The sequence below is a fragment of the Opisthocomus hoazin genome, chromosome Z (assembly GCF_030867145.1).
Source record: "Opisthocomus hoazin isolate bOpiHoa1 chromosome Z, bOpiHoa1.hap1, whole genome shotgun sequence".
Taxonomy (NCBI): Eukaryota; Metazoa; Chordata; class Aves; order Opisthocomiformes; family Opisthocomidae; genus Opisthocomus; species Opisthocomus hoazin.
Window position 1 is genome coordinate 49624857 of NC_134454.1, and position 123020 is coordinate 49747876.

General features: G+C 41.5%; 4 protein-coding genes across 12 annotated transcripts; 3 read left to right on the top strand and 1 right to left on the bottom strand.

The window, feature by feature from the left end:
* Positions 1 to 60015: 60015 nt before the first annotated feature.
* On the bottom strand, positions 60016 to 65218 carry RMI1 (RecQ mediated genome instability 1). 2 transcript variants are annotated; one of them, XM_075446910.1, is made up of 2 exons: positions 65143 to 65218; positions 60016 to 62786 (listed from the first exon to the last, which is right to left on the bottom strand). In XM_075446910.1, the coding sequence occupies exon 2, from the start codon at positions 62756 to 62758 to the stop codon at positions 60875 to 60877; it is 1884 nt and encodes a 627-aa protein (XP_075303025.1). In that variant the 5' UTR covers positions 62759 to 62786; positions 65143 to 65218; the 3' UTR covers positions 60016 to 60874. The 2 variants fall into 2 exon arrangements, with proteins under 2 accessions (XP_075303025.1, XP_075303026.1); XM_075446911.1 differs by lacking the exon at positions 65143 to 65218 and adding an exon at positions 64778 to 64804.
* On the top strand, positions 64969 to 86009 carry HNRNPK (heterogeneous nuclear ribonucleoprotein K). Of its 7 annotated transcripts, none has more exons than XM_075446914.1 (16): positions 64969 to 65099; positions 67656 to 67733; positions 67838 to 67916; positions 68794 to 68904; positions 70305 to 70361; positions 71839 to 71882; positions 72769 to 72841; positions 73219 to 73332; positions 74399 to 74527; positions 75023 to 75330; positions 75688 to 75742; positions 79866 to 79916; positions 82668 to 82689; positions 82767 to 82849; positions 83784 to 83953; positions 84743 to 86009. In XM_075446914.1, the coding sequence occupies exons 3-16, from the start codon at positions 67869 to 67871 to the stop codon at positions 84774 to 84776; spliced, it is 1299 nt and encodes a 432-aa protein (XP_075303029.1). In that variant the 5' UTR covers positions 64969 to 65099; positions 67656 to 67733; positions 67838 to 67868; the 3' UTR covers positions 84777 to 86009. The 7 variants fall into 7 exon arrangements, with proteins under 7 accessions (XP_075303029.1, XP_075303031.1, XP_075303033.1 ...); XM_075446918.1 differs by lacking the exon at positions 64969 to 65099 and adding an exon at positions 65301 to 65391 and having other exon boundaries at positions 67838 to 67917; positions 68807 to 68904; XM_075446919.1 differs by lacking the exon at positions 64969 to 65099 and adding an exon at positions 65301 to 65391 and having other exon boundaries at positions 67838 to 67917; positions 68807 to 68904; positions 84804 to 86009.
* A 143-nt stretch (positions 86010 to 86152) lies between these two features.
* Positions 86153 to 93384, top strand: QNG1 (Q-nucleotide N-glycosylase 1). Its single transcript, XM_075411004.1, has 4 exons — positions 86153 to 86539; positions 87379 to 87638; positions 91541 to 91736; positions 92981 to 93384. The coding sequence occupies exons 1-4, from the start codon at positions 86203 to 86205 to the stop codon at positions 93211 to 93213; spliced, it is 1026 nt and encodes a 341-aa protein (XP_075267119.1). The 5' UTR covers positions 86153 to 86202; the 3' UTR covers positions 93214 to 93384.
* Positions 93385 to 95341: 1957 nt separating this feature from the next.
* Positions 95342 to 120765, top strand: KIF27 (kinesin family member 27). 2 transcript variants are annotated; one of them, XM_075411002.1, is made up of 17 exons: positions 95342 to 95652; positions 97666 to 97866; positions 99209 to 100173; positions 105452 to 105595; positions 107959 to 108165; positions 108719 to 108894; positions 109272 to 109405; positions 109946 to 110101; positions 111148 to 111353; positions 112211 to 112408; positions 112761 to 112871; positions 113898 to 114074; positions 114697 to 114912; positions 115934 to 116140; positions 116983 to 117181; positions 117645 to 117809; positions 119507 to 120765. In XM_075411002.1, the coding sequence occupies exons 1-17, from the start codon at positions 95343 to 95345 to the stop codon at positions 119968 to 119970; spliced, it is 4236 nt and encodes a 1411-aa protein (XP_075267117.1). In that variant the 5' UTR covers position 95342; the 3' UTR covers positions 119971 to 120765. The 2 variants fall into 2 exon arrangements, with proteins under 2 accessions (XP_075267117.1, XP_075267118.1); XM_075411003.1 differs by having other exon boundaries at positions 105455 to 105595.
* The last annotated feature ends 2255 nt before the right edge of the window (positions 120766 to 123020 follow it).

Below are 123020 nucleotides of genomic sequence, written 5' to 3' on the forward strand. Positions count from 1 at the left end.
CCACTAATACTGTATGAGGCAGCGGCAGGCAGTGAACTGAATTCCTGTCATGCTTTACACTTTCTCAGATACAGCTGTTACTTCTGCATAAATCCAGCCAGATAGTTACTCATTAGCAGTCAAAGAGACAGGTAGTCTAATTCTTGAGAACTATTTGCCTTTGCAGCACTAGTAGTCAAGAAAAAAGTCTTATCTGACAAGCATGAATCTACAAAGAAAGTTCCAGTTGAACCAGACTTTATAGTGCTGGCCAAAGCAGAGAAGAATGGTATTTCTTACTTTGGTTTATTCTGAGAGGGGACATCAAGCAAACCAGTTTTCAAAAGGCAAAAAAAATCTTCCATTTGCAGATTATCTTTGCCAATATAGACTTCTCAGAGAGACAAGGCTGAATCCTTATGTCTTGGTACAAATGACCCAGGAACTATTCTGATGGCATTGTGAACTACTACTGTTCTTTCTCTAAATATTATCTCATTTAAGAACAGTGGAAGAGCCTCTCACACTCATATGCCCCAGAACAAACTGCTGCTAGATGTCTTTTTCCTGATTGTGAGAAAATAAGACTATGTTGATGATGGCTGTCTTGTTTGATGGCACTGTTTCTAGCAAAACATATTCTGAAACACACTAGGTATAATTCTGAGTGTATTACTTCCATAGGGACCATGAACAGGCACTAATCTCCATTTTGTTCTGCATTGTACAAACAAATAGACCAAGCATCAGAGAGCTTTTGATCCAATTTTTATAGAATAAACACAAAAAGGGTGTATAGAGATCAAGGCAGCAACAGACAGGTGCATAGAACAGTAAGCATAGTAGCACTATGATAGATAAATTAAAGGACATACATATTAAGCAGCAATTAATGATATAATATAGAGGACAATACAAATATAACCAGGCCTCTTTTCCTAAGCAAGAGTGTGAATGTGTTACACTTTTATTCTGTTTGTATAGTATAGTCCTCAACTGCTGATAAAACAATACACTGCAATCAGATAATCATCTCTTCCTTTCTCTGCTGTGCCCCACGTTTAGTGGTCCGTGGCTAGGTCTGTACTGGTCGGCTCCATTGCTGGCCATGGATAAGAGCCAAAGTTCTCATCTGTTACCACAGATGGGCCCATGGGGCTTTGTTTCCACCACAGACACACAACTGCCTCTCAGTGAGTTGGTGCTTGAGTTTTATATACATGTATCTTCTGAAGAGACCTATGCATTGCTCTAGCATCAGTGAGACTGTCTGGGGGAAAGTATTTTGTTTTGACCAGTGTTAGCACCAGCTTCTTCAACACACATCTCCATAGACCAGGACCAAAAATGTATGCGTCTGGAGCTGCTGACGGTAGCAACCGTGGAGCTGAAAAAGGGCAACAAGGACAGCCTTTTCACAAAAGTGTTTGCAAAGGGAGGGGGTGGGAGACAATAGCTTCATTTGGGTTTTTCATTTGCTTAGTTTATAAATAATCAGCTTGATAATGTTCAAAATTGAAAGAATATATTAGTTTTGCAATATCTTATTCAACTCTCTGCTGTACATTGTTCTAAGGACTGGCCCATGGGGTCTAGGTGGCTCTGCGAGCTGGGTGATGGCTCTGTGCTAGGTCTCCTCCATTAACCACTGTAGGTGACACCATTAGAGCTCTTCTGACACCAGTGGCAGGAATTATGGAGCTGCCACTGTTGGACAAGCACACAGGACTGAGTCTGTTATGATGAAGTGGTGTCTTGGGTTTATGTGGCAAGATTTTGGTAGTGGGGGACTGTAGTGTTGGCCTCTGTAAGAATAGGTAACAGCTGCCCCCACATCAGACACAGCTGGTTCCAGCTAGCTCCAAAATGGACCCACCACAGGGAAAAGCTGAGACCATCAGCAGTGCTGGTGGCGTATCTGTGGTAACATATTTAAGAAAGTGTAAAAAACCACGATGCATCAGTTGTGAGAGAGAGGAGTGAGAAAAATGTTAGAGAAACAGCCCTGCAGGCTCCAAAATTGGTGGAGAAGGAGGGGAGAAGGTGCACCAGGCACCAGAGCAGAGAATCCCCTGCAGCCTGTGGAGAAGACCATGATGGAACTTGTTGTCCCCCTGTAGCTCATGGAGGACCACGCCTGAGCAGCTATACACCCTGCAGCCATCGCTACAACAGGTGGACATGCCCTAAAGGAAGCTGCAGCCCTTGGAGGGCCTGCACAGGAGCAGGTTTCTGGCAGAATCTGCAGCCCGTGGGGGACACACACTGGACCAGTCTGTCCCTGAAGGGCTGTACCCCATGAAGAGGACCAACACTGGAGCAGCTCCTGAAGAGTCGGAGAGCAATATTACAGCTGCAGCAGTAATCTCTTCTGGAGGCAAAGCCAGTACAACAGCAAACCCCAGACTGCTAAAGGAGCAGTATGGGCTAAAAGGGAAAAATTTTACACCTCTTTGTTGCAGAAAATCCTCACTTGCATCTGCCTTTCCTTTATAACAAGCAAAAAACTGCTTTACTGCTTAAACATAACTTGGGCATGGTTCCCTACCTTGTTAAATTACAAAAGGTAGATCTCGTCCTGTAACTGTGCCTTACAACGACTGCGCATGAAGTCCCATGTCAGTGTGCAGCCTACGGAAAAGGTTCAGGCTATGAAACTGATCTGGATGCCCCAGCAGGCTGGATGTGAAAAAGAAAACAGTCAACAAACAAATTCCAAGTTCTGTCTATTAAAAAAGAGTCACAAACACCATGAATGACACTAATGGAAATATTACTGGCCTATCACCTTATGCTAACCCCCTTCTAATTAGAAATACAAAACAACCCTATTTCTTACTTTACAAAAAATTATGTAAATGAACCAGTCTGAGCCTTGTAGTTAGTGTAGTCATAATCCATGTTATTTTTCTTATTCTTCTCACACAAACTAAGATAATTTAAGGACAAAGTTCATTATTCTTCATTTCATCTACTTCAGTTACGATGTGTCCTTGAGTAGCTGAAATCTGCTCGGAAAAGTCTGAAGAAGGTAAAGGACATCCGCAGAAGCAGGCTTTGTTTCCATTGCTATACCTACTTCTACAGGGCTCAGCAGTGTTGGCACTTGGGCAGCTCTGTGGTTACACCCTTGCAAGGACTGGGTGCACCAGTGGTAGAAGTGACAGACCCTGGAGCTGCCACACTGCTGTGAACATGTCAGATGAACCGAGTGTTGGGGACAGCTTTTCAAGCACATCACACTTACAGACAGCCTTCACGTCAAGTGAAGCATCAAGTTCTTTGTATCCTGGCACATGTGGCCAAAATGCTCAGAGAGGTCAGAATCCAGTGCCTTGTACATCTTAAGTGTTTGCTTCTTTTCTGATGCTGAAATTGGATCTGAGCCCCTTCAGAACTGACGGTGTACCAGCTGTGTCCCCTGGGTAAGCTCTTCAGAACAGACTCTCCATATGCTTAGGCTTGTGAGCTGCAGTGGGCGCTACAGTCAGTCAATATCTTTTAAAATGTACCTTCCTCTCCAGCACTGTCTGCTTAAAAATGCCTAAAATGTCGCTTCGATTTACCAGTGCATTGGAATCGTATGATACTTCCACAAAACTATGTCAGGAAAGTAAATAATTTTAAAGAACAACAAATAAACCAGCAAGGATGACATGGGGCATATAGAATCATATGAGGAATGCGCCCTGGGGTGAAAGGTCTCTGTGACTGTTTTCTGCTTCCCATCCATCAGCAATGGAGGATCTCCAGAAGACTACTGCCTACTCCTCTGAATTTCAGGTCTAGGCAATGACAAAGCAGCAATTCACAGGATTTCTGAAGGGAATGTAGAGCTTCCCTATGTCACAGAGTTTGCTATTCTGGGATACTCTCTAAAGACAACTGCTACAAGTGAAAAAAATGGTGTGAAATCTCCAGATTGAAGGATCCTAACCACTAACACCTCATACATGTGCTTTTAAGCTGTTTCTAGTCTTTTACTACAAGGATCTGAAAAATCCCCCTCGTGCTGTTTGCACTGTGACATCAGAATGATCCCTACAGCATTGGTGGCATACTGACATGTGTTGTGGCATATGCTGTGAAAACCTATGAGCCTCAGTCCTCCCTGAAGTGAGAGGATGGAGAGGCGTGGAAGAACGTGCATCTCCAGGCACAGTGGATGCCTTCTCTTGCTTGAGTGTTTGCATTTCTGGCAGATGTTTCTATGAGTCTCTGGCATCTCTTTGAGATTTTCAAAACTCTTTTCTGCCCCTCCCTTCTGCTCTCACGCTTTTGTGAAGGAGCTTGCCAACGAGGTTACTGTGGCTCCCCATGGCGTGTGTTGGTGGTCTTGCTTCTCTCCCCAGCACCCAGGGAGTGGGGACTTCCCCCTTCCCCATCCTGTTCTCCCTCTGATGCTTTTCTGTCTCTTCTGTTCTCTCCACCATGCTTCCCTGTGTGTCCCTGTCCCTCTTTTCGGAGACCAGAGTGTGTTGCTGGCTCCCAGGTGGCTGCTTTCCCTCTAGGGGACAGGAAGAGGGGAGAGGGGTGCAGAAAGATGGAGGGGGTGTAGGCGAAGGAGCTGTGGGATGCAGCGAGGGTTTCGTCCACAGGCGGAGCACCAAAATGCAAAGCTGTCTTCGCAAAACAAGGCCCTAAATGCTACCCACGAGCTGAGGGCTGTCATACCCCATGCAGGATTTTCACTAGTGTCACCTCTGGGTGTACAGAGAAGTATCTACAATTTCTCACTAGCCCAAAGGTAAAAGATGAAAACATTTATGAAAGTCTGGAAAGTGGACCTGAAATACAAAATGCAAAACAGTGGGAAATTAAAACTCCTGAGTGCTGCTTGCACAGTGTTAATCCATGTGACTATTATTTTCTGAAACAGGCTCTTTAGAACTCTCTTTGTTTTTCTGCATGGGCTGAAACTGCGAGTCTCATTTTTGTCAGTGTTCTGTGTTTGGACATCCCAACATTAAGAAAGACACATATGTCACACATCTGGCATAGAATAGGTTCATTGTCATTAATTGAAAAATTCAATTTGTTTAAAGCTATATTATTTAATGAGACAAAATGAAGCAAAGTTTGCATTTTAAAATTAGCTTTCGGACAACGTTTTAACGATAGGCACATCCAGAAAATGTATAAGAATTCACTTCAGTGTTGAAAATTTGACTGTTCCATCTCTCATTGTGAATCTCTGACAGATGTATATATTGAATTTTCTTGCCTGATGTTTTCCCTAGCTCTAGTGTTGCCTGGTTTCCAAAAAAATAATTTTTTCCATGAAAAATAGAGAGAGATATGACTGGGAATGCTTTTCAGAGGTAGAAGTAATTTTTCCTCTGTCAGCTTGATTACTTCACAGGTTTGGTTTTTTTGCCTGCCACAAGATCTCCTCACGCAGCTAGTTTACCTACTGTGATGAGGAACACCCTAGAAAATCTTGAGACCAGTTTATATCCCTAGGCCAACCACTCTGTGGGAGTGATCTCGCTCTGTGCTTCCTGTTATTTCATTGTGAGTTTTCCAGACTGAGGTTTTCAAGGTATCAGCGATTGACAAACACAACATTTGAGAGAAGATGATGGAATATTAAGTACGCTCACTTGTTGCCAGGTAGGTTTTCTGCAGTAATCTTTCATGAACCCAGAGAGGCCTACTGCTGAAAACACCCATCACTAGAAAACCCTCAGCTTCAATGTGACAACTAAATAGTCATTCCAACTTCTATCTAGACTTTCACAGAGGCACACTTGCTCTATTGTTACCTTGCCATCTCTGGCTGATTGAAAACTCATCTCCATCCTCTTCACTCTCTGAGAATGATGAGAAATTCGCCTACTTTAGAAACTCCCGCTACCTTCTCAAACTTCCTCTTTTTTTCCTACTGCCTCCTTGCCCCTCTTCCCTGATTTCAAGCTGTTATTGTTCCACTCATGTCCTACTGATCCGTTGTGTGCTGTTTCTGTGGTTTCCTGCTTTTAAAACCCTTTTCTAAGCCCACCAGCTACACTGCCTTCTATTTTCTAGCCTCTTCTCACAAACCCATTTGACAGTTCAGCATTTCGGACAATTAAGCACAAGTTAGGGCCATCCAGCTACACTCACTTCTTAGTTCTGGGCTTTCCTCAGCTCACCACTGAATTTCCTCCTCCTCCTGTTTTTTCTAGTTCTAAATCCAGAGCACATTTGAATAGCAAGTACCTGTAAACATATGATTAAATGTCCTAATATCTGTCAGGTTTTTTCCCTGATAAAAGGAGGAGCAGACGGTGCTGAGCGTTAGGAAGTTTTCCAGTCTACAGCCTTGTCACAGTAGAGAGTCACAGCAATGCAGGGTCTCTTCGAAAGGTGAGCAGAGACAGGGGAGGTCACACTGATTCCAGAGAGCTTTTGGGTTAGACGGCACCTGAGGTGCGATGTGTCATTGTAAGACAATGAAGTAACAGATCTGTAAACGTAAGACAGTGGATAAGTTACCTGTCATTTTGCAATTCTGCAAGCACATGAATGGAAAGAGTGTAATGTATGTGGGTTCTCAAGATGTTACTGTCAGGGAAGACTGGAAGGAACAGGTTTACATTTAGCAGGTACAGTGTAGGCTTAGATATTTGACAGAGTCTTTCCAAAGTTACTCTGAAGTGGAATTTAAAGCACCAGTAGTAAATATGCTTTTACACAGGATCAAATAACTAACATATTCTGTTAATTGGGCTACATCTAAATTAATGAATAAAAACTTCGTTTTCCTCTTTTTCCCTGGAGAAACTTGGCGAATGACAATGAGATCTGAAGAACAAAGCTTTCGGGGCTTAAGTAAGAAGCCTGCTTTCTTATTTTTTTATGATATTAACTTTTCAGAGGCTGATTATATTCTATTGAAAGAGAAAAATCATTAAAGGGAACTGCAGCAGCGCAAAAGCATATTGAGGAGTTGATGACATGGTAACCGCAAGAGTGACTCTCAAGTGGCTCGCCACACTGTGAAATCCTGAGAGGCTCAATGCGTGTCTCTACCCTCGTTGGCAGCGCAGCTCATGGATTGCTGGTTTTAGTCATGCTTTAAGAAGAAACACTTGTCCCTCTTCCCCCTAATATGAGCTGCAGATAGAATTCCCACAGCCGTATTCAGTCTTGTTACTGTAGTTTGCTTTTGCCATTTCTGCTTGTATTTTTAATTCTGTTTGCCAAGGAACCTGAGTGACCTGCTCTTACTTAGGCAAGGACTGTATGTAATATCCGTGGCGCTCCTGACTGTAGAAGAAACATGCAATTGCATGCTCATTGCAGAATTATTGGTAAAAAGAAAGTTAATAATATTGATACAAATAGCTTCCTTCAGGCATCAGACCTCTCAAATGCAGTAGCACATGTAGTGTCTGTTTCGCTTTATCTGCTGGTACAGGTTGACCTTGCTGCACTGGCCACATTCAGCAGGCATCTGCAAGGCTTCCTTCATAATCGCAAGCGTTATACATCTTCCACAAGCTGTGGGTTAAGCTGCCACCTATCAGACAGTCTCGGACCTTAAGAAAGGTAGGAAACAGCTATGGATAATATTAAAAGAAAAACAGTATGAAAAGCTTGTGAAACGTACAAATAATTAATTTTGCTTCTTTTGTGATAACACTGATAATCGGGGGGGAAGGGAGGATGGAGAACGAAGAAAATGGCGACAAATCATAGAAATCATAGAAAGTTTGCCATTCAGCTTTGTATCTTACCATGCGAGAAGAATATGGGAGGGTGCGGGGAGAAAGAAAATCCATGTTGCTGGAGCATAAAGAAAGGAGTAAAGTTAGAACAGGAGGATGGGAAAGAAATACAAACAGAAGAGAGGAGGGGAGTCAAGAAAGATAAAATAATGAGAGGATGAGAGGGAGAAACAGAAGGGGATAAAAGAAATGAAGACAGAAAAAATAGGCAGGGAGTGGGAATGGAGAAAGAAAGAGGTGAGTGGAAGAAATGAAGTGGTTGGAGAGACAGAAGCGTTGAAGAATGAGTAAGATCATTGAATTGATAGGACCAGGATGATGAAGTGGAAATAAAAATCAGAGCAGAAACTATAAAGACATTAAATAATTCAAAACCTCAGGAAAACATATGCAAGCTCAAATTATACAAATGGATTTTTGTCCTATGCATTAATCCTCTTGCTGTAGTTACATTTTCCTGTGAGGCAAAAAAAAATGACAGAAGGATAGCAGATGGTCCAGATTAAGACAACCTTGGGCCAACCTTGGCCTACACAAAGTGGGAGGATAATCTGCAATCTCTTGCTACGGACAACGCATAGATCCAGTTCTTAGTCGTTCTAAGAAGGCCAGAAGGAGCTGCTTGTCACAGGGTTTCAGGAGCATCTTCCTAAACAGCTAACTGGGAAATACCGTGAAAGGATTCAGTCTGGATGCCCTGCCCTTCGGCCAGGGGAGAATTTGGTTCAGGTCGGTTAGAGCATTTCTTTGGCATATTTCAACAACCTATTAAAACGGCCACTGTAACTATCTTGTATTTTGCACGCTAGTGAAAAAGACTGTATTTTGCACTTTGAACAGGCTATTTTGATAATTTTGAAACTTTTCCAAACATTTTTCAAGCTCAGGAATTTGTTGTAAGGAATGCTTTGCTATGAACAATTCGTGTTTTGAGAAATAAGCATTTTATGAGAGAAAAGGAGTGCACTGACTAATTCCTATCTCTCTCTGTACTTAAGGAACAATATTTCCTTTAAAAAAAATCTAATGTGATTTGCTGATATAGATGCAGAAGAATATTATCACTGTTAAAATAAAAGCATTGCAACCAAGTTCTTTTTGTACTTCATGAGGAATGTTCCTTGTTACTTAGTCTGATTAATATGAGAAAGCCATAAGCCAGTTTATTAATAATAAAATAATCTCCATTAACAAAGTTTATTTAATTGTGATTTGAAGTAATCAGAAAAATATAGATTTAAGCCCTTTGGAAATGCCTTTGGAGACGGATGAAAGGATGCTGAATATATGCAGTCTTAATCAGAATTGTGCCAAATGTGTTGGCTCATCACCACGTTCAAAGGCCATGCTGAATGTTGCACAGAAAATGGACCTCCAAGTTTCTGTAAAGACTTTATAGAATTTATTCGGGAAACCTTCCAAGCCAGCTGTTTTCCCATTATTTAGTGAATTAATGGTCTCCTCAACTAATGTTTTTTCTAAGATATCCCTTTGTGTATGTAGGCATGTGGGTCATTTGGATGCTGTTAAGGAGTCCATTAATTTTTTTTATGTGCATTAAAGTAGTGATTTTCCAAGTACATATCATCACAGACCTGCCTACAGGCTTTATCTTTTTGATTGCTTAAGTTGTTTGCTTTTATCTTGAAGTTCAATGGAACTTATTTTTTATTGTTGCTTCATTTTATAAGTGTACATTCCAGATATTTTACCTTGCCTGTTCTCTGTTTTCCAGTGCTGTTCCCTTTAATGCTAATCAACAGCATACTCTGCAATAGAGCTAGAGATCGTTTTTATTTGTAAAAACTGTAAAATGGGAGATTCGTCCCGCCACTACAATAATGTGTCCTGAGGTTTTATTTTGCACAAATCACAATTTGAGATGGATCAATAATAGTTGGCATTTCCATAACAACTTGTATTTCAGGAACTAAAAGCACTTAAAAAAAAACATTACAAGAGCCTGAGAATGCCCTGTAAAGTTTTAGTAATTCTGTGATGTGTAATTTCTCCCACTTGCTGGGCTACACAAACGCGAGATACTGGAACAGAAAGTACCACTGACAGCTCCTCATAGTTTGGCTGCGGTACCAGGACTGAAGCAGAAGACGCTGACATAATTGTCTACTGTCCGTGCACAACACCCAGGAAGGGAACTGAAGAGGTTCATTGGTGGGGCTTGTGGGGAGAAGGGGTTGCCAGGGCCAGATACAGGAGCTGAAGTGTTTGGAGCAGGGTTATTATACAGCAGTAGCAGAGTACCGAAACGCAGCTGTAGGAAAAAAGCCTGCCATTTCTTAGAATGAAATTATTTCAGCAAAATCCTTTAATTAAACCTTCCTCACTGTGTCTGTAGTATAACAACACAATATCTATGTTGTTTTCTGATGCCTTGCTCCGTTTGCTTATTTTCTTTAGGTGGAACTTTAGGTTACTTGATACTTATCAGGTACTTGATGTCCAAAGATTATTTTGACTTGCCGTATCATGTGTCATTGCAAAAGGTTTCACTGGGAGCTTTCAAATGAGAGCTGATCTACATCTCTGATTAAAAAAAAAAAAAAAAAAAAAAAGGTATAGTTAAAAAAAAAAAGAACCTTCAGTTTTTCTAACCCCAAAAATAAAAGTGCTTTTTCGGTGGGCTGAGGGGCTTGGGAGATCCAGCTTAAGTAATTTATTTTTTCAAGGTCATATTTCTTTACCTGAGATAATGTCACAGTTCTGGAATAGAAAGCAGTTGAAGCTCACTGTCAGCCCTATGTATGGCAAAAGAAAAGAAAGAAATGGCCTTGAGAATGGGCGTGATTACATCTTGAAAGAGGTCTACTCGTGACAGGACAATTCATTTGGATTGCTTTCTAATGCTCATGTTTGCTGGACAATTTGGTTTGTTGAACAAAGCAGCAAAACTTAGTGATTAGGTTCAGGAAATCCGCAGCTTTGCACCCAGACGTTTTTGCTTCACCCTAACACAAACTGTCCATTAGCTTCTGTAGCTGAGGTTTTTTGGGCTATAATTTCTGCAGCCCTTGTGCTGAACTCATTTCTTCTTAGTGAAGCTTGCTTGTTTTTGGTACTCATGTGCTCCCACAGCCAGGCTGCAGGATGCCCCTCACACTGAACAAAGAGCAAATCTCCAATTATTTCCTGAGATTCCAGTGTTTCTACACTCATTTTCTACTCTTTCACATACTACTTGATACAACCTCCAGTACTAATACTGACATTGTTCACACTGCATTATGAGAACTGTAATACTGATAGCTTGTCCTTCTTGTATATGTCCATTTGTCAAACAGGGGAAGCATTCTGGCTGAAGCATAAACATTTTGAAGTAATCATGGTGCAGAGGCAGCTCTATTTCATAAACTAGCAAACTGAGGTGAGACTGAGAAATATAGAGATTATTAAACAAATAGTGTTCTCCCCCAAACAAAGGGGAAGTTACCTCTTTAAAATACTCCACCGCCAAGAGAAATTCCAGCTTTTGATCACTCTTTGTCCAGTGAAATCCATTTAATAGTAAGCTGGGCAAGCCTCTCTTTGCATGTTGTGGCTCTCTATTCCAAATGGCCGCCTGTCAGCAGTTTTGCTGAGAGTGGGAGCCATCTGATACTCCAGCACAGAGAAAGAGAGCAAAAGCATCAGCAGAACGCAAGGCATCAGAAAAGCGGATCGCATTCAGAGCACAGCCTGTATTTTCTGTGCAGTTTGAGAGACAGCACAAGTTGTACAAAAACATAATTTTGTTGGTAACCAGCTTTTGTAGAACAGGCTCTTTTTAAGCTCTAAAAATGTGAAAGATGTGCTTGTTATTCACAGCTTGTTAAATAAGGGCTTGAACAGCTCCAATATGAGTCAAACTGTCCCTCAAGGCAGGATTGAAAGAGAAGGACCTTACAGATCTTTCTGATGAGGGGCTACAACATGCAGGAATACTTTCTGCTGTGTGATAGCCCTATGTTTGCAGTTTGCCTGGTACTGGACTTCAGCACAATGTGCTCACAACACTTCACATTTACTGACCCAGGTGTACTTTCCGAGTTCACTTCTCTTTGCCTGAACAGTAGCAAAACTTCCCACCAGACAAAAAAAAAACTTCAGCAAAAAAACAGCAAAACTCCTGCCTGCACATACCTTGACTAGAGAGTTAAGTCGGGCATTTACTACACACTTGACAAAAATTTTCTTCCTATTCACCAGCTAAAACCTCACCCAGCCTCACTGTAGCTCTCAAGCTGTGCTAGCTTGCTGTCTAGGCTAGATCTAAACCCTGAGCCAGATTTTTGGGCTCAGCTTCCTAAGTCGTCCCCTTTACAGTGAGGTTGCAGCCAGTGTCAGTCAGCTGTGGGTGGGTCTCTGGTGCCCAAAGAAGAAACGTGGTCTTCTGTGAGTCATCGTGGAGGAAACACAGAACCTCTGAGTTTATTAAGGTATCAGGAAGTGTCTGCTTCTACGTCTGGGTGACAAACACCAGCTACCATCGTGCCAGCAAGGGCTCGCTGCTCACACTTGGGTTAGGCTGACGCTTGGGTTATGCATGGTCAAACTGAAGTAGAAAAAAATCTGGCTTGTCTCAGAAGGGAGGACACTCCGCTTGACACTAAAGTCTAGAATTCCCAAGTCTGCTGTCAGGTTAGGACCCTCCGCACAGCTCTGTGTAACAGTAGTGAGCTCTCAGTCCTTTCCATTGCCAGAGAAAACCCTTACAGAAGGAGTCGAGTACCTGGACTCCCCTGCAGTCGTTACTTGAAAATTATAGTAATCAACATCATTAAAGTCTTTGAAAACAACATGCCACTCTTGTACACTTATATTGCAAGTATTTATGAGCAAAACATGATGATTACTTTATAATTAACAGAAAAATGCAGGATTTAAAAAGAATCCCTCAAGGTGAGTAATTTCAGACAGTTTAAAATTAATATTTCTCATAACTCATGCTGTTAGTAGTGCACTCAGCTCAGTAATAACAGAGATATTTCAGCCCTTTAGTATCATATATTAATGTGTTTCACTGCAATATTTTCATGAGGATTAACCCTGGTAGGCAGCTAAGTAGGATGCAGTCACTTGCCTACTTCCCCCCACCTCGCCCCTGGTGGAATGGGGGAGGAACAAAGGACAAGTAAAAGCAAAAAACCTTGTTGATCCAGATAAAAATTGTTCAATAAATGAAGAAGTGGAAGAAGAAAAAAAGAAAATCAAACAAAACAAGTGATGCAAAAGCAATCACTCACCGCCTCCCATGGATAGACTGACGACCAGCCAGTTCCTCAGCAAAACATAGCTAACCTCCGTAAACCCCATTCTCTCCATTTCATTGCAGAGTATGACGTTATATGATGTGGAATATCTCTTTCATAAATTCAGCACACCTGCCTACATGTCCCCCTCCCAACTACTTGCCCACCCCCAGCTTCCTTACTGGGGTGGCAGTGGGAGAAACAGAAGAGGACTGGATGCTGTGCAAACACTGTTCAGCAATACCTAAAACCTCAGTGTGTTATTGGCATTGTTTTGGCCACAAATCTAAAGCACAACACCATACAAGCTGCTATGAAGAAAATTAAATCCATCCTAGCCAGACTCAGTACTGTTGGTTTTGTCCATAACCTCCAGCAGGTTATTTCCTTGACTGTGTTTCCGTAGCTGGAACCACAGTCCATATTTGAAAGGCAAATATCATCACTCTTTCTGTCATGGAGGGGAAGGGATAACCATATAAACCTGCTTTGGTCCCTCCACAAGTCTACTTCAGCAGACACAAGACTGATCCCTTGCACAGCAAAATCCATACCACGCTCGCTCAGGGCTACGAACAGTACCACAGAGGTTGAGGGGTGGGAGTGCACTGAATGAACCCTCAGCTGGTCCTGCTCAGCTCAGAAAAATCAATCTGAAGTGCTTTCTGCTGATAGTGGTTCCTCCAGATTCAGAAAGTACCATGTCATTCCTTGAAGGAGATGGACTCTGACTTAAGGCAGGCTTCACTGAACAGTTTCTAAGTAAGCTCTAGGCTGTAAATACATCTACTTTCTGTTTACCCTAGGGTCTGTTTTGAGATGACCCCAAGCTGCCAATGTCAGAACACTATCAATGTCATCTCCGCAGCCATTTTCCAAGCAAGACAAAAAGCAGAGAAGAATACAATTGCTGACTGAAGGCCCTGCACAGCCGTGGGTGGAATCACATGCTGAAACGTGGCAATGCTTTTGGATGGGGACCAGTGGATAAGTACAGTAGCAAAGAAGGGCCATGGTGACATGAACTCTTGATGTGCTGTGGAAGGGCATTCAAGGATGGCAATTTTTCTGCCAAGGTACTAACGCATATCCTTGCTGTATTCCTCACTGGTCAGACTGCTGATCCACCAGGGACATTCATTTAGCTTATTCCCTGATCTGTGTGGCAGTTTCAGTTCACTTACTCTAAAGAGTGTGGATACAGCAATGCTAGTAGTGAGTTTGTCTGATTTTGATTTCTTTTATTATATTTTTATAGAAAATTGTGTTAGTTTTAGTGGTGGAGGGGATAATTTCGGGAGTTTTTGGAATGAAATCTGAAATTACAGATAATGAGATAACACTAACAATAAAACCTGTCCGGTCACGGAAGCAATGCAATAATTCACACTCTAGAAATGGGTGCTGGGGCAGCTAATAATTATAGTAATAATAATTACAGTTCAAGAACTTTTGACTATATGCATCTTAAGCAACAGTTTGATTTATGCGTCTGTATGACGTAAGAGGACATAAATCTGTAAGAGAATGGCATAATTTTCTGTTTAAATTACTGTATATGTGTACATATGTTGTGTTGAAAGAGGCAGAGGTCAACAAAAGAATAAAAATACGGCCCAGCTTAAGTGCTGCTCTCTGATTCACTCAAATAACTCCCAGGCTTCAATTATTTTATCTGACTGCTGGGTAGGAGCTTGTAGGCACTTTCGGGTTTGGTTTCTCTTCTTACTTAATGAACAAAGAAGTTAAAGGCAGAAGTGAGATGATAGTTTCAATGTTTCTGTTGATTTAAAAAGCTGACAGTGGAGGACAGAGGGAAAATATGGAGGCTGATTTCTTGAGTACATCTAAATGAACACAAATCACTTCAGATCAGGTCATCAAATGTCATATAAAGTGCCCATATACTTTATAACCACGGCACTTATGAATATCATTGGGTGTTAGTATGATACAAGGCATGTTTTCTAAAAGCAAGTGTTAGAGTAATAAGGGTGTTTAATTTTGCAAAACAAATTGCTAACATTAACCATGACAAATGTACAAGTGGTTTCAGGTGTTGGAAATTTGAGATTTGAGGCTTCAAAATGGCAGAGGGATTTAGCCACACAACTTCCATTAATTTCAAAGATAGGTGAATGGCTAGATGCCTTTGTTAACTTTGTAAAACTTTTTATCCTTTTAAAACAAAGCCTAATATTAACTACTATTTGATCTTGGCTTAGTTTTTCTTGCAGATGTTTCAAATCAGCAAGGAAAGACATTAGTGCCTAACCTTCTGTTCAATTATTTTGTCTCTCCCCAGTTGCCTTTTCCTATTTATGTTAATAAGCAAAATACTAATAATAGCTTTTTAAGCATTATTATGTTCCTAAAAACCAAAGCGAGGCCTGTTTGAGTTTATTTAGCAAGACCCTTTTTATTTGGGAACACATGTACACACTGCTTAATTGTGAAACACAACTACTGAAAGAAAGATCCAGCAACCAAACAAGTATGGGGCTGAAATGGTGTATAAACTCTGCTTAGCCCAAATTAGCAATGTGGGCAAAAATAGCATGTTGTGTTTTCATCTTCAATTGCATGTATTAACAGCTACACATGCAAAACAAATTCCCCTTTGTGAAGAATGAATTATGTAAATGTAATTTATAGCATCAGTTTGGACTTGTAAATTTAATCCACTCAAACATAAAAAGGTTTGCGTGCACTGAATATTCCTGAGGTGGTTTAATATGCTTAAAATAAATATTGAGCAGCTGACAGAAAAACATGCCCTCCATATCACAAAAACTGTTTTAAAACAATAATTTAAGTGCTTAGTTAATATTTACTATCCAGGGATTAAACTCCTAAGTAAATTTTCTTTCTAAAATATTCATTGTCCAATCAATACAGGTGGCAGGTATTGATGGGAATAGATCACAAATGGGTAAAGCAAAGGCACATTGTAAATGCTGCTATATTCAAAAATACTTGCCTTGAAATAAGAGCAGCTGATACAAAAGAGAGTTCAAGTTTCAGGTCTTTGGCATATGAATTGCATTTTCCACCAGCTCCCAAGTTTCCTGAAAGTAAAGGCAGTATAATTTAAAAAAAAAAAACTTCTGTTTGAAAGGATTTATGTTAGTAATAGACCATCAAATGCTTGTTCACTGAAAGAGAAACTCAGTGAGGCTCGGCACCAAACACAACAGTGAGGTTGCGGCATTGTAGCTACTGGGCTACCCTGTATTTGTGTCTGACTGTTAGCTCCTTCAGCTTTTGAGCTGATCCATACCTCAGAACTTGTTAAACTCTACCAGATGACACTAGCTTGTCTTTCCTTTTAGTTCTAAAATTCAAAAAAGAGATTTGCCTGGATGAAATAAGGTAAATCTCCCAAAGGAAAATGGTACCAATTCATTTTCTTTGCCTTTTAGAGCAGAGAGAGGAAAGAAAAACATCTCTGCAAGTGTGAGTTTCCTATGATTTTTCTCCCTGAAGTGCATCTTTAAGTATCTATCTCAGGGACTATAACACGTTCTTCCACAATCAGTCATCTCACCTTGCTTCAGCCAAATCCTCCTTATCCTCAGTAATGGATTAGTTTGCATTTAGCCTATGAACAAAAACCTTGTGTTATTTTTCTGAGCACTATCTTTATTAAAAAATTGTGTTTTGCAACTTCATCTTAATGCAAACCTAGTAACTGAATAATATTAAACCTTGCTGTGTGCCCATCCAGCTAGAAGCAAATTTGAGGAAATCAAACCTCCTACCAGACACATGAGATCCAGGCTTGATGGAATTAAATAAAGCTGCTGGTGGGAGGACTTTTGTAACCTGATGAGGGTTTTTCTAAGGTTGAAGGTGATAGGTCTGCTCATGAAGAAAATTAATTTATAGGAAATCAGGGTTCTGTCGTGACCACTGAAAAAAACAAAAACATGAAGAGCCAGGGTGTTGTAGAGATAGAAGTTCTGTTAGATTTTTGACCACAGGGCATTAGTGTATGCTGATGGCAGGGCTTGAAGAGGGTGAAGCGATGCTTTGGAGAACCTTTCTCACCGGAAGGAGCAGAGCCCAGGGACAGTCCTGTAGCAGCATCAGTTTGTCTGTATTTACTTACATGTTTGGCGTTTCAAGCCGGGCTATGGGAGAGCAGTAAGGCCCTACACCACTGCCAAAAGACAAGAGGGCTCCCACACTCTCAGGGTATTGATTAGCAGCCTGCCAGTTAATCACCATTAAGTGGAGAAATCTGACAAAGGTAATCAGTGATTTACAGAAAGACAAAAGTTACCTGCAGATTATCACAATACATTGGAGGCACATTCGTGTCTCTTGCATGTGCTGATGCCAGGAGGCACAAAGTTGCTGTTTCTCTATTGTGAAGTTTAGACATGTTTCACTTTTTTGTAGGCATTTAAGTTAAATAAGTAAACTATAATTACAAACTGTCTTATTGCTGTTTAGCTTCTAGTACATACAAATCCAATCCTGGAACTTCCATAATCTGTGAAAAAGGCAGACAAGAAAAAGATTAGTTTTAATTCAAGGCTGTTCCTCATGGTTCACTGAAATTTTTCAAGGCTTACTGAATTACTCTTCTGTGAAAATTAAAGTATAAATATATGATTTCCCAAATCATGTTAAGAGTCTGGAGAAGAGCTACAACAGCTTTTGGGAGAGTCTTTAAGTGCTCCAGCAGCTAATTAATTGAGAAAAAATTTTGGAACAGGCATCTGCACCATGCTCCTGATTTTTTTTCTGATTCACTGTTGGCCATCTTTTAAGTGAGATTCATACAATCTTGGTGTAAAGAAAAAAATTTTTAGAAAAAATTTGAGAACTCTAGCAAAGAGCATTCTCAAAGAATTCAAAAACTTTTTAAGTTTAATATCTCTAAACATTATTTTTTTTCAACTACTGTTTGTTATGATAGTTGTATGCTTCCTCTGTACAATCTGTAGCAGGATTGTAGCATGGAAAAAATCAGGGAAATTAATTGTAGAAAAATCATTTTGTTTAGAGTATGTAGCACATCTTCTTGCACTGATGCAAAAAGAAATGGCAATAACGCAGTGGCAGCCAAGTGTATTGAAGCACAACAGAGCAAATGTTACCAGCTGCCTCTTGCAAAAGTCTCTAGAACTGATATTTCCCCATGCCTTTCCCTGCTGTGACCTCAAAGCCAATTTTTTACAAACAAGGCTATGTGATGTAGCTCAGCAACATTTCACAGCTTACACCCCTTCCTCTCCAAAGAGCCTACAAAGGCTTTTGGCTAGTAATTAAGAAGACTCTGATATCAATCTCCTTCTGGTGCATTCAGTTAAACATGGGGATAACAGAGAGTGACCTTAAAGTTGCCTGGGACCTATCCTTTTAAGATAATTAATATGTATGAAGTGATGCCATCCATGTGATTCTGCTATGAAAACAACACAGGGTGACCCCGATGGAATGCACCCACGAGTGCTGAGAGAGCTGGAGGATGTCATTGTTGAGCCACTCTCCATCATCTTTGAGAGGTCCTGGAGGACAGGAGAGGTGCCCGAGGACTGAAGAAAGGCAAATGTCACTCCAGTCTTCAAAAAGGGCAAGAAGGAGGACCCAGGGAACTACAGGGCGGTCAGCCTCACCTCCATCCCGGGAAAGGTGATGGACAGCTTATCCTGGAGGCCATCATGAAGCAAGTGGAAGAAAAGAAGGTTATCAGGAGTAGTCAGCATGGATTCACCAAGAGGAAATCATGCCTGACCAATCTGATAGCTTTCTATGATGACATGACTGGCTGGGTAGATGAAGGGAGAGCCGTGGATGTTGTCCACCTAGACTTCAGCAAGGCTTTCGACACAGTCTCCCATAATATCCTCCTAGGAAAGCTCAGGAAGTGTAGGCTGGATGAGTGGTAGGTGAAGTGGATTGAGAACTGGCTGAATGGCAGAACTCAGAGGGTTGTCGTCAGCGGCGCTGAGTCTAGTTGGAGGCTGGTAACTAGTGGTGTCCCTCAGGGGTCAGTACTGGGCCCAGTCTTGTTTAACTTCTTCATCAACAACCTGGATGAAGAGTTGGAATGTACCATCAGCAAGTCTGCTGATGACACCAAACTGGGAGGTGTGGTAGACACACCGGAAGGCTGTGCTGCCATTCAGCGTGACTGGAGAGGCTGGAAAGTTGGGCAGAGAGGAACCTGATGAGATTCAACAAAAGCAAATGCAGGGTCCTGCACCTGGGGAGGAACAACCCCATGCACCAGTACAGGCTTGGGGCGGACCTGCTGGAGAGCAGCTCTGCAGAGAGGGACCTGGGTGTCCTGGTGGACGACAGGTTGACCATGAGCCAGCAGTGTGCCCTGGCTGCCAAGAAGGCCAATGGGATCCTGGGGTGCATCAAGAAGAGTGTGGCCAGCAGGTCGAGGGAGGTTCTCCTTCCCCTCTACACTGCCATGGTGAGGCCTCATCTGAAGTACTGTGTCCAGTTCTGGGCTCCCCAGCTCAAGAAAGATGAAGAGATACTGGAGAGAGTCCAGCGGAGGGCTACAAGGATGGTGAGGGGACTGGAACATTTCTGCTACGAGGACAGGCTGAGGGAGCTGGGCTTGTTCAGCCTGAAGAAGAGAAGGCTGCGAGGGGACCTAATATATACTTACAAATATCTGAATGGTGGGTGTCAGGGGGATGGGGCCAAGCTCTTTTCAGTAGTGCCCAGCGACAGGACCAGGGGCAATGGGCACAAACTGAAGCACAGGAAGTTCCATCTGAACATGAGGAAGAACTTCTTCCCTCTGAGGGTGACGGAGCACTGGAACAGGCTGCCCAGGGAGGTGGTGGAGTCTCCTTCTCTGGAGATATTCAAGACCCGCTTGGATGAGGTCCTCTACAGCCTACTGTAGCTGACCCTGCTTCGGCAGGAGGGTTGGACTAGATGACCCACAGAGGTCCCTTCCAAGCCCTGCCATTCTGTGATTCTGTGATTCTGTGACTCATCAGCTGCTGCTGAAGGCACCACATAGGGAGAAAGGTGGAGCATTAGCTGTCTTCAATGACTGACAACTGAACTGCTGAACTTTCTTTTGCTGTGAGACACAGGAGGACAGAGATCACCCAAGTCCATGGGAAGCAGAGATGATCAGCAGCAGGAGTCCCTTGTGGCAGGAGAACAGGACACAATGGTGGATATCAAAGAGCAAGAGATCGTCTCCTAGCTGCAACCTGTCATGGGAGAAGCGGCCGCCAAGGGTATGACTGAGGATGAAGACCAGATCAGGCACAGGGACTAACCGGGGATTGGGAGACTTGTCTAGGCTGAGGGTCTGCACTATGTCCTCAAGAGAGGTGCATGCTCACCATTCGTGTATGAATGGAGAAAGAAGGTGTTCTCGTTACGTTTCCTTTAGCTATTATAAAAATCACAATTTTACTTGTGCAAGAAAGAAACAGATTCTTCACAGAATGAGACTCCTAAAACTTAAAATGTGTAATCAAGAAAATCTTTGATGCAGCAGTTCTGCATATTCTTACCAAAAGTCATATTTCTTACCAAAGTCCTGGCACGATATCCAGTATTACCCCAGTGATCTGTGGTGTAAGTGACCTAGTAAATTTGCTGTGATTGGCATAATGCCACTTTAATGTGTATGCTCCTCTGAAGTTGCTGAAAAATGAGGCTATGCAGCATCTTGCTAGACCAGTTCTCTGTAACTCACGTTCTTCTTCTCCTCCCTACTCTCCACAAGGATCCTTGAGCCTCTTTGGCTACAGAGAGCAGCCGCCTTCTCCATTCCCGCCTTCACTCACAAGACCTGGCTATGACATCCCTGCAAATCACTCTATGTATAGGGGCTGTTGGCTCTGGCCATACAATGAAGCAGGGATACAACTTATACTTAAAAGAAGAAAAAGAACCCCAAACCTTCAGAAACTCAAAGCTGCAGCGCTGTATTGCAGTACTGTGTTGCAGCAGACAATTTTGACATTGACTATTCCCAATTATTTTTTATAGAACAGATTGCTTTGGAAGGTGAATAATACAAGCACTTCTTTCCTTAAGCAAGGCCTTTAAGTGAGGATATGCAATTTAATTACAACATTCTCACTTTATTACCATTAGTGTGTCTGCCAGAAATAAAAGATCCATTATTTCTTTTACCTAATATGTAAATTGTTCCTGGAATGTAATAAGAATTCCATTTTACTCTTAAAAATTCAGGCAGAAGATACTCAACCAGACTTTGCCTGATTGCCATGACTTTTCAAATGTGATGGAGAGTGGCTTGACAACTACTTCAGCCAATACCCTCAGGAGCCTGTGATGCATCTCATTGGGTCCCATGGGAGTTGGGCTTGTTCAGCCTGAAAAAGAGAACGCTGAGAGGGGACCTAATAAATGCCTATAAATATCTCAAAGGTGGGTGTCAAGAGGATGGGGCCAGACTCTTTTCAGTGGTGCCCAGCGACAGGACAAGGGGCAACGGGCACAAACTGAGGCACAGGAAGTTCCAGCTGAACATGAGGAAGAACTTCTTTCCTCTGAGGGTGACGGAGCACTGGAACAGGCTGCCCAGGGAGGTTGTGGAGTCTCCTTCTCTGGAGATATTCAAGACCCGCCTGGACAAGGTCCTGTGCAGCCTGCTGTAGGTGACCCTGCTTCAGCAGGAGGGCTGGACTAGATGACCCACAGAGGTCCCTTCCAGTCCCTACCATTCTGTGATTCTGTGATTCTGTGAAAATTCCCTGCTTGTCATCTGAAACAACACTGGCCAGTTTCAATTCTAAGTGAGCTTTGGCCTTTTGTGTCTTCTCCCTGCATATACAAACTACAGCTCTGTAATCTTCCTGCAACGCCTGGCCTCACTTCCAGAGTTCATACAAATTCTTTTTCCTCTGGAGTTCCACAAGGAGTTGCCGGTTCAGCCAAGCTGGTCTTCTGCCCTGCTTGCTCGACTTACAACATGGTGGAATTCCCTTCTTGTTCTTCTAAAAGGTGGTTCTTAGAGACTGACCAGCACTCATGGTCTCCTAAGCTTTCAGAGGCAGATTCCCAGGGTAGTCTGCTAAATAGCTCCCTGAGTAGCTTAAAGTTTGCTCTCCTGATGCAGTAGCAACCAAAGACACATTTTCCCCATCAGGACAGGTGGATGCCATCAAGCCCCAGCATACCTTCTATCTCAAAGGCTCTTCCACGGTTTAAAGACCCAAAGTTTTGGCGGAGGCACCAGTCCTGGAGCCGGGTATTGGTATCCCGGGCTCGCCTTTCTTCTGAAGTCTCCCCCCATTATTGGGAGGATTGATGAAAACACCATCTATGCTCCTGAATTTTTTAGCATTCTTCCCAGGACTCTGACATCTCATTTGATTGACCTCAGACTTTTTATTGTGACAGCATTAGTACCCATGTGAAAGAGAAGGAATGGATAGTAGTTGGAAGGCTGTACTAGGCTATTCAATCTTGAGGTAACGTCCCAGATTTGGCCACCAGGGAGGTAGCAAACTTTCCTGAAGAGAGAGGCAGGTCTGCAAACCTGTGCTTCCATTTTGCATAGAAGTGAATCACCAATGACCATAAGGCACCGTTGTTTCTTCTCTTCGTGCACATTTTGTTGCAAGGAGTATATAGCTTTAATGCTGACAGAATCACAGCGTAGTTGAGGCTGGCAGGCACTTCTGGAGACTGCCCAGTCCAACTGCCTGCTCAAAGGGTCACCTACAGCAGGTTGCCCAGGAGTTCTGTCCAGCTGGGCTCTGAATGTTGCCAGGGATGCAAATGCTACAACCTTTCTCAGTAACCTGTTCCAGTGTTGACCACTCTCACAGTAAAAAAAGGCATTTTCTTTTGTTTAAATGGAACTTTCTGTGTTTTATTTTGTGCCTATTGCCTCTTGTCCTGTTGCTAGGCTCCACTGAGAAGATTACGACTTCATCTTTTGCTCCCCCCTCACCCACTGATCTAGTTATTTTGGTTTAGAAGGCTGCGAGATTGGTCAGGCATGATTTCCCCTTCACAGATCCATGCTGACTACTCCCAGTCACCTTCTTGTCCTTCATACACACAAAATATTTCCAGGATTAGTTCATCCATCACCTTCCCAGGGACAGAGGTGAGGCTGACTGTCCTGTAGTACCCTTGGTCCTCCTTCTTGCCCTTACTGAAGACAGGAGCGACATTTGCTCTCTTCCAATCCTCAGGAACCTCTCCCACTTGCCACAACCTTTCAAAGATAATGAAGGGTGGCTTCACAATAACATCTGCCAGCTCCCGCAACACTCGTGGTTGCAGCTCATCAGGCCTCATGGACTTGCATGTGTCTGCTTTGATGAATACTCCCTGACCTGATCCTCCCTTACCAAGGGTAAGACTTGCTCCAAACATTCTCACAGGTCGCAGGGACTTGGGACTCCTGAAGACAGGTCCTACTAGTAAATACTGATGCAAAGCAGCAGCAGGCCCACATTTTCCCTAGTTTTCCTTGTGCTGGTGAAATACCCATAGAAAACTTTCTAGTTGCCCATTCAAGATTCAACTCCCAGTGAGTTTTGGCTTTCCTAACCCCATTCCTGCATGTTCGGGCAGTGTCCCTCTCTTCATCCTGAGCTACCCGATGCTACTTTCACCTCTTTATAGCTTGCTTTATGTGTCTGAGTTTTGTTATGAGCTCTTTGTCCATCAGTGTGGGCCTCCTGCCACTTTGCTTTAATTCCTGCATGTTCTTGAGCTTAGAGGAGGTGATCCTCGGAAATCAACCATCTTCAGCTCTAGTTATACTTTGTAGACTGTTAGTCTTCAGTAGAGACTTTACGGTATTTTTTTTAAATAAAGAAAACGAGAAAACGGTCATGGTATTTGAACACCAGAACAATTACTATCAGTATCTCTATAAAAATAGTAATGGCTTCAGATTGTAGTTAGAAAATGTATACAAATGGAGCATCCTTCATTTTTTCTAGATCACTAGGAGAACAACTTAACAGTGAAGGCGAAGAGTGACTAGAGTATTTTGTGCACAAAATTGATCACACAGGATGAGAGGAAAGGTGGATGTCACCCTGACAGTGGAAGGAAAGTGATTCATCTGTGGGCTGAGTTATTTAAAAATCAAGCAAGATTTTCAGAAGTACTAAAGACACCAAGGAACTCTTTCATCTGTTGCTGCCTTCATACGTTTGGAATCTATAAGTGTAGCTCTCCCTTCTCCAGATCTTTGTATCATCTAGCCCCTAGATTTGTGCTGGCAAGGAATCCTATTTGGTACACCGGGATAAGTGTCTATCAGCAGTCATTTGCAGAACTAGGGCCTGAGACTATTGCATGCTTATGAAGAGGATCTGTCTCTCTCTTTGTTTGAAAAGTGCCTAACAAAGTAACTCCGTGACTCTCTAAATGCTACTGAAATTCAAACACTAAATTATAATACTATTATAGTAATTTCAGTGATCTAGTATGTCAATATTTTTTTTTTACATGTTGCAGTCATGATAGATCTTAACATTTGTATACTTTTTAAAATTTAAAGATTGAAAGATTAATCTTTTTGAGTTTGTGTAAAATTTTGATCTTTGTAAAGTCACCATTTACCAGTAAAACACATCCATAAATAAATAAATAACACGTTTCCTTCCTGATGCAGTGTCAAATAAAAGGCCAAGAAAATGAAAGATAGGTCAAGCCTAATATACTTGATTTTAAAAGCTAGCCAGGACACTGTGACATTGAAAAATGAGAATCAAGGGAAAATAATATGCAGAGGTTTCAGTTTAACACAATATTTACTGATGTCACTTCATTCTTGGATATGGTTTTAAGTATCGATTTATATTCTAATATGCAGGCCTTAAGTGCAAGCTGTTACCTTGAATTGATGTTATTGCCTTTGGAATTGTTATTCTCTGACTGTGTGAAGAACAACTTCTTTAACAGAAGCCTACATTTTATGTAAAAACACTCATTATTTAGCAGTTAAATAACATCAGATCTTACCAACCTTTGCGATTCCGTGAGTTCAGAAACACCATGGCAAAATCTGCTGTGCTTATTACTCATTCTGAACACCTGCTTTTAAGATCCTTTGCCAAATCTCTTTATGGTCAGTCTTCATCCCTGAAATGAGCAAGAGTTGGGAAGCATCACTTCTTCAAATGGTTTTCATTACAAAGGTGGGGAAAAGAGTGTCTGCCGCCTCATGTCTTGATTTTCTCTAATAGTGCTTCATACTTGCAGATCTCTTTGAGTTAATTCATAAAATACCTGTGTATACTTGGGACTTCTTAAAGCCAGGCCATCTTCACTTAATTTCTTTAAAAAAAGGGGGAGGGGGGGATTTAAGCACACTTCAGACACCCAGGTTTGAAATCATTTACCACACTAAGTAGATTGTTTTAATAGCAGGGTTAACAACCCACCAGTTTAGAAACTTGCAGCATTTATTGTTAAAATGATCTAAAACTGTTTCACATCATAATGGCAATACCTAGCCCAAATTATTTGTTTGCAGTATTTCATCTTATTGCCAGACAAGAAAATAGCTTTGTTTTCTTACACAGGTAGTTATAGCTCTAAAAACAATTTGGAAAAGAAATAAATGTGTATTTACTCATTTGTGACTAACCTCTGTGTATATGAGAGCAAGGCAGATCCATTTTCAGTGCTTCAATGTCACCTACAATAAACTGCTATCTACAAGGTTCCTGCTCCTACAACAAGGACAGAAAGATGATGACAGATCTACAACCTACTATTCTGCTCAGCAGAAGAAACTTTCTTGCTACAGGTTGCTCTTCTCACTGAAGTCAATATTGTTGAGCCATGAACTGCAGTGACAGCAGTATTTTGCCCCTAGAAAATAAAAATACTGCAAAGCAATGAAGCAATGTACTCATGGAAGAGAACCAGAGAGGCAACGCATAATGATCAAATCTTCAATTACTTAATCAGCTATACAATATAACATACAAGGCTTTCCCTGCCCTTTCCAGTAAGCTACATTAATAAACAGCCTCCCTTAAACAAATGTACTCCAAGACTACCTGGATCTAGCTAATGATGGAGAATGTAGTATCACATATGCATGAGGAGGTGCTCTTTGAGTCTTAACAGTGATCTGAAATTGTCTGGTTCACCTGGCCATGTGTGTTTTTTAAATGTCATTAGCGAAAGAAAATTGATTAAATGTAATGCTATAGTAAACAGGAGACTGCTGTGGATGGGGCTATAGTACAACAACAGATGGCACAGGTTAAATCTATTTATTAGCCGTCACTTGGCAGGGAGACTGAAAAAGAGAAAGAAAAGAGACAAACAGATGCCAGCTGTAACATAGCTCTTGATATAATAGTTCCACAGCTTAAAACTAAAATACATTTCATTTTCCTGTCTCTCTCATTCAAATTTCCCTTAGCCTTCCACCACAAATTTTATAAATCCACTATTTCCAATTAGAAATTTTTAAAAATCTGCATAACACCTACTCTAGTATATTGCCAGACATCTGGTTTTCCGCTGCTGGAAAACATGAACTTTGTTATTACTCCAGCAGAAAATCAAGGATGAGAAGTAATGCAAAGTCATCAAACAGTGATGGACAGCTTGTTTGCCACGGCAAAGATGGGTAGCTTAACTGCCCATCAAGTGCTTTCACACAAAATTCAGTCCCCTCTTTGGTTATTGTACTACTGCACTGTAGTTCTTAAAGAATTAGGATGCCATTTTTCGCAGACATTATTCTTTTTTTCTCTGTGAAGTTTCTGAAGGGAATAAAAAAGTATTTTTAGTGTTTAAACTTTGCTTTTAGCCTCAAAAACCTAGTGGGCAATACAGTGGTCTCCGTGTTCAGAAGACAATTGTTCTATTATTGTTCCCTTAGAGCTCATTAAAATGGCAATGCTTTTTTTTTTTAAGGGAACAAGGCTGCTAACTCTGATGATAATAACATGGTGATCATCTCTCTGGGTTTCTTCCCCCTCTTTTTCCAAAGGTTTGGAGTTCATGGGAAAAAGGGTGGCTTGGTCACCATTAAATCAATCTCTCCTGATATCCTTTCATAAGTGTGAAATTAATTCTGAGTGATACTGATTATAGCAACTGTTTCCTGGCCATGGTCAAACCTAATTACTATTTCATGTGGTGTCGCACTCCTTTATTGTTTCCAGGTAATGTGGCCTCCTTTTCACTCAGCAGCCTTTACAGGCAGCTCCTTGTTAATGAATAGTAAGAGCTGAAAAAACCTACAAAGAGTCTCAAATGACCTCTTTTACATTGTAAAAAGATATGTGGATTGATAAATACACTAGGATGTGTTATTATCCATTATTCAGTTTTACAATTAGTGAACACCTGGCATGGGGAAGGTGAGATGGCTGTTTGCTTCCCATTAGTATTAATGTCGATCTCCAACAAGCACCAGAGAGCACACTAATTTCACCCTTTCAGAAGAGATAAAAATGTGAAACAAAAATAATTTTGCATACTATTAAGAGATATAGATTTAAATGCTAACTTTAAAGGTTATGGATTACATGCCTTTTCTTAAAGTATCATTTGTATGAGGCTTCCTTATAGAGTTGAAATAAGACTAACAGGGACTGTGAAAGGTCAGTCTATTTCAAGTCTACAACATAACAAGGAGATAGGTCAAGGAGGTGTAACACTGTAGTTGGGTAGAGCCAGACAAAGAACATCTTGTTTTGTCTAGCTGATATTATGCAGTAGAGCTGAATCAAGTTGATTTTCAAATACAATTTTAAAAAAACTCTTCTGTAAATCACAGATATGAAAGCTTGATAATTTTTGTTTGACATCTATTGGCTGTTGATTTGTTCTGTGTCTTTGGTCTCCAGATTTAACATTTTCCATTTTAATGTGTAAGCTACAAACTTCAAAGAAACATAGGAATACATCAGGCTCGCCAGTCATCAGTATCTTATAAAAAAGAAATGTTGAACAAAATCAAGGGGAATAGAATAGTTGTTTAAAACAGCCTTTTGAACCTCCAGAAATTCACAGCTAAGACTGGAAGTAAAACAAATGGCACAGGTGAAAATACTAATTTTAACTTCGAGGAGTCTTCATGAAATAAAGGAAGCTTTATGCACAAAGGTGTGGATTATTTTTCTTTAATGTGTGCAGGGGTATGTTTTTCTCAGCACTGAATTAATTTCTTCATGGTTTGTACTAAAAGCAACGTGACCCTCAGATACCAGGTAGTACATGTATCAAGGGTGTTGATCAATAGTTTTGCTATAGACTGAGATGCAAGGTTGCAGGCACTGTTCTTCTGACCCTAAACATGCTTGCTGGGTGCTCAGCCTCAGATTTGTCTGAGGAAAGGCACATGAAGACATTTGCTTTGGATTGGTCAATTAATAGGCGTAATGCTTTAGATATGGCTAAGTGAACCACATTCTGCCCTTGGGTTAACGAGCGCAATTGTCCTGCAAGTCCTCGTGAGTGACAATCCTGTGCAAGTGAACAGACATGCATTTACTGCAAGTTCTGATGATCCTACAAGTGTCAAGAGGCAAACTGAAACACATCTTTTCCAGCATCCACAGAGTTAAATAATGCTGCCTTTTAACTGCTCTTTAAACTACTCAGATCTGTTTTCAGCCGTCTACCGTATATATTACATTAGTGTCTGGGCATTTAGCTCAAGACTGAATACACACCTGCTAGGACCATACAAAACAGGATGGGAAACTGCATGCTGAAAGATAGTGCAGCTATTTGCTGAAGTACATTCCACTTTGAAATGACTTTTGAAAGATGAAATTTTTTAAAACTGTGCCTTTTCAGCAGTGACTTGAAACAACAACAACAACAAAACCCCCGTACCATAAGACCGAACATTTCATAAACATGAATGCAAGGCTTTCCAGAGCCCTTGAAGAGCTGCTGTAAAGGTTTACAGTAACACAGTATGTTGAAGCACGTCCCACAATAAGTTTTCTGTTTTGGGGCAATGAGAAAAATAGTACCCCATCTTTTAAAATTGTTACAGAGTTCCCTTTGAAACACTAATCACTATTTAAAACTAGTTAACCTTATCTTGACTATTACTTGATTAGTATGTATACGCATTCCTCGCTTGCTAAACACCATGTCAATGTTTTACAAAGAACTTTTAATCTTCTAGTGTCATCTAATTCCATAGAAGTTCTGTGTTAAGATAACAACACATTCCATAACTTAAAAGAAATTGTAGGGCTAATAAGGCTCTAGATGTTCTCCAGTTAGTTATATCTGGCATTAATTCAAAAGCAGTTGTCTCCTTCCCTGTCGTTCCTGAATATAGGGAACCTCAAGGGACAGGGACTGAGAGAAAAATGTAGTAGCTTCTTTTCTCTCTGACTTAGTGAAAAGCTGTCAGTGTTGGAGGCTAAACATCAGCATTTAAATCAGTGTAGGTGCATGTAGAGTCAGCTGGGAGTTTACTGGGGATGCAGATTGCTTAAACAGGAAGAAAAGGACTAAAACAGGGATGAATCTGGCAACAGGAAAGGAAAAGCAGGCTAACCAGCACTGGTTTTTAGTAAAGATGGGACAAAGGTCTGAGCCAGACTTGTACCAGTAGGCAACCAGAAATCATATATGACTTGACTTCTGCAAAATAAACTTCTCAAAGTTTAATGGATGTTTATATGTGGGAGATTTAGGCCAGGGAAACAGGAGTTTTATTCTTACTGGTTCTCCTGATTATAGTCTACGCAACGATGAGTTTAAGGGGTCCTAGGAAAAGATGGCTCTTAGAGATATTGGATAATGTTTACAAATTGCCAAGCTGTTCTTGTAAGGGGAGGGAGGGAGGGAGGGAGGGAGGGAGGGAGGGAGACCCAAAAGAGTAACTGGGTCCGGATGGTCCTGAGGTTCTCCATAGACAACTAGATCAATTCGGTCACAAACTAGGGTGATTCCACAATGTCATGAGAATACTGCGAAGACAAAGTAATAAGCAGGAAAGCAGATTTTGAAGGTGCTGCTGGTGAAGCTGCGTAAGGACAAAATCTATGCAGGAGAAAAAACCCAGAGTGGGTTTCTGCTGCCTACAAAAGCGAAGAGAAAACCAGCCTTTTCTGCTATACAGCTAATCACCTATAGATGACTCTTCCACTTTATTACATACTTATTTTACAAACAGCTTTTCAAAGCAGATGTTCCAGTTTACAGAATTCCTCCCCCCGAGACATCTTTACTTTTCTGCCTATGCTTAGCATTGCTAGCATTATTTTGCTAGGCTCTTGCATTCTCATTTTCTTTTGGTCCTTATATTATATTGTGAGATTTTTCTTCTGAGTCTCAATGCTTTTCATCTTTTCATCTGGGCTTGAGAACCTCTTTATGATTTGTTGCCAACCCTGTCTTCTGTTTTTTCCATCTGTGGTGTGTCCTTCTGGGTGTATGCTGTTCTAACAGAAGTCCCACCCTCTCAACATTTTACACAAATGTACTTCCTATTCCATTATTTTTTTTCCAATTCTGCTTCTAATGAGGCTTGAAAGACTGTCACTCTGTTTACTACCAGGCCTGCTGTATTATAAGCATTGCCTACTTCCATTGCAGCAACTTAAGGATACTCCACTCATTTAAGAAGATACTTAGAACTCTAAATTATATGTGCTCCATAATAATGTATTACTCTGTCCTCTAGCAGACAGAGTAGATTCATGAAACTAGTATAACTACCTGTTATCACATCTGTCTGTCACAGTTCAGGGCATTTATAACAAAGTACAAGTTTAGTTGTACTATTGTTATCATGTCACAAATAAGGCATGCTCAATTTTCAGTGATTTCTTTTTAATCTGATACTAACATGGACAGCAGAATATAATTTTATAACTGTGTTAGAGAAAAGGCTCAAAGCTTAGAGGAGGAAACTGAAAAGTAGAGTATTCTCAAATTAGTGACACAACTGGGAAGAGAACAGAGGTCTCTGTTCCCAGTCTCAATCCTTATGCACTTACTCAGGCTTTAAGACTGTGAAGTAAAAAGTGTTTGTTTTCTATATTAGCACCCCTGGCTTGCCTACCTTAGTTGGCAAAAAACAGAGACAAATGGATCTTCTCCACCTCTATTTTGAGCAACAAAAATTGTCAGATGCTACTTACAACTTAAAGATGAAGCTGTGCTTTTACCACTGAGATAGTCACTTGGCATTTTTTTGTATATGACACCTTTGGCAGTGGAAAATCTATATACCCAGTTTGGAAAAGCCCTGAGATTTACAAACCATTGCCCTGAGTCCCACTGATACCTCCTTGTACTTATGAAATATTTTAGCAATGGTAAGAAATTATAACCGCTGACATAGGAAGAGATTAGACTACGGAGACCAACTGCTCTGGAAGATAACACAGACTCTTCATTCTATTAAAAAGGGTGAGTGGAGGAGTGTTGGGATGGGGTAGTTTGATGCGATTATCCTTAAATTGCATTTTGCTGAAACACAGTATGGGAAGCGTAATTCCTTCTTCTACTTACTTCCCTTGCCTATCATACGGTATGAAACAATTAAGAAACATCTCATTAAAATGTTTACTATAATTTAAAGCTAGCTCAATTTCGAAAAGATTTGACTCTTTGTCTTGCATATAATGTTGTGATTCATCTGTTTGCAATTCCTTCTTGTTTGTTTCAGTGTTGCCATAGCAATTCTTGCATTTCAAGTACCACGTAAATTGTTGAAAAGTACATCTTTTCTTGATTATGTAAACAGCATGCTCCTATAGAAGGAAATACTTTACTATTATATGCACTAACATTGCATCTTTTGTAGCTGCATTCCCCCTTTTCAACAGAAGCATATCCATTAAGGTCTTATTTTTAAATTCTTTTTTTATCGCTACTTCAGAAGACTATCTCCTCACAATGACATTAAAAAGATTTGCTCCTCAAAACGTGCACAGTAATCAAATTATAAATGTTAATATATTTCCTTTTTTATAACTGTCTCGTAGTATCCTTGTGCAAGCCAAGCACTTAACAACAAAAGTCTGTGACACATATGCCAGAATTCCAGTCTAGTATCTCTCTGTAAATGAAATTACTTTCAGGCATCTGAGCAACACTCAAAACAGAAAGAAATGCATTAGAAAATACAAAGCTCACAAACAGTTTGGCATTTTCCTGCGTATAAAAGCAATGGTAGTCAGAACTGCAAATAAAGTTAAAGCAAGAATGGATATTGCACAAAGTGAGATCATTGGTTCTTTGGGAATGAGGGTTGGCAAGCTTTTGATTTTTCAAGATCATGAGATAAGCTAGGTTGGAAGGGACCAAGGTGTCTAGTCCAACCTCCTGCCCAAAGCGGGGTCGGCTTTGACATCATACAAGACCACTCAGGGCTTTATCGAAGAAAACCTTCAAGGCTAGAGATACCACAGTCTCTTCAGGCCCCTGCTGCACTGCTTGGCTCTCGTCATGTGGAAAATATTTCTCCTGACACCCAGTCTGAATCTCTCTTGTTTCAATTTATGCTTGTGGAGTTTGTCCCTCATCTTCCTGCCATGGACAGCTGTGAAGAACCTGCCTCCATCTGCTCAGTGACTACCCCATAGGTGTGGTGAACAACCTGGCTCTGTTTTCTCAGTGACTTCCCCATAGGTACTGTGAAGAACCTGGCTTCATTTTCTCAGTGACCTCCCCATAGGTACTGCAGAGCTGCTGTCAGGTGCCCCCCAAGACATTCCTCTTTCAGGCTGAACTAACACCAGTCCTGCAGCCTGTGCTCCAGCCTCCAACAGTCCTGGTGGCCCTCTGCTGAACTCCTTCCAGTTTATCGACATCTTTTCTGCATAGCAGGGCCTGAACTCACTTCAGCAGCTAGATATGGCCTAACAAATGCTGAGTAGTGAGGGATGATCGCCCTTCTCAAACTCCTGGCCATGCCTTTGTTCACACAGCCCAGAAGGCTGCTTGTCCTTGCTGCTGCCCAGGCACACATCTGCTGCCTGCTCAGCTCACTGCCCATGAGATGTTCCCAGGCTTTCTCTGCAGTGCTTCTCCTAGCTATTCCATTCCTACCCTGTGACATTGCCAGGATCTGTGCTATTTCCAGGGTCTCAGCCTTCCCAGAACTCAGCACTTGTCCCTGTTGAATTTCATCAAGTTCCTGTTGATGAGTTCTTGCAAGTCTACCTAGGTCCTTCTAGATTGCAGCTCTTTCCTCAAGTGTATTTATTGGTTTCCCGCAATCTGGTGTCATACACCAAATGGACAAAAGTAATGATGGACAAAAGTGTCCATCATCCCCTCCCTCACGTCACCGATAAAGATATTTAACTGGACATGTCCCAGGACAGATGCCTGCCATACCCCACTTGTTACCAGTCTCCTGGCAGAGTAAGATTCATTGAGTACTACCAATATTTAACCATTTTTTATCCATCTGCTTGTCCATTGTAATGTCCTAATTTGGATACAGGAGTATTGTGGGAGACTGTGTTAAGGGCCTTGTTAAAGGTAAGTCACATCCACTGTTCTTACCCTGCCCACAAATCCCATCATTCTATTATTAAAGGCTATCAGGTTAATGAGGCATGATCCTTGAAAAATCCATGCTGACTGTTCACAGTTTCCTGCTTCCCCTACATGTGCTCTGATGTGGGCTGTAAGAAGAATCTGTGGCTTTTTCAGGGACCAAACCACCACCCAGTGAGGGTAATCACCTTGTAGCTCCCTGGATAGACTTTTGGCCTTTTTTGACTACGAGAAAATGTTTTGCAGCATTTATGTTTCCTCGCTTGTCAGAAACCTTTCCCAGTCTCCATGACCTTTCAACGGTGACAGCAAGTAGCCTTTGAAGGAATTTGGACAACTGCCTCAACACCCGTGGATACAGTCCACTGGGTCCCAGGGACTTGTGTGGGTTGATGTCTTGCAAGCCATTCCAACCTCAACCCTCATCCCCAGCTGGTAGCTCTTCTCCTCCTTGAGCCCTGTCACTAAGCACAGAGGTCTGGCAGACCTTGCTGGTGAGACAAAGCAGGCCACAAGTATGTCAGCCTTACCCGTGTACACTGCCACTAAGTCACGCCCACCCCATCTGCCAGCAGCAGTCTCACATTTTCCTTGTTCAGTCTTTTGCTGTTCATGTCCTGGCAGAAGCTCATCCTGGGGCCCTTGACATCCCTTCCAAGCCTCAACTCTAGCTGAGCTTTTCTGATTACATCCCTCCTGCACAGGCAACATTTCTTAAATTCTTCCTTTGTAGCCTTGCCCTCCTCCCCTCTCCTGCACACTGCCTTTCTGACAGGAGCCATACCATGATCTCCCCACTTATCCAAGCTGATCTCCCAATACATTTACTTGGTATCCTGAGTTTAGGGATGGTCTGCTCTTGTGTTTCTGAATAAGCCAAATTTTGTCTCCTGATGCCCAGGATCTGTGCTCTGCACTTCTCCTTCCTCACTTCTCTCAGGATCTTGAAAACCACCATTTCATGGTCACTGCTGCTGGGGCTGCCATTGATAACCACATGCCCAACCAGGGCCTCCTTGATAGTGAACAGCAGATCCGGCTGTGCGTTGCCCCTCCTTGGCCCATCCACAGCCTGTATGGGGAAGTTACCCCTCGTACTCTCCAGAAATCTTGATTGCTTGTGTCCTGCCAAACTGCCCTTCTGGGAGGTGTCATGGGTCTGTGATACAGACACAGAGACATCCTCAAATAGTTTAAAGAAGGCTCTACCCATGTCCTCACCCGGACTGGCTGGTCTGTAACTCACTCCCACTACGATGTCGGCTTTACTAGCCCATGCTCTGACCCTGGCCCACAAGAGGTCCCCCACCTGCCATCTGTCCCACACATCTGACTGCTCCTTCGCACAGAGAGCATCCCCCTCCTCCTGTTCGTCTGTGTGCCTCCTGAAGGGCTGGTGTCTGCCCACCACAGCACTCCAGCCACGTGAGCTGTCTCATCTCTTCTGAGTGATCTCAGTGATGTCTCCGCTGTGCGAGTGCACGTGGTGTGCTAGTCTCTCCTACGTGCCACTCTGGCTGCGTGTGTATGTGCTTATACTTTTGAGATGCCTGTCCCTTCGCTCCATTTTACCATTTCTGAGGCTTCTCTTGCTCTTGATCCAACATCTCCTCACTTAATTGCAGATCACCACCTCCTTTTTCCATCCTTCCTAGTTTAAAACTCTCCTCTACAGTTTGGCCAGTGTGTTGACAAAGATGCTCTGGACCTGTTTTGCTGAGTGGATTCCACTTCTTCCCGGCAGTCTTCAATCCACAAAGTGTGTCCTGTGGGGATAAAAGCCAATTTCACATTCATGACACCTGCTCTACAATGACATGTTTATTGGTGTTGATCTGTAGAATCCACTAGCTCCCCTCCAAGTCTTTCCCTGGAACCAGAAGGGCAGATGAGACCCAGCCTGGGCTATCATGCCCTTGACCCTCACGTCCAAAGCCATGCCATCACTTTTAATATGCCTTTGCCATATACGGGAGCCTACGGTAGGCAGGAATAGTCCAAGGGCTGTCTAAGCCACAGATTCCCAAATCTGAGCTCCCCATAAGCAGCAAACCTCCCTAGACAGCAAGTCAGGTTAGCAGATGTGGGCCTCTGGAGTCACCCACTATTACTCACCAATTCCTCCTGGTCCTCCTACAGGACTGGGGCTCTGATGCTTCTCCAGACAGGACCTTCTGCCCCTCATCCCCTGTCAGGGCCCTATGCCTACTATGCAGCTGCAGATCTGCAGGCGCAGCAGCAGCTGTCCTCCCGTTGCCAGAAGTCACAAGCTTCCAGCGTTCCCCCTCATGGGACTCTCTGTGCGCCCCATGGTCACCCACAGCCTCTTCCTGTCTGTTCCCATGGGCAGGTGGCCGCTTAGGCTCTGCTCTCTGCAGAGCCTCTCTGAAGATCTCGTCAGCACAACGTGTCCAGCCGCCCCAGCCCTGGGACTGCCTGCAGCCCTGGGCACAGGGACCTGCTTCCTTCTCCTGGAGCCCCGTCCCAGCCCAGGCCACTGGTGTCCTTTACCCTCTACAGAGCAAGTAAACTGTCAGAATATCAAAGCAGGGAACAGTCAGTTCCAAACCCCAAAATATTTAACAAAAATTCAGCTGCTTCTCTGTAAGTGAAGCGTGTTGGAGGTAAAGGCCATTCCGCATCTGGTCTTCTGGTTCATGGTATTGCAGACTTTCCCCATGAACACAGTATCCAGTCTTTCCAACACCAGCTGTCACCAGGTGGTCTGGGCAGAGCAGCCTTTTCCTGTAAGGCATCACGCTGCCAACCATTAAGGTGTCTTCTCACCGCAGCCATTCAGTGTTGTGTTACCTCTGGTACATGTGTCCGGCACCTACAACCTATGTACCTAGCCTCACACTGAGGACTGCATGATAGAGGAAGATCTTGATGCCATATTAGCCCTTATTTCTCCTAAGAATTTGCATGGACAAATCACGCGGTCACATTCTGATTGCCATAATTTTCCACTCCTGTAGCTGAATGTCTGGTGTTCGCAAGTGGTCCCAACACCCAGTCCGAAGCCCAGTGCCTGGTGCCGTGTTGTCACCCCTGTGTTCGCAGCCTTCCCACAAGGCAACGGCAACTGTGATTAGTCAGTGAATTTCTGGTGGGCCCATATTGGTAAAGAAAAGCATGGCAAGACCTTGAAGGACTAATAAATTTAATCAGAATCACCAATGGTTTGTCATAGACCTGCTAGAAACTTCTGCTGCCTGACCAACAGCTGCAATATTTATCTTCTCTTGGGTGTAAGAATAGCTCACAGGAAATTTCAGACCTTTCGTCAGAGAAGTCTGTTGACTGAATTAGCTTCCTAAGGGTAGATTCACCAATGTGCTCTTCCTCTTCTCTCCATGAAAGAGAGAGAGAGAGAGAGAGAGACTGGAAAATATGATCTTTCCTCATTCCTAGTTTTTCAGGGACTCCTAGGAAGACGTAGATCTGACAGGCTCTCCTACACTTCTGCCTGTGAGACCAGTGTGGAAGACTGAAAGAGCATGGCTGCTGTTCAACTGCCAGCCGCTGTAAGCTTGAGTCTCCAGCAAAGTCCTAATTAGTTTTGGGGTTTGGGAAGCAACTGAAGTGTCACAGACACAGAACCACATCCGCAGTCCCTTCTGAGTGGAAGCTACGTGGGAGGTAAGCTTGGCTTCAGTCACAATACATAGAAGTGCATGCAAAAAAGCTGTTGATTTTCATGACAAGGTGATATTAACCTAGGGTTGTGGCTGAGGTCTCTAAGAAACAAAAGCTGTCACTCTTCCCAGAGGTTGATATTGACATATCAACAAACAGGGAAAAAATTCAGTTCCACAACTCTCCTGTTTTTCTGGAACAAATGGAAAAATGTACACATCTGTATTTATATAAAGATGTACACACCTATATACCTTTATGTACAGAAATCCACACTTTCATGCTGATAAATGTGGTGGCAGGTAAGCTAAGTCTACTCCCCTATTTAATATGAGTTTCAAAAGATGTAGTTATACTCTTCAAAGCTCCCATAACAATGGTACTAAGCCCTGTTTCCTTCTACCTACCTATCGTCTTTTCTTGAGCTAGTTTATAATAAGCAGGTCCAGTATAATTTAGACTTGCAGTCTTGCACCCTGCTGCAAGTAATGCTAGTATCCCCTTATTCTTTACATTCCAAATTCTGTTTCAGTTCCAGCCAACCCCTCATCTGCACTCATAAATACCAACCTTTTCCAAATATTTCTGAAAAATCCCTTTCCACACTCATAAGCAATATAGTATCCTATGTGGAGTTGCAGGTGCACCCATTAAAGGACAACAAACAGTATTTCTCACCTGATGTGTGACACACAAATTCGGAGGCTGTGTGACACAACAAATGAGCACCATGAGAAATTTTTTGTAACACGATTGACTGCTCAGCCCACAACCCTTCTGAGAACCAGACCAACACGTTCTCTGACCGCAGTCAATCTTTGGGAATTCTGTAGAGCACTAATGGCAACTTTTATCAGTATTAGATATGAGATCTCCACAGATTAGAATCTGCTTTTTTCCCAAGCCAGCTTTCACTGGCTGTGAAGATAAGTTTAGCAGCATGTAGAAATACCTGCTGTTGATCTGGGACATCTTCACCTAAAAAACTATCACCTAACTCATCTTCACCTAACTCACTACAATGTCCCATTCTAATCAGAAATTAGCCCTATAAAAATTCCAGCACAAACTTTCTTTTTGATTGGGTCAAAGAGACTTCCAGTCTATATCTTTTATCCTCAAAAAAATAATCCTGGAAGTTATGAATTTGGATTTTTTTTCCTTTACTTGCATGCTGTTAGCCAAGCAAACTCTGCAACCAAAATGTGAATTTTGGTTGCCTGTACCCATCTACAAGTCAGAAGGGAATCTGTTCACTTGCTCACTGCTCATTTCTCCAGTGTCAGGAGCAATAATCTACTCCAGGCATTAAAGTCGACACAAAAAATTTTCACATGCACTGTACAGAATGATTGCATTAATTTATGTCTTAAACAATTCCAGAAGACATCTACCTATCTTAATGGACTTTCAGCTTTCAAATACTATTACTGCATACCAACAGGAACACTACGACATTCTGAATATGATTTATTGGTGGTGCTACTGCTTTCAGCAAAATTAAAAATAGATATGGAAGCCACAGTTGAATAATCTTAAATCATAACTTCTTTGGGACTGTGTGCAGGTACATCACAAATAGAATATAATTGATCAGTAAACATTTAAATCAGTAAATCTGGTTGCAAGATTTTCAAAATACATTTTTGTAAAAATATCGTGATTGTTCAACCTGAAATGTATGAAAGACACTAACTTTATGGAGTTTTTGTTGGGAAGGTTTTACAGCATCCTAGATCAGACAGTTATTTCAAATGAGAGAGGAAGAAATTGAAAATCTGAATATTTTAACTAGAAATTGTCATTTCAATGCAATTTTACTTGTGAAAGTGCTTTAAAAATTTTTGGTTTTACTCCAGTGCAGAACAGAAACAAACTTTAAAAGCTTGACTGTTATAAGGAAACTGAATCCTAATCTTTCACCAACTCTAATAATTTTATTATTTTCCAGAAGATTACAAAACTGGACTCAAAATATTCATCCAGACAACAGTACTTTTTAGAGCCTCTTTCATCAGAGGAGCTCAAGTGTAATTAATTACACCTTGCAATACTCCATCCATGAGCATCATGCCTACGTACTACAGAAAATACAGCACAGAGATTAAATAATTTCCTGCTTTCAAACTAGTATCCTGCCATGGAAATCATATCTCCCGACTCCCAGTCCTTTTACCTGGACACAATGATTTCCTCAAGCCGTGGGGACTAATGACTATAATTAAGCCAACCCAAAATATTACTGTCCACAAAAGCAGAGGTCACGTTGTAGGTCTCAGAGGAGACAAAAGCTAAAAAGAACCTGTATTTAGTAAGTGACTTGCTATCTGTCAACAAGGAAAGTTCAAAATAATTTATTTTCTTTTGCAAAAAATGAGCTATTTCAGTATTATTGTCATAAAGTGATGCATCATTTATTTATCAAAGAAAAGACCACTATTACATCTGAAACGTGGACTAATTATTCTAAAAGCATTAATCAATTTGTTAAGAACTCTTTGGTAATAATGTAGTCTCTTTGTTGCTGCCACGGCAGGATTTACCTCACATAACTATAATCTGCTTACTGATACAAATACCACCTCCTTTTAGTTAATTTCAGGAAAACATTTTAGAAGTGCTCTAGGCTGAAAGGGATGATAAATAATTTTTAGACTGAAAGTTGAAGTGGATTGATTAGGAGCAATTTTTTATGTTTTACACAATAAAAAGATGAACTACATGGTTCACGGAGCCAATTTGCACAGCAACCTCTTCTCTCTAATTGCTGCTAGACTAATGTAGAAGCACACTCCTAGGAAGTAGAGAAATCCATTTACCCAATCATGTCATTTAAGTAGCAAACACAAGTAGTGGATTTTTCCATTACCTTTCATATTAGCCTTGCTACATTCCACCTGTGACCCTCATTTTAAGAGTGCAATGCTCTTTTATACAATTTTGTAACCATAATAAAGGTCCACTTCAAAATTTTTCAAGGTAGACTAAGGACATTTTAAAAAAAACATAATTAGGGACATAACCAATCTCACTAATTCCTGGTAATGTACTGTAAAACCAAATTATTTGCTAAAAGGTCTAATAAATTCCTATCTTCAGCAGCAGAAAAGAACATTTCCTCTATTTCCTCTGGTACAAGAATCTAGTGACTATTCTTTTCTGAATACTTACTCTGTGGTTGTCCCACCTACTGCAAAATTTATTTTAAGAATTGTTTGTTTTTTTCTTAACAGGAAATGGATAGACTCCTATTTAAATCAAAATAGTATTTTTTTAGTATTGTTCACATGAAAATAGGTAATATACTGTTGTTGGAGAGAAAAAAGCATATCCTTAGCTCCACTCATTCTAGCAAGTCAGAGTACACAAAATAATTAGCTATATGTTCCAGGTGTTTCCTTTAAAGACCATTTCTATTAATTGCTGGAACTGCATTAATAAGAATAACATAAATAAAAGCAACTCTGAGAACAGAAGTTGTTTCCTTGCGATGCTTCTAAGTTTCTTTATTGAAATCAGCACAAGTTTTAAAACAGTTATTTTCATAGAAAGAAAATGTAAACATGTTTGAAGAGAGTATTCTTCATTATTTCAGAATAAAAGCAAACAATCACAAAATCACAGAATCACAGAATGGTAGGGGTTGGAAGGGACCTCTGTGGGTCATCTAGTCCAACCCTCCCTCCTGCCTAAGCAGGGTCACCTACAGTAGGCTGTAGAGGACCTTGTCCAGGCCGGTCTTGAATATCTCCAGAGAAGGAGACTCCACAAACAACACCATTGACAGTGTCATGTTATAAAGAGTTTCCTAATAGACTGAAATATTTTTATACTAATCTTTGTATTAAATGTATTAAATAAATGTGAGGTGTTGTGACACTGTTACCACAAAACATTTAAATGTTATAGCAAGATTAAATTACAGGAATGATTTGGGAATAACTGTTCTAATTATGCATTACACACACAGAGACCCCCAAAATCTGAAAAAGTGTTACAGCTTTTGCTGCAGGGTACAACAGATCTGTACAGAGAAAATAGAACAACTGGAAATGACAGCTTATTTTTTTAATGACAGCAGCGCTACTTGTAACACGTTAATGCAGCTAATAACATTCTCATTGCTTATTGCTCTGCCTTAAAACATAATTAGAGAAACCTGCCACTTCTTGAAATACGTATTAACATTAACTGCAGTAATTCAAAACGAATGTTAAATATCTGCTACTTGTTTAAATACTGATTTGAATGTATTATTTAGATACTGTAACAGCAAGGCTAGCATGGATACATTAGTGTTGTAGTAGTATTTACTGGTTTTCAGCAGTACCTCGGGTTTTAAAACAGGCCTCACAACGACCTTGTTGGGATGTTTGGGAAAAAGAAGGAGTTAGCAAATACGTTTTTTACTAAGGCACATTTTAATGATTTTATTGCACATACTGGTAAAGACAGCACATAATGCTTTTAAAATAATTAGCATCTTGAAAAAGGGTCAGTAGCCACAGTCCGCCTGCTGTGTGTGCTGGTAATCCCACTACAGATATGGAATTTACTGAAGATTTAGATAAAATGAGCTAAGTAACTCAATCTTCAAAAGAATATGAGTTCTCCAAACCACACACAGCTCATCACCTATTCCAGGGAAACCAAAGAACAAGTGAAAAACGGGCTGTGACATCCTAGTTGAACAGCAGATACTGAATTAGCAAAGGCTGTTACAGCCAACATCTACAGGTTACCTGGAAGCAAAGCTGCACGTTCAGCTCCACCATGTAATAGCAAAGTGGGATCTTGACAGCACGGGTATAATTATCTGTCTGTGAATTCCTTCCAAAGGCTTTTCTCTTCGGCTCTTTCCTGAGACCCTTCCTAGCAAATGTTTGATATTGAGTAGGAGAAGTTGTGTCCTAAAATATTTACTGTTTTTTTTAACCTTCATTGTAGCGGCATAATTTCACTGTCTTTGTTAGCTTTAAAACTGATTTATATCAGTAAAACTGGGAAGGGAAGGAGGCTAGGCATATTTACTTAGCATTAATGTAAAAATCTTAAGCAAGAACAAACTGTGTTTTTAAGGTGCAAAAGGAATTCTGATAAACAAGGTTTCAGACTTGCACAGTGTGGATAATAAAAGCATTTTGCCTACTGATTTTTTAAAACAATTTACTAAATAAGCAACTTTTGCAAAATAATATGTATAGTGTTTTAAATTCAGATTGTGATTTTAAAAACTGGAAAACCTCCAGTTTTCTAGTACTGGAGGTAGTCATCAGCAGTTAGCTTCTTTGTGGATTCAGTTCTGGATATCACAGAAGTTTCCCTTTCTGCTACGGTGACCATATCTTCTTTATCATTTCTTGTTAATGGACTGCCCAGGTTGCAATCCTGAAGTTACAACTACTCATATAAGCCCGGTTTCTATCAGAGATGCCTGCTATACGTGAAGCTGTGTGATTGCTGAGTGACAGGAGTTGTGCCACAAGATGTCCCGAGCATAAGTAGGACTCCATTGGCAAAACTGCATTGATGGTTCTAAGTGGTAGATGCAGAAAGTATACTGCTGTGGACGTGCAAAGACGGCACATTTGTAGATCACAGTCCACTTTTGTTAGGACAAAAACAAGCCTTTTCGGTAAGCCCACTTTTTCTAGGTATAACTGCATCCGCCTCTGGGACACCTTTAGGAATATCTCAAGCATTGCCACTCTTCAAAAGAAGAGTGCCTGGTATTTTAATCCTAAAAAACTTTACAGCTGCTTATAATTTTACAGCCATAGGAAAATATACTTGAATGGATCTACCTCTGCTCTGTAGCTCCAAATCCCATAGCTGTGTTCAAGGTTTTCCCAGCTGATCTGGTCTAACCTGTTCTTAAAGACCTCCTGGCCATAGAGCCCACCACCTCCCCAGGTCCGTAACAGATTTATTCAAGGTCTCTCCAGACAGTACCTTTAAGAATATTTTCCTCCTGTCTAATCTGAATCTTTTCTGCAGTAATTTAAGCCTGTTAATTCTTGTCCTGTTGCAGACACAGAGAATAGATTAATTTCTTTCAGTGTGTAATAATATTATGTAAAAATCTTATGTGTGTTTGAAGACTATCATGTTTCCCCATTCCTTCCTCCAGTCTTATTTAAGCTAAACAACCTTTTTTCAATCTCTCCTCACCACAGATTTTCTCTATTGATGACATCATTCTTGCTGCTTCTGTGGATTTTTCCGGTTTGGTTCACCTCTTCCCTGAAGCATAGCTTCTCAATCTGCGCGGGGTAAACCTGCACAGATTTAGCAATGCTGACAAGAGAATTACTTCATGCGTTGTACTGGTTTTGGCTGAGATGCAGTTAATTTTTTTCACAGCCCCTCATATGGTGCTGTGTTTTGGATCTGTCACCAAACCAGTGTAGATAACAGAGGGATGTCTGAGTTATTGCTGAGCAGCTGCTGAGCAGAGTCAGCATCTTCTCTGTTTCTGATGCTGCCCGCCAGTGCGCAGGCTGGGGGTATGCAAGAGCCTGGGAGGGGACACAGTCGGGACAGCCAGCACCAGCTGACCAGGGTGGGTATCCCATTCCACATGGCGTAGCGCTTGGCAATAGAAACTGGGGGAAAGAAGGGGGAAGGGGTGATGTTTGGCATTACGACTTCTGTCTTCCCAAGTAACCGTCACGTGGAATGGAGCCCTGCTGTCCTGGAGATGGCTGAACACCTGCCTGCCGATCGGACAGAGTGAATGAATGCCTTGTTTCGCTTCTTTTGTGTGTGCGACTTTTGCTTTGCCTGCTAAGACTTTATCTCAGCCACAGGTTTCCTCTTTTACCCTTCGATTCTCTCAGCCACCTCACTGGCGGGGAGGCAGTGAGCAGCTGCGTGGGGCTCAGCTGCCCACCAGGGTGAGCCTACTGTAAGTGCCTTTCAGGTTTTAACCCTTTTCCTACTTCCCTGTCCGACACCTGTCATTTTCACAGCCAGAAGCGGCTGAGGTTTAGCCGCTCTGTGGTCCACTGCACTCCTTAACTCCCTTCCTGAAGAGCTGCTGCCTGATCAGTTACTGCCTGTACTTAATTTGAGCAGCCTGTTGCTCCTCCTCAGGTGTAATACCTTGTACCTGTTCTGACTGAATTTCATTGTAGGTTGTTTTTAAACTGTATATCCAATTTGCCAAGATAGTTTTGAATCATAGGTAAAACATTCAAGCGCCATCCTAGATTCCTGCCCCAGGCTAAATCCAGAGAAATTTTAGCAGAAACGGTTAAGTAATTTCTGAGAAGAGGATGACAGAAAAAACATACTATTTTGGCAGTGACTTGAAGGATGTTTTAGAAATACTAGTGTATATGATCCCACCTCTCCTATCTCTGTTCTGATAGGCACTACATCCCCAACCTGGCTGCCTGTCCTTTTCTGCCGTAACGTCAAGCTTCTGTTTTTTTCCAGTTCTGCAAGTTTCCAGTGTCCCAGCTTTCAGTTTCTGCTCATCTACCATCATCTTACAGTTCATGCTCAGACCCCTTCCCGCATCAATTCAAGTTTCTCACTTTAACTGTTCTGCCCTTTTGCCTCTGCATGCCTCCATATACCCAAATTTCCTTTTTCTCTATCTACCTGACCCTTGCCTCCCTCTTACATGTATCTCCAGTTTTTGCTTTCTGTACTTCTGTCCAGGTACTCAGAAACTCAGGACTGTCCTCTGCCCCTGGACAACCCTTTACAAAAACATGATTTGCTGCATCTTTCATGCTTTCGCTTCCAGTAGCCTGTGCCTTTTCCTTACTTTCTGTCTTCTGAAAACTCAGTCCTCTCCACTGCATTTCCCTCTTTCTCTCTAACAGACATTGAGGTCTTCAGGGCAGGGAAAACTTCTCTCCTCTTAGATGGCGTGCTAAGTGCCAGAGTGCTGCTGGCAGCCAGTGACTGCAATTATAGAGAAAGTCCTCATCAGTCATTTCAGTTTTGAGAGGCAGCACACAACGTGCAGTACAGTTAAAACAGAAAGCCTCTGAAGTGAGGGGTTGTGTGTGTAAAGTGGTTACCATCAGAGACCCTACCTCTAATAGAGAATCTGCAAATACAGGGGGTATACTGCAGTGAGGACAACAGTGCTGCCTCCATTTCAGCTGTTACGCGATTATCTGAAATCATATAAAGACCAGAAGCCTTGATTTTGGAGGAAATTGAGTGCAGAGAAGCATTTGAGAGTATGCATCCTCAGGCTAGAATATCAGGCATTAAACAGAAAATTCTTAATATTTCTGAGGTGTAAAACGGTTAGACTTGACCATCTTGGAGGTCTTTTCCAACCTTAATGATTCTATGCTTAAAAAAAATAGTTACGCCAGTCTCATGCTTCTTGGAGCAGAAATCCCTACTCTGCTCTCACTATTGTTTTCCCATTGTCTTCTTTTTCATCACTCAAAAGCCTGGAACAAGGAGGGAACATGATGGAAAAGTGCTGCATTCTTATAAACTCCATCTTGTGAGATTAACAGCCTCAATCGCCTTTAAGACTGCAAACTGAAGGGCAGAAAATCAGCTTTTTCTGACCAAAGACTTTATGCTACTTCATTTCCTGTACCTGAAAGGGCAGACTTTGGAGGCAGCAATAAGTTGCCTGGGGTACCCAGCCCGCTGAGCTGGAAGACTGGGATGGGGGAGCCGGAGGAAGCCCCCATAATCCAAGGGGAAATGGTAGTGACCTGCTGCACCACTTAGACACACACAAGTCTATGGGCCTAGATGGGACCCACCCAAAGGTACTGAGGGAGGCAGCAGAAGACTCATCAAGCCACTTTCAGTCATTTATCGGCAGTGCTGGCTGACTGGGGAAGTCCCAGCTCACTGAGGGTTAGCAACTGTGATGCCCATCTACAAGAGGGGCCGGGAGAAGGATCTGGGAAACTACAGGCCTGTCAGCCTGACCTCAGTGCCAGGGAAGGCCATGGAGCAGGTCACCTTGAGGGCCATCAGATGGCATATACAGGACACCCAGGTGATCGGGCTCAGCCAGCATGTGTTCATGAAAGGGCAGGTCTTGCTTGACCAACCTGATCTCCTTCTATGACCAGGTGACCCACCTAGTGGATGAGGGAAAGGCTGTGGATGTTACCTACCCAGAACTTAGTAAGGCCTTCGATGCTGTTTTCCACAGCATCCTTCTGGAGAAACGGCTGCTAATGGCATGGAGGGGCGTACTTTTCGTTGGGTAAAACACTGGCTGCGTGGCCGGGCCCAGAGTTGTTGTCAATGGAGTTAAATCCACACAGCTGGTCATGAGTGGTGTTCCTCAAGGCTCGGTATTGCGGCCAGTTCTGTTTAACATCTTTATCCATGATCTGGACAAGGGGATTGAGTGCTCCCTCAGTAAGCTTACAGACAACACCAAGTCAGGCAGAAGTGTTGATCTGCTCAAGGGTAGGAAGGCTCTGCAGAGGGATCTGGACAGGCTGGATTGATGGGCTGAGGCCAACTGTATGAGGTGCAACAAGGCCAAGTGCCAGGTGCTGCACTTTGATCACAACAACCCCATGCAGCACTACAGGCTTGGGGAAGCACGGCTGGAGAGTTGCCCGGCAGAAAAGGACCTGGGTGTATTGGTCAACAGCCGGCTGAACATGAGCCAGCAGTGTGGCCAAGAAGGCCAAGGGCATCCTGGCTTGTATCAGGAATTGTGTGGCCAGCAGGAGCAGGGAGGTGATCGTGCCCCTGTACTCGGCACTGGTGAGGCCGCACCTCGAGTACTGTGTTCAGTTTTGGGCCCCTCACTACAAGAAGGACATTGAGTTGTTGGAGCATGTCCAGAGAAGGGCAATGAGGCTGGTGAGGGGTCTAGAGAACAAGTCCTATGAGGAGCAGCTGAGGGAATTGGGGTTGTTAGTCTGGAGGAGGCTGAGAGGAGACCTTACTGCTCCCTACAACTACCTGAAAGTAGGCTGTAGAGAGGTCGTGTTGGTCTCTTCTCCCAAGTAACAAGTGATGGAACAAGAGGAAATGGCCTCAGTCTGCACCAGGTGAGGTTTAGACTTGTATTAGGAAATATTTCTTCACTGAAAGGGTTGTTGAGCACTGGAAGAGGCTGCCCAAAGAAGTGGTGGAGTCACCATCCCTGGAGGTATTTAAAAGAAGTGTAGATGTGGTGCTTAGGGACATGGTTTAGTGGTAGACTTGGCAGTGTTAGGTCTGTGGCTGGACTCGATGATGTTAAGGATCTTTTCCAACCTAAATGGTTCTATGATTCTATGTGAAATGTTGTTTTCTGTTTTGTACTATGATGTACTTAGAAGGTCCAAATGTGAGCAGGACCAACAAGATTAGACACTTCAGTTAATGAATACGTAATTAAAAAAATGGTACAAATCCCAATGAACTTATAGTTCAAGAAAACAAAATGTAAAGGAGGAAAAAAGTATGAGCATACACAACAGCAAAGTGAGAAACTGGAAGACAGGATTAAATTATTGATAAGGCTTCTGTGTGACTGAGATACTTGATCTCAGCAATATAAATGGTTCTGTGTGTATTTATTTCTCTAACCTCATGAAGATTTTCCTTAGAATAGCCCTGTCTACCCTCACAAAAGTTTACAGTTCTCACAATTTCATCACCATTTCATGTAGCATTGCTATGAATTCCAAACAATTATTAATTTATATTATGATGACTAATCTAATGCTACTTACAAATGTTCAGTTAGTGTTTTCAATTAGTTGGTTCTCATGCTTTAACAGATTAACTTGTGTGGAGGTTTCGGGTTGTTGTTGGGTTTTTTGGGGGTTGCTTTTTACAGTTTAAGAAGTACTACTGATACGGGGATTATGGCATTAACTGTACTTCTATTAGTGACTGTGAACATACCAGATTTTTTTAAAACAGATTATCCTGTATAAGGCCTGTGTTGTAACAGAAATGGATAGCAATGCCAGCAAACTAGGAACACATCTTATACGGACAAAATGTTTGCTTTTTGAATATAAGGTTCCATATAAATCAGACGCAGTATACAAGAATCATATTTTTAGCCAAAATTTTATATTCACCAAACCTTCTGGTGTAAGTGTAGTCCAATTACTGCATTTTCTTTATTTCCACCAGGGACTATTAACTTCAGAGGTACAAACTGAGGGGGTCCACGAGCACAAGGCTGCTGAAAGAATCAGGGAGGTAGCACTATATGCTTGCCACACTACCCTCCGCACCCAGTACTACACATTTTCAGGGACAAAATATTGACTTGCATGGGTTGTTGATGTCAACCTTCACAAGCTTCCTGTATTTTTTTTTACAGAAAAAAAATTATAAAAATTTTCATGTAGTTGCCCTAGTATTCCAGCATAAATTAATACTTAAATTCTTGTGTATGGGTTTATTTTGTTTACAGAATGTTTTCTACACACTGGAGGTGTGGAAAATCACATTTTGTGTTTACCATATCATTTATATATTTTTAGTAATGTATTCTGAGAACTCATTAGGACACATGGGTGGAAAATTCTCAGCTAAAGTAGAATAGTTGTTAAGCAACTTTAAAATTTAATTAGAACCCTTCACTGCATTTCATTATGAGGTTATTTCATAATTACTCAGTAGGTCCTAGGTATTTACTAATGCAGAAGTGACAGTACATGATACTGCTGAATTATAACTGCACAGCTGGAGAAGATACTTAGAGAAATAAAGAACAGATAAATGCATCATTTAAAAAGCACCAGGGGAAAACTCAGCATTGAGCATCCTCTCTCCCCCCCTTCACAGTTGTAAATAATACTACAAAATTCAGCAGGGTTGTTTGTCTTCTAATGACTTAGGGAGCCGACCAAATAGAACCAGTTCGTTCTGTACTTACACAGCTTACAGGAACTGGCATATTAGTACCTAGAAGACAGCTATGCTCCTCACCAACAGAGATTGCCAAACTGCTACAACTGGCCCTGTATTCACTGTGCTGAATTTAGTGCAGCCAGTCAACAGATGGAGTAGAATTAGGTTCAAAATACGCTGAGACGCATTACTTTTTTTGTGGAAAAAAAATCCTAAACCAACAATTCATTTTGCTTGAGTAACACCTACACTGCACACCCTCCTGAATTCTGCCATGAAAAATTAAGTTACCACCATCATTCAAGACAGTCTAAAGAATAGTCATATGTTACTACCTCTCAGAGAGATAAAGATTATTATTATGCAGACATCATTTGTGTACTTATTCACAGAAGTACAGCTTATGTTTTAACACTTCCAGACACAAGAAAGTAAAGTTCAATGGAATATATATAAGAAAACAATGATTTGCTGTGCCTTCCTTTTTCTTTTGACTACGAAAATTCCAATAGGAAACACAGTGTAGACACTAAAGCCCTTCAAATTAAGTAATATCTTCCAATTATTTTGCACATCTTCATTGGTATCTTTACTTAGTATAAATAAGTACATTTTTCATTTTTAGCTTCTCCTGCAGTTGAACTGGGCTTTCTGCAATCACTTACTTGTTTTCAATGTCCTGGACATCTTTGAATTTCCCTTTTTTCCCTCCTCTGCTCCTAACAAAGCCATTGTTTGATTCATGGAAGAAAACAGAGGATACAGCAAGCTTTTTCTCATTGTGATATTCAGAGCTCAACTTCTTAGCTTCCTTCCCTGCTGTTCTTTGCTTGGTCTCTTCCTGTATTTTCACCCCATTTTCCTCCCGCTGGTTCCAAAGGACGCCTGTTGCTATCCACCAGCAGAGCTGCAGCTGCGGCTGGGGTTTCACATGCGTTGAGCCAGCAAGCGCAGCTCTCCTTCACCCTCCCTCTGCTTCTTTCCACCCCAGCACCATTTCCTTCTTCGTACCGCAGGGAACTGACTCAAGCTAAAATCCAACCCAGCAGCTACAGAGAATTTTTAACCCAGCAGCATTATGGTGATGTTTTTGACAGTTTTTAACCCAGCAACAAAGAGGGTGGTGTGCATGCAGGAGAACAGGGGCAAGAAAGGTCTAATAGCTTTTTTTAATGGCCAGGCTGGTTCGTATAGATCTAAAGCAAATGGAGAACTATCCTATGAAATTATCAGGTCCTTAATTTTTTTCAGTCAGCCAAATTCCACCTAAATATTAAGGTGCAATAGGAACACAATTAACTGGGTTTATTACACAGCTTCTGCAAACTGGCATGAATTACATCAGTTTAAGCATCTTTATACCAATAACACAATGTCCAACGACTGTCAGTCTGTGTCAACTGTATCACAAGTAATGCAGTTGGACTGAACCTGTCCCCTATGAAAAAGACATGAATTCACTTTCTGTGCCTGAAAGGCATCAGGTTACCCCATACATCTGAATGGTTTGCAGGGTTCTTCTGTAGAACAAACATACATGTTTTTTGCTTCCAACAATATGCTGGATGAGACAGTACTGTCAAAAAAAACCCACAGCAACCTTTAAGGTTTTACATACAAAGCTTGCAAGTGCTATGGGAAGTATTAAGGAGTACTTCTTGTAGATGAGTTCGGCTATGAGAGGGTCCAATAAAAATTTTGCCACTGATTGCTCTGTGCACACCACTAGCACAACATCAAATACACCCTATGTGTAAAGAATATTGCTTCCTTGCCCAGAACAGCAACCTTAGTTTAAATACATTTTTCTACAGAAACCAAATGAAACTAAAACCTGCGAGTGATGCTTGTTTTTTTAACACTGTTTTATTTAATATTTTGTGCTTTTTTTCTCTACTTAAGGCAACATCTTCCTAAAATACAGTTCCTTTAAGATACCGGACTTTCTTATCAACTAACTCTTCCTTTTCCACTAACAAATTCTCATCCTCTAACAATTTCTTATACTCCCAAAACGAAGTCAGAAATGCAGACACACAATTTCCCAGTATCAGACCCACACAAAATCTTAGCTCACAAAATATTAGAACATGCTTCCATCATGATAAAAATTTGGTTTTCTTATTCCATCACAAAACATCTTCCTTAAACTTGTAAATCCTTGGTATAATACAATACGAACAAACAGAATGGATTTCTCAGGAAGATCTAAAGTGGTAAAGTACACTGAAGACATAATATTGGATTTTTAGATTAAAAACCATTCATTTGACAAAATAATGAGTCTTTGAAAATAATGCTGAACTGCACATTTAAATTAGTTTGTTAAGATTATCAAAACATTAATATTTTTTCTATCACACATTTTCATGTATCTGCAGCTGAAAAAAAAGCTTTTCTAAAGAATGCTTCCCCCTACAAAGAAGCAGCAATAGAGGCTGTAATATTTAATTCCTATCCACAGGTAAGCGGTTCTTCAACATAGAGTATAGTGTTCAGGCATATCACATTCTGTGCCACAAGAATAAATTACTACTAGAAAATATACTAAAAATGGATAAATACATAGCCATGCTGTATTTCATACATTTGCTTCTGTCTGTGCAGACTGATTACTTACATATGGATAAATAGTACTTAGCTGGGAGTATCACAATTATTTCATTTTTTAATTTCTGCAAATTTACCCAAGGCCTAATTTACCACTATGAAGATATCATTTGATCAAACTAATTCCCAGTTCTGTTTTTTGAATAGCAGAAATGGAAGAATCATCACTCAGTCAGGAGTTTTAAATGCAATTGGGAACAGAATAGTCACCTAACTGGTATTATCTGGCAGAAGAAAACTAGACTTTTTTTTTTCTGTCTCATCATTAGTCATCTACCATCACCAATACTAGAGACAGTAGATAGAGTATTTTGCTGGAGACAGAGGATTATTTCACACCGTTCTCTCTTATTTTACATTAAGAAAGATAATAAAGTGTGTTCTACAACACCAGTATTAGAAAATAAAGTCATAAATAAAAGCTAATGCAGTTGTTAAAAACATCATGAAGCACCAACCTCATGTCCTTTCATGAACAGAAACAGACCCTATAGGTAAGACATTTGCTTTTCTTCTATTTTGGCTTTGCCTGCACTATGAAATGTGATTACATTACAGTATTTAACAGCTGATGCCTGTCAGCTTTGTATCCGACCACTTGTGAAACAAGAAGTAAAACTTATTTCAGTGTTCTTGCATACCTTAACGTATATTTTTAAGTGATATAACATTTATTTTATATAGACCCTTGCTGCACATATGCTTGGCAGCACAGTCTTAGCAGCTCAAGGGTATTTTTCGTCAATATTTGCACTCAAGTAACCGATCTGTAAATAAAAAGATTCCTAGCAATAGACATGTATGTTCACAAAAATTTATCTCTTGAATCATTACTTGAACATTTCAAATTACAGGCAGATCCTTATTTACACTTTTTATTTAATGGCATTTTCTACTTTGGAGAAACTGTATGAGGGCAATAACACTAATAGCTGGTACCAGGGGGTAAATTACCTAAGCGTGCAGCTAGGTAGCCAGCAGTGCTGGGGCTGCTAAGTCTGTTTTTCTCTACAATAAATGCCAGATTGGTGGTTTAATAGCAATAATGCTTGCCGATACTTGACATATAGTACACACTTGTTATATGATGATTGTATTGTAATTGTAAACATTAAAAGAAATTGTCCTAAATAGAGAAAAGTCAGCTGTGAATATTTTGCTTGTAATTACCTTTATTTCCTAAATGCTGTTAGTGGCATAAAACATTTCCTCTTAATTAATGTAAATCACACTCTTTCCATCACAGATTCTTTGAACATATGTATATTCTCACCTTAGCATTTTAAGCTTTTGTTTTTTAATCTGAAAGAATGCTTTGTGAAGGTTGTGATTCTGGCAGTACTCTAAAAGTGAGATCAGACTGTCATCTGCTTCAGTTAATGCTACTATTGCTTCATATTCGTCCTGTAACTATGAACATCATTAAAGAAAGTCCTTGACCATTCATTCAGAAATAATAATCTCCTTTTTTTCCCCCCTTATAGCGAAGGCTGTTTTCATCCAAGGACAAAATTCAAAACTACCAAGGATGTAAGCACAAAGAAGTTGCTTAACATGTCAGGGTGATCTATACCAGCCAAGTTAACTGTACAGGCTCTCCGTGCAGTCTATGCAAGGAGTTCAGTGCTGCTAAAAAGGCTAATTAGCTGGGCAGGGAAATGCTCATTTAGCTAGTAAGAAACATCACGTACTAAATGTTTCCCAGCTCCCACCTCTACCTACAGATAAGGTGCTTAACAGAGCTGAAAATTAGATGTTGTCAGCCGCGTGGATTGAAATTCCTACTGCTCTTTGAGTAGCCACAGAATTGAGGTAAATTTCTTTTCCTTTGGTGCAATGACTTTGTGAGAGCTCCCTCGGGAAACAGGGAAATACCCTTACCCTGAAAGGCCTTTACTGTGTAACTCCTTCTACAATTGTCTCTCTCAGTTCACCCAACTCAGTTCACTTCCCTGGTTCATTCTGTTACCAATACAGATGACATTCAGGAAGCCTGCATTTTGCCCTTTTTCATACTAATGGAACATCGCTGAAATAAATGGCAGTTTTATCCTTGAAAACAGCATGAAAGTTAGATTTTTTTTCTATTCATCTGCCACAAAACAATAGGCTGTACATTGCCGCTGCTTTTTAAGTAGCATTGTCCAGTCAAACAAGTGATGTTCTTCCACCATCCACACTGCCAATACAGTAAAAGGTATTAAACTATTTTAAAGCCAGCATTAACTATGACTTGTATTGCAATATGCAAGGACTATGATACAGTCCTTCTCCTAAATAACTTGCAGTTTACACAGGCAATACAGATACTAAAAGAAGCAGGCGATCCATGAGCGGATGACAGGAAAAGCTCTGCAGGACCTGTCAGCCGTAAACAAGAAAGATGGAAAGATGAAAAGGCTGAGGGCAGTCCTGGCTGCAGTGATCTTGACATTGTGTTGTTCTAAACACTCAGAGAAGCCAGCAAGTTAAATGACCTGCCTTTTGGGATAACCTCTCCGAAGTGCACAAGCACTGGACAGTGCAGATAACCAAAATGGTGCGGCCAGAGGGCAGCACAGAGGGGCAGGCAACCCCTGACTGAGCTCGGATGTGAAAAATAAAGTACCTGGAGGGAGCTTCAGGAAGAACAGAGGGACATGGGTCAAGCACATAGGTCTGAGAAGGGCAACAAAGAGGGCTTCTGTGAGCACATCAGGAGCAGAAGGAAGATGAAGGACAACAGGGCTCGCTGTTCAGTGAGAGAGGAGAGCACTGGAACAGGCTGCCCAGGGAGGTTGTGGAGTCTCCTTCTCTGGAGATATTCAAGACCCGCCTGGACAGGATCCTGTGCAGCCTACTGTAGGTGACCCTGCTTCGGCAGGGGGATTGGACTAGATGACCCACAGAGGTCCCTTCCAACCCCTACTATTCTGTGATTCTGTGAGACCTGCTGACAAAGGACATGGGAAAGACCGAAGTACTCCACACTTTTTCTCACCTTGGTTTTCACCGGTGCTTTCCAGCCTCCCATTTCCCTGAGGACCCGCAGGACGGCACCACAACCCGTGGCAGGGGATGGGGCGGGGAGTGCAGCGATCCTGCCCAGGCGGCCATTACACATGGAGGGCTTGGTGACCCGCACCACAGCTGACCTTCGGGCTGTGCTGGGCCGCACACACACCTTGGCCGCAGGACAAGTGCAGGCAGCCCATGGCGCCAGGGGAGCTGGCGGGCAGCTCCTGCTTGGAACCAGAGATTTGGCCTTGCCTCTATCCAAAAGCGTTAGCTCTAACTACTAGCATTTTAAACGGTACTTAACAGAGTCCAAGGGTCTTTCTTACTGAGATCATATATACCAACACATGTAGGTGAAAATGGAGTGTTCTAGCCTGCAGACACACACAGCTCTCCATGGGACCAGACAGAGGGTGCTGCTGAGGGTGCTGACTCATGTCACCACAAGATCGCTTTCTATGATATTGCAAAGGTCACAGCAATCAGGAGGTCCCTGATGACTGGAAAAAGGGAAGTGTCACACCCATCTTCAGGGAGGACGATCCAGGGAACTAGTGTCTGGGCAGCCTGACCTCATTCCCACAGGCTAGAGAAGATCCTCCCTGAATCCCACCTAGGCACACGCAGGAGATGGAGACTGGGAACAGCCAGCACAGGTCTATCAATCTCAAGTCATGTATGTCCAGTCTGATTCTCTCTAGGAAGAGGTTTCTAATGGCATAGACAAGGGGCAAGCAGGGCAGAAGCTAACAGACGTGAGAGGCAGTGGGAAGAAGAGGAAAGAAGGCAGTCAGTGTTAGAGAACCAGTACGACATGGGCTGGACACATGGACTGATTGAAACCTCCTTAAGTTCAACAAAGGCAAATGCAACATCCTTCATCTTAGCAGAAATAACCCCGTGCAACAGCATGGCTTGGGAGCCAACTAGTTAGAAAGCTTTACAGAGCAAGACCTGTGAGGCCTGGTGGACAGGCTGAGCATAAATCAGCAGCGTGACCTTGCAGAGGCAACGACCAGCCACATACCAGGCTCTATCAGAGCAGCAAGCAGGTCCAAGAAAGTGAGCCGCCTTCTGCTTTCAGCACTTGTGAGACCGCATGTGGAGTACCGTGTCCTACTTAGAATTCCCTAGCACCAGAAAGCCACTGACATAGCGAAGCAGGTGACCAGCAAACGGCTGCCAATGTGGTCAGGGGGCTGGAGCACATGCCACTCCCTGGAGAGGATGAGAGAACCAGGTTTGTTCAGCCTTAAGAGAAGGCTAAGAATCAGAAGCAGGACAAATTCTGACAACAACACACTGCAATTTCACCCTATTAGAAAACCTAGTGTAAATAGGGAAAAAAATCCTTAAGGAAAAAAAAGATTAAAAAGTGACACACTGATATGGAAGTATGCTACACATACATTTAGATGAGCAGTTGATTTGTAGGAAACTTCCACCTCTTCTGTCAAACTGAAAAGTTGCAATACCAGGCTGCCTTTAACCTCTAATTTGCTCTCAGTACTGTTGGCATTCTGCTCCTTCTAGAACCTTAATGCAGAGAACTGGATCTGAAATGAGAGGTACTATTTACATTTTAAAGTCCTTTTGCCCTTTCCTCCCAGGTAAATAATTTTAAGTTTGCTTGCCACCAGATAACTCAGAAGTACTGTAACATAAATCACTGTTCCCTCCTGTGCAGCCCTAGATCAAACTGAACAATAGTCTCAAACATCTGTCTTGAGAAACGCAGATGTTCGAATTAAGCAAACTCCTAAATCAGGCAAGAAAGTTAAGCACTTGCACGAGGCTGCAGCCAGTCTTGCAGGGGATAGGGGCGGGGTGTGAGACCACCAAGACCACCAACCCCCCACACCCACTGACTGATTTTGAGCAGGAAGCACAACAGTCTGATTCCTGGTTGTTGAACAGCAGCCAATGTTCCAGATAAGAAACATCTTATGGCTACAGCCCTGCTCAGCTGAGGACACTGAAGGTTGAGCTGACTTCTGACACCCAACAAACATTTGGTATCTTTATCCAAGGTTATGCCAGAGCAACTCGACCTTGAGAAGGACAGTTAATCAGAATGTTTTCTGTATGCTGCAAACTTGGCAGCAGAACTGAGATTTCATGTACCCTCATTAGAATGCAAAAAAAATCACAACCCCTGAGCTGGAGACCCTGGCCCAAGAAAAGACCTTTATTCACTGAACATGCGCAGTGAAAAGGGAGGATACTGTGACTTTAAACGGAGATGAGACACGTAAGGACCAACGGGGAAAGAGAGAGATTAAGCATTACTGTAAAAGTACCGTAACTGTTGCTCATAATATATAAAAGTTTACCACATGTTAACCAAAGTGTGTTTGATCTGTGGGAAACTACAGAGCACCCAGGCTTATGCAACCCTGAAATCAAGCTCCTTGGTGCACATCCACCTCCACAGGACCCCAACCACCAGCAAAAGTCATCGCTGGATCCAAGTGTGGTGGTATCTTTCCTCTTATTTTTCCTTTTGTTTTCCTCTCTCTAACTCTGACTTTCTAGGCACATAAGGGTAATGTTGTTGTAAGTCTGTCAAACTGCCATATTTTGTAGTTTGTTGCAAGTTTTGCCAAATCAATATCCTTTCTAACCCCACTGCTTTAAAGTCAAGTCATTATGAAGTTGCAGTTACCATCTTTTGTGATCTCACTGAATTCCAAGTAAAGCTTTTTTAATCAAGCCTCTTGGGTCATCGTCATGACTCCCAGGTACCACACAGAGAATCAAAAACCTCCCCTCACCCACCAAGTAGGACAGTAGGCCTCCTTATAAGAAAAAGCTTAATGTTATTACCTTTTATTCTAAACATAAATGCTTGGCATTATTATAGTAAGACATTAAGAAAGAGGGCTCTATATTTAGAATGAAATGTTATGTTCACTGTTCTATCTAATGGTGTTCCATAGCTACTGTGAAAAATTCTCCTACTGATATGACCCAAAATATATAATTCTTTTAGTGTGAAGTCACAGTACTGGAGCAGTACAGCACACTCTAAGAAATCCCTTAATATTCATAACTGACACTTTAAAATTACACTGTCTCAGCTAGCTGTTTCTTCCTTATAACATAGCCTTCATTCAAAAAGAAGGAAGTTGCTGGGTTATAATAGCATGCATTGTTGTGGCCAGACTAGTATCCAGTATGATTAGGCTAGTCCTCAAGCTGTTCTTGCCAGACGAGTTTATTTGGAAACCTGCCACATTCTTTGGTCTAACCACTGCCTCATTCTACAGTTTGAGAGTGAATACCTTTAAAGGAAGTAGGACGCAGCAAAGTTTCTGAGAACTTTCTTTTTTCTACTACCTTGCCTTAGTGACAGAGCTTTTAAATGGGATATTCTGATGCACTACCCGGCACTGCCATAGTCAGTTTATTGTTTCCATTTTCTTTAATAACTATAAGAAAGGCAGGAAGAGCAAACTTTCGTCATTAATATAACAATATCCAAGCCCTCATGTGAGAACATTTAAGTTTCGTACTTTAAGACTGAATCAGTTGGAAGATTCCACTGAGATCAGCAACGAAAAAATGCAGTTTATTTTTGTCACTAGTATGAAAACATTACTTCAGAATACAGCTTCTGAAACTGCACAGTCAGATACACAGCAGGTGCTTAAGTCTACTTAGAAGTGTTGGCAGGAAAAAGTGAGTTTGTAAAATAGCATGGAGAAGAGATGACGGAATCAGCAGGAACTGCTTTCTGCTAGAAGGCTACATGTAACTTGTAAGAGCAACTGCCATAACAATTGCCTTCAGCAGCTCCTACAGGAATCCTGTTGCCCCTCCCCAGCAGGAGTGTGGCTGTTATCTCTGCTCCACATCACCACCACGGTCAGCTGGGGTTGCAGCCTTTTCTCTGAATTCAGCGTGGAAGAACTCCAATTACCTGGAGGACTGCGACACGCACCACTGCCTGGCACACTGAGGCAATATAGACACACAATAGATAAACAGAGCACAAAAGCATTAAGACTGGTAATAAAAAAGTTGGTTTTGAGAGCCAATAAAGTGCATAAGGCATGAACCAATAACTGGTACACATAGCCACATATGATTTTTTTTTTATATACTGCTCTTAACCAAGTATGCTTTCTCAGAATCACTTTATTTCACTCCTTTTTTGTCTGAAAAACCATGCAATACTTTTAATTAATTCTAAAAGCTTAAGCACAGATCTGGAATCATTCTATGCCAGAAAACTGCATCGAAATATCTGCAGAGTAGTCAAGTTCTAAACAGCTAGCAGTACTGAGATTTACCTTCTCACACTGGAGAAGAGGCACGGGAGCAGCCTTGCAACAAGAATATCCTAAAAATGAACACAAAGACAATGGGTAGAAGGGAAAGTCAGCCAAATAACAGTGCCTTTAAGCGGGGGAGGACACAGAAGACATTATGAACTTGTTTTAGCAGAGGTGACTAAACCTTCACACAAATGCAGAAAAAGAGGCGCATGTGTGACTTCATCAGCTGGAACAAAGACAACACTTAATTTGATTCTGCACTTTGAAAGACATTCTTCTTGCATTGCACAAGTAGAATAAAATCTATGGATTATTTGTTTAGCTTAGACGTTAAGGACTCCTATCCTTCTACATGGTAAGGCCAAAACTTCAAAGGAAGTTTCCATAACTCATCATAAAAGAAGTGTTTTCATAAAACTACAGTAAAGATTTACAGTCAGCTGTATTGCCTTTTACAGGGACTACATGAGATGAAGCTTGGTCATCTTCCTAATAAAAAGCAATTTTTTCTGAAAGTGTAACTAAAGATCCAGCAAGATAGCTTCCACACAGGCAAAAGCTTTTGCTGTTACAGTTCTGAATTGATGCACAGTTCCCAACAGCCTCAGAAAATAAACCCAAATATGACTCACGGTGTTATGGTTTGCTCGGTCTGTTTGAGCGGGGGGGGGGGGGGGGGGGGCGGGAAGCAAAGGGACACAGGAATTTATGCATTCCTAAACCGTATAAAATAAAGCCTAAAAAAGCTCATGCCTTAAGCCTGAAAAAGCTGAAGATCCCCTCTCCTCCCTGGTTATCTTACTTAGCAAATTACCCCTAGTTTTCCTTAGGTCACCTGGAGTCTCAAGGGATGTTTCTCAATTGGGGATGGGACAGTAAGGCAATACTGACAGTCTCTCATAGCAATTCCCAACGGTCTAGCAGACAATTGTTCAGAGAAAGAAAAGGCTCTGAAAACAGATACTGACAGCCCGTTCGAAAAATCCCTCTCCTGGCTACCGATTTTACATTCTTTGCAAACACTACCAACACTGCGCAGACTTCATCTGTCGTTGGCCCCATATACCAGCAGAATTTTCATTCTTCTAACTTCAAATTAAAAAAAAAACACACAAGAAGGGAAAAGGATGGGAAGAAGGAAAAGGAAGAACAACAAACCAAATCATTTCTGATACTCTATACACTCAACAAGGTGTATATTTTTCTTCTGAAGTGAGTAAACAGCCTCAACCAAAGTTTGAATGAAAACTCTATTTATTTTAATACATTCTAAAAGCATAAAGAAAAAAAAAATCAAAATTAACATCAACATTAAATAGACACATACAACAGGTTTGTAGCACAAGTATTTGACTGCTCTGCGAAAAGGTTAGACAAGTAATCATAAGAGTTAATGAATAAGGTTGCCTGTGGGTTCAAAACTATTAGCAATGATTAACAATAACATGACAAAAAATAGATTGCTCATACATTATATTAATTATTTTTTGTTGATAAAAGATTTTAAAATATTGGGGGGGATTTTAAAAAATATAATATACAGCTTTTTATCACATTTATATATAAGGCTGTTCCCCCACGCCCTTGAACATTTAGAAGAAAATCTTTCCTTTCTCTACACTTCAGGTTCTTGCACACTGAATATGTATTCAAGTTTTCGGGTTGGCATAGTCAGAAATGACTGTATTTAAACAATAATTCTTCGTTTAAATTTACTTACTGGCTTTCTTCCAAGAAAAGGCTGATGGTCTCCTGTAGCTACCTTTTAAAAATCAGGTAAGTAACCATCCTTCAAAAAGTATGATAAAGAGATGGTTTGTTCATCGTTACCTATTTCCTGACAAATTCTACTACTCCAGACCACCAGGCAAGGACACAAAGGATTTTGCAGAATGCAGATGATACATGGCATTTTAAATCAAGGCAGAAATATTTGAAACCTTATTTCAATACTGTCACCATAAGAAACAGACTGCTAAGTTTTGCTCCAACAAGTCATCTCCTTCTCTGACTTTTCCATTATTTTTTGCTGATATGAGAAAAGATATACCGCTTGACTTTAAAATTTAACTTTCAACAGTCCTTCAGGGGAAAACTGGCTTAAATGTTTCCTAATATATAGTCTGCAAGTTTGCACATGTTATTTATTCAAACGTTTTTTCAATTGTTCTAGATGCCTTGCATCAGCATCCTGGAGAATTAATACAGTGGCTTTAGACAGATGTGGATCAAACTCTATAGTCATCAAACAACAGAGATCTATCAGTTGTTTCTGACATTTCTCTAAACCATCCTTAAGCTTCAGATGTAAAGCTGGATCCTTTTTCAGCCTATTCATCTCTGGCACTGAAAAGCCAATCAAACTTGTTAGAATATCATCAGCAAAATCTACTTCAAGATAAGCTGAACCATCAGAAATTTTTGCCTTTATACCCCAGGAACCATTGCTGCTTGTGAGCTTTCCAGTGAGAGTCACAATAAAACACTTAACTTTCAATATTGTAACAGTTTCTGGTTTTTTTGAAAGGAGAAGGGAAATATAAGTGAAAGGCGGAGAATCTAAATCTAAATGAGCCCCTAGTACTCTGCAAGGAAAGGTTAGTGAATTGTCCTGCTGCTGATCTGCTTCTGGATCCGTTTTTGAGAAAAAAAAAGGATCATCATTCAACAATGTGCTGTCAGAAGTGTGCTGGGATTTACGCCTGCTTTCAGCAAGGTCTGTATCATTCTGCCTTTCCTCAGGAGGATTTTCTGAAGAAAAATCTGCAGAACTGCAGGTCTGATGTACGCTTTTGCACTGTGAAAAGGTATTCATACTATTTGCATCTCCATCAAATACTGTTCTTCCAAAGGTCTTTTGCTTGCTGGTAGCTTTTACAGGATTATCTCTTTCATTCACATAATCTTTTTCATGAGTGCTATTTAAAGATGAATTGCAGGAGCTTCTAGATATACATGGAAGTCTCTCAGTAATAAAACCTCTGTTTCTGTTCGTGACCACTGGTGGCACTTCTTCCAGGTCTCTTTGCATCTCTTCTTCCAGAAGAAAGTCATCTTCTACAGGAAAGTCATTCAAAAAGCCATCTACACAATCTACGGGAGGTGAAACTTGTTCATCTGAATGAGGCAAGGGACTTCCAGATTCCCGTAGCAAAACATTTCCATCGTGTGCAGTCAGTGAACCTGAGGCCGTACTAAAATTGTTGCTTCTACTGCAGTATCCGCTTTCTAAAGATGTTTCGTTATTTAAAGCAAATGCATTATTTTCATCAAGACTGGCTAAAAGCTCTTCATCAGAAGGGCCTAGAGTTTGTTCTAATTCATCCACAAGCCTTGAAAAAGGTTGGTTGTGACCAGCTCGTCCAACAGAATTGGGGTTTTCAGTTTCTCCAATTACTCTAGCAAGGACTCTTTCCTGAGAATACTCCTCCAAAATAGTATCCACTTCACCCCCCAACAGTTTCACATTTTCTGGTTTAAGCAGCAGGACTCCAAGACGATACGCAATATTACCCTGCACAGTGATTTTTGTTCCAGGAGGAAGATTACTGTGGAGGACAGGTACTGGTTGATACTCCATGCCCTGAATTTGATGTATCCCATCAGTTAGTTGCAGCATCAGCATTCGAGTAGGCTTTGCTTCCCAGGGCTTCTGGAATGCCTGAGTACTGGCTGTTACTTCTTCATTTACAGTATTTTTCCCTCTTAGCTTCTGCAACTGGGAATATGCTGGCTGGCTAACATCAATCAGTGAATCAATCTGTATGGAGTAGAAGCCTGACAGCTCTCCTTTGGGAGCTTCTAAGATGCAATCAGGCAAAATGGGATATTCCAAATCTCTTAGATCGGTAAGAAGCCATTGCTCAAATACCTGCCTGTTAATCTGCGCTTGACTTAAGTTACTACCACTATTTTCTTCCTGGATCCAATTAATACATGCTTCCAGCCATGTCAAAGGAACTTTAACATGCCATGTGGATGAAAGCCAAGTTTCCACTCTTGTTGCAGTGTTAGATGTAGACATTTTCTTGTAAGTTAAGAGAGTGAGTTCCCTAGAACAAAACCCAAAAAGACATATTTACTCTTCTGACAACAGCTAAAGTTATGACAAGTCTCTCGCTCATATTATACAGAAATTTGCCCTCAGTTCAAAGTTCTGCTATGCTAAGTGTGACAACACAGATGCAATTTAAAGTAAAAACACTTCTACAGATACTGAACATAACATACACGTTTCCAATATTTAAACTTTCAGTCAGCATTAAAAGTATGTGCAAGTTTACTCATCATGGAGTATCAGGAAAGTATGGAGACTTCTACAAGCAACCCTGCTTGGTGACTTCTTTCCTGTTGATTTAATTAGAAACACGTAACTGAAATCCTTTTGTTATGGACAGAAAGTGAATGGACCAAAAAAAGCAGAAGTAGATGGTTACATATATACCCTCTATTTTTTTTTTTTGGTTTTATTTCTGTGGATGCTGCTGTTAACAACCAGTGTACTTTAGAAATTGACCTGAGAAGTTATTCTCCCATTTCATCAGCACTGTCATAAACAGAAGCAAAAGAGCCCATATACAACAGAACCAAACTGGGATCTGTCAGCACTTGTATCACAGGGGTGACTTTTACAGTGTGACAGGCTTTGTACCTGAAAACAGAAAGCTAGCTTGAAACATCCTTGTTTAGATCTAGAGATGCATTTCAGGGTTTGCCTGCAACAGCACCAACTCTTGGCAGCCATCATCTCGGGAACATTAGTGGCTAATAAGCACTAGCTTCTTTTTAGTTTCGGAAGTAGCTATGCAAGAATAGAATAGAATAGAATAGAATAGAATATTTCATTTGGAAGAGACCTACAACAGTCATGTAGTCCAACTGCCTGACCAATTCAGGGCTGAACAAAAGTTAAAGCATGTTATTAAGAGCATTGTCTGAACGCCTACTAAACGCTGACAGGCTTGCGGCATCGATCACCTCTCTGGGAAACCTGTCCCAGTGTTTGACCACCCCCTCGGTAAAGAAATGCTTCCTCCTGTCCAGTTTGAACCTCCCCTGGGCGCAGCTTTGAACCATTACCAGGCATCCTGTCACCGAATCCCAGGGAGAAGAGCTCAGCACCTCCCTCTCCACGTCCCCTCCTCAGGAAGCTGCAGAGAGCAATGAGGTCGCCCCTCGGCCTCCTTCTCTCCAAACCCAGAGTCCTCAGCCGCTCCTCACAGGACATGCCTTCCAGCCCTTCCACCAGCTTTGCTGCCTTCCTCTGGATGCATTCAAGGACTTTCATGTGCTGCTTAAATCATGGGGCCCAGAACTGCAGACAGTGCTCCAGGTGAGGCCGCAACAATGCTGAACACCGCGGGATGAGCCCCTCTGTTGGCCGTCTGGCCATGCTGTGTTTGATGCACCCCAGGGCGCAGAGGTTTGCCCTCTGCAAAGGGCTGCCAGGGCACGCTGCTGGCTCACACTGAGCCTGCTGTCAGCCAGCACCCCCAGATCCCTCGCTGCAGGGCTGCTCGCCAGCCACTCCTCTCACAGTTTATACTGGTGCCCAGCACTACTCCATCCCAGGTGCACAACCTGGCATTTGTTCTCGTGAAATTTCATCCCACTGATGACTGCCCAGTGCTCCAACCTATCTAGATCCCCCTGCAAGGCCTCTTGTCCCTCAGCAGAGCCCGCAGCTCCTTCCAGTTCGCTATCCCCAACAGACCTGCTAACGGCGCATTCAACTCCTGCAGCCCGGTCACTGACAAACACACTGAATACACCACGTCTCGCCCTTCAGAACGGACGGCCAAGGAGCTCGACCGCCCTACACAGCGCAGTGAAAACAAAAAAACAGAAGCTCCCTTAAGAATCGTTACGGAAACACCAGGCTCGGGGTTCTCTGCCGCTGTACCCCGCAACGAAGGTTTTCAACCCCGCACCGCCCCCGGGACCCCCGGAGCGGCACCGCGCGGCCACCCCGCCGCTGCCAGGCGCTTGCCCGGCACACGCGGGGGTGGCACCCCGCAGCCCCCTCCCCCCCTCCCGCACTTACCGGGGCGAGCGGGCCGTGCTGCCAACGGGGCGGGGGGGGGGGGGGCGAGCGCGGCCGCTCTCCGCGCGCAGCCCCCCCAAAAACCCCGCGCGCCCCAGCAGCCAATAAGAGACGCGCGTCGCGCGCGCTTTTAAGCCTCGCGAGAATCCCGCCCCCCGTTCTTCCCTTCCCCTCTCCCCCCCTCCCCCTGCCGCCTGGCAGCGACCACAAGGCGGGGTTTTCGCAGACGCCATCTTCTCATCCCGCGACCGTGGCCGCTTCTCGCTGGCCCCTGCCACACCCCGCGGCCTGCACCGCTTCCGCCGCGGCTCCCGTCGGGCAGGTAACGAGACCAACCGGCCGCGGCGCGGGGCGGGCGGCCTTACCCTTCTCCCGGCGGCTGAGCCTGTCGCGCCCCGGCCTTCACGGAGGGCGGGGCGGCGCGGAGCACCGTGTTTCCCCCGCAACCCTCACGCCCTGACGGGCAGCGACGTTGCCCAATGGGGCGGCAGCGGCGGCGCGCGGGGGGGAGGCGGCGGGGCCAATCGCCTACCGGCGCTGGTGGATGTGCGCGTTGGCGGTGGGGGCCGCTCCCCTTTCTCTCCCGTACGCGGCGGGGCCGGCGGCGGGCGCAGGTACGCGCAGCCCGCGGCGAGGTGTGGCCGGGGTGGGCGAGGAGGGGGCGCTGCAAGGGGCGGGGGTGTCACGGGCCGGGCCGGGCCTTGCTGGGGCCGCCGTGGAGTGACACAGCGGTGCGGGGGGCCCCGCGCCTCCCCCGCCGCCGGGCCTCCACCCCCGGCAGCCGCCGCCGCGCCCTGCGTCCGCCGGGGGCTCCCGCAGGGGCGGCGGCGGAGCTGCGTGAGCGCTGCGTGGGGGAGGCCGGGGCGTCTCCGCCTCAGCTGGTGCCGGGGTAGCTGCTCAGGCGGCCGGGCGCAGCATGCAGGCCCCAGGGGCCCCGCCCGCCCCGAGGGGAAGGCGAGAAGGGCAGCCCGGGGCCCTGCGGCCCAGTCAGCGCGGCTCCCGGAGGGGCGGCGCGGGGGAGGCCGGCAGCGCTAGCGGGTGCGTTCTGAGGGCGGGGGAGCGGCGGCGCCCGCCCGCCCTTGGTAACTCCGCGCCCGGGGCGAGCTGTCGGGCGTTATGGCGGGCGGAGGGGAGGGCGCTCTCGGCCGCGGCCTGTGGGAGGCCGGCGGGGGAGCGCCCCGCGTCACGGTCCGCCGTTTTCGGGGGAGCCGCCTCGGCCGCCTCCCCCTCCTGCCGCCGCGCCGCCCGCGCCGGGGTTGGGCCCGCCGGGCGCCTCCTTTGTGTCTCCGCGGGCGGAGAGGGGGCGAATCCCCGAGCGGCCGCGTGGTGGTGGCGGCCGCTCCGTCCCGGGCTCCGCCTAGCAGCGGGCGGGCGCCATTGCAGCGGCCGCCATTTCCGCTGGTCCGGGGCGGCGAGGGTTGCGTAACGGGGGCCGCCGGGCGCGGCGGGCAGGGGAGCGGCGCCGGGAAGCGCCGGCGTTTGGCGGCCCTCACGGTCCGCGGCGGCTGGTGCCGCCTTCCGCGCCCGCCTCATCCTCTCGGCGCTTGTGGAAACATGGCGTTAGCCGATTTGGTGCCGCGAACTCGGTGTAACCAGCAGAGCGAGGCAGCCGAGAGCACCGTACGTACTCGCGGCGAGAGGATGGGGGGGGATTCGGCTAGGCAGGTAAACACACGCCGCGAGGGGAGGCTGAGCTCTGGACAGCGTGTTACACTTAGCTCCCCGCCGCCCAAAAATGTTTGGAATTGCTGGAAGTATAATAACCGGGGTCCGACGGGGCTATTTAAACCGTGTAAAAATGTGCCCGGCCTCTCCCTGCTCTCCTCCGCATAACAGAGCTCTGGCAGCGTCTGGCTGAGGTTTCGCTGTCATTAAATCTGCGTGTCCGTTAGCTGACTCTTAAGTGCCTGGAAAGACGAGCGTGTGCTGGGAAGGCAGTGCCTGCTGTTAGCCTGTCCAAGCAGGGCAACAACTAGAGATCAGCATCTATCTGAGAGTATGTTTAAAAAGTTAGATGCACCTCGTCTCTTTTTTTTTTTTTTTCCTCCCCCTCTTGGATACCAGAATGAGTGGCTGCCGTTTGTTGAAGTTAATAAGACACAAGGGGGAAATACGATTATTTGACTGTTACCGATAGGAACACATTTTTGAAGAGAAGAAGTTGCAGAATTAATTCTTTGGTCCAGACTTCTCTCTAATGTGACTTACTGGTATTCCAAGATAAACTTAACAGAAGCAAATCACAAATAAGACACTTATTTCAGAAAATCGTAGTGAAGTTCAGCTGCTGTTGAGGTTCTTGGTTGTGTTTATGCACAGAGGATTGTAGCTACAGAGCGTGGTGTTTTTCCAGCATGGTTAGAAGCTGTAATTTGTCTTTTGTTCATGTGTTATACTTGGGTGGAAGGCATACTAGAATGCTAGTACATTGGTAGAGATTTTATAAAACTAATGTGGTCAATAGCCATAGTAGGACTTTTTTTTTTTTTAGTTTGTCATTTAGAACTAAACAGCAGGAGCGGATTATTATGTAGTGTCCTTTAAAAAGTAAATCCAAGGCATGGTATTATGTAACAGGTTGAAAATAGGAGCTGCATACATATTCACTTTAAATATCCAAAAATCATTTTTAGTAAATGTGGTGACTTAAGAATAGCATGTGCCCAAAAGATACAATTCAGACAGTCACCGTTTATCTGTAAATTTACAGACTTGTTTTATGTCTTCTGTTTGTGGTGTGTTTGTCCTCGGTATGCTTTCTCTTTTACAAAGAAAGACTTTCCAGCAAAAACTCAGGTCAAGCCTCTGGTTTTTGGCTGTAGTGAGAATGAGAGCTCTGAGTGAGCAGAGTCACAACTGATATATGCTGTTTTCCTAGGCTGTTGAAGCAATAGGCTGTTGGATTTTGATCCCGCCCAGAATACTTGAGTTTTCTCTGCAACGATATATAATAGTGGTAAGTTCTAGAAGGAGGCATTTACTTTTGCTCTTTCCCTTTAGCACAATGTACATTTTTCCTTTTCACAAAATAGATGTACCAGCTTTCTTATTCTTCAACAGGTTTTGCCTGCCCACCTAAGAAAAAAAGGCAATGGAGACTGAACAGCAGGAAGAGACCTTTACCAACACAGAGACGAATGGTAAGTTTTTTAAAGGACTATTTCTTTTTAGAATGAACCTTTTTAAATGTCAATGTTTCGAAATACTTTGTGATGCTTAAACTGTATAAAATGTTTGTATCAGCAGTAGTTTTGCATTCTGCATTAAATCTTTCAGTTTTTAATTAGACCCTATCATTACTGATACTATGAAGCCTAACTTCTTAATTTTTCTGTTGGCATGTTTTAGACATGGAGTAAGTAGTTGAAAGTTACAGCTAAGGATTTGAAGACATTTTAGAGTTAATTATTCAGCGCTTGTGAGGAGAGTGTGAATGTGTAAGAATACTATCAGACATATCCATTAATTGCGTTTTGTTTATTGCAGTTTTTATATACAGGAGTGTAAATATATGAAATACCTCTAAGGAGCTTCATGAAAAATTTCTTAGGCATAATTAGTGAGGAAGTTAGGGCATGAGTGTCGTCAGTTCGTGCCATTTTTTTCCAAACAGTATTTGAAGTGCTACTTTACTATTTTTCTGCCAGTATTTCAGTGATGGACAAACTACATTTGAGCTTTTTGGCTGAAAGGTTTTTCCCAGTTATAAATTAAATACTAAGTGGGTGATGCTGCACTGCTTTAAACAGGTGTCATGAATTTCTCACAGACTGTGTGCAATGTTCTCATTTAAACCATAGTTCATAGATTTTAAATGAATTTTCGGTAGTTAATAGATATGTAAGCTGCTGAAGTAAAGCCCTGTTTCTGTGCTGTGGATGCTTAGAGTAGGTGTCAGTGGTTAGTGTTGGGCTAATAGGAAAGAATGCGTTTAGAATACAGGGCATAAATTTGGCATGTGTTCCATTTTATTGTACCTTAGAAAGTTAAATAAATGTTTGTGTTTCCCCCCTATGGACCTCTCTACAGGCAAACGTCCTGCAGAAGATATGGAGGAAGAGCAGGCCTTCAAAAGATCTCGGAACACAGACGAGATGGTTGAATTACGCATCCTGCTTCAGAGCAAAGTATGCTTTTTTGTTTTCACTGATTTTGCTTATAGCATTGCTCAAGACAGTGCTGACAAAGTCCATGTTGGGTTATGTGTTTGGAAAGAATATTTTATATAAGATAACTTACTATAAATTATTTTGAAGTGTGTGTGGATGGTAGTTAAAGTACATTGCAATGTAGTTATCTTCAGTGGTGCTTTTAAAGAGTAAGTCCCTAAGGAGCAATAGAGTTAGTTTTAAAAGAGGTGTTTGCTGAAGAAATGGAGCAGTAGAAATGATAAGGTGTTTTTACGTTTGGGTGGAAGGTTGTTATTTTTCAGGGGAATGACTGTGTAGTAATTTTTGGAAAGGAAGCATTTTAGAGAATGATCAGCTAGTGATTGTCAATTAAATGAGAGTTAAGAAGAATTTCCTTAGGATTTTAGTAACTCTTGCAAACAGATACACTAAACTTCTTCAAATGTATCAACAGGAAGAAATGTGGGAGTAATGCTTCAAGGATTGCAATGGTTTCATTAACAAGTGTGAATAGTTACAGTAAAGTTGCTATGTATGAGTTTCCTCTGCTGTTTCCGGTTGTTACAGGAGATTTGTACTGCAGAAGTATCTCAGTCTTTTGTGTTGGCATGGGGGAATGTCACCTTAACTCTTGAGTGGCATTTCTGACCAATAGTCAAGTTACATGGGGTACCATGAAACGTTCGCATGCGCTGCTAGCATAATCTATGATCTGTGTAATAAAAGCAATACTTTTGCATGTACTTCGTGAAAGAACCTGGTAAAAATACAGTTTTGCAGTTACGTTTCTTGACTGTCTGCCAATTTGTTTCTGTTGATTTTCAAACCTTGAAGTTGGTGGGTGTTAATATTGGATCTAACCTTTTTCAGAGTACACTGCTCTGAGAAGTCAGTTAAGTTGTGGAGGTGTAAACCAGAATTAGCACTTGGAAGTTATCAAGTTATCAAGAAGTGTTTGGAGTGCGAAAATGGAATCTGCAAACATATGCCTTAAAAAAAAAAAAAAATTTTAGAAGCTCATCAAATAAATGAGGGATGTCATTGACCTACATTACCTTCATACAGTACATTTTTTTTGAGAGCTGTAGTTTAGGAGGTTGCTTTAAGACCAGCAGAATTGCGTGGAATCTTCCATTTGAAATTGAAATTAGTTGTAAAACTGCATGTGTCTTCTCTAAGTTATGTGATAAGAGTTGTTGGTAACTTTTTCCATGGACAAACTGTGTAAGTTTGCTTCAGTTTGATTTGAACCATTCAAAAGCAGTGTCTGGCTGTCCCCATGCCCCCCCCAGGCCAGCAGGGTAATGCAAAAATAGATTTACCATTCTTAGTCTTGAGTTCAGAAATGTAGTCTGTGCTGTGTTGGCGTAACATAACTTCTGAAAACTATCTTCCAGAATGCTGGAGCAGTGATTGGAAAAGGTGGCAAAAATATTAAGGCACTTCGTACAGACGTGAGTATATATGAGTTTGAACTAATTTAACACCAGTTCTTTCAGAGCACTACGTCGAAAGCTTGATTGCGTGCATTTCTAGAAATGGGAGCAATTCAACTCTAGGCATCAGTAGTCCAGTTAAAAGCCATTTGTAATGACTGTTAGAGTAGATAACTTAGTTCTTCAGTTTCTGTTGCAATTAAAACCCAGCTTGACCCATATAGGAGGAGAGGTTTACATTAAATCTCTTCGCTTTTGAATAGGATTCCACTAAATTACACACTTCAAGTGAGTTAACATCCCAATTCGAACTACTGACAAAGCTTAAAACCCTTAATTGTACCATGTCCCATGTGTGTGGATCGATATAGTACTACTGAAACCATTGCAGATGGCTGGCTTAACCCAGTGATTCAGGAATTCTTTAACTTCCTTTTCAAAAAACAAACAAACAAAATGGTCCATCTGTTCTTTAACAGCTTGCACAGGAAGCACAAAACAATTAAGGTTGCTTGATTTGAATACGGGTATAGAACAGTAAAGAAACATTCTATTCTGTTCCTTGGAAGCATTTTTAAATGGTCATGGCTTACTTGCCTATTCACGTTTAACAGTGGGTTGACTCTTGTGATTAGACACATGCTCGGCATGTTGTGTATTTATAAAACTTGGCAACGCTTCTTAAATTCCACTTGTTTACACTCCTGTACTTAACATCAACTACAATTTCAACAGTTTTTCCAGTCAGGACTCTGTTCAACACAGGATTTGGCAATACATCGTTACAGATCAGTTCCAACAAAGTTCATGAACTACCACAACTAGAATTGAGGTTTAAGTTGCAGTGGTCAGAAATCATACATATGCTCTCTAACTTTGGCAGCTAGTTGGTTTTTTCCTAGAATTTTTTTCTTGTGGGTTTTGTTTTTGTTTTTGTTTTTCAACGTCACCTAAGTCCAGATAATTCAGATTGGTCTGGAAAACTAACTTTCCCGATTTGCCCAAGATTCTAGTAATACCAGTTTTGACAGGTTTTGTGTCTACCCTCATGAGCCAGCCTGCTACTGAAACATCATATGTTAAAAGTAAAAAGTAGTTTAGTCAGATCAAGTGACTCATTTTTAAGGTCCGTACTGTTAAGCCACAAGTCGGTGTAGCAGTCCGTTACTGTGTTAGTCTTCAGAACAACTTAAGCTTGTTTCATTAATTGAGAGTAATGAGTATAGTTTGTATTAAATTAAAATGTATTGCTTTTCCCCCTTTTCCCTCTCCTTGTTTTTTTGGCCATATATCTCCGTTGCCCATGTACTGGATCGACTTGCCCCTGCGTTGCCCACCATGACGTTGGCCCATCCGCCCCTGAACGCCCATGTGAAAACCCTGGTTGGCTATGCCCAAAAATGTGCTCGTTACCAAACGGGTACCATACTTGACAACTTCCGATTGAATGCCCATGCCCAATGCCAACATCCACGAACGCCAATGACCAATGCAGTACAATGCCAGTGTTTCAGTCCCAGACAGCAGTGGCCCCGAGCGGTATGTCCCAACAGTTTATGCCTCACTGCCTGATTAGAAAGAGAGAAATGTATTTTATTACCTGCCTTTGATATAATTAAATAGTATCCCCTTATAGACGGTGTATTGTTTTTTTTCAAGTTTTCTGTCTTATTTTCCCCATTAAGTCTTTTTGTCACTGAACTTTTACGTGAGTTGCCCACCCAAACGATCCACTAATTTTATTTCAATGGAAGGAGCACAGCTTCAAGTGTTGCATTTTTGCTGCATTGTAAATCAAATTGTTTCAAAACAGTCTCTCGCTCTGTCTTTGTGGCCCACCTTGCTCCCCTCAACATTGCCTGTTCATAATTATTTCTGATGAAATTCTAACTCTGGTTCACTTTCCTTCACTTCTCATTTGTTTTGTCTTTTTTTTGTCTTGCATTTGTATTTGTTTTCTTGGAGAGCCCATTAGTAATCTGATTTCTAACTGGTCTCATAACCTTGCTCAAGATACAGTGTTCACCACTTGCATATCCCCACTTTTTCTAAGAGAAGGTGTGCCAGTTTTACCAATGTAATAGCGAGGGTATCCTAAATTAGTGGTGGCGGGGAACATGACTATTCACTTCTGCTTTCAGTTCTGCGTCAGTTTCTTGCCCACTTAATCTGAGCCCTTCCAAAAGCCCATTCTGTCTGTCTGTCTTTCTCTCTCTGCAAGAGCTACCTAATCTTAAATTTATCATGCATATATATTGGGCATAAACAAAGATGCATGTGTTGTAAATTGAGCAAACAGGTTTACTTTAAATGGGGAATATTGTAAGCTCTTCTGTGTGGTAAATCTTATTAGAATTTTGTGGATGAAAAAAATTTACTTCTTCTTTTCCACCTCCGTATTGTCTGGCATTGTGGCTTCCAACAGCATCTTGAGTATAAGTGCAGATATAGAGACAATTGGAGAAATCTTGAAGAAGATTATCCCTACTTTAGAAGAGGTATGTCTTTTAACGTGGTTTTTTTATTTTTAGAGGTAAAAGATTAGCTTTTGAAACAAGATGGTTTTCAACTTTTTGAAATACAGTAAATTAGAAAATAATACCCAAAAGCGTTTTAAAAAAGCGTTACGGCTCTCAAACTACATGTTAACTGTTTTTTGGTAGAGGACAGTCACTATTTATTAAATTAGCTTTCGAACAGCCTCCTCCCTTTCAAAATACTTGTCTCCTGACTTGTTTTGGCCCCCTTTTGAAGTATTTGTATTGTACGCTGTATCTTGCATTGACTTTGTAAGTAAGAGTGTTGCACTGTAAGTATTCTGAATTTTTACGTGACTAATATTTTATTCTTTTCCTTGTATGCATCTTTCTTACAGTATCAACACTACAAAGGCAGCGACTTTGATTGCGAATTGAGACTTCTCATTCATCAGAGTTTGGCAGGAGGAATTATTGGTGTCAAGGGTGCTAAAATTAAAGAACTCAGAGAGGTACTTGTTTCTGTTTTTTCTGAGATTTGGTTTGTGTTCAATGAACAACTTAGTGGTTTGTGTTCTTAAGAGGCAGGTGAGGGTATCCTCTCTGCGGTAGTCCTGCAGAACGTACTGCATACACAGTTTTGATGTTCTGGGGTGCATCTGTGGGTTGCAACTTTCTTGCAAACCCTCAGAAGCACCCAGTCGCTGTTGGTGATAGAGCCTAGGACTTCCTATCATGTGGTGATAGAGCATAGGACTTCTTATCAAGCTTCTAAGCAATATTTGTGGCAAAGTAATGTTTTTAAAGAAAGGATTTTTTTTTTTTTGTCCTGTGGCATTCATCACTTCTGAAATGAACTGCTGCATAGACGAGATTTATTCATGTGGTTGGACTTGCAAAATGGTTTAGGGTGAATGCATCTCCACAAATTCTTACAAAGATAATTCAATAGGTGTCTGAATATTACTGTAAAAGGGCTTTATTTTTTTTTTTTTTTTTTTTAATTTCTACCTCCTAGAAGAGCACTGTTTTCTTTCAGTGAAGGAGTGAGATGTAAAAAAGCCAATAGTCTCTATGAACTTAAAACTCCTCTGTTTTCTGTCCTTTCTTGGCATTGTATCAGAGGCAATTTAAGGTCAGTTCAGGTATAAGCAGATACATGTTTGCATGGGTTGAGTAAGGCAAGGTAACTACGACATAAACCTGGCAAGATTGCTGTCTTGCGTCCAAAGCATGTTTTCTTGAAGTGTGAAGGTTAAGAGAACCTGTAACCTCACAACAGATATATGGTCCTTTTGCTAGTATTTAATTAAATGATGGTGAGCCATAGTTGAAAGAGGAGAAAATTGGGTGGTTTTCTTCTTCATGCAAAACTGTGTCAGCACAGGTCTTTAAAAAACAAAAACAAAAAAAATGACAATTTTGTTGTGAGAAGTCAGAAGCAACCATGCACTTAAAATGGCTGGGAATTTAATTGTGTATTGGGTTGTTTCTTTAAAAATGTTTTAATGGTTTTATACAGCCATTTAAAATACTTCTATTAGACAATCTTGGTTTTGGTTTTTTTTTTCCCAACAGAACACTCAGACCACCATTAAGCTCTTCCAAGAGTGTTGTCCTCATTCTACAGACAGAGTGGTGCTTATTGGTGGAAAACCGGATAGAGTTGTTGAATGTATCAAGATTATCTTGGATCTTATCTCTGAGGTAATGTTTATTAGACTTAATTTTATTCTTTTATTGGTGTTCAGGAATCTTAGGGATTGTTTAAGTGAAAAATGGTATCTTTCTGTTTTTTAATTCAGTACCTCCTGCTATCCCAGTAACAGTGATAGACTGTTACCACCTTTTTGAAACTCTTTCAGTTGTCTAGAATTGGGGTGCACCTTATGAGGGAGAGAAGCAATTTTTGGTACTAGTGGGCCGTAATTCACGCTTTGAATATCTTCAAGATGCAAAAATTGAAGAGGAAGGGAGGCAAAAACTTGCCACTGATAAGTGGCAGCAGTTTCTCTGTCGTAGTTACGTTCACAGGAAACACATCACCATCTCCTCCTCTTACAAGCATTGTGAAATCAAGAACAAGTTCCAAATGCATAAATTTGTACTTATACATTTAATGTATTAATTTAATTAAATATGCTAATTGCAATAGTCCTAATAGGGTTGGGGGGCATTGTTTTTTTTGTTTGTTTGTTTTAGTCTCCAATTAAAGGACGAGCCCAGCCTTATGATCCCAATTTCTATGATGAAACCTATGACTACGGTGGCTTCACAATGATGTTTGATGATAGAAGGGGACGTCCAGTAGGCTTTCCGATGCGTGGAAGAGGAGGTTTTGATCGAATGCCACCTGGTCGTGGCGGACGACCTATGCCTCCGTCGAGAAGAGATTATGATGATATGAGCCCTCGCAGAGGACCCCCACCGCCTCCACCAGGTCGTGGTGGTAGAGGCGGCAGCAGAGCTCGTAATCTTCCTCTTCCTCCTCCACCACCTCCTCGTGGCGGGTGAGTTGTTGCATAAATGCATTATACAGTACTCACGTTGTGTATATATATGCAGTGTCCTGTATCATGTTTGTATTTCCAGTGTTTCTCCCATGCTTCCATGTTGGGAGTGACTATGCAAGACTGAGTGTGTATTAGACCAGAGTAGTTTGAAAAGTACTGGAATTTAATTATTTCCTGCACTGTAGTAATCTACTAGAACTATAGCCAGTAGTTCTGAAACTTTTATGTAATTCAGTACTCATCTAGAGTAGTTTGAAATTGAGTTGTGTGTGAACCATGAATGTGAAAATTCAAATTAGAATAGGTAAACTAGTTTGTAGCGCAATTCATGTGCTGCTGCTTTTTTCGTTTTAGAGATCTTATGTCCTATGACCGAAGGGGCAGACCGGGAGACCGTTACGATGGCATGGTACGAGTTTAAAATTTACCTTGTTCTGTTTCATAAGCACAGTTAGCATGCTGACTGTTTGAAGATACTGTTGCTGAACACATGCACTTAACTGTGGGACATGCATGATTCTGATGATACAGCCAAAATAATTTGTCCATACAAATGGTCCCTCTTCTGGAGGAATGTTTGGGGTGTAAGTGGTGTTTGAGACGTCATCTGTTTTATTTCTTTCCTCATTGCCATCAAAAATTACACAGAAAGCTTGACTGGGCTCTACCCTACAGCTATTCTTGCGCTGATTTTTTTTAGATTTTTTTAATCCGGATGACAGAAATGGGAATTGGTGGGCTTTGCAGCTAAAGAATACACATCAGAATAACATTCTCTGAAATTCTTTGATTCATGTAAGCATTCTTAACGTTAATTTTGGAAAACACAAGTATAGATAGAATAATACAGATTATAGAATAGTATCTAGGAGGAGCTCTAGTTGATCTGGGAGGTGATTGCTCTTTTGAATCAATTCTTGTCTATTTTCTGGTTTCTCTGAAAAAAATCCACTATAAGCCACTGCTAAGTTGAATCCTAAATTAAATTAGGTCCATTCAGCTGTATTAATGCTAATACTTGCTGAGGGGAAAAAAAACTCTCATTGTATATGGAAGCTTGAAAAAAGGCTTAAGGATATTCTCTGGTGTTAATATTCTGAAATGCGACTTCCCAGCAGTCGTCTGCTGTTGTACTAGATGCCACTTTCCTGGGTGAGAAATCATACGTGCCTGGGAGGTAAATCTGTAGTAACGATCTTCTTTTCTCCTCTGGCTTTGTTTGTCACCTTCTTTAAGATGACAGATGAGACAAGATCTGATTTTTTTTTTTTTTTACTTTTAAATGAATGGAAGAGAAAGGATTGGAGAACAGCAATGAAATAAACTACCTACATGGGCTTTATGCGTTTACTCCTTCTTGGGAGAAACAGTTACTGGAACTACATATTGCAAGAATGTCACATGCTTACTAGCAGTATGTTAAGAAACTGGAAGATTTGGGAAGTACACCTCCAAAATTCCTTATTGGTATTTACATGTTTTCAAAGCTCAGGTTTTATGTTCATCCATTTGCAGCTAATGAAGTCAGTGCTAGAGCATATTAGTTGAGCAGACTGCCCTTCTCTGGGTATCTGATTGAGCACAGTCTTCTTAGCTTGACTCTTGGGCAGTATTGTGTTCTATTTTTATTCCGTTCCAGCTGGAACAGAAAACCTATTTTGACTTATTTTTAGCCTGATTTTCATCAGGTTTACCCTTTGCTTCCTTGACATGATTTGCTGCAAGTAAGTGGGGTCATCTGAGTTTGTTTTTTCCATTCCAAAGAGCAATTTTACTTCCTCATCACAGTGAAGCTGCTCATGGCTTTGGCTCCTTCATGGCCAAGTATCATGGCCTGCTTAAAGTGAGACTGCTTCCCAACAAAGACTGTATTTAATGTCTAGTTTTAGTTAACCGCGATCCTGGTATCCTAAATTGTGTAAGCAGATAAGAAGTCTTCGCGTGGATTGTGAGGCTGGAGCTGGAAATGTCATTCAAGAAACGTGAGGTCTTTCTATGCGACCCTTCATTTCACATAGAAACCGTTCTGTAGCAAAACATTTGAACTAAACAAACATCATTGTGGTTTGTGAACAAAGTGATGCATGGGAAAGGCTATGCTCAGAACAGGCATGCTCTTTTATGTAGATGCTATTTTACATAGATGCAATAAAAGGTAAGAATAGATGATTTTCTCAGATGAACATCTCAAAAATCGCGGGAGTGTTGAATGTACGGAAATAATCTTTGCCGCATGCCAATTCTCTTTTCCACTAAAGGCAGAAAGTTCGAATAGTTCAGAACCTTAAAATGGATGCTGAACTGTGAATTTTCTGGAATTCCAGCGATATGACAGTATTGTAAATGCTGAGATGAGAAAAACCCATTTTTATCTTAAAAGGTAAATTAATTACCCTTGCCCATGATGAGTCACCCACTTAAGAAGATACTTGTCTCTCAGCTTGGTTTACAGTTGTAGTTTAATTGCACACTGCTGTTGAAAGAGTTCATTTTGTTTATAATCTCTCTTCTGAAGCTTTTTCCTGAAGGATAGACTTGTATTTTTTCTATGTTAACAGAGCTATATACTTCAGTGTGTAACTACTCCAAATCAAATGCCTGTGGACCATAAGGACTATTCTGACAGCTGAAAAAACATGAATGTGTTTCCAGTATTTCTTTTTTAACACCCTCATCCTCAGGGGTCTTTCAGATACATAAATGCACACAGAGACTAGTGACAGGGGTGGAAAATAAAGTGTACGGGCATATAAAGTCATTTTATCCCTTCACCTCTTTTTTAATTAAGTGATCAGGGACTAAAATTTTCAAAGTAGAAATTTCAAAGTCTGAGTTAATAGAGACATCATGATGTCTCCTGTTAGGTGAACTGTCTCTTCACAGACTTCTGCAGGTGTCTTCAGGCTTCTCATGTGCTTTCGCTTCTTCAAATGCTTCCTAGTTCTTAATCTTTTTTTTTAACTTACATATGTATGTGTACATACATGTATGTCTTGATGTGTTGTCCTAGTTTTGACTGGGATAGAGTTAATTGTTAGTGCTGTGGTTTGGAATGAAAACGATACTGATAACGTCAGTTCTAGTTGTTGACATTCACCGATTTTTCGGTGGCTTATGCTGGCATGGGCTGCCAGGTGTGCAGGAAGCAGGGATGTGACACAACTAGGACAGCTGACCCAAACTGGCCAAAGGGCTATTCCATACCATGTGACATCATGGTCAGTATATGAGCTGGGAGTGTTGGCCGGAGGGCAGCAGTCGCTGCTTGGGGACAGGCTGGGTGTTGTTCCTCAGGTGGCAAGCAGTTGCATTTGTGCATAAGTTGTTTTGTATATATTGTTACTGCTATTATTGTCTCTTCCTTTGCTTTCCTGTTAAACTGTCATTTCAACCCATGAGTTTTCCCCATTTTCCTCCCCATCCCATGGAGGAAAAGGGGGGGGGGGGAGCGAGTGGCTGTCTGATGCTTAGTTGCCAGCTGGGGTTAAACCACGACATGTATAAATACTTGAGTAAAGGCGTATACACTTAAAAAATACAAAGTCTTATTTGTGTTGAAGCAATATGACATCAACAAGTATGTAAAAAATCAGTAAAGGAAAAATGTATGGCATCTATTTATCCATGGAGATGCTGGAGGAAAGTAACAAAATTTCACTAATCTACTAGGTCACTGTAAAAAACAGAGGCAATTACGATAAAATAATTTGACAGCAGTTAGGACTGCATACATTTTCTTTCACTAGATGTAAAATTAAGCTCTTTGCCTTACGCAGCCAGTGTGTCATCTGATTTTGATTCTAGTGTCAGTGGTCACTAGCACAAATAAGTCTGTACAGTAGAATATTCTGTTACGTATGTTAAGATACCCTGTTTGAGAAGCCAGTTTTAGAGTGCCCAAATGAATATAAATGGCTGAAATTGTAGAATTCTGAAAGAAGGAAATGCTATATATAACGTTTTAAAAGCATAATTACATTTCTAATATAGTGAGGCAGCAGTAGCTTGTTAGTGTAGCTATTGGCTGTGTGAGGTATATGGAAATAAATTGGTAGATCAGGAGAAGCAGTGTCCTTTGTGTTTGACCTGCTGTTGGCATGGTGGTAATCACTGACAGGTACAAACTTACTAAGTTTCAGACTTACAAAACCTTCCTTTTCTAACGCATGGCAGAAATAAAAGATTTATCTATATATAATAGTACTTGAAGGTGTTCTGAAAGAAAAAAAGGTTGTTAAGGCATTGCTATGCCATCTGTCTGACCCTCCTTGTTAGAGCAAAAATCTGTTCACACCACAGAAAGGGGAAGAAGTGAGCATGAACACTTAAGAGTTCCCTCAAAGTGAAATTAAAAGGGAATGAGTTTTAAAAGTGGTCTAAGTCACATACTTTTAAGCCTTTGTTGTACTATAAATATTTCTCTGTACCTGTATCTATTGTATGTGCTTGCCAAGTTTACCTATAAGTCTGCATGACATGGACTTAATTTAGATTTCTTTCCTCTTGTCCTCCTGTTATGTTGTGTCTGGAAGATGATGCAGTGTCATGTGGATGCCTGTGATGACATGCAGCCACCAGAGTTGGTGAGTGTGCTCAGCCTTATTTTGGAAACTGCTTTATTGAACAGCTTAAGTGGTAATGGGAATTTCTTCAACTTGGGCATAGTCAGTGGCAACTTGAAACTGTTGAAAATCATAAAGCTGTCCTTCTGACTCAGAATTTATTGGCAGTTTGTCGTAACAGTGTGTCCTTTGCAGGCAGGTAATGTTAATGGAAATGTGGAAGTATGCAGCAGCACAGCCGAAAGAGAGGAGCTTTTCTGTACCTCTTTTTACGTCTTTTACACCCCATTTTCAAGTTATAAATAGTAACTTTCTCCATAACTGATGCAGTGTAGATGCCTGCATTTAGGATACATATTTTGTATTAACTTCATAGTGTTGTGTTTTCTCGTATTTCAAACAGCAAATACTAGAAGCAGCTTCTTGCTTATACTTGTGGATAAACTATTATAGTTTACTTGTCAGTGTATTTGAAAGTATACCATTTGATGTGATAAGTTTTGGGAAGGGAAGTTACGGGGTTCGTCAGGTGTTCATGCCATCTAGAAGATGGCAGAGTGCTGCCAAATATTAGACATCAGTTCTTAACGTACATAAACTCAGCAAACATAATTGCCTAACACATCTGCTGTCAAGTTCATTTGCTGTCCTGTAGTCTGGGGAGCCAGAAATTATCAAGAAAAGGATTGTTCTTTAAAACAGATTAGCCCAAAAGGGGATCCTGTGGCAGATACCAACAGGAATATGTCTGTGTATATGCAGTATGCTGCTCTGATCAGCCTCTGCGCTGGGTCTTAAGCAGAGTCTTTCATTCTCTTGTGTTTTGGACTCCACTACAAGCTCTGTTATGTTTTATTACAATCTGTATTGCTAAGTAACATGATTACACAATGTAGGTTGCTTAGAGACAGAGGATAAGCTCAGCTCTAAGGTCTAAGTAACTTCGATTTTTCATCTTCTAAAAAGGTAGCAGATGAAAGAAGCTGTGGCGCTACAACTTCTGTGAACAAGTAGTTGTGGTTGGTTGAATTTGGCTGGCTGCCAGGTGCCCACCCAGCCTCTCTCACTTCACCTCAGCAGGTTCAGTGGAGAAAATAAGCTGGAAATGCTTGTGGCTCAAGATAATGGCAGGGAGATCACCTCCTGGTTACCGTCATGGGTGAAACAGTCGACTTGGGGAACATTAACTTACTGCCACTTGAAAATAGAGTAGCATAGTGAGAAACAAAGAGGAAAACTAAAAACACCTTTCCCTCACCCTTCACATCTTCCCAGGCTCAGCTTCACTCCTCCTTTCCATACTTTTCTGCTGCTTCTGCCATGAATGGTGCTGGGGGTTTGAGGGTGGGGAATGACGGGTTGCAGTTAATTCCTCACACTTTGTCTCTGTTCCTTCCTGCTCGCACTGTTCCCATGCTGTAGTGTGGGGTCCCTCCCATGGGATACAGTCATGCACAAACTGCTGAAGTGTGGGTGCTTCCAATGTACTGCAGTTCTTCAAGAACTGCTCCAGCTTGGGTCCTCTTCATGGGGTACAGCACTTCACAAACAGGCTGCTCCAGTGTGGTCCTCCCCAGGCCACAGTTCCTGCCAGGGCGGCAGCTTCCTTCAGGGCACGTCCACATGCTCCCAGCAAAGGGTCCTTCATGGGCTGCAGCATGGCGATCTGCTCCAGCGTAGTTCTCTCCGTGGGCTGCAGGAGAATCTCTGTTCCAGCACCTGGAGCACCTCTTCCCCCTACTTCTTAACTGTGGTGTCTGCAGGGTTGTTTCTGCCACTTTTTTTCCCCTCACTCATCTCTCACAACCACTGCATGCTGGGGTTTTTTTACGCTTTCTTATATGTTACCACAGAGGTGCCACCAGCTTTGCTGATGGTTTGAGCTTTAGGCAGCGGTGGGTTTGTCTGGCACAGGGGCAGCCCCTGGCCTCTTCTCACAGAGGCCACCACAGCAGTCTCCCAGAAGTTGAATTCTGGAGAACCGTGCGTATTTACTCTCTGCTTCTATAGGAAAGTATGAAAATAGGGTCTTGGGCACTTAGAGGGCATTAGATGAAATGAAGCACCTGTTGTCAAATACTGGTCTAAAATCCTAAAAATAAAAAGAGGCCAGGAGTGCCCGTTGCAGTGATTTGGATTTGGTATGTGGTGGTTTTAGCAGAACAGAAGTAACTCGTGTCATGATTATCTTTTCTAAGGTACAAAGGATTGTAGCATAGTCTGAATCAAGAGTCAAGTTACAGAACTGCTATTAAGAGCTCTGTGGGTTTTTTTTCCTGAAGATGTAGATCAAGTAGGAGTGTTGACAGTCACTGGGTAAACCTTTTGTCCCAAAACTGGAGAGTGGAGTCTCTCCCAAGTGATATTGATAGCCTTAGTAAGACTGTACTCTGATCTCTTCATCTGAACGTTAGTTTAGTCCAAGGGTCGGGAGTAGATCAGCGTGCAGAGCTGTCTACCAGCGGCTGAGTTAGTGAGACTGCTTGGTAAACTGGTGTAGCTGAATCCTTTGTGTCATTCTATGCCTTACTCCTAGAGGTTTTGAAAGTGGTAGAAGTTGTTTGTGAGATTCCCCCAGCAGCCACTTTTGTTTCTGGTCTGTCCTGTTTGCCTCAGTATGCCTTCGATGGCATAACACGGTTGTGTTTATAGTAGGGTTGGGGGTTGAGATTTTTGCATGAAATAAGCTTAAATTTAACAGTATGATACTTAAGATGAAAATATGTTAATGAAGCCTGGTTACTTACTATTTACGGTTTCTTTCTCCTACAGTTTGAAGGTGGCTCTGGATATGGTAAGTGCTTACACAGAACCTTTACATGTACTTCATTACATAGTTGTTAAAGGGCTTGATGCATGCGTTTAAATCAGACTATTCTTACGCAGGGGGGCGTGGTTCATACGGAGATCTTGGTGGACCCATCATCACAACACAAGTAACGATTCCCAAAGATGTAAGTAAAGTTGGCTTACTTTCAACTTGTGTTTTGTCTATTAAAAAAAAAGGCCCAGCCTTTTGTCAGACTGTGTAAGTACTTCTAATGACAAGTACTTCTAACGTAAAACAAGTATTTCTAAATCACGAAAAGCCTATTCTTCAGCTGTTTGTGTCTGAACTTTAGAGACACGCTAAGCAATTTTACTAATTGTTAATATTCAGTGTCCTGGTTTCAGCTGGGATAGAGTTAATTTTCCTCCCAGTAGCTGCTATGTTTTGGATTTAGTAGAAGAAGAATGTTGATAACACTGATGTTTTTGGTTGTTGCTGAGTCCTGCGGGTGTGCAGGAGCTGGGAGGGAGCAGAGCCAGGCAGCTAGCCCAGGCTGGCCGATGGAAATACTCCATATCATAGGCAGCATGCGCACTTTATGAATGGGGGTTGGCTGGGGAGGCAGCAATCCTGGCTTTTTCCTCTTCTCCATGATTTCTCTTTTTCTGGGGTTTTGAACTTTGCCCTGAATTTGGTCTTTTTTGGGGAGTTGCATGAAATTTGTGAAATCTGTGAGCTCGGTGTTCCGCAATGGCTGCTGTCTTTATCTCAGCCCACAAGGTTTAATTTTTCCCGTTGTGCTCCCCATTCCACTGCAGGGGGGAAGAACAAGTGAGCGGCTGTGTGGTCCTTGTTGCCCACTGCTGGGTTAAGCCGCAACATCAGAGATGGTCTATGTAACTTTTCTGCAAATGAGCAACTGGTTCTCCCAGTTGTATCCCACCTGTGTTTGGACCGCTAGTATTGCAGGGGACGTTTTGAGGTTGCAAAGAAGTACACTTTCACTGCAACTCTTGAAACTGAACTTCGGGAAGCGACTCAAACACTGCTGTGATTTTTGTAACTGTTTTTAGGGAGGAATTTGAATCAGGAAATGAATGCTTTGTTTTCTCCCTTAGTTGGCAGGATCTATTATTGGAAAGGGAGGCCAGAGAATCAAACAGATACGTCATGAGTCAGGAGCTTCGATCAAAATTGATGAACCGTTAGAAGGCTCAGAAGATCGGATAATAACTATTACTGGAACACAGGACCAGATACAAAATGCACAGTATTTACTGCAGAACAGGCAAGTTAGAGTTTAATGTTGTCTCTGCTGTCAATTTTACACTGACTTGTACATTCTAAAGCTCTTCTCTGTGATACCGTATTTAGAAGGCAGGTTTTAAGTAACTTACTTGAACCTAACTTATCCAGTGGTAGTTCTGCCTTGATTCTCTTCTGTTCTCCATTCTAATTAAAATGAAGACACCCTCAAAACTAATCTTGCTGGAAGACGCCTTAACCAAGCAGTCCTCTCATTTCTCTGGTGAAAACTGCTGCAAAAAACTACTTGTAATAAATTACATAGAGCCTGTAGAAAATATAGAAGATTTCAGTGGATGTTGGTCTAGTTCTGTGTGGAAGACTAGTGATTTTGTTGTTTTTAGATAACTAAATTGACAACAAATCACAGTCTGCCATATGGCACAGACCATGCCTCTACAGGATAAGTTCAAATCGATTTGTTGTCATTATGCAGCATTTCACACCTTGCTGACACTACTTTGTCTTTTCTGCCAAATATGAACAGCTTCAGATTTAATTTGCTTAGCTTTGCTGCTTTAACCTGTTGGCTGTCATAGCAGATTTTAATGTATTAACTTTAAAGTTTGCCTTTAGATTACTCATACTTAAATGTGCCTAAAATATATTAATATACCTATAATTATTAGCCATTAATATTTTTAAATTATTTACTATTAAATGTACTAGGAATTTGTAGTTTAATCTTCTGTAAGAGAATGTCATTGTGAATGTTGATGCAAGATGTATGGTCCATCATTCTAATACATGCTTTTTTCTTTTTCTTTTATAGTGTGAAGCAGTATGCAGATGTTGAAGGATTCTAATGCAAGATTATTTTTTCTTTTTTATAGTGTGAAGCAGTATTCTGGAAAGTTTTTCTAAGACTAGTGAAGAACTGAAGGAGTCCTGCACCCTTTTTTTTTTTATCTGCTTCTGTTTAAAAAGCCAACATTCCTCTGCTTCATAGGTGTTCTGCATTTGAGGTGTAGTGGAATCTTTGCTGTCCACCAGATGTAATGTTTTAGTTCCTTACAAAAACGTGGGGGGAGGGAAAGGGCGCACAAGACTAACATTGAAATTTTGAAGCAGCAGCAGAGAGAGTGAACTTTATTTTTGTTCATTGTTGGTGGTAAATTGTAATGTTTATTCTGTAATTGTTGTGAACACCCTGCTTTATGTACACTGTATTTTTTTTGACGGGGGAAATTACTGGTAGTCCACGTGCCCCTGGCATCCTCTGAGAGCAGTGTGCGGAATGTAATGCTTTTTTGTAAGACACATTTTACGATTTTTAAATAAATTTAGTGAACCTATTCTTGGTGGTCATATTTCTTCAGATACACGTGAAGTAATACCTGGAAAGGATACACTTCCCCCACCCCACCCCAAGAAAATGCATAAATGGAATTTGCTTTTAAGCTTGCTCTTCTGCTTCTTTGACACAGATGAAGTTACGTGGGGTTCTTTTTTTGACAAATTAAAGAAACCGTGTGAAAACAATGACTCTGCTTTGGTGTTTGGGAAAAAGAAAAATGCAGAAACATCCATGAAAATGTTGTGTAAAACTTGACATTTCCGCAAGTGTTTGGCCCTCTTTGCAGTGCATATATATATTGGTGACAGTATATAAATAAAAATATTTAACAACTCTGTAATGTCACTGAGTAAACAGTGGTAAAGTACACCTGGTTATAGACAGCTTGCTTAATGCAGATAACACTGTTAGAAATGACAGTCGCTGTGCCGTTAATGAATGAATTATAGTTGTTTTCTGAGCTTTCATTTGTATGAGGTAGAAACTCTTATAAATCGGCAAATCGATGGTATCTTAACTCTGTAACTCTTGGTTTGTTTTGGGTTTTTTTTCCATTGTATGCAAAACTTTAAACTCGTTTGGTTTCCCTGTTGTATGTCGGATTCAGTAGGAATTATTTGTGAGAAATTAAAAAAAATGTAAAGCCTCTGGAGATCTCCTGTAATACCTTGGCATTTGTATTTATAGTTTACAGGTTTTAATTTCACTTCCTGAATAAAGAGATTTAAAAACGCGAAAGTGACGGGTTTTGTGTGAAGTGTCGATTTTTTCACCGCGTTTTCCGTTCAACATGGCGGGGGGAGGGGGGGAGGCCTGAGGCGCCGCGCGCCTCAGGCCCCGCCTCGCGTTGGCGCGGCGGGAGCGCGAGGCGGGGCCTGAGGGGTTTCCGCGTCCCCGTCGCCGTGAGGTGCTTCCCGCTTTTCCCCCCCGCCGTCATGGATTTGTTCCCGTCCCCCTTGGAGTCCGCCGAGTTCATCGCCCGGCGCAGCAAAGATGTCTCCGTGGACGAGGAGGGGGCGCGGCGGGTGGCGGAGAGCTTGGTGGAGAAAACCTCGGCGGCGGAGTTCGGGGTGTCCGGGTGGAAGAGCCTCCACGAGCTGAACCCCCGGTCGGCCGGCGGGGAGGCGGTGGACTGGGTGTTCCTGGTGGACACCCTCAACTTCTCCTTCTGGCCCGAGCGGGAGGGGCGCGAGTACCTGGTGAAGTACAAGGGGAAAACCTACAGCGGATACTGGTCCCTCTGCGCCGCCGTCAACAGGGCCCTCGACGACGGTTAGCGGGCGGCGGGGGCCCGGGGGGGTCGGGTGTGAGGGGAACGGGACCCGTTTCTGCAAATCGTTGCCTGCCGTGCCGGCGTGGGCCTGGAGCTCGGGGGGAGGCAGCTGGGAGACTCTTCAACCTTGTGCTGGAGCTTGCGGCTCTGGCTGGGCTCTCCGAGTAACGTATGTGGTCGGTCGGTCATGGCTTCTGTTGTTCCGCACGTGTTCCCACGACGGTGAGAAGGTGAGGCTGAAACTGAGAATACTCTGGGCTGAGCTGGTACCAGAGCGGCTGCAGGGGGGTCTGAAAGCCCACGAGCCTCCAGGCGCAGTGCTGTGGCGCTCACTCTTGTTGCTGTCATCAGGGGGAAAAAATAAAAAAAAAAAAATCTATTTGTAGGTATAGATGGAAGTTTTAATTCATTTCCTATGTATTTCTAAATTAAGGGAAGGTTTGCATCAAGGTGCCTTTTGCAAATGCACAGTGTGATTCAGAGCCAAGGGAAAACAGGCCTGTGCTGACTACACTAACTATATACTAACCATGTCTGCCAGAGTACTATGTAAACACCGCGCTCAACGATGAAGACTGAGCAACTGGGAAAAATTACATGTAAAAAGCAAGAAAGTTTCCGTGGTCACATGTTGGAAGCTGTTACCTGTAGAAGGAAGCGCTACGTGCAAACACAATGTTAGTTTTCAGCAGCTGTGGTTATTGCTGAACACCTGGTTGATTTTAGGAGTTGATAGGCTCTTTAGATCTTGATGTGTGAATGCCCTCAGCTGTAGCAGGCCACTGCATTAGGTCTGAGCATAGGTTATGATAGCCTAAACATTTTTCCTTTTCCAAAGGAATACCTATTACCAGTGCATCCTATTTTGCCACCATGACGCTTGACCAAGTTCGGCACGTGTTTCGCTCTGACACGGAAGTGCCCATACCTTTGATTGAAGAGAGACATCGGGTGCTGAATGAAAGCGGAACGGTTTTGTTGGAGAAGTTCGGAGGCTCTTTCCTCAGCTGTGTTAAAATGAGTGAGAAAAGTGCTCAGAAACTGCTACGCCTAATACTGGAAAATTTTCCTTCTTACAGAGATGAAGCTGTATTTGAGGTAAGGTGGTTCCAACACTGAATTTCTTACGATAAGATTTTACTCCTTACCGATTGTGACTTTAAAAGATAGCTCGTAGGTTGTCGATGTAGATTTTTCTGAGAGGACAATCAGTTCAGAATTGATCTAATATTTGTGAATTGTTGAGGTTTTTAATCCAGGAGATGGAAGGTGAACAGGAATGTTTCCGTGGAACTCGGGATATTCGAAAGTAAAATTCAGGGAAATGAGAAGGAAAATTGCTATTATTTTAATATTTTTACCTCGAATCAGTAGAGATACCGGTCTCTGTAATGAAAGGAAAATCAGGCTTTGAAGCAGTTGGTCTTAATTATGTAAACTGCTGTGAGTCATACAGACGTGCATAATATAATAATATCAGACATACAGTTACATGTAATACTCTTGGACCACAGTATACTTTTTTGTTAATCTGTGGTAAAATGACTGAGATTTCATTTCTTTGTCAGTCTGAACCTCTGAAAACAAAATCACACAGTTTATTAACAGTGAAAGAATCTTGTTTGTCTTAAGTCTTTGTCCTGGTTTCGGCTGGGACAGAGTTAGTTTTCCTCCCAGTCCCAGTAGCTGCTGTGGTTTTGGTTTAGTACAAGAATGCTAATAACACTGATGTTTTCAGTTTTTGCTAAGAAATCAAGTACGACTTCTTGCTGGCTGCCGAGTTAAACCATGGTAGTCCTTAACTAGTCAGGAATGTATTTCTAATGACAAGAGTCACTTTTTTTCCCTAGAGGAGAGCCAATTTTTTCATATGCTGTCTCTGTCTTCCTCACTTTGTTTTAATTTATTTTTATGTACCGTAAGTCCCAATTAGATCACGACTCCTTTGTGCTCCTTACAACTGCACAATTTTTGAGATAATTCCTGCCTGAAAAATGAGAATCTTTTTTAATTTCTTTTTTTCTCTTGAAACCTACTAAGCCCCTTTCTCCTCTCTCTTTCTGCTTTTACCTCGAGGCCCTCCGAGGTAATGAAGGAAATCAAAATCCAGTAGAATTATGAAAATGTACAACTACCAGGAATCCGCACTGTAACTGTTGATTCAACAGGCATTGCACATGTGACTACAGGCCAGAAGTAACCCGTTTTTTTGTCAGGGTTGGCAGTATACTGAAGCTTTTGGAAACTGTTTTCCTGAAAGAAACTGATGGGAAGTAAACAGAGACTATCTGGTATTTTCTGTGTCTCTGCTTTTTCCTGTACAGGCATGCTCTTTATTTAGCATCAATGACATATGTAGCTGCTCCTGTGCTCAGTTTTGTCTGCGGTAGTACTCAGCGTTTACATCATTATGTCCAAAAGACTTTATTCTGGTGACAGAGCAGCATATACTAATAGTCTGTGCAGTCTGTTCAAGCTAACTCGCTGGCACACAAATCGCTGGAGCTTGGAACCTGTTACATTTATCACTTAAATCTGCCCTTCAGTAGGTGGCATGATTTTATTTTCCTTGGTCTCCTGCTATGAAGTAAGGTTTGTTTACATGAGAAATCAGGGGTTCGTTCTAACTAATGTTTGAAGCTACTGGTTTAACTTGTTGGGACTTTTTACATATAAAGTAATTTTTTGATGATTTTTATGGTCAAAAAGCAAGTATTTTCCAAGTAGAGTGAAAACCAGAGTATTTTCTTATCTTTATAGTGACTGTATTTATTGACATAATGTCTTTCATGAGATGATGCTGAGTGTTTTATAAAGCAAGCCTCCTTAAAGCAGCAGCAGACTACAGAATGAAAAGAGGTTCCAAAAACGATGCCAGGCCGTAAGCACAGACATAGTAGTAAAGCCTGTTGCATGGATGTGGAAGCTGTTTTTCTGCTTTCACTAAGCAAGATGTGTATTTGGAAGGTGGGTGAAATAATGTAGACCAACTTTACAACCTACTTGTTCAATTTTTTAAAAATCAGTGTTAACACCTAATGTGAGATGACATGGATCACGTTATCAACGTCATTTCTATGGCAGCAGGTTGAGCTCTCAGAAGTAAGACTTGCTCTTTGCCAACACAGTACTTTTTCTTTCTTTTAAAATCAGTAGGTCATAATTAGTTATGTCTCTTGATACCAGGTCATTGCGGTGGAGAGGAGACTCAAGTGTCCCTGTATGTGGTAGCTTTTTTTCTGGAAAGTGAGGGTGTTGCAGAAAAATAAAGGAAGCATAGTTGTATTGCCATCTGGTAACATGTTCTGTTTTTGGACAAGTGATACCACCTTTGAGACATAGTATCATCCACCCAATGCTTTCCTTGCTTTCTGTTGCAAAGAATGGTGGGAAAATTTGCTAGAAATGCTTAATAGTCTTTTTCATACTGATAATTTTACATAAACTTCAGAAGCTCTTTGCAGCATAAAAATCAACGATGATTGAAACAATTAAATTATAAATTAATCTGCTCAATGACAAGTCCCATAGAGTATTATTCTTCCAAATTAAATTGCAGCATGAGGTGAAAAGTTCCGTTTGAATTCTCCCTTCCTCTGCTCTTGCAAAATGGTGTGGTGCTGGGGAGGATCGGTTCTTCACTGTACCGGGAAAATCTTCGTGCTATAAAAGGGCTATGTCCTTGGTTTACATTAGCTTTGGGGTAGCCGGAGCTGTGATTGGGTTTGGTCTATGGTTTACTTCCTGTTGTGAAGTTTCAAGGGGTGTTTTATTGTTTAATGTACAAAATGGTGTGTGTTCTCTAGAAGTAAGATTGTGCATCTATGTCAAGTATAGAATGAGGGAAAAAAGGAGTTTTCAGGATGTTTGCAGAAGTTCTGTGAAATGTAGTCAGACATCTTGTTTTCGGTGTTTTTGGAAAATAGCATTTAATGACAGAAAAATATGCTTTGCTCTCAGGAATAGTTGTAGCATCTTGGCAACAGAGTCAAATTAAATTAGCTTAACAAAATGCCATTTGTAAATTGTGGTGATATGAAGGGTGGCAGAATAAAACTGGAAAGAAGTCGAATCCCCTCACCTGCTTGTATTTCAGAGTAGCCATTCCAGTCACATACTGTTGCTTAGCACACCTTGTTAAAAGTCAAAAATATTGTCTAGCTGTAATGGGAGGAAAAGACCACCACACACTAATACCATTTTTTCTTAAAAATGCGGATTTACATTCACACATTGTGTTCACCATAGAGTGAAAACCTCAGCAGCATACAGATCATAGCATATGTTTAGTTTTTCCCCTTGTGAGTAGTCACAAAAGCATGTAAATCTTTGCAGATCAGCACCAGCAAAGAAGTTTGTGACAAAAATAGAACCACTCATAGTATCTTAAGAAAATCTTATGTTTGTGAATATACCTTCTACTGGAATTAGTTTTCCTCCCTCCTCTTTAACTCACAAGATACACTACGCAACACAGAGAAGCACTCCTTGAATTTTTTAGTAGAATTTTATTTCCTTAACTTCATGGATAAAGTGATGAACAAACTGTTTTATTTCTCTAATCAAATATGTGCCTTCTCTCCTCAGAATAAAAGGCTGCATGAACTCTAGGGTTTCTGAAAGAATTAATGGTTACTGGACTTCAACTACAGTGTTTGCCAGGTGGAAGCAGAAAAACATTAATGTGTTCTGAAATCCAAGCGGAATGTAAACAACATTTATTCTGCTGCAGTGACTTCTATTATTTTTTTTCTTTTATTTCAATTTAGTTATGAGTATTCCACATGATACTTGTTTGTGGTTCGATGTTGTTTAGATTGTAAGGTGTTTGAGTGTTGCACTTTTATTCTGTTTTAGTGAAGTAATGTATTTGCTTAACCAAACGGTAGTTTACGTTTCATAGAATGGTGTAACTCTTACCTGTCTCTCTCTGTAGGTGTTTTTTGCTGTATGTGTTGATGTTTCAGGCACTTACATAATTCATAAATTTCTTTCATCAGGAAAAAAAAGTGTCTTTTTACAAACGGGCACAAATACTTGTGGCTGATACGTGGAGTGTGTTAGAAGGCAAAGGAGATGGCTTTTTTGATGACATTTCTAGTCTGACTATATTTGCTGACTACAGAATTCCTCAAGTTCTTGTTCACTTAAAAGCAATGAAGTATTCTGAAGAACTAATGAAGAAACTGCGTGAAGGTTTGTTCCTCCCTTAGTGATATCAAGTAATGTTATCACTTCACATTGTAAACTAAAATTACTTCTAACATGCAATGTTTTGTCCATGTACAGGTTATGTGTATTTTATTTTTCTTTGCTTCAGGCAACAAGGACTGCTTTACATAGCGAGGAGGTAGCAGGAAGGGACTTACTCTGTAGCACGGATCTTGAATGAGATCTTAAGGTTACGTTTTTATAAAGATCTAACTGGATCAAACATTGATAACAGAAGGGTTAAAGAAACTCTAAGCCAGTTGATTTCCATGTTTCTGAAGGGCTGCTGTTTCCAAAAACACTTTTGAGCATGAGCATAGTTGTGATTTTTGAGGTTTAGATAAAAGAAGCAACAATTTCTTCGTCAGTCTAAAGGTGATGTAAAAGCACGGGGATTCCGTTTCATCTGTACTGACCTGCTAGTGACAAGCAAGGTGATATTATAAGCATCCATTCAGAAAAAAAAGATTGCTTTAAATGAAGTCATTGCATAAGGCTGGAGTCTCGTTTCTAAGCGTGGTTACATATTCTGGTACTTACTGTGAACTTCGCTTTTCCACTGTAAAATGACTGCATTCAGAGGTACCACTGCTATTATGCAATTTTAAAATGACACAACAAGATAGAGAGATGCATGCCGTCGCCCATGGATCGTCGCGCAATATGTGGGCAGACGTATGCGTGTCGGTCTGTATCTCTGTGTCTTAAACAGAGCACGTAGGCAGTTTGTTTTTTCCCTGAGTCCTGGTAAGCCCATTCCCGTCCAAGTCATTCAAACAAATGGGTCCCTTTATATTTTTATACAGATAGTTTTGGTTTTACTTGGGTTTGGGGTTTTTTTTCAGTTTTTAAATCTTGGAGTAGAGCTATCCTGGCAGATGTACTGTCTCGGTCAGTGCCTGACCGTCCTTTTTGTCTGCACGAGCAAAGCGGTCGTCATTCGGCGTGCAGTGTATCCCAGGCACTCGTTCTTTCCTTCAGACACTTTCTTAGAATACAGGATGTCATTTTAATTGAGCAGGAGGTAAACTCCTATGTGCCTACAGTAAAATTAAAGTAGTCATTAGTCAGTGGTGTATAGCAGCGTCGTTAGCTGCTGTGGTGTGAGTCACGAGAACTGCAGTGCTAGAACAGAATAAATTGGGGGGGGGGGGGGGGGCGAAATGCGGTGCATCCTGGGGCTTGTGTCGCTGGAGGGTGATGGGATTTCTGTCTGTCGTGTCCCGCAGGAACAGTTTTCCGGTCCGGGGATAAGGAGGAGGTGGAGATCCGTGGCTGCTCCATCTGGTGCTGCGCCTTGATCCTCAGGCACCTGCTGGAGCTGCGAGAGAGGAAGGGCCAGGCGGCGCGCGGGCAGGTGAACGCGGTGCTGCTGGACTACCACCTCTGGGACTACGCCAGGGACCACCGCGAGGAGATGCGGGACGTCCCGTTCCACCGGGTGCGCTGCATCTACTACTAGCGCCGGAGCGAAGAACCCGGACGGCCTGGCGCGCTCAGCCCGGCACCCGCGGCCACCTGCGTTGGGTTCCTCTGCGCCCTTGGCTCGCCGCGGCCGGAACGGACGGCGCAGGCCTCGCCGGACGGTCCGCGTGCGCCCCGCCGTCTGTCTGTCTGTCTGTCTGTCGGCGGCCGGCCGCCTGCCCCCACCGAACGGTGCCGTTCGCTGAATAAACGCCGCAGTGACGTAATCGCACGGAGCGCACCCCCATGTTCGCTGCTAGCGCGCGAGCTGACGCCGGCCGTTCTCGCGTCACCGCCGCGCAGGGGGCGCCCCTCCCGTGCTCTCCTCCCGCCAGCGGGGGGGCGCTGTGGGCGGCGGGGCGCGAGGCGGCGGCGCTCTGGCGCAGGAGCCGCCGCCGGACGTCGCCGCCGTTGCCTAGCGAGGGGCCGTTAACAACAGGGAGAGCGCGGGCGCCGCTGCCGCCCTCCCGGCCGCCGCCCTCCGCCCGGATTCCGCGGCCCCGGGCGGGGTCCCGGTCCCGGCTGCTCTCAGGTCCGGAGTAGAAGGTGCGCTTCGAGGCACGGCAAACGCGGGGAGCGTTGCTCGGGGCAGCCCCGCCAGCAAACCGCCTCCCGGTGCGTCCGGTCCCGCTCCCCGGGAGCGCAGGCGGTAGGCCTCTGCCTTCGGCACGCACCAGTATCCTGGCGCCGCCCACTTTCATCAAACAGTGAACAGCATCTCCCTCTCCCTCGTCGTGTGTCGTGCCCCCCCGTGACTTGGTTTAATTCTTTTGTTTGCTTTAAATATAATTTTAAAAGGGAGGGGGGAATGTCAGCACTGTAAAACAGTAATTACTAGGGGATAAAAATAATACACCTGGGTAAATAAAAACAGAAACCGATCAAAATGTGTTTTGAATCTGAAGTTAGTAGGTTTATGTAGCTGTTTCTGGTCGCTGTGTCCGGTATGGTACGAGTCTGATTTCCGTCTTGTGCTTTGCGTGTCTGTTTTACTTCTGCTCAATTACTAAAATGGGGCTTTTCTTGTTTTGACTTTGGACCGCTTCTCCGCTCTGGATGGCCAAGTTCTCAAACTAAGTGGAATAAAATGAAATACAAAAGCTCTTCTCTTTGCAACCACAAGACAACCAGTGTTCAAAGCTGTTGGTTTTCCACAAACTTGAATTTTGGGGGCTTAGCTGAGGAGTTGTGCCTGTTTGGTGATTCAGCTTTCTTAAAGGCAAAGTGCAAGCTGGAAGTTCAGCAGACTTTCCCTTGCATTGCACAGATTCTTAGAAGTAGTAAAAAGAAAAAAAAAAAGATGTGTTTGAGATCCATCAGCACCTGTGAGGGTGTTGGAATGTTCATGAAAGACAGCTGTAAAGAAAGGCTATTCCTTGATATTTACAGTTGTGCTACTCTACAGTGCTGATGTTGTAAGAATGAATATGTAGGGAGCAGTATAAGGAACCATGGTTGCTAAAACAATTAATAAAAAATAATTACATATGTGCCTAAAGGTGCAGATTAAAATCAGGAATGCTTTATGTGCAGTAATTAGATGCATTCAAAATCACACCTCCTTTGTAGGCCACACAACTGTGCTCTCTGTTCTTGTTGAGTTGCAAATGCTTGGTGCTTCGTGAATGAAGAGGGTTTTGAAAGACGTGTGCGTATATACATATCATTTTTGGAGAAAAAAGGTTTTGTTTGACTAATTTATGTTGCCTGTGCAGCGTGAATGCAGGAATATGAAAATGAGAGGATTCATTGTTAAGCATATGCTTTATCAACAGTATTTATGATATTGTTGCTTCATATGGCTGTGTTCAAACAAAATCAGGCAACTTTCAGATATGAGGTTAAATCTGCTAGCTTGGAAGTTAATAGAGGCAAAATTAATTTATGAATTGATTTAACAGTTATTAATATATCTGCTTTTATATCAGGTACTTTTCAAGAGTGTAATGTTGCTTATGTATCCTTTAGGAAATGTCAACTTTCTACTTCAGCGAGAAATTAATTCTTATTTGGTACGTAATGTGGAAAACTTCTTTTCTTGGTTGCAGACAACTGCGAATGAGGTGAACGCTGGAGTGGTAACAGATTCCCTGTTGACTGTGTGAATACGGAGTGGGGAGCACAAGGATGGAGTCTGGCATGGAGGAGATCCCAGTTAAAGTTGCAGTTCGAATCAGACCTCTGCTTTCCAAGGAAGTACTTCATAACCACCAAGTGTGCGTGAGATTAGTCCCAAACACACAACAAATTATCATCGGGAAAGACCGTGTCTTCACTTTTGATTTTGTGTTTGGCAAAAACTCAACCCAAGAAGAAGTTTATGCTGTTTGCATTAAGCCTCTTCTAGTGTCTTTGACTGAGGGATACAATGCTACAGTGTTTGCATATGGACAGACAGGTTCTGGGAAGACGTACACCATCGGAGGTGGCCACATTGGTAGGTTGTAGAAAGTTTGGGATTTTTTTCTAAAACTGGTGAACAGTGTATTTGTGCAACATAAGTATTTAATACATAGCAGATGATGCTGCAGAATTTTTAAGGGCTAGTGAAAAAAGATACGGAAAAAAGAAATGCTTCCAAAGTTTATGTGATAATTGAACTGTTCTAAAAACAAATTCTCCATAAATTAGACTATACGAAACATATCTAAGAAAAAAACAATTTGTAAAATGTCCTTTCTCATCCCCTATTTTAAGATGCAGCTTAAACTAGAATTTCTTCCTGAAATGGAGTGTTTTGGAGATTCTTGCTACGTTTATTTTACCTTGAAAATGTCTGCTTTAGGCAGTTAATTGTTTGCTTGCAAACTCTTTGGTTCATACATAGAAATGTATGATTAAAGTCTTCCAAATGGATATCAATAGATTATTGTAAATTTCTTGGTAGGTATTAAAATCCTCCTTTTATTTAGAGTCATAGAATCATTTAGATTGGAAAAGATGCTCAAAATCATTGAGTCCAACCGTTAACCTAGCACTGCAAAGTCCACCACTAAACCATGTCCCTAAGCACCACATCTACACTTCTTTTAAATACCTCCAGGGATGGTGACTTCACCACTTCCCTGGGCAGCCTCTTCAGTGCTCAACAACCCTTTTAGTGCAGAAATTATTCCTAATATCCAATCTAAACCTCCCCTGATGCAACTTGAGGCCATTGCCTCTCATCCTATCACTAGTGACTTGGGAGAAGGGACCAGCACCTGCCTCACTACAACCTCCTTTCAGGTAGTTGTAGAGGGTAATAAGGTCTCCCATCAGCCTCCTCTTCTCCAGACTAAACAGCCCCAGTTCCCTCAGCTGCTCCTCACAGGACCTGTTCTCCAGACCCTTCACCAGCCTCGTTGCCCTGCTCTGGACACACTCCAGCACCTCAATGTCTTTCTTGTAATGAGGGGCCCAAAACTGAATACAGGACTCGAGGTGTGGTCTCACCAGGGCTGAGTACAGGGGCACGATCACCTCCCTACTCCTGCTGGCCACACTATTCCTGATAGAAGCCAGGATGCTGTTGGCCTTCTTGGTCACCTGGGCACACTGCTGGCTCATGTTCAGCCGGCTGTCAACCAACACCCCAAGATCCTTTTCCGCCAGGCAGCTTTCCAGCCACTCCTCCCCAAGCCCATAGCATTGCATGGGGTTGTTGTGACCAAAGTGCAGGACCTGGCATTTGGCCTTGTTAGATGTCATACAGTGGGCCTCTTAATTGAGCTTACTGTTATAACTTCACTTGTCTTTCCTCTACGAGTAGTTATTTAATGTTCTTGTAAGTACCATTGCTAGCCAAATTCTTTAGGTAATAGATGTCATAATCTAAGGCTGTTCATAACTCAGCAATTTTAGTTTTGTATTTACTGAATTCATAGTTAGATGTGAGGAACCCTTTTTTTTTGGTAAAAGTAGTTGTTGGTATCCTCTCAAAGACAAACAGTTTGTTACCATATTCTTGAATACAGAACACAAATTATTTATGGAAGCACTGTCCTATGTTGAATATTAAAACCAAAACCAGAGTTTAGCATTATATTCCATATCTACTTTGAAAAAATAGGAAATTACTGTAAATGCTGGTCATAAGACTTGCCTCGCTAAGTTACTAATGGTCTTTGCAGTATAGTTTCTCAAACCTGTGCAATGTCGTTGCCAACCATCACGAGTAGGAATAAAAAAGAGGAGTATAGATTTAGAGTAGACTCCATATTTTTCATAACTTTCATGACTATAACATTATGCAATTTAGAACTTAACTTTGAATCCTATTAATGGATGCAAACAAATATTCTGAACCCCAGAAGAACAAGTATTTATGAAAATCCTTGGGAACACTGAGCTCTTCAGATTCCTTCGTATCTTGAGTAGCAAATCTCACAGACTTCTCTTAATCTTCAGTCTTTGTAATTTGTGCAGCAGAAAGACTGCAATTTCTGTGACACCTTTGCTTATATTTTAGCATCTGTTGCAGAGGATGAAAAGGGCATAATCCCACGGGCTATCCAGGAATTATTTCAACATATTTCTGAAAACCCTAACGTTGACTTCCAAGTGAAAGTATCTTATATAGAGGTTTATAAAGAAGAACTTCGAGATTTGTTGGAGTTGGAGACCTCTGTGAAAGAATTACATATCCGAGAAGATGAAAAGGGAAATACAGGTAGAATTTCAGCTATAAAATTTGGTGTGTTTGGTTTCAGTTGTGTGCCCAAGTTATTCTCACCTTCTCTTGAAAGAGCTAATTCATTACTACCACTAGGAAAAAGTAACATTTTCAGAATATAAACTCAGTTCAGCTGATTTGAAGCAACTTTGGGTTTGCATGCCTGTGATCAATATAGATGTTCCATCAGAAATGGCAACAAATAATAAAGTAGAAATACAGTTATTACTTCTTCAGATTCTGTCCAGGAACACAATAGTGTGTGATTATTCACTTGAGTAAGTATCTCAAGGTTAAACCTTTGGTTCTCCCTTCAAAATTATCATTGTTAAACCACTTATACTGTAAATATCTGGCCCCCTTTCACTATGAAATGAGTGGAAGAGAACATTTCATTAAGAGTAGCATCTGATATTTTTTGGAAGCTTTGAAATTAACACTTATCCTATAGTTCTCCTGTCCACTACATGAAAACACTAGAAGAATCCACTGCGGAGATACTTTATTCTGAAACTGTATAATTTGATGGGTTTTTTTTCTTTTCTTTATTCTTTAGATTCTAATTGTTGTGTTTGTTCTAGTATTAATATAGTGTTGCATTGAGCTGGCATGGTTTTCTTGTCTGTAGCTGGAAGAAGGCACTAATTTAGCACAAATCTTGCAGACAATATCGTTGCTTCATTAGGACCCCACAATATATTTTAAACTATATCTCTTCTTCAGTACAGTTTGAGTCAGCTCCAGTTGATTGTACTGGGACATTTTCCGTCCTTCATTAAAACACAGGACAAAAAATACGCTTGGTAGGAGTACTTGGTAGACATACACTTCCACATTGATAGATTAATAATAGATACCGGTCCAAAAGGCCCAACTACGTGAGCTATATAGGCTAGGAATTCTGTTCTCACCATAGGCTAGGAATCATTTCTACTACAAACTATTTTATTTTTAGTCTTTTTTTTTTTTTCTTGTTAAACTGGCATAATATCCTTTGAGCTGACTTTGCTCATACTTTCTCTGGATAGCACTAGTTTGCAAATTGCATATGGCAATGTGTAAATGAGTGTATTGTGTTTAAGACATTGTTTCAAATGCTGTGACACAATACACCCATATATTAAATATCTGCAGGTTTCAGATGTGTTGTGCCTCATGCTTTTCACATATCGATGTGTTGTTTTTCTATAGCTATATGCTATGACCTCATAATAATGCAGGCTTGTATGTTTCTCTGATTTGTGTTTATATTTTGACTGTTCCTAATTGCTGTAAACATTTGCTGAAGAGTTTAGAAATAATTGAATTATTCTTACTTTCTTTGGTTTGATGTTTTAAGTGATTATCGGTGCTAAGGAATTCCAAGTAGAATGTGCAGATGAAGTGATAAGCCTGTTAGAAAGCGGCAATGCAGCTCGTCACACAGGAACAACACAAATGAATGAGCACTCTAGTCGATCTCACGCCATTTTTACTATCAGTATTTGTCAGAAACAGGCTGCAGAGTCTCAAAAAAATACTGATGCTGCACAGGATTCATCTTGGAAACCAGTCCAGGTGGTTGCTTCAAAGTTTCATTTTGTGGATTTGGCAGGATCAGAGAGGGTGACAAAGACTGGAAATACTGGTGAACGCTTCAAAGAATCAATTCAGATCAATAGTGGTCTGTTGGCCTTGGGAAATGTCATCAGTGCCCTTGGAGACCCAAAAAGAAAAAGTGTACATATTCCATACAGGGATGCTAAAATCACTCGTATTCTGAAAGACTCCCTTGGAGGAAATGCCAAAACCTTGATGATAACATGTATAAGTCCATCATCATCAGACTTTGACGAATCTTTAAATTCACTCAAATATGCCAACAGAGCCAAAAACATTAGAAATAAACCAGTTGTAAATTACAACCCCGATCAAGACCGGATTGATGAAATGGAACTTGAAATTAGATTGCTTCGAAAAGCTTTGCAGAACCAGCAAGTCAGTAATCAGTGTCCACACGACTTAAATCAAGAAAGAACGCGTATCAGTTCACTTGAGGAGCAGCTCACCCAGCTTCAGGTTCAATATTTCAGTTACAGAAATTGTGTAGATGAAGCCTTTCTATTTCTGGTTGATCTGAATGATGATGTTAGCTTAAAAAGAAGTCAGCGGGACAGGTTGCAGAGCTGGATCGCTATGGTAGAGGAAGTAAGAAGGGAAGCTCTCACCATGCAGCAGACTGACACAGGGACTGGCACTGGTACCAGCCAAGAGCCACATCACATCACAATTCTTCAGCTAAAGAGGGAACTAAAGAAATGCCAGGTATTTAATTATACGTTGTTTATTTAAATAACTGTGTGATAGAGGAGTCTGCTAAAACTCCAATTTCAAAACATGTAAAACTGTTACATGTACCTGTACTTAATTTGACAATTTAAATCTAATTCACAATCTTGTATAATTTCGTTTGTCTAATCCCTGGGACACAGCTTTATTTTAATGGATGATTGACTAGACAGTCATCTTAATCATGATAAGAGACAGTAGAGTAATGCTATATTTTGGCTAATCAGTTTCAAGATGACTCTGTGAGGCTGAGCTGTTTTATCTGTTAGATTTTTGGTTTTAGCTATGCTACTGTGCTGCGTCCGGCTGGCTGGAGTTAATTTTTTTCATAGCAGCTCGTAAGGTGCTGTGGTTTAGATTTGTGACCAATACAATGCTTATAATGCCCCAGTGTTTCAGGTCTTGCTGAACAGTGTTCGCACAGTGTCAAGGCCGCCTCTGTTTCTCCCTCTGCCACCCCAGTAAAGAGCTTGGGGGGTGCAGCCTGTGGCGGGGGTGGGGAGGGAACAATCAGACAGATGACCCAAACCAACCAGAGAGATATTTCATGCCATATGGCGTGCTCAGCACTAAAAAGGAAGAGGAGGAAGGCTTGGGTACATTCACCATCTTTTGCTCAGGAGCTGGCTGGGCGTAAGTGGGAGGCGGTGAGCGATTGGTTTTACATTAATTGCCTTTGCGTTACATGTTTTCTTTCTCTTTTCTTCCACTTCACCTTCACTTACTGAACGATTTCTATCTCAACCACCCACAAGGTTTCTTGCTTTTACTCTTCCTTTGCTCTTCCCCTGTCCCACTGGGATTGTGGAGGGTAAGCGAGTGAGTGGCTGTGTGTGCTTAGCTGCCTGCTGGGGTTAACCCACAACTGTTTTCAGTTGTCCTCTAAAGTCAGAAATTGTTTTGAATCCTGCAAATAAATTAGTCTGTCAGAAGCATTACAGATATAACTACAATCCAGATATTTTCACAGATATTGGTGTACTTACAGATAACCCGTGGGCTACGTTTTGCACCTTAGATTTAATATTATCTAATACTATGTATGTAGTATACTAGTCTATCTAATACTATGAAGCTGCAAGTATCTCATCTATTATCATTTAATAATTTCCTAACCTGTGTTTCTTCAGCAATGTTCTCATGAAGAACTCCTGCATTTCCTTTTCATTATCATGCCTTTAGCAAACTCAGTTTCCAAACTACTTGCAGATTTCTCTGCCTCATCACTTCTCCAACATTTGCTTTTGTGTTATATATCAACTTTCTGATTTTTGGTGCCATCATTTGGTTTTCTAACTGAGGTGAGAATTTCAAAACAAAACACGGGATTCTTAGCATGCAGATATCCCGTGAGGATCCTGTCATGCTGGTAGCTCTGATTAGCTTTCTCAGAGAGCAGATAACAGTGCAAGATAATGACCTGTGTGGGGAAGGGCTCTCAGCCTTCTCACGCATTACAATGTCTCCTCATAGCACTGATGCACAATCAAATAAATACTTATTTTTGGGAACATCCCCATATTTTGGATGTATTGAATTAAAATGTTGACTACGAATAATAAAACATCAAAAATAATGCAGTTCAGTGTGCAATAGACAAAGCCTCAAATGAAAATTAATTTTGTAACTTAAAATACCTGTACGCTACTTTGAAACTGAGTGAAGTTCTGACGTAAGATAAGCAGCTTGGAAAAACTACCCTGAGTCTGTCTTGTAGAAGGAGGCAGTACTCCAACAAGTTAGAATATTATAACATTAACCTATTTTCACTTTGCACACCAAAACTGTGATAAGTCTGTAGATTGTTACCAGGCAATTGCATATACAAATTCTGTCTTCTCTTTGTTCTCAATCAAGCTAAATCACAGCTTTTTTCTTACTTCTTGATTTTCTTTTGTAGCTTATTTTCATATAGAATCATAGATTGGAAAAGACCTCTAAGATCATCAAGTCCAACCCAACACCACCATGCCTGCTAAACCATGTCCTGAAGTGCTACATCTACACTTTTTTTAAACACCTCCAGGGATGGTGACTCCATCACCTCCCTGGGCAGCCTGTTCCAATGTCTGACCACTCTTTCAATAAAGAAATTTTTCCTAATATCCAATCTAAACCTCCCCTGACGCAACTTGAGGCCATTGCCTGTCGCCCTATTGCTAGTTGCCTGGGAGAAGAGACCAACCCCCGCCTCACTACAATCTCCTTTCAGGTAGTTGTAGAGAGCAATAAGGTCTCCCATCAGCCTCCTCTTCTCCAGACTAAACAGCCCCAGTTTCCTTAGCTGCTCCTCATAGGACTTGTTCTCCAGACCCCTCACCAGCCTCGTTGCCCTTCTCTGGACGCTCTCTAGCACCTCAGAGGGGCCCAAAACTGAACACAGTACTCCAGGTGCGTCCTCACCAGTGCCGAGTACAGGGGCACGATCACCTCCCTACCCCTGCTGGCTACACTATTCCTGATAGAAGCCAGGATGCTGTTGGCCTTCTTGGCCACCTGGGCACGCTGCTGGCTCATGTTCAGCCGGCTGTCAACCAACACCCCAAGATCCTTTTCTGCCAGGCAACTCTCCAGCCATGCTTCCCCAAGCGTGTAGCACTGCATGGGGTTGTTGTGACCAAAGTGCAGGACCTGGCACTTGGCCTTGTTGAACCTCATACAGCTGGCCTCAGCCCATCGATCCAGCCTGTCCAGATCCCTCTGCAGAGCCTTCCTACCCTCGAGCCGACTGACACTCCCACCCAGCTTTGTGTCATTTGCAAACTTGCTGAGGGAGCACTCAACGCCCTCATCCAGATCATTGACAAAAATGTTAAACAAGACTTGCCCCAAAACTGAGCCCTGGGGAACACTGCTCATGACTGGTCGCCAGCTGGATTTAACTCCATTCACCACCACTCTCTGGGCTTGGTCATTCAGCCAGTTCTTTATCCAGCAAAGAGTACACCCATCCAAACCACAAGTAGCCAGTTTCTCTAGGAGGATGCTGTGGAAAACAGTGTCAAAGGCCTTACTAACATCCAGGTAGATGATGTCCACAGCCTTTCCCTCATCCAGTAGGCGGGTCACCCGGTCATAGAAGGAGATCAGGTTGGTCAAGCAGGATCTGCCTTTCATGAACCCGTGCTGGCTGGGTCTGATCCCCTGGTTGTCCTTCACATGCCTGGTGAGTGCACTCAGGAAGAATTGCTCCATAATCTTCCCCAGCACTGAGGTCAGGCTGACAGGCCTGTAGTTTCCGAGATCCTCCTTCCAGCCGCTCTTGTGGAGGAGAGATTTTAAACCTCTGCTTCCCAGGTTCAAAACAGTATAAGCGCTGAGTTTAAACTTAAATTTCCCCAGATGAGTATGTCATCCGTAGCTAGGAGATGGTTAGGGAGAGGGTGAAATAAATGAGACAGTACAGACTCTAGAGCAGGGGTTGCATATGGACAGATCTAATAGCTAATAGTGGACTGGACCTGTTCATGTGTGTACATGCATATTTCTTTGCTAACAGATATGATTGCCTGAATAATGCTTACACAAAAATACTGGCGTAGTGGGTTAGCCATAGCTAACAGCCAGACTCCCACTCAGCCACTCATTCACCCGTCCATCAGCAGGACTCAGGGACAGAAGACAGGAAGAACAGGAATGAGAAGCCTGTGGGCTGAGATAAAGACAGAGAAATTGCTTACCTAAAAAACAGTCTTGAATTGGAGAAAAATTATTTAATCTATTGCCAGATAAAAAATATATTAATTACTCATTTGGGCAGTAGGGAACAAAAAGACAAACACTAAAACACCACCTTTCCTCCCCTGCCTTTTCCAGGCTTATCTTCGCTCCTTCACTCCATACTCCTCTTCCTCACTGCCAAGTGGTGCAGGGACATAGGGGCTGGTTTATGGTCAGTACATAGTGATTTCCCCCTGCTGCCCTTTCCTCTTTGCACCTTTCCTCTGATTTGGCATGGGCTCTGCATTGGCAGCAGTTCTTTCAGGAATATCCATCTGCTCCAGCACAAGTGTTCACCAGGCTGCAGTGTGGATATCTGCTCCTCCACCATGGAGCACCTCCTCCTTCTCCTCCTCCTGGTGTTCCCTCTGTTCTTTCTCACTCTTTTGGTTCCATCCTCTTCTGACTGTCTGGCATTTTGTGCCCTTTCTTAAAATACATTATCACAGAGTTCACCACCTTCTTGGCTGAGGGACTCAGCTGTTCCCTGCGATGGGTCCAGTGGAGTCACCTGGAACTGGCTGTGTTCAGCATGGGGAAGCCTTGATCTCTTCTCACAGACCCCTCCAGTCACCCCACCAAACCCGTGACACCTACAGCCAATGCAAATGAGCAAATATATTCTGATTTTAGTTATGTATGTTTAATACAATATGGACAATATGGCAGTTAGTTTTCTATCATGTCATCCTGCCCCACTCTGTCACCGTGCTAACATATCTGCAAGCTTCTTTTTTTCTGTAGTTGGCTCAACTCTGCATAATGATACAGCACCAGTGGGGGACAGGATACACTTCTGTCAGCTATGTTTATTAGAAACATTTGCATTGGTTCGTAGACTTTTGAAAAAGTTCTGTTCTCTAAAGAGACATCAGGTTCTTGAGTGCATTCTTAAAAGCTATTAAGAGTTGTCTTTTCTTGGAAGAAAGATGTAGGTAAGCAGTTGTACAGAAGTATCCAGTTTTAGAACAAGAAGACATGATGTTTCCATACTTTGTATTTGGCTTCTACAGGCTTTCTGGAAGAGTAATAACATTTGGGAGTCTCCTTCAACTGGTATTGGATTATTTATCCACAAGAACATGTGAAGAACCATTCTTATGGTTTCTTTAATCTTTAGGCTGTTACCCGAGTTGCAGAATGAGGGCAGTTGTCCTTATTATTTTCATTTGAGAAGTGTATTAATGATTGATGCTGAGATCTTGTGGCTACATCTCACAGCACACTAAAGAGAATAATTGGATTTATATATCTGTGTCAATGAAGTAGCTTTGGTTATGGGTACATTATTGGTTTTGGAGGAAAGAAACTTGTCAGATGAAAATCAATAGATGAAACAGAAGTAAAGAAATAAGTGGTAGAAACCACAGATAACCACTTAGACAATTCACCATACATACCTTAAAACTTTGCAGTTCTGATCACATCTTGTAACAACAAATGAGGTTTCGGGGTTTGGGTTTTTCTTCATTTTCCAGCGGTAAGAATAACAATGTCCCCTCTTCCTCAGCTTAACTTTTCTTTTATTATCTAGCAGGCTTTAGTTATGGATGAAGAAGTATTTAGCCAGAAGGATCATGAACTGCAGATACTGCAGAATCAGATAAAGACATTACTACAGGAAAATGAAGAACAACTGGAATCTTTAAAGGAGGCTCAAGAAACACATAAGTTACAGGTATTTTTCCTCTAGTACACATTACATATATCTGTATTGAACCATCCTTCCATTGTATGAATGCATTCATTATTTCAAGACACGTCCCTCAGGATTGTTTTGGACATAACTACCTGTCAATCTTATGGGCATTTTGCTTGAATTAGAGCTGTATCACTTAGTCAGTCGAGTTCTTCTTGTGGATGAAGCACAATCGTGTATTTCCTGAAGTTTGTATATCAGCCTAGCTGTGCCACAGTGTTCCTGTATAAAGTGAAGCAAATCATTCACCCTCTCCATGCTTCCTAAAGCACAATACACCCCCCTCTCCCCAAACGTATGTTATTGCTAAGTAGTCTCAGAACAATTAATGAATTAGTATTTGAAAGGCCTTTAAAGGTTCTTTAGAATCTAAAAAATACTATAAAGTTCCTATAGAATGCTTTAATCGAAAGGTACTTTGTTACAGCTTTATTAAGAATTAGAGTATCGTTCCCTTTTGACTTTATAAGACAGAATTTCATCCTAATTTTCTGAGCATTTACTATTAGAGATAACTGGGTGACATAGTGGAAACACTTCTTGCCTCCTTCCTTCTCTAGATCTTGTGCTTGCAAACGCAATTATGATCGGTAGTAAGTGAACATTTCAAGATCCAGGAGCCCGTAAATAGAATAGTTAATATTCTCCTGGTGTTGCCTGTCATGTGGATGATAGATAAATTATCTGACTTCTTGAAAGAGAAAACCGTAAGCATAGCTAGATAGTACTCTTCTCCTTATTCTACTTTTTCTCCTTTTTCCTCTTCTTTGCTGATGGCTTGGGGAGAGTCAGTGAATGAAAGGTAAGTATACTAGTCATCATCTTTTTCTTCGCTCTGTCACTTTCTTTCTTTTCTGTCACCTCTGGCTAAATTGTTTTGTTGGTTGTTTTTTTTTTCCTAACCTGTAAAGCATAGTCTCAACGTATTACACTGAGATAATGCTTATATAAATTCTGGAGGATAGAAGGTATAGGTAATGAAGAGAAGCGGTCAGCGTGTTGGTAAAAGATTGTGATTGTTTCAATGTCAGAGACAGGAGGGAAGCTTGAGAGGTCTTAGGCACCATTTTGGTACTTAAACCACTAAACTGCCACTTTTATTTTAAAACATATAAAATAGGTAGAATAATGAAAGCAAACACTTCTGTCAAATATTTTAAGTTATATTCACAGGAATATGTAATATAGTGATACGTGATAGAATAAGAACTTTAAAAGTAGCATGTACTAGACAGATATTAAATGTTTATACACATATGTATTTATGTAAAAGCTGGTGCACTGTGGGGTTGTATGTACAAGAGTATCAGGGACAAAGAGTCTTAAAAGGGTTAAATAATAGCTTCAAGGTGGATCAGTTAGCCTTTACTGCTTCCAAAATCATAACCAATATGGTATTCATATATATATATATATTCTGTTTCCTTTGACACAGGAATATTATGTGTTGTATTCCAACAGAATGTGAATTTGCAAGGCGTTGTCTGTCTGTGTTTGGAAGGCACTTGCAGTCTAAGGAAACAGGATATAAAGAATGAATAAAAATGTATTATTCAAAGTAGGAGAATGCAAAATATGTTTCATTGAATACTTTTGGTTGATTGTTGCTAGCTATTCTTCAACTTTTCTGCTGTTGCTACGCCAGATTTTAAAGGTACTTTGAAAAAAATTGAAAGGAATAGAGGGAGCTGAAAATGGATATTATCTTGGCCCTATGGATGAATCAGTTTAGGTAAGATTAGTAGTTTCGAACAATGTACAGAAACTGCTGTAGGAGAGGCAGGTAAGTAAGTTCTCCAGGCTAGCTTTACCCAACAAAGTTCAGGCTGGGTAGAAGAAAAAGAAGTAGTCCATACAAGGGATCCTGGGATCATGTACATGTTTATGTTTATTAATACAAATAATCTTTAAAGTGGAACTGCTGGAAGAGGAAGAGGAAGCCTGTATACGTGTTTAATTAATTACACTCAGACAATGTGTTTCATTTGAACATTTTTGTTGAATTCTCATTCTATGTCTCCATAAACACCCATATAAAGTAAGCACGCGCTGGTAAGTGTGTCATCTACTTCTCTCTAGATGCCTAGATAAGCTAACGTAACTTTCCTGAGATAGGTCTCTCTGAACAAAAATGTGTCTAAAATTTATTTGGGTTGGGGTGTGTATGTTAGATTGATGATCTCAGAATTTTCAGTTTGTTGCAGAATTTGCCTGTGCGCTGCAGAATTACCTAGGGTCAGTGCTTACAAGGTTCATGACCTATGTAAGGAATTTAGAAATAGTGAATGTGATACAGAGCTCATGATCAGCAACAGTTTTGCTTTGGTTTTTTTCCCCATGAGAATGAGAAGATGGTGGAACAGCAAGTGCTTATTGATCAGCTAAAAGAAAAATTAGAGAAATTTACAGATGTGAAAACTTTGGACTTCTCAAGTGCTTGTGCCGATGGGACAGCTGTTCTGGTATCTGCAAGGAGGCCTTACAGCGTCCCACTCACAAAGACTCTGCTACGCTCCCTTCACCCACCTTCAGGGACAGAGACCGGAAAGGTAAGGTCTACCAAAATGTTACATTTTTTTGTCCCTTTGTAATGGTTATAGTTCAGTTATTAAACTTGACATGACAAATTATGGTGGCTTTCTCAGATGCTGTTTAGCTTCCCACTGAAGACTCTGAAAAATTACTTTTTAATGTCTTGCAACCTATGCTATACCACAATTGTCCAAAATGCTCAGGCTTAAAATTACCACTTACAAGTGCTAAAGCTGTAGTCTTTTGTAGTGTTTTCCTGGGGTTTTTGAGGGTTCAAATATGGAGCATTATCAAAAATGAATGATTATTCTTACTGATATATTGAATATGGTGGATAATGAATTGCTAACAGTGCCTTCTTTCACATTTGGAACAAGTGCTTTAAGCTCTGGTAAAACCTTTTGTTACAAAGTTATTCAGAGTTACTATAGAAAACCTCTGTAATTTTGCTTGCAAGCTCAGGTGATGGCATAGTTTTAAACTGAAATATTTTTAAAATATCGCTAAAGAATTGCTAAATTGTTGCAAGTGGTTTTACCCATCACTTTTTTTGTGTGTGCTTTTTGACAGGTGTATACCAGCCCCCATGCCTTCTCCCTGGCCCGGGTGATGGCAGAATTCCGTGCTCGCAGCCAGATGATACTAAGCAACATAGAAGATCAGGATAAAGTCCTTCACTGCCACCTCTCTGATCAGAGTGATGAAGAGGAAGAAAATACAGGCAGCAAAAAGAAAACTTCATTTAAGTAATTTTTTTTTGTTATTCCTTAATTTTTGTTACAGACAAATGTAGCAAAGGTAGTACTACTGCCTAATCCTGCCATAATATGAGACCATATGTGGTGTTACTTGTGGTAAACTTATGGGACCAACTGCACATATTACAAAATAAGTTTAATAAACATAGGTTTATAAGTTAATAAAGACTGCATAATCCTTATTTTGGGGCCAGAGTCTACCATGAAGGTTGGAGGTGGAGGCGGGGGGAGTAGATGGAAAAGAAGGTACAAATGCTTATAAGAGTTTGGGATTCTGCCCTGTTAAGATCATGTCCTTTGCGTGAAGCTTAAAGAAAAAAATCCCTGTGTGTTTGGAATGTAGCATGTTTTTCATTCTTCCTTAGGCACTCCATAAACCGAACATGGACAAGAAAACAGGCTTCTCTGTGCTTTCTTCCTGATCAAAGAGACGTGAAGTGTCAAGTAGACAAGTCTGGTTTATCCAACAAGTCTGTGCTACAGGCTGACACAACCACAGGTAAAACAGAAGTCATGAGAGCAAATCTTACTGCAGTCGCAGAATATGCAAGAATGTCTTTGGCACATGTAATTATTTTTCTCAGAAAAATATGTGTATTTGACACAAATATTTTTTGGGTTATAGTTCAGCATAGACTTTTGACATTCTGTTCTTCTTCCTGTTTCTGAAACTCATGTCAGCGACCTTAATGTTTAAATAATATTTATTAGCCAGAAAGCACTTCACACATCAGATATAAATCTTTAGTACTGCTTCAACAGAAGAAAATAGATGCTATTACCTTACCAGAGATACACTGAAACAGTTTCAGGAATATTTTTCCTCCCACTTAGGGTCTTCAAATGCTAGTGCATACCATCCTTTCTTTTCCTGTTTAGACACAGGGCAGGGAAAAGACTCTTTGCACTGTTCTCTCCTTTTGATTATTTTACTTTGTATGGAAAAAACTCCACACACACAATGTTACAGAGCACTATCTTTTGGATACAGAGTGTATTCCAGATTTTTTATGTCCATATTGCTTTGCTTTCTTTCAAGGTGAAGAGATTGACAGCCTCCAAAAAAGTCATGTTTTTAACATGCAGAAGTTAAAGAATTCAGAGTTGAGACTCACTGAGGCCGAGCAAAAAATGAGAGAACTTGCACTTAATATCAAAATGAAAGAGGAACTTATTAAGGAATTAGTAAGAACAGGTAAGTGGCCACTGTAGGGAAAGTTGGAATGAAGAAGTTCAGAAACAAAAGGGACAAAAATTGTGAAGTCTTGCATGTCTTAGTTTTTATGTAATTATCTCATGCAAGAATATTATTAATACCTTAAAGATTCATAACTTTCATTAATTACTTGCTATGGTTGCACTGAAAGCTGTAAATTTTGATTATAGCCTACTCTGCTATGATACACAGATATGTTTGTTAAATACTTTTTGTGGTTTGCTGCTTATTGCTTTTATCCACCAATAGTGTAATTTTTCATGTATGCTCAGTGCTACTGATCACTTCGTGGACAGGTGTTCATCACATGGTGTCTGGGATAGGAGAGAAGATACATAACTGTGCTGGGAATGTAAGCATTCCCAGCACTGCAATAGAGAAGCAGGAGTCAGAAGAGGATGAGGGAAAAGGTCAGTGTCCCTGTTAGCCTACACCCTTTACACATCTGTCCTGGTACATATGTGCCTTATGATGACATTAAGGATCTCTTTGCTCAGCCCCTTCCGTTGCAGTCTTCTCTTGTGCAGACCTTCTCTTGAGGTTGTCCTTTGGCACTGAGAAAGATTCTGTGCCCCCAAAAATAGTACTTTGAGAAAGATTGCCCAAACAGGGCAAGTCAGAGAGTAGAAACACAATCCAAAGTTGTTTATGGATTATTAAGCTGAAAGTTGAGTAATAAATAAGTGGCATATTCTTCTGAAAAAAAGCAAAATTTATGAAATAGAGGAGAGCCACTTTGGCAAAAACTACAGTAGGCAGAAGAATTTCACTTTATTTGGCGCTCAGATGGCACTTTATTTCGTGACATCAGGTGACTCGTTAAGAATACAGATTTAAGACTCCTTCCTTTATGTCTATTTCAGAGTTAGAAAGGAATTGTATGTTTCTTTAGGGTTGGAAAATGTCTCAGAAATTATTAGTTTAGCCAGAATGAAGTAAATAATGATTCAGTTACAGAGTCAAGTATTACATTTCAACTGATTTATCCTGCTGGTTTTAAACTATTTGGATATGGTGTCTTTAAGGTAAAGATGCTCAGTCTGTAAGCAGGCAATATTCTCTGAAGGTAGCTAAACTGGAGCAAGAATCTGAGCAGGCGAAAATGGAACTGGCTGAAACACAAAAGCGGCTTCAGGAGCTGGAGAGTAAGGAGCTGAGAGACATTCCTGAGAAAGCCAAGTTACAAAAGGAGTTCCGGAAGAAGATGGATGCAGCTAAGTTGAAAGTTCAGGTATTTATGAGCTGACCATTAAGATTTGCAAATCTCTGTCTCACTATCACCTTTGAACCTTAGCAGTCTGCTGTAAAACTCTCACCAGTTTTATACACTGGAAGCTGCTTGGACTGAAGTAGCTAATGAGAAACTTAATACTGTTATACTCAGAATGCTATGTAACATATATATGGTTAGATACATACAGTATTTTCCTGGTAGATGTGAAACCAAGAAAGAAGCAGGTAATATGAGATGCTCATACACCATTGAATGTAGTACCATGAAAGAACTTACACCAGGAGACTATTACAAATTTATTACCTGCCATAAATAAAAATGGAGGTTTTATGAAAATACTGTCTACATTCAGGCTCTAAGCAAATCACTGTGATGGTTTGCAAGACCAAGCCCAGTCATATTTGTTTGGCATTGACCTTCTAATTCTAAGTTCTGCTATATGTAAGTTTAAATTCTGTGTAGGGCCAGTTTAGGTGCTCTGTGCCTCTTGGTCCTAGAATGGTGGGTCAGACAAACACCATACAGAAAGAGGTAGCTGCCTTATTGACTTGAGCTCAGGACCAGTCTTCTGGCACCATTATGTCTCTGCACATTTTCCACAGCTGTGATTTCTCTAAGATTTTATTACTTCCATTGTATTGCCAGGCATGAACTGTATCTTGATTGAGATTAATTCTGCCTGTGCTGACTTTACCAGATAGCTCAGAAACCACAGAAATAATGAGTGATTTTTGGGGCAGAAGTTAGTAAGTCTTGCTGACTCTAAGAATTCAGTGAAATAAAAAATGAAGTTGAGTCATATTTTAGGTTTAAGTTTCCCTGCTATTAAGCTGAAATTTGCCATGAACCTTCAGACCTTACAGAAGAAGCAGCAAGACACTAAGAATCTGGCTTCGTTATCTAACCAAAGTGAGAGACAAGCAACAGAACTTGAGCATAATGTGGCTCAGATGAAGCATCAGCAGACCCAGCTACAGAAAAGACTATCTGAAGAGAGTGAAAAAAAGAAGCAAGTAGAAGCAGAGATTCAGCGGGACCAGCAACAAATTAAAGTAGGATTCTTCCTGTTTCTTTATGGCAAAGATGAGATGAGCCAGTTCTGCCTCTGCTTCCCCAAAGACAATAAACTGTACTGCCAGGCTTTCCATAGTTTTAAGTAATGACTTTCTTGACAAATGCAATGAAGAAACTGTCTATAAAAATTTTCACAGAAATCTTTGGTTTGCCTTTCTCTTTAGCTTTTTTCAATTTTACTTTATTATGTGATGTCTAGCTCTGAATTGCAAGTTCACATGTAAATGTAGGGTATTTCACATTATATACTTGTGTGCATTGTGACATTAAATGCATTTTAAAACGAGATAGACTGAAGCAGGAAGAATGGGGCTTTTTGTTTGTTTATAGGAACTTCAACTAAAGATGGAGCAACAACAGAAGATCCTTAAACTTAAGGATAAAGAGATTGCTGCATTTAAAAAGAAGAAAAATAACTCGGGAACTTCACAGAAACTACAGGTAGCTAGTCTATTCTGAACCTGTGTGTGCCCTGAAAAAAAATTCTTTCTTCATCCCTAGTCATCTGTGTGAAGTGTTTGGAAGATGAGTATTCCATCATAGTTTTGTCTTCTTTTTACTATAGCAAAAATTGGGAGTGTAGTCTAGCAGCTCTTGTACTCTTTTTGAATGAAGGACAGGAGAGGCTGTAATGTCTTTTGTTTCTATGATTTGGCGAAGATGCTGATTCACAGACCTGAGAATTCAACAGGTTTGGTTGTCTGGTAGGTTTGAGGGTGATCCTGATGAGCTCCATTACAAACATTCCATGATTTGTTCGTTTTTTTGTTTTCTCCATACTAAATAAATAAATGTCAGAGGTGTATGGTTTTGGCTGTTCTTAACAGGGTTAGAAAAGTAGGTGTCCTGTGCAGCAGTGCCTCCTACATTGTTTCAGATGTGGACACTGGAATGTGACAGTTTCATGAGTTACCCAAAGTCTTGAAAGGTGAAAAGAAATTTTAAAAGTTAAATAAAGACAACTTTTGAGCCTTATCAGGAATATATCCACTGATACATCGTGGCTTCAGAATAAATTTAGAATGGACTGTGTTAGTAGGATCAGAGCTCTCATTTACTGTCTGTCTTTCAGTATTATAATTTCTTGTCTCTTAATGTTTTTCCACAAATAGCTGGTCTTGGGCCATTGTAATGCAATGAGAATGGGCTAGCCGAATTCTTGTAGTACCTTCCAAACCTAGCTGCTATGATTATATAGAAGATGTTCTTAGAAAAAGAATACACTTCATTAGAGGCCAGTGATACCACTTTGTTTCTCCAAGATGTAGGAATGTAACATTGCTGAGCCTCTTTTAAGTCAGTCTATTATTCTGAGTCAAGATTCTGTTGCAGAATTAATGTTAACATTAGAAATGTTGATTTCTTCTACAGTTCTATTAGTTATTCTAAAAAAGGAAAAACATAACCATAAAATTCTGACCCAAAAAGTTGTGGTTAATGCTCTCTGGATGTCTATTTAAACTTTAGAAATTGGAAGAGCAAAAGAAATGGCTTGATGAAGAAATGGAAAGAATTCTCCAACAGCACCAACAGTTAGCAGAACTAGAAGAAGATTTAAAGAAAAGAGAAGCCATTGTAGCCAAAAAAGAAGCATTATTGCAAGAGAAGAGCCACCTGGAAATCAAGAAACTGAGATCTAGCCAGGTGATTCAAGACAAAATGCAAAACTTCCAACAGTTATAGTGCTGACTGAAAGACTGGGAAGGGGGAAGGCAGGCAGAGAGCAGAAGAGGGTCAAGCCATGTGAGCTGTGTCTCTACCACTGCCCTGAAGTTATTGTGTGGCTTAGGCAAATCACCATTTACAATGTGAATAACACAGAATAATAATTTTTATTCGCTTTTTCTCCCTAAAATTGCAACAACAAAACAAAACAACTCTGACCTGTGGACTTCTGTTATTGCAAAGCATTAAATAATATAAAAATGACTCAGTCCCTTTGCAAACCAGAGAACATGACAGGGAAACATTTTGCAGTATTTATTTTTCAGTAGCAAAAGTGAATAGAAATTGAAGTATGATCGTCACTTATACTGACTAGCCCCTTTGATTTTTTCAATGTAGAAAACTGCATGTTGAGCGTTCTTGTTTTCTTTTGTCTTTGAGTAAATAGCAAATTTTATAGTAGCTGTCTACTTGAAATAAATGGGGTCCCGCTGCAAGAAGCAGGCAAGTCTTTCACTGCAGAATGTGATGGTCTCATCTACATTTTTTTAATGGAAGGAGTATCTCAGTTTTATATCCATGGTTGCTGTGGTTTTTTTAGGCTTTAAACAAAGACAGTATGAAATTGTCTACACGCTTAAGTATGGTGGATCAGGAACTGTGTCATAAAGGTATGCAGCTTCAGGGCAGCACCGCTGAAGATCAGACAGACATTTTGGAAAAAATTCAGGTTCTGCAGATGGAAAGGGATCAGCTGCTCAGACGAAGAAATAGTGTGGATGAGAAACTGAAAGATGGTAAAGTGTTGTCAACTGAAGTAAGTAAGCACCTCTGAGATAAATATAGGTTTTAGGTAGTGTTGTATAATGAAGGATTCCAGTCAGAACCTAAAATGTCTCCAAATACTAGATAAGCTAGAACCAAGGAACTGAGGTGGGGTACTTTTGTTAAGAGAAATGTTAAAGTAGTAGTGCAACAGCACTACTTACGTACCAGTGAACAAAGTTTACGTTCAGAGGAACTTAATTCGGCTAGTACCATAACAAACTCCACTGGACTAAGGATCATATAATCAGACATAAGGGAACTAGAAGTTGATCAGTTTATCATAGGCAGATATTTTAATGTCAGCACATAGAACAAGGCAATGTGCTTGCATAGTAATGCCCCTTGATTTTTTTCATAGGGTTTTCTGAAAAAGCAGACTTCATCTGGAGGCCTCCATGTTTTCACAGTGAAAATAAGTCACATTACCTGGATGGTCCACACTTGAGTTAATCAGTATGATTACCCTGAAGATATAATAAATTAATATAAAATGCACAGGTTATTTTTAGGTCTTTAGAAGCAGTATGTGGCTGAGGTGATAGCGTGCCAGAAAGAATCCTGCTTGCCTCACTCCTCAAAATCTTCTGACGTGCTTCAGGCCATGGATTTCTGCCACTTCCCTACACAAGTGATGGTCACCAAACTCCTTACTGACCTGATTTATTCATTAATCCAACAGGAAACTAGCACAACTTAAAAAATAATAGCAGCAGTCAGACTGTGGGGAGGATGACGGAAGGATAAAAAGGGAAACATGACTTCTGTTTCTGTCATGGACTGATTGATTGACCTGTGTATCATGGGAAGGGTACTATGGCAGAAAAAGGACAAGTGTTCTAGATTTGTGCTTTAACTCTTATTTTTCCCATTCTATTCTCTGCACTACTACTAGTTTGTCTTGCCCTTAAGTTTAGTTTTAGTCTTGAGGATGAAGTTGAAGAATGTCTTACGCATAGAAAGTTTAATTCTACACTTTTTTTTTTAAAGATCTCACTCGTGTTTCTTTGTAGGAAGAACATGTCCTTTTCCAGCTGGAAGAAGGAATTGAAGCCCTGGAGGCTGCTATTGATTACAAGAATGAAAGTATTCAGAATCGCCAGCACTTGCTTAAGTCATCTTCTCAGATTCTTTCACAGAGCGAGAATAATGTAATAGGAAAACTAGTTTCCCTGTCTGCTGCTGAGCTCAGAGCTATCCTCTTCAAATATTTCAACAAGGTTCGTTCTAACAAATAGTATTTTATCCTATTTTATCCTTATCCTATTTAGGTACTATTCTAGATAATGAAATTAAATTAAATAAATATCAAGAAATAAAAATAAATTTAACAAGCTTTTGGTGAAAACCTCTTCAGGTTACATACATCTGCTATTAATTCAGATATTTTTAATTTTTACATTAACCTAAATAGGATACTTGTGTGTTAGGTTTGTAAATCTTGTTTTGGAGTCATTAGCTTAAAAAGTGCTGCAAATCTGGAAATTTCCTTGCTCCTTTCCAGTGCTCTGTGTTGGTAACTTTTAGAGCAGCAACATATTTAAATAGTTGTGTCGCACTGAAATTCTTCCCAGCTGCAGGCTTCATGAAGCTCAGGCTAGTATTCCTATTTTTTTCCTAAATCCAGTATAAACTCTTTTTGCATACAACTGCCTGCAGTATGTACAGCCAAGTATTGAAGAATCATACTGATATCTGGAAACACAAAAATGAAATGCTTTAGGACATGGTGTATCTTTGTGACCTTGGGTGAACCTTGGGTGATTTTGTGAACAAGTTGTCTGTGGGATGAAAGTTGGACGTTTTCCAGAATCAGGAAAATACTGTTGTTTCTGTTTAAATTCTGCACGGGGTATTAAAAAAATCCAGTAGTCCATGTGATCAAAATGTACAGAGCTCCTTTCTAGAGTGTGAACTTTTAGCAGTGGGCAAGTCTGTTTCCAATATAAGCTTACGGCTTATAGAAACCATTGCTTTTGTATGCTTTAATCTATTCAGCAGAAGGGTAAAAGCCTTTATGAAAACGGTTTGATAAATCAAAAGAAGTGTGTTTCTTTCTTAGATTGTTGGCCTACGTGAGTCTGAACGTAAGTTACAACTGCAGATTGAAGAACAGGAAATGAAGGTCATAGACCAGGAAAACATAATACGTGAATTAAAGTCTGCACTTGAACACGTCAAGTTGCAGTGTGACAGGCAGCTGACCCTACAACACACAGAGCACGAGAAAAAACTACAGTTAATACTGCATCATTTCAAAGGTACTTGCTTCTTGGGGGGGGATTGTAAAGCAAGTATTCTCTTCAGTCTCTGCTGAGTAATACTATATTCCTATTAAAAAAAAAAAAAGGTTCAGAGATGTATTTTGGCTGTCACTAATTCTGACGTTGTGTAGGATGCTGAGCATCAGACACATGGTGTCTGTATGAACGGAAAACTGAATATTTTTTTAAACCACTATCAGAATTGTTGTATTTTCATACTGAATTTGCTGATACTGGAAAGTTTAAATATACTAGTCCTGCTGATCTTGATCTTCTAAATACTCCTATTAAAGCTGACAAGTGGGGTTGGCGTGGCGTTTTTGATCCTGTGTCATACTAGTGAAAATGTACACACTGCAAGCAAAGTGTCAGCAAGATATAAGACATATTCTGTCTCGTTGGACATTTTGATTTTTAGCACAAAGATATTTGGTTCTCAAACTAGTTTTACTTGTCCTAGGACAAGATAGTGAAGGTATTGCAGAAACCTTGAAAGGGTATGAAATAAAAGTCCAGCAACTGGAAAAAGACTTATTCTTCTATAAGAAAACCAGCAGAGAGCTGAAGAAGAAATTGAAGGGCCTCTTTGGAGAGTCGTCCCATCAATTACTGGCATCCACTAAATGTAAGTGTATTATCTTAAAATATGTATGCAGTTGTCAGTAGACCATTGGAAAGGTGGTGAACACACAGAAATGTATCAGATAGACATAAAAATCATATTCTTACTGAACTAACTGTTCTCCAGGAATACATTACACCTCTCCACCAGTTTCAAAGAAGAGACAACATTTGGTTTGTAGCTGTAGCAGTGGTATACCAGTGGTTTAAATTCTTGTACTGTTTTCTGTGGATTGTAACCTATTTTCAGCATCTACAACCTCAAACAGTTGTCGTTAAGAAAAAGGAATTTTGATGCCTGAAGGGGCTGAGTGACATTGTAACTAACAGCTTTGTCATATGCCATCTTTTGGATAGGTTGCTTCCAGCACTTGGTTTTATAAAAGTAAGTTAGTGGGAGATTGTCAGTGAAGAATTCCATACTTTCAGTTGCTAACTTACTTAAGTTACTTACTTACTAAGGCTAAAAGAGAGGATTTATACACTTTAAAAAAAAAAAAAAGCACTTTCTAATGCGATTCTGTGCTTTGACACAAAAAACACACAAACAAAAAAACCCGTACAAACCAACAAAAACCAAACCAACAACCAACTACTACTGTAAGTTTTTAATTGTTCCATGTCTTTCTTGCCAGAACCCAAACCTGCAACAGAGCTATTCAGGTGTAGGAGAAAAGAAGTTTCAATTTCTGTCACTGTTTTGGTTGTCTCTCACCTCTGGGTGCCACCACCAATACCTCCCACGCCCAATAGAGCCCTGCTGTCCCTGTGTTTCTTCCCAAGGCGCAGCAGGACAAGGACAGGTTCCTCCTCCCAGCGGGCGCTTCTGTTTCTTTCCACTCGGGCAGTGCCATGCTTTCCTAACACCTAGATGCTGATCACACACCTGCTGCTCCCAGAGTGAATAAAAGCTCAGCCCTTGCCCTCTGGGCAGGATAATGAGCCAGCACATTCATTACTACAAAGTACACTGTCAAACTGTACGTGAATATTCTAGAGGTTTGATTGTAAATAAGCGTGGGAAAGACTGTTCTGTGTCTGGTATACAAAGAAGCACGTCATTCAGGACATGTATCCATGTGGGGAAACACCCATCCCAGCCAAAGTGTAGCAAGGAGAAAGAAGGGAGAAGATCCCTGGGAATTTCCAACTTTTTCAAATATCTGTGTTCGTAAGTTTTGTAAGAAATACTCTGTATTGTTATTTTTCTTTTGAATACATTTTGAGGCATGCTGCAGTACAAGGTAATAAAAACACTTTATAATTTGTTGCTGAGTTTTAAAAATAATAAAAGCCCTGTATGTACCTTACAGTCAAATTTGCAGGATGTGTTTTGTGTTACTGCTGACTCTGAATGTTACTGCTAACTCTGAATATATGAATAACTTTGTGTTTCACTGTCATGGTTCAGCTGTTTTAAAACTGTCTAACTGGGATACAATACACATTAGAAGAGTGAGGCTTCCATTTACCCGCACCTTGTCAGAGGAAATTAACAGCTAATACCTCTGATGTTTTTGTAGATGACAAACTTTTTTAACAGAAAGGACAAAATGTGAGGTGCTGATAATTTTTTACCACATTCACACTACAGGTTACTGATGCTGTGGAACTGCATTGACTAACTAATATTTTTTGATGGCGGGCTCTGAGAAGAGTTGTAACTTTTAGGTATTTATCTCCTGATAAATTTCATTTTAGATAACAGTGCTGGTGACAAGGCATCCAATCAAGATGAGGCAGAAGTTGCTTCTGAAGAATTCAAGTTGGCGCTTAACCCTGACACCACCAGTCAAACAGGGAAAGTAAAAGACACAGACAGAAGAAGTATTGTAAGAGCACGGCAGAATTCATACAAGCTTGAAGAAGATGTTCCAGAATTTGGGTGCAACAAAGAATGTTTGTCGAGCACTAGTGATGACAAAACAGGAGCAGCTGAAGCTGAGCCTTCAAAATCTCATGCTCAGCTACCTTCTGTCATCCAAAGAAAAGAGACTGTAACACAGTTTCAGGGAGTAACTCCAGTAAAACTGTCTCGCCGAGAGCTACGTCATATTCCTCCTTCTGAATTGTCTTTGAGACGCTCAGGCCTTGGAGCTTCTGTCAGTTTTGTTGCTCCAGATTCCACTGAAATGGACAAAAAGCCCAGTGTCACTAAGATATAGCTACTCTTCCTTGCATGTTTAATAGCTACTGAAGCAGCTGCATTACATTTCTTTGTTCATGTTCTTGTTAAGTATCAACACTGGATAAATGAGTGTTTTCTAGTTCTTATTGCTCACTACCAAGTCGTCAGAGGTGTTATGCTCACAGAGTTTCAGCAAATCTGAGAAGGATTTTAATTAACACAGTTTCTAAGAACTTTCTTTCAAAGGCATTTTAACATTGAAGAAACGATTTACATTGGGTTTTTTTGCAGTAACTTAAAAATACATGTTTTTTCAAAAATTGCACTGTGAAGTGCACTGCACTTGTGTAACTTAGGTGTCCTAGAACAATATTGTACTTCACTTTCTTGGGTCAGAAACAAACGATTTAATTTATTTGGATATATAGCTAGAAAATTTAGTTGCCAGACTGTCACCTAGTATTGGTAATGACTGGCTCTTGTATGCTTTTTATCTAAAAACATTTTATATGAGCCATGATTGAGATCAAAATCAGTACCTAAAGATAAATTTGTTCCTCATGGTGCCGTGAAAAGCCAGAGCAGAAGACTCAATAGCCGGCAGACTGCTAAGCAGGTATTCTTTATTACGGCACCGGGCACACGGGGGATCTCTCCTCCAAACGTGTGCACCGAAAGGACACACTTACTAGGTATATATGCTACGTTAATGTACACATTCATTACATTTGCAGGAAATGCTTCTCATTGTTTTACTATGAGTAGAACTCATTTGTATACGGTAATGTCCGTCACGCATGTTTGTTTGTTTGTTTGGCGTCTCTTGGTGATCGGCGGGGTCTTCAGGTTATCCTGCAGCCTCCTTATCTCTGTAGTTTGTATACCTGTTCTCCCAAGGCCCAGCTGCCTAAAGGGATTATTCAGCAGTCCCTTATCTTGCAACCGTCCTGTCCCAATTACTCACAAAGAACCAAGACTTGTTTTGGTTGTGCAATGATTCTGACCACCTGAAGTGATAACATCCCCTACATGTTACATTGGTTACATTCACAGTTATCACTCAAAAGGAACACAGAAGTACTTTTTTTTCCCTCTTTATGGCTTATTTATGAAGTTAAGAGAATTGCCTATTTCACTTTCTGGTTTTGTTTGTTGGGTATTTAAAGAACTGCACTGGGCAGCTTGAAGTGTGATATTTATTGCTGTACTACTAAAAAGGAGAAAAAAAAAACAGAGGACCAAATTCAGAATCCTCTAGGTAAGCCAGATGGACCAATACATTATTTTATTTGTACTAATTAGTCATGTTCTTTTACAGCCAAATTATTCTTCTGGATTCCATATCTGCCTCAGAGAAAGGACTACACATACCCTTCAGTTTACTGCTGTACTGTTCTTGGTTAATGCGTTCGGGATGAAAAGCAAACCTCTTACTGTCAGAGGACAGAGGTCACTGAGCAGCATACGCTTAACAGCTGCACAAACCTGAAGGCAGAGACCAGAGTGCCCGCATTTAAATGAGATTAACACTTACAACCGTAACTCTCTCCTACGTAAAAAGTGGCAGTGTGGAAAGTACAGTTAGTTTTATTTTAGTGGTGGACTTCAGCCAGTGATGTTTGAAAATGTTATCTTAGATTATCAGATGTACTTAGGAAAGGAATTTTTGCTTTCTGCTCTTGTCTAGGCAAGGTCCTGTGTATAGCACGTGGCTGTCGGTATAAAAAATCGAACTTTTCCACACTGCAAGCACAGTTCATATTTGCCACATTATGAAGGTGCTATTACGGCATGACACGTGAACCTATTGTCTTGTGGCACACTTCAAAATTTTCCGAGTAGACTGCAAAATATTTCATTCCACTTAAGATAGAGAAACCACTTAACATGTCAAACGATCTTACCTTTCACAATAATACCTAATTATTATCTATTGTTCAGCTGAATTGTGAGATAAGGATTGGGGTCTTTCTTGATTGTTCTCGGATTGGGCTTGATTGGTTTTACTGTCAAGGAAGTATCGAGCCTTAACTAACGTGAAGTTTAATATTAGTGTAGGTATCATTCACTGAACATTTCTAGTCAAAAAGCAATACACAGAAACAAGTAAATACCATTTCAAATGTGTACTTATTTACTACATCTCCATATTAAGTGAAGGAGTTGCTGAAGGCTTGCCGTCTCAAGATAACTCTGTGCATTATCACACACCTCACAGTACTCTATAAATATTAATTCCTCTTTTGAAGTTTCCACAAATGAAAAACCTGTTCTTTACGGATGCAAAATAAGCAAGGGGGAATGTGGGAAAGCAGAACTCAGTCGCTAGCCGATGTGAGCTGGTGCTCTGGGGCTCTGTGTAGCTGTGGCGCTGCAGGTGAAGCAGACATTCAGCCGTTAGACTCTGTGCACCGCACACGCCCGCTTCCAGACAAGACTGGTGTGCCACCGAACGCCAAGGTGCATAAACACGTCAGCGACAGCCGGGATCTCTGGAGTAGGGGAGAGCTGCGGACCACGGGAGGGTGGTCAGCTCCACCCCCGGCAGAGCCAGGGCAGAGGCTACTCGGGCAGCCACCAAGTGGTTTATGTCCTCATTCATGCAACTCTAACAGAGCCAACAAATAAAGTGGCTTCACCTTTTGGACCATACGCAGCAGGCCCTCTTATTTCTGCTAATTAGAAACAAGACTTTATCTGATGGGCTTTCGTTATCGCTCTCGTTGTTCTGCTTCCTTGATGTCGCCCACTGGTGATGGCCTTCGTTGGCATTCAGCTGATGCGCAGCACGGGGATAAAGCCAGCATGGCGCGAATGCGCAGGGATCCGCCATGCCATCATTCCACTTGCCAACAGCTGCTTCTCCCGCCACGCCCTTGCAAAAACCACAGAGCCAGGCGTGCGACCCGTTCTGCTGTCAGGCGAGTGACCGTGGACGCCCGCCACCCTCACCGGCCACCCAAGCTCCCCGACCGCCGGCAGGCAGCACTGCCCGTGCCTCAGACCAGGCCCTGCCCTCCCTCCCCCGCGCACGCGCCTTGCAGGGGCTCTCCGGCTCGCGCCAACACCAGCCGCGCCGCCTCGCGG

What these genes read in the sequence shown, in the direction of transcription:
- RMI1 (XM_075446910.1), bottom strand. Translation starts at nt 62,758, where the DNA reads ATGTCTACATCTAACACTGCAACAAGAGTGGAAACTTGGCTTTCATCC.
- HNRNPK (XM_075446914.1), top strand. Translation starts at nt 67,869, where the DNA reads ATGGAGACTGAACAGCAGGAAGAGACCTTTACCAACACAGAGACGAAT. An exon ending in CCACCACCTCCTCGTGGCGG is followed by an intron (nt 75,331 to 75,687) that starts GTGAGTTGTTGC and finishes TTTTCGTTTTAG; the next exon opens with AGATCTTATGTCCTATGACC. An exon ending in GAGACCGTTACGATGGCATG is followed by an intron (nt 75,743 to 79,865) that starts GTACGAGTTTAA and finishes TGTGTCTGGAAG; the next exon opens with ATGATGCAGTGTCATGTGGA.
- QNG1 (XM_075411004.1), top strand. Translation starts at nt 86,203, where the DNA reads ATGGATTTGTTCCCGTCCCCCTTGGAGTCCGCCGAGTTCATCGCCCGG. An exon ending in CAACAGGGCCCTCGACGACG is followed by an intron (nt 86,540 to 87,378) that starts GTTAGCGGGCGG and finishes CCTTTTCCAAAG; the next exon opens with GAATACCTATTACCAGTGCA. An exon ending in GAGATGAAGCTGTATTTGAG is followed by an intron (nt 87,639 to 91,540) that starts GTAAGGTGGTTC and finishes TTCTTTCATCAG; the next exon opens with GAAAAAAAAGTGTCTTTTTA.
- KIF27 (XM_075411002.1), top strand. Translation starts at nt 95,343, where the DNA reads ATGGAGTCTGGCATGGAGGAGATCCCAGTTAAAGTTGCAGTTCGAATC. An exon ending in GTAAAGTGTTGTCAACTGAA is followed by an intron (nt 114,913 to 115,933) that starts GTAAGTAAGCAC and finishes GTTTCTTTGTAG; the next exon opens with GAAGAACATGTCCTTTTCCA. An exon ending in TCTTCAAATATTTCAACAAG is followed by an intron (nt 116,141 to 116,982) that starts GTTCGTTCTAAC and finishes TTTCTTTCTTAG; the next exon opens with ATTGTTGGCCTACGTGAGTC.